Source organism: Panthera leo, chromosome D4 (genome assembly GCF_018350215.1).
Source record: "Panthera leo isolate Ple1 chromosome D4, P.leo_Ple1_pat1.1, whole genome shotgun sequence".
Classification (NCBI taxonomy): Eukaryota; Metazoa; Chordata; class Mammalia; order Carnivora; family Felidae; genus Panthera; species Panthera leo.
Window position 1 is genome coordinate 3,968,643 of NC_056691.1, and position 121,896 is coordinate 4,090,538.

Genomic DNA, 121,896 nt, shown 5'->3' on the forward strand with positions numbered 1-121,896 from the left:
TGTTAATGGTTGTAACTCTTCTCGGTCACAGTTTGGGGGAGGCGTCCCACCAACGGATGTCAGGGCACCAGTGGCCGGTGTTAGATGTCCACACGGCAGTGGAAGGTGCACCTACCGTCACTGCGGACACTTCTGTCCCTGGAGCTCTGCTGGGGGTTTTGGGGGGGGGGGGAACGTTCCCTCTGCTCACCGCACGGAGCACGTCCCTGAGTCCCTGAAGAGATGTGAGGACCATTCAACCAGCCCCTGCTGCCCTGCAAGAATGAGGACGGGGGCCACGAGCCACGGACACGGGCCACTCCTGGAATGACACAGAGACCCCGGAAGGCAATGCCATCTTGCCCACGCTTGGCTTTCAGCTTTAGTGAGACCCATGTCAGATCTCTGAACTTCAGAACTGTAAGCCCTGTCGGTGCTCATTTAAGCCCCTAAATTTGTAGTAATTTATTGCAGCAGCCGTAGGAAATGAGCGCACCTCATCTTTGCATAATTAAGCGGCTGCAGAACACGGCGTTCCAAAGTGGCCCTCCCTCTCTGCCTGCAAGGAGGACGACAGAGACAGGAAAGGCACCCCCGGTCGAAATTTGGATGCCAAGTGGCCATTTTCACCGGCGAGCACAGCTTCTGGTTTCCACACAGGGGCATACAGGCTTATGTTGGGGTGATCGCATTATTTTTGTGTTTTTTTTTAATTAAGGCTTGAAAATAAATAAATAAAACAGTTGAATAAATAAAACAGATGGGGTGATCGCATTATTTTTGTGTGTTTTTTTTTTTTTAACTAAGGCTTGAAAATAAATAAACAAAACAGTTTAGAGATGAAGTCCCCAGATCTTGCTAAAAACCAGAACTGAATTTTGCCTCCAGGGATCCCGTGCTTCTGCTGGACCTGTTTCTCACCGTGACCGCTGCCCAACCCTTCAGGGAGGGTTTATTCTGAAACCATGCTGGTGTGGAGTCCACGGCCAACCTAGTCAACCTAGTCAAGCAGCCTGCCTCTTTGTTAGTCCAATCCTCCCACCAGAGAGGGCGCAGGCAGAGAGGTAGCCTTTACTCGGCCAAAGTGGGGAAACGTTGCACAGTCAAGGGGCAGCAGGCTTGTTATTACCAGAACAGTGTGGATGGTTCTAAGTAGCGTGGAGTGGTGGAGAAGCAGTGTCCGCAGTCTGAAAGGGGCCCTTGCCACACTCAATACGGGAACTCGGCAGGCTTGCGGGGGGGGGGGGGGGGGGGGGGGGGGGGGGGGGGAGGAGCAGGAAGTCGCTTCTTACAAGAAATGTAGTTTGCCTGAGAAACTGAGGGACTTCTCCCAAACGTTTTGAGTGCAAAGGGTAATGGACAGCGATGAGTCCCTACCTGAGATAGAATGCAGAACATGGGGAACATTGGGGAAAATTGGCTGCGGAGGGTAATTCTAGACGCTCTCACGGCGGCGGGGGGGGGGGGGGGCTGCTGTGGTTGTTTTATTGGGATAATGATGTTGAGTACAGAGTGATCCGTGTGAGGTCTGGGGGGGGGGTGCTCAGTGTGCCTGTGTTAGAGTGACGCGCCCAGTCATCTCAAGGAGGACGCATCGGGGAGGAGGGGTAGTGTTGTCGCTGGAGAGAGGGCTGTCTGAGGATGCCGGGAGGAGCTGGACACGTGGGGTCAGGACAGAGGCCCTCTCCTCGGGGAGGCTCCCGGTGTCTTCATCGCCCAGAACAAGGACAGCTTCTAGAGAGAGGAGACATCTGTGAGGGCAAGTCCTTCTCACCCCATGCATGGCTCACCTGTGTGGCTTACCTGCCCCCTGCCCAGCGTGCACTTAGGCGCTTTAAAAGGAAAGGACAAAGAGGTCCCCGGTCTGGGGACATCCAAAGGGACAGGGTGATCACCGGGGACCGACAAACAGCATCCTTCCCTCAGAGGCTTTGGAAGTTCCCTTTGTCTTTTTCTCTCCAACCCCCGAATTTCTCTTCTTGTGGATTGGAGACCCGTCAGGTGGCCTCAGTCTCTGCCGTAGGGAGGCTGTGGACAAACTGAGTCAGGACTCGGCCTCTGGTCGGCCCAGCCGAGCCCCAGTCTTCATTCGTGTGACAAGTAACAGCTTGAATTTAAGGTGTTCCCCTACAAAATGGTTTACAGGGTTAAAGGAGGGGACGTACGAAAACCGCCCCAGGAGGCTTAGTTCTGGTATAAGTCTCCTGTCATTGCCAAAACAGACTATCACACACAAAATGTATCACCGTAGAGTTCTGGAGGTTAGAGATCTGGCGTGAGTCCCCCGGGGTCCAAATCAAGGCATCGGCAGGGCTGTGGCCTTCCGGAGCCTCCAGGGAGAGGCTGTTTGCGCCTTTCTGGCTTCTGGAGGCTGCTTGCTGTCCTGGCTGCTGGCCCCATACCACCTGCCCCTCGCTCACGTCTGTCCCTTCCTGCCCCTGAGGGTCCCGCCTCCTCCTTCCTTCCCTCATCAGGACCCATGCCCCATCCCACACACGTTCTGAGAATTCACGTGGACGCTGTCGGGGCCACTGTTCTGCCTTCAACAAGGTAAGGGAGTAAAATGCAAGCGTCCTGGGTCTTGATAACGTGGAAGAAAGGAGTAGTTGGGAGGAAACGGCACGGGATTGAAGGGGCAGGGCTCCGGTGCTGCGTGAGGGCAGCGGGGACGTGTGCGGGGCACCTGGGCTACATCTAAACGGACCAAACAAGAGGCAGAGTCTGGAACAGTGACTCGAACACCAGTAGAGGAACTGAAGCATTTCTGTCAAAATGGGAAGGCAGTGAGAACAAGCAAATAACAGGTTATAAAAAAAAGGGGGGGAGGACCTGAGACACGATTAGGACTGGGCAGTCCGTGGGGTCTGAAGGAACAAAGTGGGGCATTCGAGAAAGAGGGCAAAACGTGTTCAAAGCTATGGAAATAACCACTCGCAGATTTTTTTTAAACTATTTATTTATTTTGAGAGAGAGAGAGAGAGAGAGAGAAAACAAAACCATGAGTTGGGGAGGGGCAGACAGACAGAGAGAGAGGGAGGGAGAATCCCAAGCAGGCTCTACACTGTTATACAGAGCACGATGTGGGGGCTCAAACCCACAATACGTGAGATCATGACCCGCACCAAAACCGAGAGCCGGATGCTCAACGGACTGAGGCACCCAGACGGCCCAACCACCGGCAGAATTAAAAATAACCCTCCTGTATCACAAAATCCCTCCCCGCCTCCCTTCCTCCCATCCAGTTTGTGTGTTTGCTTGCTCGCACTTTCCTTCTGCTGGAGGAAAACATCCAGAGACAGGAGGCATCTTTTCGGGTCAATGCTCCTCGGGAATTACCTTTTCTTTGTCTCTCACAGAGCCAGGCTGCATCTGTTGGAGACCAGAGAAGCTCCGCTGTGGGGATGACGCTGTCCCGCGGTCCCTGCCGAGCTGTTGGGGGTCCGCCCTTCCCGTCCCCGTCCCCCGTCAGCAGGGTCTTTGCCCGGAGGGCATTAGGCACTCGTGCTCAGACACCTGCACTGAACCAGAGGTTCTGGAGGCGCCCCTGTGCACGCCTGCTCGGCTGTCCCGAAACCGAGGGCGCGAACCTTGTGACAGCAGCTGCTGCGGTCACCTCCACGCCCCATACTCTTGGGGAGCGCTGGAGGACCAGCTCAAGGAAGCAGCCCCTGAGGCTACGCTTTTAAAAAAAATTGTCACCGTATGCATCGATTTGCTTTTCTAAAACTGTGAGGCACAGGTGTCTTACTGGAGAAAGAACATGTAAAGGACACCGTCGGCGGTGTTACTGGAAAGGGGTCAAGCGTGAACAAGAAAAGAGGAAGTGGGAGTCTCTTCTGCCCTCTGTAATACTCCAGCCATCGGACGCTGTGACCGAGCAGGTGGCCTGGGAGCCGTCGCGCGCCCCGCGTCCGTGCGTGCGGCCCAGTGGGCACGACACACGCAGTAATCAGCGGTGAGCAAAGCACTCAGGATGATGCCCAGCGTGGGGGAGACAGCCAGTGCCCCCTGGCAGAGGGACGGCGGCTCAGACTCGATGAAGGAACTGTCACCTAAACAACTGTGCGGCCCCGGGGCAGAAAAGTCATCCTGAAGGGAACACGCTTTTCAGTTCTGAATCCAAGCGGGAGGGGTTCTTCCCCCCAGACTGTGGAACCGTCCCCACACGTCCCTACATCTGGGAACTGTGTCCGGGGTCGGGAAGAGGGGGCCACAGTGGTGAGAACGGGGACACGTGTGGGAGCAGGATGGCGACGCCACGGCCAGGGCAGACAAAAGTGGTTCCAGGATCCAGAATCAGGCGCTGACCTTGAAGGTGGGCAAGCCAGGCCGATGACCACAAGGTCCCTAGGGCCTGAGGGACAGGGTCCCGAGTGAAGTGACCCGGATCCCCACCCCTATCCGCTGCAACAGGGGAGAAAGCACCAGCTTCCCGCCAGCGGCTCCGGAGATGCTGTTTACCCTCTTGGGACTGTTATTTCTACTAGTGTGTATTTAACTGATGCTAGCTCTCCTTCCAGAAGGTGAATTAAGCATTCCCGACGAATCCTCTGCCGTCTTCAGAAAGCCCCACGTTACCGTGAGATGCGGAGACGCTCTGTTTGCCGTCCTCCTTCCAAAGCACACCGGAGACGAGACCCCGGGGGAGGGGGTCGTCACCAGGCCGTTGATTCCCGGGCGCTCAGACCTCACGGACGTGGACAGGGAGGCCCTCCTGAGGTTTACGACATGATTCTCGGGCAACGAGGAAAATGCAGGTAGAATCAGGGCAAAGCCCAGAGGCCAGACGGCTGTGTTGGTGACTCTCCAACAGCTTCTGCAACGTTGACATTTCGGGAGCAGCTTGTGGAACCCGCCAAAGGCAGGTCCAGGTAAAGACCGTCCCTCCCCGTAGGCGGCCTCGACAAACCAAGCCTCCGAGGGCTCGCTGTCGCTGACACCGCGGGCAGTGGGAGCAGGGACCGAGAGCCAGGCCCTGCCGGCAGACGGTCTGGGCCTGAGTCCCTGCTCTGCCGCCTACGAGCTCTGTGATCTCCAGCAAGTCACTTAGCATCGCTGGGCCTCACTTTTCCCCTCTGTAAAATGGGGATGACGCTAACACTTCCCTAGGAAAGCTGTTGTGAGTGTCTCACATGTTCACATAGAGAAAGCACTTAGCGAGCACGCAGACATCTCCTATTCTCACCTTTTGCGAGTTGCTTTGGTTTATAAAGGCTCTGACAGCATGGGTGCTCAAAGGTGTTAACGATAACGTATTCACTATAACCAACCAACCGTGGACGGAGGTGTTAGGGTGGGAATGAAAACGGGGCACTCAGGAGCTTGTCTCCGGAGAACCAGGGATGCGCGTGCATGTGTGTGCGTGTACGTGTGTGTGGGGCCCATGAGCTGGCCGTGCAAGCCACTGGTCACCCAGAGAGCCCCCCTGACTTTATTCTGATCTCTGACCTTCAGTTCTGAATCCTAGTAGCCTGTAGATACAAATGAAAATAATCTGCACACACACACAAAATAATAATAAGGTTTGAGAAAACAGCCCGTGACATGCGTAAATTCTTTACATTGGATTCCGAGACATTTGGCGTGTCTAATGCCTGTGCTCTGTCACTGTGCCGTCCTCCGCTCCTGTGACGGCGACCCCGCTTGTATGGCCGGAATGTTAATAACCTCTGTAAACAGAGGTGAAGGGAAGAACAAAAGCTTGGCCTTTTTTAATGCATGGAATAAAACAAGAACTCTGGGGTTTTGTTTTTGTGTGTGTGTGTGTGTGGTTTTTTTTTTTATGTCTTTCTAACGCCTTCTAAGGAACAATGTTCAAATTGTGCCTCCCTCCTAACAAGATGGGATTTCGTCTGAATCCACGGCCGGGCACACTTCCGTATCCTCTCCAGACTTAGCCCTTTGCAGCTGACAACTGGTTTTTGCTGGAAGCCGTTGGATGCTCGCCGTTAAGCGCGGGCGTGAGCCTGCACTGCCCTCTGCTGGACGACAGAGGCCAGGTCAGGCAGGGAAATTCCTCCTTCTCCGCGAGTCCGTGAAAAGTATCCAGGAGCTTTGCCTGCAGAGCAAAGTGAGGCTGTTGCGAAGTCTCATACTCTTAAAGGGCAAACGTAGGAGGCCACTGGTGTATTTGGAGCCGGAGGGACTGGAGGGCTGCAAAGACAACGAGGTTCCAGCTAGACCAGTCCCAGCTGGGGCACATTGGTCAACCCCTCTAAGTCTCAGGTTCCTCATCTTGAGAAATGGGATAATCCATAAGGATGCCCAGGATTGCAGAAGAAAATGCGTGCAGGGTCATCCGTTACCAGAGTGTTTTTCACTAAACTTTGGTTATCACTCAACCTCCTCCGTAAATAGAAACCTGGAGGACTTGACTGAGGGTCCCAAGGCCCTTTGTCTGCTTAGGGACAGAGGAGGGCGTAGTCCAGGCCAGAACCTCCACCTTCCCCCGATCTCCAGGCCTGGGCTCCAGTGACCTCCTTTTGTTCCCCAATTGCTGCCTCGGTGGACAGCTGGCCTCGACTCTCTGCCTGAGCAACCCCATCTCCCCAACAAGGAAATGTGGTCTCTCCTCGGCCGAGCAGTGTGCTCGTGGGTGCTATGGGCTACACAGGGGCCAGTGTGAGGTTAGCCCAGCTCTCAAGGGACGGACACAATCCCACGCGCCAAGAGCCGTCGGGTTGGGGCAGCGGGGTCCGAGAGCAGGAACTGAACTTACCGAACCATACAGAAGTTCATGTATTCACTGTATATTCATTTATTCGCCAGTATTTATATTAATACTCGCCGAGCAAATCTCGACACTCACGTTGATGGGGCGCCAGATGGCCTCTGGCACGCCCTCGCGCACCTGGTGGGTGGACCACTTCCCTTTTCGTGTGGTTTGTCACGCCCCCAGGACTGTGTCTGAAACCCCCGCCCCGACATGCTCAGAAGATCTGCAAAGGGAACAGCCCCTCTGTGAATGTGAGCAGGTGTGGGGGTCACGGTGACGTGACGGTAGGCCACCCGAGCTGCATATGTGCTGGCGGGGGCCATCCGTGCATCGTCCCAACCCCAGGGACATGCTTTCAGCAGATCTCACGGGCACAGCCCCCCCTGCCCATCAGGACTCCACGACACCCGACGCTTAAACAAGAATGGCTCAAAATCACCACCACTCATGGTTTGGGCTGGAATTTCAGAAATAATCCCAACTGGGCCACCTTCGGTGGAGTTTAGTCTTCCTTGTCTTTGACTTCTCATTGGATCACAAGAACGATAATTTCTATCTTGCCAACTGGTTGAAAGATCTCGAGACAGTAAACTGCAAACTCCTGGCTCCTACCCAGAATGGACGCTAAGTCAAGGGCAGCCATTGTTTTATATTCACACCTAAACAAAATACACGTAGGCACCGTGTGCACATAAGGTTACACGCACACACTGGCACGGATAAAAATATACGTGTTGATTTCTGATTTTTTTAATAAAATATTTTACTGACACCAGAGAAGAGGAAAGAGAATGCACTCCTGAAATTATAAGGGGTGGCTAAGTTGACTTAGCCAAATGAAAAAACTTAAAAGACACTGCTTTGGGTCGTGAAGACAGCCGCTTTCTCATCTCTGGAGGGAAGGGAAACATGTTTTATGGAAAGAGCTAAGGAGAGAGCCACTAAATAAAAATGAGATTTAAACTCGTTCTAAGGAATGAAATCAGTGTTACTCCTCATTTGCCTTCTTAAGTATCTTGAGGAAATAAAAGAGAAGTCTCACCTCTGGGTATGTATTCTAGGCTGACTTACATTTTTGCAATGCATGAAGTTATAATCGTGCTGTAGAAATGTACTGTTCCCAACACACTTAGCAGTCCTTGCTCCCTCCCCCCAAAGAAGGTTTTGTGCAGGCACTTCAGCTATTTTCGGGCCCACAAGTGAAGGGAGAGAGTCACAGTGAACCACAACTTCATGCATGAGGTCCCGGGGGCAGCCAGCCTATGGTCTCCAGAGCCAGACTGTATGGTTCTAGCATTTCCTAGCTGTCTGACCTTGGGAAAACTGCCCACCAACCTGTGCCTCAGTTTCATCTACTGTAAAATGGATGGAGACAGTAACACCCCAACCGTATTTCTTCTTTTATTTATTTTTAAATATTTTTAAAAGTTCATTTATTTTGAGAGAGAGAGAGAGAGAGAGAGAGAGAATCCTAAGCAGGGTCCCCGCTGTCACCACAGAGCCTGATGTGGGGCTTGAACTCACAAACCGCAAGATCATGACCTGAGCCAAAATCAAAAGTTAGATGCTTAACCCACTGAGCCACCCAGGTTGCCCACACCAACCGTATTTCAAAATTAAATCTGTCAGTACCTAGAGAATAACACATCAATACTGCTGTTTGTGAAATAATGCTTTTGACTTTACTGGTATTTTAAAACCCCTTCAACTCAAAATAGATGCCAACGCCTCTTGGAGAAGTTACTCCTGACAATAATAAGGAAACTATCTCCATCAAGAACATCTATGGAAAACGTAGCTAACATCAAACGTAGCTAACATCATACTTCGTCCTAACACTAGGAAGGAAACAGGAATGTTCACACTCACCAATTCTATTCACTGTTATATTAGAGGTCGTAAGCATTGCAATAAAGTAGAAAGAAAGGAATAAAAGGTATTTTTAAAAAGCATAAAGATAAGAAAGAGAAAAATAAAATTGCCTCCGTTTGTACGTGATATAATTGTTTACATCAAAAATCTTAAGGACTCTACAATGAAACTACCATAGCACACAAGTGAATTCACTAAGGTTTCAGGACTCAAAGTAAATGTACAAATTTCAATCACATACCTATATACCATTAACAAAACTCGGGCAATAAAACTTAGAAAACCTGTACCATTTTACAATACTATAAAATGCTTAGAAACATATAAAGTTGTGCAAGACCTGTTCATTGAAAACTACATATGCTGCTGAAAGAAATTAAAAAGGAGTAAATTAATAGAAAGATATACCATGTTAATGGATTGGGAGGTTCAATATTGTTAAAGTGTCATTTTTTCGCCATATTGTTCTACAGAGTCAGTTCAATACCAATCAAAATCCATGGGGGAAAAACAAGGAAATTTTTTATATTTATATGGAAATGAAAATAACCTAGAGTAAACCAAACAATCTCAAAAAAAGAAAAGAAAAGAAAAGAAAATCCAAGTGAAGAAATCACAGTACATGCTTTTTCTTACTGTTATACAGTAAATGTGTAGCATGGTATTTATTTAAGGATAACTAGATCATTAAAACAAAATAGAAAGTCTAGATACATACAGTTAAGTAATTTTTGATGAAGGCATCAAAGCACCTCAAAGGGGAAAAAGAAAGTTCTTTCCAGAATGATACTGAAACAACTGAATATTTGCACAGAGGGGAAAAAGCTACCTCAACTGCTATTTTATAGCATACACAAAAATTATTTCCAGATGGATCAGAGTTTCATTAAACCCAAAGCTATAAAGTTTCCATCAAAAAAATCTAAGAGAATATCTCATGAGGTCACAGAGTTCTTATACCAGTCAAAGAAAGCACTAACCTTAAAATAAGAAAGTTGCCCAATTTGAATTAAAACTAACAGTCTGCTCTTTTAAAAGACAACAATAAGAAGATTAAAGGGGAGAATTTTTGTCACATGTATATATGACAGCAGACTTGAATCCAGAATATATTTTAAAAACTCTCACAAGTCAATAATTTCAAGCTTTAAAAAAATTAAAAATAAAGATGAATATTCTAATGTTTTTAATGGGCAAAATATTGAACAAGCACCTTACAAAAAAAAATAATGGAAGCATCAACAAGCACCTAAAAGTGTGTTCAATAACCATTGGTGGTCAAAGTGACTAAAATCACTTTGAGATACCCCCACGCCCCCACAGGAATAGTTAAAAGGTAGTCAGATAACATCAACTGTTGACAAAGATAGGAGGCAAATGGAACGTTGCACAAATCTTGTGCATGAAATGGAACCATCTTGAACCTTTATTGGAAGTTTCCCTTAAAGTTCAACAGATTCTGATCTGGCAATTTCACTCTAGATCCTAGAAATTTACCCATGATGAATAAAAATGTAAGTCCACAAAAAAGACTACAAGAATGCTCGTGGCAGCTCTATTCAGCACAACCCCAAACTGGAAACAACTCAAACATCCATCAGTAAAAAGTGGACGAACAAATATGTAGCTAATAAAGTAAATGGAAAAACAGCAGGGGCGCAATTTTAAGAATCTGACCGACACTAGGGAAGCAAAGCCAGACACACACGAATGTATAAATGTATGATTTTATTTCAATAAAGATCAAAATCAGAATTTTAGTGGACTCTGGGAGAGTGGAGGCTTGCCACAATGGGGCAATTTCTTGGTGATGGAAATTCTCTATGTCCTTATTGTGGTGGCCATTTCCTAACTATACACATTTTCATATGTTTGTCAAAACCAATCAAAGCATACACATCATGTTTGTGTATTTATTACATGTGAATTATGCCTTGATTTTTAAAAATTGTCATTATGGACATATAGCTGATAGAATATTATATTTATCTCAGGGGCACGGCATAGTGATTTACAACTCTACACATTATTCAAAGCTCACCATGGTAAGTGTGCTCATCATCTGTTGCCATATGACATTAAAACAGTATTATGGGCTATATTCCCCACACTGTACTTTCCAGCTCTGTGACTTACTTATTTTATAACTAGAAGTTTATACCTCTTAACCCCCTTCACCTGTTTGGGGTCTTTTGTGATTCCATACAAATTTTAGTATGATTTTTTTCTAGTTCTGTGAAAAATGCTATTGGTATTTTGGTAGGGATCGCATTGGATCTCTGGATGGGTTTAGACAGTAGCATCTTCTTTTCACAATACACCACGAGCATGGTGGATCTTTCCATTTGCTTGTGTCCTCTTTAACTCCGTTCATCAATGTCTTAATGCTTTCCAAAGTCTAGGTCTTCACCTACTCCGTTAAATTTTTTCCTAGGAACTTTATTCTTTCTTGGTGCAGTTGCGAATGGGATTTTTTTCCCCTTAATTTCTCATTCTGCTATTTAGTGTACAGAATGCAAAAGAATTCATATATTAATTTTGCATCTTATAACTTTATTAAATTCCTCTTTAGCTCTTATAGATTTTGGTGGAGTCTCGGGGGTTTTCTATATATAGTATCATGTCATCTGCAAACAGTGACAGTTTTATTTTTTTCCTTCCCAATTTGGATGTCTTTTATTTTTTTCTTGTCTGATTGCCGTGGCTAAGACTTCCAGTTGAATTAACTATGTTAAATAAAAGTGGAGAGAGTAGACACTCTTGTTTTGTTCCTCATCTTAGAGAAGCTCTTGGTTTTTTACCTTTGAGTAGGATGTTGGCTGTGGGTTCATATGTGGGCTGTATCGTGTTGAGGTGTATTCCCTCTAACCCAGATTTGTTGAGAGTTTTTAGCGTGAGCAGATGTTGTATCTGTCAAATGCTTTTTCTGCACCTATTGAGATAATCATATGATTTTATCCTTTCTCTGCTAATGTGATATATATCACATTGATTTGTGAATATGAAACTACTGTCCTTACCATCCCTGTAATAAATCCCAGCTTGATTGTGGTGAAAGATCCTTTTAAAGTATTGTTCAATTCAGTTTGCTAATACCTTGTTGAGGGTTTCTGCGTCAATATTCATCACGGATATTGTGTGTTTGTTTGTTTTTATCGTATCTGTGTCTGGTTTTGATATCAGGGTAATGCTGGCCTTGTGGAATACATCGGAAAGACACTGGCCTAGGCCGGAGCAGCTTTGGAGAGGCAGAAGTGCCCCAAGTCAGGCAGATCAGATGGGGCGGGCCTGCTGGGGAACACGGGGTGGGCACAGGGCCCAAGTGGGGGACATGGAGAGGGTCAGCACTGGCTCCAGCTATCCAGGCTGGCGGAGGGCAAGAAAAACGACGCCCGCCAGCGATTTTGTTCCTGGAGAAAATCTCCCGCAGATCCCCGCCCCTCCATCACACATGCTAAGATTAGTCAATAAATCTGTGTCGTGTTCCCCATGTGCTTCTCAAACCGCTGCCTCTGCGCTGCGGCTCAGGCCGAGGTATTTAGTGTGCCGGCCTGTTAAGGGTGGGGACTCAGCTCCTACCACCCTCTGGCTCTCCCCGTGCTAAGCGCAGCTGGTTTTTAAAGCTCCCAGGGTTAAGTTTCACAGGTTTGCAAAGGCAGACATTATGAGGATTCCTCTTCCCGGTGAGGGTCCCCAGGGTTGGGGCACCTGGTGTGGGGTCTGACCTCGCTGTTATTCTGTGCTCGTGACGTCCCCTCTGCTCGTGGTTAGTGGGACTGGAGGGTTGGTTCCTGACCACCTCCCCGCCCTCCCACCTTGCCCAGGAGGCCTCCTCTCTACCAGCAGCTGTGAAAGGCCGGCTCTGCCAGGACGGCTGCAGAGTGTTGTGTCCGCGGGTCAGGTGAGGTCAGGATCCTCCTACTCTGTCCCCTTCACTCTCCTCCAAAGATGTCAGTTTCACAAGGGGATCAAGGCCAGCCCCGTTGAGATCAGAATTTTATAAGGCTTCCTGGGTCCGACGGTTTAAAAATTAACCAGACGAAGCCCCTCCCCTTATCTAAATCTTCCTATGCTTTCTCCTTGGCTTTACAACAAAATCGTGTTTGCTGTGATTTACACGGTGAGCCTGATCTGGCATCTGGCCCCTCCACGCTCATCGCCTGCCCCTCACCCTCCCGCTCCCTCTCCATCCTGGACAGCCTGGCTTCGATGTCCCAGGTGCTTGCACGCACACACCCCCAACACACACTTGCCCCACACCGTCCCCCAGATCAGTACCTCACCAGTCTCTTCGGCCGTTCACACCGCAGACGTCTTTGCTTCCAAGATACCTCCTCTTTGCCGCGGTCTATCATTCCCAGAGCCCGAATCCTACCCGAAATTCAACACTGTGTTTATCAGCTCACTGGCCGAGCGTCCACCTGCCCACGGAACCGTTAGCTTCTGGAGACAGAGACCTTGCTGTCTCGCGCCCCCAGAGCTCAGAACCCGGTAGATGTGGCCTAGACACACGGAACCTTAGATGCCGAGCGTCCGTTCATCTGGGTGGCTGGCGAGGTGCCCCGGAGGCCAGTCGGTGAGCTCATCAAGCGTGCATCAGTTGTAACGCCCCTTGTCGGCAGCACCCAGGACGGTCCCAAGGCCGACGTTCTCAGATTTCACAAAGAAGCAGTGGTGCCTTCCAATCACAGTCCCAGTGCTTGGTAAGTGGATCCGAAAATGTAATTCCCAGGCGCAAGTCTGAACAGCTGTGTGAAAACAGCCGTGGACTTCGAAGTGTGAACGTGAGCGTTATTCTAATCTGGGTGTGTCTTTGGTCCCACAAGAGGGAGGACAGTGGCCCCGCTCGCCTAGACCATCCTGCGCCCCAGGGAGCACTTCTGGTTTGGGACGAGGGGGGTCACCAGCCCTGGACCAGGGCGGCCTTCCCCAGGTGAGAAGGGCACCTGCCTGCGGGAGTGACCGCACGGAGGAGGAGCCATCACAGGGGACCCTTACCCTTCCTCCTGTGTCTGGGGTTGCAAGAGCATCCCTATCACTTGTGGAACTGACACGAAGGGATTAATCTGTGTTTTGAACCGTAAGGACACGTGACAGGTGTACCGGGATGATCGACCGCTCGCTCCGAACGCCAACCTCCAGGTTGGCATGAACACACTCGCGGGACCCAGGACATTAAGTAACAAAATCGGGAGCAGGGGCTCTGGGTTCGGATCCCGGTCCTCCAACCTCCCGCCTGCGAGGCCTTGGGCACCCCACCCCGCCTCTCCTCCGCGGCGTCTTCACCTATAAAACGTTGATAATAACGGTGTCCGCCTCAACAGGCAGTGCGGAAGGAAGGATCACATACCGCGTGCCAAGACTTTACCGAAACGCCCAGACCTTTGAACGATATTTATTTGGTGTCTTTTGGAAGCAAAGGGCCGTGGCCATGCTCCAAGTTCAGCGAGAAGGGGGATGTGCCCTGTCTTGAGTCAAAGAAGCTATAGACGTTGTTACGTACGCTAGAAAATAAGGAACTGGGGGGTATCAACAGAGTTAATATTCATGGATGTCAGGGGCTTACGCACACTATCTCCCTCAGCTTTCACAACAGTGCGACAACAGCATATGGCTCAGGACACACACTGCCAGACTACAAGGGATGTCAACGTAGCTCAAAAGGAAGAAAGGGCAGGGAGGGAGGAAGCGAGAGAGAGAGCCAGAAAGGAGGAAGAGAGAGGGCGAGAAAGAAAGGGGGAGGGAGAGACAGAGGGAGAGAGGAAGAGGGAGAAAGGGAGGGGAGGTTTGGAAGGAGGGGGGAAGGAGGGAGGAGGGAAGGAAAGAGAAGGAGGGGGAGAGGGAGAGATGGAGGGAGGGGGAGGTTTAGAGGGAGAAGGAGGAAGGGAGGGAAAGACACGGCGGGGCAGGGGGCGGGGGGGGGTGGATGAGGTGCTGGCTTCCACAACTGGAACAGCTGCAAGCCCCCCAGCCTCAGCGCCAGTGAGGGGCCCCCCTCTTTGTGCACCCCAGCTGTATTCTCCCCTCTCCCTCCTGTTTGCTGGCCTCCTTCCCTCCTTCAGCCGGGCTTTCTCTGTGAGCCAGGGAACGGGGTTCTGGAAGCCCAGGGCCGAGTGCTTCCCCGCACCCCCCGTGGGAGGCGGGGCCCCTGGGTCCGGTCTCCAGGAAGTGCACAGGGGTCCTGAGTTATATGCCCACCAGGGGCCCCGCCACCGCACAGGGTGCCCCCCATCAGCCCCAGACAAAGAACAAAAGAGAGAAAACAAGTAAATGAAAGAAGAGGTATTAATTGCCACTGAAGCCAAAGACGCCTAACCAGCAGTGGCGATGCCTCCAGGCCCCGTGTTGCGACAGGGGAGGGTTAGGTCTTAGCCCCAGCAGGGCCCCGGAGGACAGAAGTCTTAGGAAGTGAAAGCGTTCATCAGTGGAAGAAAGAACTCTATACAAATTGGAGTTCCCCAAAACTGGAACAGGGTTCTAGAGCTTCTCAGATTCTGGAAAGTGCTGGATGCACTTCTGCCTGCGTGTGAACCGGCCCCACACAGACACAGGGGGGAGGGTGTCCTCAGAGAGCCCGGGCCAGCCCGGGGGAGCCCTGTGAAGGCAGAGCCGGGGTGGTGTGGGGCTCCCCCCACAGGCACACTGGCATCTCCCCGGACCCTGCGGGGCTGGCTGCCCCCAAGGTCACGGACAGAGTGATGCTTTCCGGAAACTGCATGTGCTGTCTTCAAACCCAGCTTCCCCCCACTGATACGAAAAGGGAAACAATTTTAAATATAAAAGCACATGTTCAACGTGAAGGTTTAGCGGGCACAAGGAAGCTGATGTGTTCTCTGCGGTGTAACGGCCACTTTTTCTGAGAGGTCTTTTTTGGGGGATTTTTTGACAAGTTTTTAGGTTCTGGGATCCCGACTTCAATTTCCAGGCATCTGCAGCTAAACCAGGTCCAATGTTATCCACACTGCGTGAGGCTGATCTGAGCAGAGACGCCACCAGCCTCAGGCCTCCCTCCGACTCGCACAGCGAGCAGAAGGGGTGTCCTGGAGAAGCCAGCCCCCCCACCACCCCAGACCTCACCGTCTCTCCTGCCACAGCTGGAGACCACCCGCCTGTGGTCCTCGCCCTCTCCTCCGATGGCCACCAAGCTCCCCGCCAGGTCCCTGACCCTCAGGACAGGTCAAGCCACACCCACGATTACATTTTTAATTTTTACCACGGCCACAGAAAGGACTTAATTTGGAATGTAGGAAGAACTTTCCAGTTACAGGAGTTTTGCATCTCTAAGAAAGATAGCTAAGGGTTTCCTTCTGTCAGTATGGGCTGGACGTCCGGCGATCCCTGGTTACTTAAAAGCTCTTTAACATAAGCAGGGGAAATTTTCGTCTCTTTCTCTCATGTAGTCTTTCTGTATTAGAATCAAAGGAAATCAGATTGGAAAGGGAGCTTCAAACGCAGGAGGTCAGTCTTCCTGCTTCAAATCCCAAGCATGAAGATGTTATTGTCATTGGTGCAGTTGAACACGAAGGGGACTCAGTGACCGTGGGGGTCCTGCACTGGACGCTGAGACAGGAGAAGAGCATCCGTGGAGAAGCCGGTGACGTCTGAACAAAGGCCGTAGAGTAGTTCACAGAGCTGTGACCACGACAACGTTTAGGGATCAAGGCCCCGCGGTTATAAGGGGCTAATGTCAGGGAAAGCCGGGACAAGGAGGCACGGCCATGGTCCAAACGATCTTTGCAACTTTTCCACAAATAAAATTATTCCAAAAGGAAAAGTTTATTATAAACGAAGTACAGATGGGCACCTGGCTGGCTCAGCCAGTGGAGCGTGTGACTCTTGATCTCTGGGTTGTGAGTTCGAGCCCCACGTTGGGTGCAGAGATTACTTAAAAATAAAATCTTGGGGCGCCTGGGTGGCTTAGTCGGTTAGGCATCCAACTCTTGGTTTTGGCTCACGTCACGATCTCACGATTTGTGAGTCTGAGCCCCACATCGGGCTTTGTGCTAACAGTGTAGAGCCTGCTTGGGATTCTCTCTCTCCCTCTCTCGCTCTCTGCCCCTCCCCTGCTCACACGCACTGGGCGCGTGCACGCTCTCTCTCGGAATAAATACATAAACATTTAAAATGAATAAATGAATAAATAAATAAAATCTTAAAAATAAATAAAGGACGGATTTCCATTTATTTCTGTATTTCTGAGTCAAATTTGTTTTGTGTACTGAGTAATAATGCATTTTTAATCCCTTCGTGTGTACCCAAATCCAGATCCCCATTCGAGATGCCCAAAGATGAAACAAATCAACAAACCTCCTTCTCATTGCCATCCGTGAGAGAAAATGGACAATTTCAAAACCATTAAAACCTTAATATAATTTTGAGAACTTAAAGTGAGCACCACACTTTGAAACTAAGGGTTTGGATGTTTGAACCGAATACTGCTAGGTAAGCACGTAACGTTTTTGAATAGACTCATCCTTTTACAAAGTTCATGTAGTAGCATTCCTTCCAGTGAGAGAAAAATAGAACTGTTTGCCTTTTATGGTTTTTGTTTCCTTCCTCTCATTATTCTATAGAAAAGAGGAAGAGTGGGCAAGCTTATGACAAATAGCTCATATTTAACCTGAGATTTAATTTTTTAACGTTTAGTCACCTTTGAGAGACAGAGAGAGACAGAGCATGAGCGGGGAGGGGGCAGAGAGAGAGGGAGACACAGAATCCGAAGCGGGCTCCAGGTTCTGAGCTGTCAGCACAGAGCCTGACGCGGGGCTCGAACTCACGAACTGCGAGATCATGACCTGAGCCGAAGTCGGACGCTCAACTGACTGAGCCACCCAGGTGCCCCTAACCTGAGATTTAATATAAGCCCAGACCTAATCTCTGGCTGCCCGGAGGAGGTGTGGATGGCAGAAGGTAGCAGGCGTCTGACCGCAGGCAGCCTCAGTGGGCCCTGAGGGTCTGGAGACCCGTATTTCTTTTCCCTAAGACCTGGGTAGCTCAGCTCCCCATAGCTGCTCAGTCCTATGACTCCACCGTGCTTTCCAACTTCCGATTACATCGTTTCTATCATTTTCCTTAATGAGGAAGGCTGCACTCTCGTCCTGCTCTGACTTGGCAAGGAATTCAGGTAGAGGACGATGCACGATGCTGGCACTCTTACTTGGTAAGCTCCTTGAATAATGTAGACTTTCTACGACACAGACCAGCACACTTTTTCTGCATGGAAACAGATGTAAAACTGGGAGGTTTGGGGGGCCATGTAGAATTTCTGGAGCACGGCCTACTTTGTTCAGTGTGTGTGTGTGTGTGTGTGTGTGTGTGTGTGTTTAACAACCCTTTGAAAATGTAAAAACAGGGCACCTGGGTGGCTCAGTCAGTTGAGCGTCCGACTTCGGCTCAGGTCATGACCTCACGGTTCGTGGGTTCGAGCCCCGCATCCGGCTCTGTGCTGACAGCTCGGAGCCTGGAGCCTGCTTCGGAGTCTGTCTCCCTCTCTCTCTGCCCCTCCCCTGCTCGCGTTCTCTTTGTCTCTCTCTCAAAAATAAATAAACTTCAAAAAAATGTATAAACTGATAATAATAAAAATGTAAAAGCCATTCTTGCCACCAGAGGTTGGGTAAGGGAGGCCACCGGCCAGATCTGACCTGCACCTGTCCTTTGCCAATCCCGGATGCCGTTGACAGTGTCTTTAAATGTCTAAGAGGAAAAAATAAATAAGTAAAAGCTCCTGTTAAAAACCTTTCCCTGAGACGACAAAACATTTCTAGATGTGGGGGCCACCTCATGGGGCCGGGCTTGTTCTGACCGAGGGCTCTGAGCTCCGGGGCGGGAAGGCGGCGGGTTTGTGGGGTCAGTACAGACAGCCGGAGGCTCACGCAACCGCTGGTCAAGGCCCAGAGGGAGCCGAGTGCCCTCCGGGCTTTGGGGCTGGAGGACCCACCACCTCCTATCTCAGCTGCTGCTATGGGTCTGCAGGTGCCCATCTGATGCCGGCTCCCCTGAGCCCAACGGCCGGCCGGCCGCCTCCTCGTCTCCCTGCCTTTCTCACCAGGAAACAACAGACCCCCTCCCCTCCTGCAGCTGCACACCCAGGAACGGCCTTGGAGCTCTCATTGCCGCTTGTCCGCTGAGACCCACCTGGAGAGCAGAGATGCCGAGGCCGGTGGACAGCAGGGGACCGTCCAGTCCGATGGAAATGTGGCTCTTCTCCGTGATCTCTGATGCGGAGGTATTCTCGCGCTCGGGTGCTCAGGACGTCTTCAGCCCTCCATGCAGCTCTGACAAGTAGGGAGAGTGCAGGATGAGGGACGCCTTTGGGATGTCCCAAACCACACCCTCCTGGTCACCAGGGCTGATGCCCCGGCAGCTCCCAGGAGCAGGGCGGGAACGCAGGACACAGATGCACCCTCTGTGTCCTGCTGCCCCAAGCTGCCTGTCCTCCGGGTGCGATCCCGTCTAAATCCTCAAGGGTCCAAGCACGCTGCAAAACGTACCCTCTCTAATTCGGAAGGTCAGAGCAGAGAACGTGTTTATACGTTGCCTCACAAGCCGCGGTCCTCGTAACAGCGGGCAAGGTAAACAGGATCGGTTCCGTGTGGTCGGTGCATCTGTTTCGTTTCGCAGAAACGTCGCTCCGATGCACAGTTCCTATCAAGGGGTCTCTAGAATGTCAAACACCGAAAGGAGGAAAGCGAGTGAAATCCGTTACTCAAACGACAACACCCACTGGCCACTGACATAAACACATCCTACGTCACAAGTTACGGTTTAACACACTTCTAATACGTACGCGTGCCCAGCAGGGTCTATACAAAGACGCAGAGTGTAGAGCAGTCTGTCCTCGTTGTTCAGCCACACGCCCTCCTGTAGGACACCGGAAACATCAGAAAAACGCAACACTCGAAGCAGATCTCCGTTAGAGAATGGCAGGGTGTCCACACCGGCCCCACTTCTCTGCTCGACAGCCATGAACCGAAGGACAACGTCCCTCCCTCACCCTCCTTCGTGTCCTCCACGCCAAACCGGAGAATCTGAGACCTGAGAATCCACGAAGGAAACAGGACAGAAAGGCCAGAAATAGACCCCAGTGTTAGTGCTGTGTGATGCTCGATCAACAAGGTATCTTTTTCTCTGTCTGACTTACTTCACTCAACATGACGCCCCCGAGGTCCATCCATACCATTGCAAATGGCAAGGTTCCATTATTTTTTATGGCGGAGTAATATTCCTTTATCTATACTATCTTGGCCATAGTAAAGCATGCTGCAACAAACAGGGAGGGCACCTATCTTTTCGAGAAGGTGTTTTCGTGTGCTTTGGATAGATACCCAGAAGCAGAATTGCAGGACCATAGGGTAGTTCTCTTTTTAATTTTTTGAGGAACCTGTTCCCTGTTTTCCACAGTGGCTGCACCAGTTTGCATTCCCACCAACAGTGCACGAGGGTTCCCCTTTCTCCACCTCCTCGCCGACATCTGTTGTTTCCTGAGTTGTTAATTTTAGCCATTCTGACAGGTGTGAGGCGGTATCTCACCGTGGTTCGATTGACATTTCCCTGGTGACGAGTGATGTTGAGCATCTCTCCGTGTGTGTTGGCCATCTGCATAAATGAAAAGCATGAAAAGTTTTCATTCGTAACTGAGTTTCAGTGTAGCGACCTCAACCCCAGGTGAGATCTGAAAATACACATCTGTCAAGTTTTCAAACCTTATCAGTCAATAGGCTAGACGCACGAGCAAGCAGGGAATGCCCATTCGTGGAGCTGAAACATATTTTGAACTAGAAAATGTCATTTCTGTTGTTTGTTTCTAGGCATATTATTTTCTATTTTCATTAAAATAGATTGTGATTCCCAGAGCAGTAATATTTAATAGGATTACATGCCAACACACTTTATGCTTTGCATTGGAAGACTATCCTAAGATAATGTCATATTGCTCGAGTTAGTTGCTTTATAGTTAACTAAATTAACTTGCAATTGGATTTCCAATTAAGTAATTATATTTTTAAAGGGTAACCTTTTAGGCAAATACTTTGTCACCTGTTGAGATATTCGCTCTTTTTTATTTTTTTATTATTTTTAAAGTGTTTACTTAGTTTTGAGAGAGAGAGAGAGAGAGAGAGAGAGAAGGAGCAGGGAGGGGCAGAGAGAGAGGGAGACCCAGAATCCGAAGCAGGCTCCAGGCTCTGAGCTGTCAGCTCAGAGCCCGACGCGGGGCTCGAACTCACAGACCGTGAGATCATGACCTGAGCTAAAGTCAGTGGCTTAACCGACTGAGCCACCCAGGAGCCCCAAGATATTGATCCTGTTTAATCTCCAGTGCTTAGCATCATGCCTGGCAATAAGAGGCACACAGTAATTGTTTATTGATTTGAATGTCACTAAAAATAAGAAGTCAGAGGTGCCCAGAGAAGCCACGCATATGCCCGGGAAAGCCTCGGAACGATGCCTGTGCTTTCTCGCCCCCGCCGGTGATCTCACCACTGTGTATAAACCCATGCAATCCAAGTTCAAGTGCTATCCTTAGTCCTTAAGTTACTTTTCTCTTTTTTTTAATTATCGTATTATTTATTTATTTATTTATTTATTTATTTATTTATTTATTTCATTATTATTTTATTGTTGTTGTTCAAAACCTCACTGACAACAGAATAAAGGAGGAAGCCCGCCATTTGCAGGTAAAAGGTCACTTTCCCATCCCAGTCGAACTGGTGGAGGAAATCCAGCAGAAGGAGGCTTTTTCTCCATGTTCCGTGGTATTCTCGCTGATAGAGGTGACCAGTGGGGGGCATCCCTGAGATTCAGCAGCGCTGGCCTATCAAAATTAGCTTGCTTCAAAGGACAAATAGGGTTGAGTTGTTCCCTTTGAAAAAGGTATCCCTACCCTTTAAAACAGTTAAAATGGTGAATTTCGCATTTTGTGACTTATATTCCAAGTCAAAATAGTTTGTATCAAAATGCACTAAATGCTGTCCTACCTCTGGAGTTTACTCCTTCCTGTGCCAATAAAATTTTACCATGGCAATAGGTGCAGTTGAATAGTCTTTTTGTTTGCAAGCTAAAGCATCCTGATAGATGGATCACGTGTAACTTGTGTTTTTTAACTTGAAAGAAATGAAAATGTGAAGCCTGCATTCTAAATATTAAAACGTACGGTGTATATTCTACACATTCAATACATCTACCTAAAGTTGAAAAATGTGTGTCATTAGGGGCGCCCGGGGGGCTCAGTCAGTTAAGCGTCTGACTTCAGCTCAGGTCATGATCTCACGGTTCGTGGGTTCGAGCCCCGTGTCGGGCTCTGTGCTGACAGCTCAGAGCCTGGAGCCTGCTGCCGATTCTGTGTCTCCCTCTCTCTCTACCCCTCCCTAGCTCACGCTCGCTCGCTCTCTGTGTCAAAAATAAATAAACTTAAAAAAAAATGTGTGTCATTAAATTCCAGATAAAGGTGGTGAAATCTTCAGGGCCCCACTATCTAGAAAAAGGAAAAAGAAACTTCCCTCTCCCTCTCACGTCTCCCCAAGAAAAAGAGGGAGCGGCGGAAAACAAAAATGTAAAAGTTACTACCAGCAACCAAACAAGAAAAGGAGAACCACTCAACGAAATGAACTTGGAAAAGTGCTAGCTCATAAGAAAAACAGAAGTTGGAGAGGATCACGGTGAGGTCAGGCCTCCAGCTCCCAGAAACTACATCTGGTGAGTCTACAAAATCCTGGCAGTTCTCGCTCAAATCTTGACAGGATAAAAGGGAGTAATTGCGTATTTCTTAGTGTTGACCACGGGGCAGTGAAAATGGCTGAGGTGGGGATGAGGGGTCACGGGGAACCATCAGCATCCGGGCATGGCTTCGTGTCACCAGCGGGAAGCCTCGGGGCCCATGCTGATTGGGGAACGGAACTGACACCCAATGGCGCTCCAAGGAGTGGGGAAGCTCTTCCCTTTCCCTCTGCCGGGGAGGAGCAGGGCCTCCTGCCTCCGACCCGGGGTCCTGCGGGACAGAGGAGCCCAGCCGGTGCCCCTGACCTTCAGCTAAGCCCACCCCCTGCACCGTGCTCAAAGACGATAGCAAATTAGGCATAAAAGGAATATGAGGCCGGGGAGAAAGGACCTGCTGTAGGAGTCCAGGAGCTGTCACCCGCAGGAGAGCAGAGCGAAACAGAAGTTCCGGAGAAACACTGCCAAATTAGCGCAAGGTGACGGCACTGAAGCAGCCACCCTGCTAAAGACCAGAGAGAATTGGAATAAGAAGAAAAAGGGTGAAGGACACAGGATCAGGATGGCTTGGATTTCTCGACATAAGACTGAAAGCAAGAAAGTGATAGAACGATGACTTCAAAATTGTAAACAAAAGTAAACAGAATTCTTTACAGTTCAAACCATCAAACTTGACGGTAGAAACTTTGTGGCTACGGAAGTTCTTTAAAACACCTACTTCTGGGGCGCCTGGGGGGCTCGGTCAGTTAAGCGTCCGACTTCGGCTCAGGTCATGATCTCGTGGTCCGTGAGCCAGCCACGTGTCTGGCTTTGTGCTGATGGCTTGGAGCCTGGAACCTGCCTCAGATTTTGTCTCCCTTTCTCTCTCTGCCCCTCCCCCACTCATACTCTGTCTCTCTCTCTCTAAAAATAAAATAAAATAAAATAAAATAAAATAAAATAAAATAAAATAAAATAAAATCCCTGCTTCCAAGGGCGCCTGGGTGGTTTAGTTGGTTGACTGCCCAATTCTTGATTTCCGCTCAGGTCACGATCTCACAGTTTGGGATGGAGCCCGGAGTCAGGCTCCACACTGACACTATAGAGTCTGCTTGGGACCCTCTCTCCCTCTCTCTCTGTCCCTCCCCCACTCTCCCTCCCTCCTTCTCAAAAGAAATAAATAAACACTTAAAAATCTTTCAGAAAAAAATACATACTTCCATATATCTAGGGAAACAAACGGACAGCTGGTTCCACCAAAGCGATGGAATAAACTCCTAAGGAAGGGAAAGGCACAAAATACTAGAAACACCGACTCCAAGATAGAAGAGAAACAAAAAGAAGCAGGGAGCAGAAAGAGAAGATGTGAAGCCTTGAAAGCTTCTGGCTCAGGTCATGATCTCATGGTTCGTGGGTTCGAGCCCCGCGTCAGGCTCTGTGCTGATGTCTCAGAGCCTGGAGCCTGCTTCAGACTCTGTGTCTCCCTCTCTTTCTGCCCCTCCCCCCCCTCAGACTGTCTCTCCTCTCTCTCTCTCTCTCTCTCACTTTCTCAAAAATAAATAAACGTTACAAAAATTAAAAAAATAATAAAGACAGTAAGTGGTTCACAGAGAATGCAGCCAAGTGCACTAGGAAGCCTGGTCATGAGCAAGAACAGGTGGAAACATACGAGCCGAACAGCTATAGAGACCTCAGATGTCCATTAATACAGCGACACCAGAAAAGGAACACATTTGCTATTCTTAAATTAAAAAAAGAAAGAAAGAAAGAATCTGCAGGGGACAGGAGCCTTTAAACAGTGACTGTGTGGGGAATCCCCGAGACCAACGTGGTGAAAAGTTTCACTGGGAGGGCCTCCTGGACCCGGAATATAGTCACAGCTAAGATTTACTACCGTGAAGGGTTAACAGCCGAGTGAGCAAAGGGAGAAGACACTGGGGAAGAGAGAAGAAAGTTCTGGCAGAAATGTGTTGACTTTTATTTATTTAGTCATTTTTAAAGATTTTAAAGATTTTATACATATATGTGTGTGTGTGTGTGTGTGTTTTAGTGTTTATTTTTGAAAGAGAGAGAGAGAGAGAGAGAGAGAGAGAGAGAGAGAGAACGCTAGCGGGGGAAGGACAGAGAGAGAGGGAGACACAGAATCCGAAGCAGGCTCCAGGCTCCGAGCTGTCAGCACAGAGCCTGACGTGGGGCTCGAACTTACCAACTGTGAGTTCAGGCCCTGATCCGAAGTCTGAGCAAGCCCCTAAAGATTTTATTTTTAAATTGTCTTTCAGATAGGTTTTTTTTCCCTGGAGATTTGTGTGACGATTTTAACATTTTTTTCCAACATCCCTATAAGCACGCTAATTAACTTTAAAATGACTCAAAGTTGCAGACGACCACAGCAATGCCAAAGGGAGGTGTGTGGGGACAGACCTAGAGCCTCATCTCCACTAACGGCCCCTGAGGACACAGAATCTTAGGAAGCTCGGTGTTTGCTCTCACCTACAGATTCAAAGCTGGTCCTCATTGCCCACGTCCAACAACAGCCTGCACGCTCCAGAAACCTCCTGTCTGCAAGCCGTGCAGCCTGTGTTTGGAGAGTGCCGACTACTTCATCTGCTGCTGGAAGCAAAACTAATGCGTAACAAATATAGCAAATACAGTAAAAATCCTTCACTTGAGTTACACATTTAATGACAAAGATGTACGGAAGAGAACGGCCAAGTGGGAGAGACTAGGTTCCGGTGAGCGTCCGTGCTCCTCTCACCTTGTGTTTTTCCATGGCGATTATAATCTAACGCACTGTATACTTTATTTTGATTTTATTTATTTTTTTTTTGGCTCGGGGCACAGCCTTTTAAAACACGTACTGCCGACTGCTCTTACCAAGAAGATGAGGACCTGGGAACTGTTTCACAGCAAGGTTTTCAAAGGGGCTGTGCAATAGAAAAAGTGGGGACGGGGGATGGCGGAGGGAGTTTAGGCAGGTGTTTTTAAAACATGTATTTAAACTACAGCAGATGTTAGACTTAATTTCTTTAGGTCGAGGCCCGAGAGTCGGTCGTGGGTAGAAAGAAGCAAGTTCAACTCACGGTCAAGAACCTTCCAACAATGAGAGCCTTCAGAAAGCGGCCGCGTTGGACGCGCTGGGCCCGTCCAGAGGGGCGCGGTGAAGTCTGCTGCTCATCTACAGACAGCACAAGGCCACCTGGCCGGACGGCGGAGGCCTTGTGTTCTCAGATCAGCAGGGGCGCCCTGGCTTGGTGACCAGGAATGCCTGGCACAGTAAACACGACTCTTTTTCCCACGCAACGACAAGGCGAACTGGGCGCGCTCCTGAGTGCGACCGCTGCTTCAAACAGCCAGGTGGCAGGCCAGGCCGGCCAGGTGGCCCGCTGTTGGTAGCGCCCCTGGTCTGATTAGGAAGGCCCCTAGCGCAGGCCCTCAGCGCCTGGAAGGCAGGCGCAGGGGCGCCGGGGGCACTTGGGGCGCGACCTGGGCCTGGGGGCGCTGGGGCGGGACCGGGCCTGGGGGCCCCAGGGCTCACGGGCGGCGGGGACGCGGGGGGCGCTCGGGGAGGGACCCAGCCATAGGGGCACCGGGGCGCGCAGGCGGCCGGGGAAGGGCCGGGGGACGCCGGGGGCGCTCGGGGCGAGACGCGGGCACGGGGGCACTGGGGCGCACAGGCGACGGGGAGGGGTCGGTCGGGGCGGACTCTCGGGGCGGGCCCCGGGCGCGAAGGCACTGGGGCGCACGGGCTGCTGGGCGGGCCCGGGGCGCTGGGGCGCGGCGGCCAGGAGGAAGTGCGGGGCCTGCCCGGGCGCGTTAAGGAAGTTGCCGAAAATGAGGAAGCGCCTCGCGCTGGGCGGCTGAGGCGACTCCAGCGGCCGGAGGAGCGAGGAGGAGCGGGCGGCCCCGCGCTGCGCCCCGAGCCGCCCCGGCCCCGCGCCCCGCGCCCCGCCCTCGGCTCACCTGGCACAGGTAGGTGTGCGGCGCGCTCTGGGCCCGGCAGCGTGGACGCGGCGCCCGCGGGCACCAGCGCGCCGGGGGGGATGCCCTCCTTGCCCACCCCCACCCCCCGGGCCGGGGTCTGCGCCCCGGCACCCGGCGGGGCAGGTGAGCGCGGGGGCCCCTCGGCCTTTGAAAATCGAGGGCAGTCCGAATGTTCGGAGTTAAAACGGGCGGGTGCTGGATCCCTACCTCCCCCCGCTCAACCGGGTGCGTCGGGGGCCGGGCGACCGGGGTGCGGAAGCCGCGGGCGCGGGGGACCCGGGCGGGACGCGCACGCTTTCGTTGGGCCGTCTCCGCAGTCACTGGAAAATTCCACCGTGTGTATGTATCCCAGTGCGGATGCTCACATGCCCGCGGGGCGGGGGGGGGCTTAACGCATACGCGGCTTTTCCTACGGAAAGAAAGGGCAGTTGCGTAAAAACGTGAAACTTTCTGAGCCGCCGCTGAAATTCGGCAGGATCGCGCCTTTCGACACATTTTCATGGTGAAGTAGCTTCCTTAGCCAGTCAGTGACTCGGAGAAGGAAAGGAGGTTCTCTGTAGGACAGCGTAGGTTTGCGTTAAACAGGGTCTTGGCAACGTGGCTCCAAAACCTTAAGCCCTCCGTGACTGCAAAGGGGATTCGGTTCTGGGTGTTTTCGAATGTTGGAGAACCAGAGAGACGGTCATCGGAGAAGGGGCAGTGGGAATCTTTTTCCGTTGCAGGCTGGTGCAAGTTGTGTTTCTGAGTTTGCCTGAATCACCAAAGGTTCCACTGATCCCCCCAAAACTTCAGCAGAAGTTAGCTGGTCGTTTCCTTACACCCTGAAAGCCTGCCCGTGAGTAGGAAGGAGTGGGAAATGTCCATTCCTGAATCTTCTAGGGAAAACGGAGTTCCTCTTGTGAGGACTTGGAATTCCTGGAAGAAATGGAGATGGTTCTAGCCTCTGAAGTCTTCGTTTTAGTAAGAACAGATCCGTTGCTGCCACCTACACAGGCAGCGTGTCAGTGAAATGCAATTAAATTCATTGGTGTGCCCACCACCCCCACTCCCACCCCTGCCCCCCAAAAAAGTCCAGAGAGCGCATGAATACATTTGTCCTAGAGCTAAAACGTTTTAAAACTTGTAGAGTTATGGGGTGCCCGGGTGGCACCGTTGGTTAAGGATAGGACTTCGGCTCAGGTCATGATCTCACGGTTCATGGGTTACAGCCCTGCCTCGGGCTCTGGGCTGACAGTTTGGAACCTGGAGCCTGCTTTGGATTCTGTGCCTCCCTCTCTCTCTCTGCCCCTCCTCTGTTCGTGCTCTGTCTCACTCTGTCTCTCAAAAATAAATAAACGTTCAAAAAAAAATTTTTTTTAACTTATAGAGTTATTAGGTGTTTTAAATGAGAAATCTTGGCTGTTAAAATTACTTTATCAAGTCATGTTCCATCTACATCATACCTTGGGTGTATTTAGAGAAATGTTGCAGCGAAATAGAAATTGGTTTGTATTCTCTGTACGTGGTATACCTCCATATGGAGGATTTTATAAGCAGTCTTAATAAGTAGAAAGTTTTTAATGTTGGAAGCTAGGATAAACAATGAGGTGTATATTTTAGGTGTTTACCTTTCCTGAAAACGGAATGATGGAAAGATAATTTTATTGCTAGATCTTTGTCTCAGAGACAACTCACGTTAGCCTTCTCCAGGCTCATATTGAAAAATCTAAGTGCAGGTCTGATTTCTCTGTTTTTTTATTTTATATATTTTTTTAAATTTTTTTAAACGTTTATTAATTTTTGAGACAGAGAGAGACAGAGCATGAATGGGGGAGGGGCAGAGAGAGAGGGAGACATAGAATCGGAAGCAGGCTCCAGGCTCTGAGCCGTCAGCCCAGAGCCCGGTGCGGGGCTTGAACTCACGGACCGCGAGATCGTGACCTGAGCTGAAGTCGGACGCTCAACCGACTGAGCCACCCAGGCGCCCCTATTTTATATTTTTTTAATGTTATTTATTTTTGAGAGATAGAGACAGAGCATGAGCAGGGAGGGGCAGACAGGGAGGGAGACACAGAATCCGAAACAGGGCTCCAGGCTCCAAGCTGTCGGCCCAGAGCCGAACACAGGGCTGGAACCCAGGACCATGAGATCATGACCCGAGGCGAAGTCAGATGCTTAGCCGACTAGCCACGCAGGTGCCCCTGATTTCTCTGTTGTTGTTGTTGGTTTTTTTAGTTTTAATATGTATTTATTTATTTTGAGAGAGCACAAGCAGGGGAGGGGCAGAGACAGAGCCAGAGACAGAGAATGAGAATCTCAAGCAGGCCCCCTACTCAGTGTGAAGTCCGATGCGGGGCTCAAACTCACAAACTGCGAGATCATGACCTGAGCCGAAGTCAAGAGTCAGACACTTAAGCAACTGAGCCACCCAGGCACCTCTGATTTCTCTGTTTTTACACCAAAGACTTCTTTGTAGGGTGTCACTCATGCAGCACACAGCGTGTCCGTAATTATTCTCCAAAACCCTTGTGCTAAGGTATGTTTTGGAATCCTGGATTTTCCGCAATTTAGAATTCAACTTTGGAATCTCACGGTCAGCACTGAGCAAAAGGTTTCTCCGAATCTAGAAAGGTCTGTGTGCACGCTGCCGCCATGTTGGCGACTCCGCTGGACAGCACCTTGTAATCTTACCCGTTCGGCTGTCTGCACCAACAGACTGACTCGTCTGCCCCAGTGGAATAAACAGACTATAAATAGCCGTGTGTCCGTCTAGGGCAGATGTTGTTACTAAGCGAGGTTCCCTAAAACTTACCTCAAGACCGTGTTTTTCAGAGCGTTTTCGCGTTAGGACTCAGGGACCCTACAAGCCTCCTTGGTGCTACCGTTTACTTTTGAAAATAAATTGCATTTCTACTGTCCAGTAACTCACATCTCCTGCAATTCAATGGGCCGTTTCCCCTTTTCGGGAAGCCTGAAACAGCAAGACCGAGCTGAAGTTTCAGCGATAGCTCTCACGGTGTAGATCCAAGGGAGAAGAGGACGTTTCAGCCTTGCTGATAAACCGTTCTCCAACAGCAAGTATTCTGGCAGCCGATGATGTGAGAGCGAGAACACACAGTGCGGCCACCCTGTGTCGCTGAAGTGTGTTTCCTGTTCTCTTCACAGCTGGCTCGCTCTCCGTCCCTTATCTGCGCCTGAAGGATGGCAGGGCACTTTTACAATCCAAGCTAATTTTTGCTTTCTCAACTGTCACTGTATAGATTTTTTTTTTTCCAACGGCCCCGGATCCTCACCTCCTTTCCCCTCACCTCCCTCCCCCAATCGCAAGTTTCGACATTTTATTCCATTTCTGTTTTTTTTTAATGTTTATTTTTAAGAGAGAGAGAGAGAGACAGAGCATGAGCGGGGGAGGGGCAGGGAGAGAGGGAGACACAGAATCCGAAGCAGGCTCCAGGCTCTGAACCGTCAGCCCAGAGCCGGACGCGGGGCTCTAACTCACGGACCGCGAGATCGTGACCTGAGCTGAAGTCGGACGCTTAACCGACTGAGCCACCCAGGCGCCCCGAGAATTTTTTTTTTTAAATGGTCACATGCTGAACTTTTTTTTTTCTCCTTGGACTTGACATTGTCTCAAGTTGATCTTTGTCACTTGGCAAATAGATTTTTGTTTTGTCTTGCTTTTGACTGAGGCATTGTGGGAAGATTAATACAAAACTAGAGAGCGGATATTCAAGGAAAACTTCATTCATTCATTTCGATGATCTAATAGCAGGGACACGTTCTATGAGCTTGCAGTTTTGCCTGACAAAGTGTTAGCTTGCGTCCATTGGCGCTGCCTTTGACCTTTAATTATGTAAGTTTTGCCCGATGAATCTTGAAAGGTGGTTGGATTGGAATCACAGTCACAATTAGCCAAGGCCAAAGATACCAGTAGGAAAAAGACTATTTGGGGTCGTATTACAGTGAGTTTAACAAATCAAAAATGACTCTATCTTGATTCTTCCATTTCTGGAAACCACCAGAAATGGTTTCTGGAGGCTACCAAGGGCTGCTGGTGGGAGGAAGAGGTAAGTAGTGAGGGGAGAGCAGTGACACCCCAGTTACTAAGGAGGGTGGGCAACAGCTTCTGTGACAGATGGTATCTGGTGAGTAGCATCCACTGGCCTGGGGTACCTGCTCTGACACTGGGGTCCTGGCTCCTGAAGCCGGAGAAGGCACCACCCCTCCGTGCTGTGCTGGAGCCCTGGCGGGGGCCTGGGACAGAAGGGCCCGGAGCTCCCTGCTTGGCCCGCTGGATGAGAGAGGCTTCATCTGGACTCAGGCTGAGCCAGCAACAGCACCCCAAGGCTGGTGTCAGGGTAAGTGAGGCCCAGGCGTGGTCAGGACAGTCAGTGGGCAGAGTGGGGAGGGATGGCCGAGGGCCCAGAGCCTAGTTTTGGGAAGAGCCACCATTTAGATATTGGCTTGTTTGTCTATGCTGTGCGTGGGCTGCAAAGGGCATCTGAATGTCCAACGTGTGACCTTCACTGTCCCACTACAGCTGTTTGTCAGAACTGGGAAATCTTCATTCTGCTCTGGTCCGTCTGATAATTTCTTAACGCTGTTTCTGCCGACTTGTCACAGTTTAGGTGTGACTAGAGTTGAGTTTGGTTTTTATTAAATTCTCGTTTATAGCAGTACGTTCCCACCCTCTAATGCTGTTCCCCAAAGCAATCCTTTTCATCTTTTTGGCTATTTCTTCTAGAACTTTCCACCGCGTTTCCTGACAATAGGCTCATTTGTTCTTTGGTTTTGATGTATCAGTTCTAGACTGTGTCTGCCAACTTCCTGCTGTGAGAAGGGAGCCCTGGGCCTTCCCAGACCACCACCCATGACAGTCGTGCAGTCATTTGGGGTGAAGAAGCCTATTTGGTATTTATTGTGATGATACTTACTGCTAAAGCAAGGTGTGCGATATAGTTCCAATTTATTGCCCTTGGTTGTTTTTCCTGGGCGAACGATTGCTTTTGTGTTCTCCCGGTTGGCTCTGTGCCTGTTACAATGGTCTCCCCAACTCTCCGACACAAAACTCACCGCGCCCCCCTCGCTTTCTCACTGTGTCAAATATACCAAGCAATCGATCAGTTCCACTTTTCTTTTTTCCTGGAGCCTTTCTCGTTCTCGCCACAGTCTGATGGTTTTTCTTCAGCCCCGCCACACGCGTATCAGAAGCCTGCGGTGGGAAGGTGGTTGACTAAATACATTTTCTACAAAGTGTCTGTCAGACCTTTGCTCTACCGTTTGGGGTCTTAACACACCTCTTATCAGTGTCACATACAGTTTACCCATTATAAATCCCTTGTCATAATTGTGGAAAACATTTCCTTGGAAATTTTATTTCTATCATGTATTTCATACGTATATATGATATATGTTATATATTACACGTATACATATATAATATATAATAAATATGTGTATACGATGAGATAATATATGTCGTAACTCCAATGTGATAGTTGTCGTCTACATCTTAGGTCAGTCTCCACACCACCTCTGTATTGGCTCTGACACTGATGTTTTATTATCCAGTTGATGACCATATATGTATTTTCCTGGGAATGGGGAGCCCACGGCACTTTTTTCAGATGCCTGGTCTGGATCCCTTGGTCCCGAAACAGGTGCCATGTGACCTTAAATGGTGTTCCCAGGGAAGCTTTCTTTGCCCAAGTCGTGCGGTGTTGGATGGGATATGGGCGAGCAGGCAGGTCGCTGTTATGGGTGTGGAGCCGTGGTACAGGGGGCGTGTGCGGGGAGGGCACCTGCCGGCCCTCTCACACGTCCGTGGCCGTGGGATGCGTTGGTTCCTTGAGCCTCCTGGGGATCGGGGCTCCTGGGTCCCCTTTGTGAAATGATTGGCGGCCTCCTGCCGCCCCTTTACAAGATCTCAGGCTTTGCTTGGGTGGAGGCAGAATGCTGTGGTTATCTTAACCTCAAGTGTTGAGAATGTTTGGATCACTTGATTGCTATGATGCCTCAGAGTCACGGCCACTGAGTATTTTTATCAGCAGCGGTTGAGGGTAGGTAGGGGTCCAAAGTTCCTCTCGGTTCAAGTCTCATTGTTTTTAAGCTTTTGTTTCGATCTCTGTGAATAGAACGACCACAGGGGGGTTCACTGAGATGTACCACGGAGCCACGTGGGTAGCCTCCATACCTGGCCCGTGGTTGGGACTCAGATGACCACCACGGCCACTCCCACGAGGCCGGCTCTAGGAATGTGTTCCTACAGTCTGGGGCAAGACTAATAATAGCACTCCCAAATGGGTCGCGGGTGAATAAGCACAATTTCGTTAGTAATTTATTTTTTTATTTGAGAGAGAGCAAGAGAGCAGATCAGCAGAGGGAGAGAGAGAGAATCCTAAGCGGGCTCCACGCTCAGCATGGAACCCGGTGTGGGGCTCGATCCCGCCACCCCGGGATCATGACCTGAGCCGAAATCAAGAGTCAGACGCTTAACTGACTGAGTCACCCAGGTGCGCACCCAAATACTATTTCTGAAGTTAGTTTCTCTGACCTCCTGGTTGGGAGAACCTTCTGGCATTTTTAAGTTTCTCTGACCTCCAAGTTGGGAGAACCTTCTAGCGTTTTCTAAGGTGGTAAATGCAGAACATGCACGGGTATGTGTCCATCAGGGAGAAATTCAGAAAAGACCGGGACCAGTAACCCCTGTGTGACCAGCACCCTCTGTGGGGAGGGCAGCCTAGTGTGTTTGCCTCCAGCCTTCAGTCCTCTGAGCGTGTGTGTGTGTGTGTGTGTGTGTGTGTGTGTGGTTCTTAGCACCAGTATCATTCTGCAACTTTCTTGTTTTAATCGACAACATGCCGAAGAGTGAAGAGGTCTTCCTATCCGTGATCATTGTGTTTTATTCCACAGATTGGAAAATATGATCATTTACTGATAGACATTCAGGGTTCCCCCTCCCCCCCGCTAATTTTTGATATTTGATTATTAGCACATCGCCTCTAACCAACCGAGCTAGCTGGCCGCCTAATTTTTGACATTATAAACAAAGCTGCAGTGACTGCACTTCTTCATTCTTGTTTCCCCCCTCTTTTGCCCTTTGAATTGTGTTTCACAGAACCATCAAGTGGCTCGAGAAAGATCTTCGCCCTGTCCATCCTGTTATCAGATCCATCTATCGAAGCTCTTATATTGCAGCAAGCAGGTGGTTAGTTTCCAAGGAATATAGTCAATCCTTTATTTTTTTAATGATACCTTCAGTGTTTGTGGTGTTTCTTACGGGTTCCAGTGTGGACATTCTCTTCTTGCTGTGTGGCCTCTGTCTTCCTTTGGCATGGGCTCATCTGTTGGCTCATTTTGGGCCTCTCCTGTATGCAGGGTGAGCTTTCCTGCTGTGCTTGGTGATCCTAGGATGTGGCTGGTCTTTTTTTTTTTTTTTCCTCCAAGGTGGCCTAGGAGTTCGTCTTCTGAGTCTGCGTTTGTTCTGTGGCTCTTTCCTAGCCTGTCCCGGTGAGATAGGAGGGGTGAGGTATGCACGGGGCAGGGGGAGGCAGGAACCAGCGTGTGGGGTGCAGGGGCGCTCTGTCCTTCTCGGATGTGGTCGTGCCCTGCCTCTCTGAATGCGTGTCTTTCCTGCAGAGACTGCTCAGCAGGGAAGAGGGGCTGGAGGGGGTTGGGCCGCCTCGTTGCTCTGCTCCCCCCCCCACCCAAGGCTCTGGCATTCCCCGGACACCATGCCCTTGGGCCTTCTCCCAGCTCCCAGCCTGCCCCTGCTCCCTGCCTGCACGTGGACTGTGGTTTCCGCCTTCGGGCTCGGCCCATCTTGCTCTGTCTCTTGGCCATGGCAGGGGCTTGCCATCTGCCAGCAGCGGGCCGCCTTTACTCCTATCACGGTCGTGGACTCAGAGTCTGCGTGACAGTTTTAATGGTGTTTCTTTCCTTTCTCTGCCTCTGTAGCTGCTGCGTACGCTCAAAGAGGAACTCACCACTTCCTTTTTTTGTTGTTAGCCACCCCAATCAGCTGATGGTCATAGCTATGTGAGGACGTGACAGCGAGGAGGAGGAAGGAGAGGAGCACGCCAGGGCAGGGCTGGATGACAGGCCTGGGGCTCCTTCGGTGTGGCCTGTGGCCCTGGGAGCGGGGCCAGGCAGCCTGGAGCTCAGGCAGGGAGTGTGTCCCAGCAGAGGGCTGAGCTGTGGCGTCCATGCTGATTATTGGAACGTGGCCAGCCCGGAAGCGTAACTTTCGCAGACGCACGTTTAAGGATGCACGGGGTGTTAAAATGGAAGGGACCCGGGGGACCATCGGATTCACCTGCTGAGAAGCAGTCAGGCCCAGAGAGCTGACGTGACTTGTCCAGCTGCTCAGGGGTGTTCCTGCATTGCAAAGCCTCAAACGGCTGTGTTGGGAGTCCAGAACTGCGACTGTCACCTGCTGCTCCGACAAGGGATCTGCTGCCGTGCATAGTGAGGGGACGTGGGGTCCTGTCCTGGACATGAGGAGACCCAAGAAGGCAGAGGGAGAGCATGAGCGCAGGGGGCCGTGCTGTTTCTATCTTTATAGCTTTGTGTCGGGAAATTAGGCTCACTCAGTAGGAGTTGGACCAAAAAGTCCTGAATCAATGAGGGGTTAATATGCAAACATCTGATGATTTTACGTTTTGTCTCTTTTCGACACACGGTAAACTCACTTCTAAGTTCACCGTCAGCGTGAACTGCCAAGCCGCGGTCTATGCCCCAGGCTGCCCCACAAGGGGAGGAATCGCCACGAGCGTGGGGAGGGAAAGTGCGAGGTGTCCTGACGGATGCAACAGAGCAGGCGAGAAAGGACGTTCTCCGGCTCCGTGTTGTCCGATGGTGGCCACATGTGTGACACAGTCGTCTGCCGTGAGAGCGTGCACCCTGGAAAAGAGGCAGAACGTCAGGCAGGGTGCCCGCGAAGGAGCCGCCAGTCTCTGCAAAGACACGGCGGCCAGGTAGTCCTGGCTTATCTCTTCTAAGAAGACTCTGGAAATCGGGTCGGCATCCATCGAGAGAGGAGTGGCATTCCTTTGCTACGGTTGCCCAAACAGAGGAGGCGAAAGGTGGTGGTTTTAACAGTTCTGGAGGCCAGAGGTCTGAGACCAGAGTGCCTGCAGGACGGGTTTGTCCCGGGCCTGTGTCTTTGGCTTGTGGATGGTGTCCTCTCCCTGTGTCCTCACTCCTTCTTCCCTCTGGGTGTGTGTCTGTGTCTTAATTTCCCCTTTTTATGAGGAAACCGGTCACATTGGATAGGGCCCTCCATAATGGCTTCATGCGAACGTAATCACCCCTGTACAGACTGTTTCCAAATAAAGTCTCATTCTGGGTGCTGGGGGTTCAGAACCTCAACATAGGAATCTGTGGGACATGTCGGGTCAGTCATCACAGGGGGTCAAGTGAAGTCTGACCCCTCATCACGGTGGCCTTGTACGCTGGGGTCAAGAGCACGAGGGGACTCTCCGGGCCTGGCCTCGGAGAGGCGTGGGAGCCACCTGAGGTGCGTGTTGCAGACAGATGGTTCCAGAACATTGTGTCCACATGCACCAAACAAAGCTAAGCAAGTTGAAATGCCTAAGTTACCATTTTTCTTCCACCTTGAGATTCGCAGAAAGAAAGAAAGAAAAAAAGAAAGAAAGGAAGAAAAGAAAAGAAAAGAAAAAAGAAAAAGGAAAAAAAGAAACTTAGGGACACAATGCAAAACAGGGGTGGAAAGGAGAGACAGGAGCCACAGGATGTAAGGGCACAGGTGCAGGGGATAGTGGAGAAACCAGCCCGAATTACACGTGGGATGGTCCTGGGAGGCACGAGGCACATCTCCCATCCAGGAAGGGGACATGCGGTATTAGTGTTCTTGGGAAAGCTTTACTTTTTGTACCAAAATAAGTTCCAGGCTGAGCAAAGAATAAAAATAGAACAGCAGGAGGGGCGCTTCAGTGACTCAGTCGGGTAAGCATCTGACTTCCGCTCAGGTCATGATGCTCACAGTGCGTGGGTTCGAGCCCCGTGTTGGGCTCTGTGCTGACAACTTGGAGCCTAGAGCCTGCTTTGGATTCTGTCTCTCTCTGTCCTTCCTCTGCTCACTTTCTCTCTCTCTCTCAAAAAAATAATGTATATATATATATATATATTTATATATATTTATATATTTTTTATATATATTTTATATATATATTTATATATATATATATTTATATATATTTATATATATATATTTATATATATTTATATATATATATTTATATATATATATGGCAGGAAGATAGTAGAAGGACTAAAAGAAAAACTCAGGTGCATTTTTAAATAATTATGGTGTGAAGAAGGCCTTTCTAAATAGGATAGAAAATACAAAACCAAGAAAAAGGTGAATGAGTATGATTTCCTAAAATTTTAAGCAAGTCCCTATAGGTATGAAAAAATATATAAATAAGTGGCAAAAAAAAAAAACAACCCGTGACATATATTTACATGCAATGCCTGAGGTGTGGGCCTGATAGCCTTGATACGCAGTGAGTTCCTTCCAGTCCATGAGGAAAATGAACACAGTCCGGTAGAAACCTCAGTCAAGGAAACAAACAAGCAGTTAAAAAAAGCGAAGGAAAAGTGCATGGACATGCCCTGCGTGTCTGCAGTGAGTGTTGACTGAAGGGTTAGCTCTGTGACAGGTGTGGGGAGGACAGGACGCTGGCACAGGTGAGCACTGGCAGGGTGGTCAGGCGTCGTCTTCTGAAATTTAAAGTGTGCATGTGCTTTAGCTCAATAGTGTCACTTTTAGGAACTTACTACACATATAAATCGACAGAAGTGAAGCAATGTATACGCATACAGTAATTTGTTGCAACGGTTCATTTTGTAATAGCAAAAAAAAAAAAAAAAAACAACAGGAAAGGAAAAAAAGAAATACGTATCAGGAAGGGGAGCTGGTTGAATAAATGCTGGTCTGTCCCTGCATCGTCATCCCTTGTGGCGGTCTTTTGAAAAATGTGGCATCTTGTGCGAGCCCTGCTCAGACCCTGGAGTCTGTTTCGGATTCTGTGTCTCCCTCTCTATCTGCCCCTCCCCTGCTTGCACTGCGTGTCTCTCTCTCAAAAATAAACATTAAAAAAATTCTTTTTTAAATGTGGAATCTTCGTAAACCAAAATAGAAAGATGTCCAAGGTACCTTCGGTGGAAAAGCAGCATGTAGTATATCACTCTATATTTTTCACAACACGTTCATGCATGGACGGATGTAGGCCATGTTAGTTACTACATACACACACAAGTCTGCCTCTACAAGTGTGTGTGTGCGCGCGCGCGCACGTGAAAATATGCTGAGTGTTCTGGAAGCGAAGGCCCCAAACTGTGAGCAGCAGCTGACCTGGGGAGGGCAGTAACATCGGTTTGGAAACAGTGAAATGCACCTTTTCCCTCGGCAGACAGGAGGTTTTGGCATCTACAGCGATCATAATAAAATGAGCAGGTGTGCTTGGGAGAGAGAGCAGCGATAGGACGAGCCTGGAGGAGAGCTCACTCAGAGCAGAACCTTCTGCAGGACTGTCTGGACGCCCGTGTCCAAACGAAGAGGGGGACCTGCAGAGGTTGGCCGGACCCCCGCCCTGTGCCGCCGGCCGTGACCCAGTCTCGGCTCACCCGCAGGTGCCCGCATAGATTGTTTGGGACGCCGTCTGGCGGGTGACCGTGCCTCTGGACGTTCATGAAAGCTCCCGCCCCTTCCCCAGGCAAGTGCAGCAGCCGAGGTTGAGAACCAGTTCGTAGCACTTCATGGCCCACAGGCACGTCGTCAAAGCCTAGTGCACCTGCCATCAAATTCGAGTTTATTGGTGCACCGCGTATAACGGCAGCCCTGTGTGCCTTTGATGGCAGAGATTCTGGGCGCGTTAGAATGGTGTGCCCCTGCGTGTACACGCGTGTGAGAAAGGGAGGGAGGCAGAGGGCCGGAGAGCTCACCTGCTGTCACACCGCGGACACCCCCTCCATTCCGAACTTGCACCACGAGGTCCGCGCGTCTGGAGTTGGGGGACAAGGGGTGTGAGCCAGAAAGCCCGTGTGCTCCCTGCACGACTGTCTGACCTGTAGGAGGTAAACACACACGAAGTGATTCTCAGAGAAGGAACGGACGCCCCAGACTGATAGAAAAGCTGGCACTCTCCACGCGAGGGCCTTGCACGGCTTCCATTAAAACAGAGAGAGTGAGCCGGGGAGGGTCAGAAAGAGAGACACACACACAGAGAATCCAAAGCAGGCTCCAGGCTCCGAGCTGTCCGCACAGAGCCCGACGCGGGGCTCGAACTCACGAACCTTGAGATCGTGACCTGAGCCGAAGTCAGATGCTCAACCGACTGAGCCCCCCCCCAGGGCCCCTGCACGGTTTCCGTTTTCAAGATGACTGGTTAGCATGGTTCTAGAACCCTGTACTTAGTGGGGGTGGTTTTTTCTCATGAGAGCTGGGGCCATGGTTTCTGGGCGTCTGTGGCTTGGCTGTGAGGCCTCGCTGGCTGCAGCCAGATGGTGACGTGGGGGCTGCTCTGGCTGCGGGCCATCTGGGGACAGTCTGCGTCTGTGCCCTTCCGGGTGCTGATTCCGTCCATCCATGCTCACATGTGGGGCACCGTGCTATACTCACCTGGCGGGCCCCCAGGACTCCTCCCGTGCGCCCACGTTTATACTTTCTAATCCAACTTTTAGGACCACAGCATCGACCTGTAAATGCCCAGTTCCCAGAAGCGCTCCTAGAGCCCCTCTCTGGGAGCGGCGTGGTTGGCAGAAGCGTACCAGGCACGTGGGTCTGGATTCCTTCGTTCATGGAAACTTCTTAGGCTCCCGTGAGCTCATCTCCAAAACGAGGCTGAAGTTGCCGTCTCCCAGGGCTCGCGGGGCTCAGAGATGCACCGAGCCAGCACCAGCAGCCTGGCTTGCAGAGAGGAGGCTGCCTGCAAAAGAGTGGTGGCTCGGGCCAGGGAAATCATGGAGCCCTCTGTTCGCCTGGCTTGTGGGAAAGGGGTTCTTTTAGGTGCAAAATGATTTTGGAAGACGGTGGGAGGGTCGCAGAAACAAGAGTGGCTCTTACCCAATGGTGGCACTTGACTCCAAAGCAATCCAACGATCCCCTGGTGTCGCGCTCGGGAAACCTGCTGGGTTTTACCAAGAAACACCCAGGGGATGTGCTTGTTCTCCGGTGCCATCGTCGGACAAGGACACCCCCTCCGCACGGGGTCACGGCATCACGCCTACCCCGAGGCGCTAAAACACTCATGGTACCATTTTGGCCCCTGTCATGCTCTTTTCAAGTGTCTGCCTGGAGCCACATCGTGGACATAGTTGCGTGCGTGGTGTTTCCAGCGTGGACCCTCCCTTCGTGTATGCCGGGCGGACTCTGATTGTCCCTTACATTTCGACACGTCACATGGGATTTGGGTACAGTCCATTTTTGATGTTTGGTGTACGTGCTGGGAGTAAAATATGTCCTGAGGAAGAAGGAACTGGGAGCCCACTTCCCGGAGGTGAATTGTTAAGATGATTCCCGACAGTCCTGTCACTTGCGTCCTGCTCCACCACTGACACGTGACCCAGGGGAGGACAGAAGGCCTTCCTGCAGCTTCCCTGCCTCGGAGCTAGAGACGTGCGTTCCCTACACCGCCACCAGCCACGTGTGGCCACGTGTGCTTCAAGTACCGAGAGGGAAATAAAATGTGAAAATCGGTCCTCAGCCAGACTTTAAGGTCAGTAGCCACACGTGGCTTGTCACTCCGAGTGGGGGGCAGAGTCGAACAGCCTTTCCCTCATGGAAGCGAGGTCTAGAACTCTGAGCTGTTCCTTCCTGGAGTCAGGGGAACACAAGCTTCTACCCCCGCTGCCAGGGCCGCTGCCGTGGGGAGTGGATTGGAACCCTTGCCGCTTTTCCACCTGTGAGCATGGTGCCTCCCGTTTCCTTAAATGGCTCTGACCCTGCGAAGTGACAGTGACCCCAAGACACCCACATCCTTCGGATGAGACCCCTGAGTCTTGTCCACAGGATCTGGCCTGGCCCTTTCCTCTGCAATAGTGATATCACCTACTCAACACAAAAGCGTTCACCAAAACACTCATCACACATGTGCATATAGCACACGCATCGGGCATGTGCACGTAAGCATACGCACATATGCACGCACCACACGGGCATACACACGTGCACACGCCACCCGCACAAGTGCATGCACACACACACACACACACACATACACACACACACACACACACACACACACACACACACACACAAAACCCTGGGGAAGGTTACTGACTGACGTGTCCTTGGGTTAAGCACTCTTGGTTCGGTATGGTTTCTGGAAAAATAAACTAGTTTCTTGTTCAAGAGGATTTTCAGGTAACGGAGAAAACCTTTGTACTTGTTCATTTCCCTGTGGTTAAAAAAAAAAAAATCCAACATCATTTTCTCAAAATATTTGGAATGCGAGGTTGTGTCCATTTACAAAGAGACGTGTTCCTCCTAAGGCAGGAGGCAGAAAAGGCCGTGTGGATGTTCCGCACGTTGTAGTCTTTGCAGTGCCAGAAGCCGAGGTCTGCCGAGGTCCCGGGGTGTGCACAGTGGGCTCGGTGAGGCCAGCTGAGAGGCGGGCATCCTGGGGCGGCGGCTGCGGACCCGGGGACTGCTCAGGTGACCGTGCTGCCAGGTGGGACGGCCCCAGCGGGGCGCCCACCCCGCCTCCCCCTCCGTCTGTGCAGTTTGTCTGTTTCTGGGGTTCCCGTGCTGCTGAACTTGGCCAGAGATAAGGCAGCCTGCGAGCAGTATTTCGGAAGGGTTTGGGAATTCTAGAACTTCCTTTCATGATTCAGCCTGTGGTCAGGAAGCCTAGCAACACATGTTTCCTAAATTTAGCTCGCAGGCCTGGCCACACGCATGCGCCCCCCCCCCCCCCCCCCCCCCCCCCCCCCACGCCAGGGACGGCCAAGGGCAAGGTGCCTCACCTGAATCGCTGTGTTCACGGGGCCGATGTGGGTGAGATGCTCCTCGCTGCACGCCTTTTCCCGGAAGCTGCCTACACATCACCTCGTTAGATTTCGGAGCAAAGCGGATTGTTTCCTCTACCTCCCCAGCCGTGTTACTGCTCTCTCCCATGGCCGGCTCTGTCTGCGTCAGCGTGGGGCTCCAGAACCTTTCATCCAAAGCAGCGATGCCCCCCCATCCCTGCCTGGCCACGCGGGGCACCAGGAAGAGCTCTCAAACAGTCCGGACGTCTGGGCCCCAGCCTTGGAGCTTCTGAGTCATCTGGGGCTAGAACTCCATCACCAGGCACTATTAAAAAAAAAAAAAAAAAAGAATCACCCAAGCTATTCTAAGCTGTAGTCAGGGTGGAGAATCTCGGTTCTGGTCTAGAACTTTCTTTGTTGTGCTAATCCAGCTTGCTCAGGAAGGCAGACGGCATAGCCTCAGTGCATGAGGACACCTAGGCAGGGCAGGGCTGGTGTCAGGGGGTGGGGGGAGCAGGGCATCTGCACCGCTCAGAAACGCCCGGAGAGATCGCAAAGCAGGTGTCGAGAAGGTGGTGTAAACAGCCCTGCTTGGGCCTTCTGATTCTCGGGGGAGGCGTCCAAAGCTCCCTGCCCACAGCGCGCCAGCCCCCAGCCTGGCTGGCCTGCGTGTCCCTCGGGGTGGGCTCCCATCCTTGGGCCTGGAAGGCGGCCGGGGAGACGGCTGAGATCATTCACCCCTCCTCACTGATAGGCTCCCGGGTGAGAGAGTCCAGGCAGAAGGTCCTCTCGTTTCTGGAAATTTACTTTCGTTAAAGCTCTGAACATGCGTCCCACCCCTTCGGCCAGCATCTCTGGTCAGGAAGGCTGATCTTGTGTCTTTGGGGTCTCTGTTGTCCTTCTTCCGTTCTCGTGCTACATTCCCTCACGTTTTGTTGATTTGCCTTTTCATCGTCTTCGAGCGACTCCACTCTATCCATCACTGTCTTCACAGCTGAGGGCCTGCTCTCTTTCCCGCTTCCCCTGCCTCTTCCGGCTTATTTCTGGCGGCTGTCCTTGCCTCCCCGTCTCCTCCACTAGCTTTCGTGTCTCCGGTTCAAGCTACTGCTTTAACTGCGGGATTATTCCATGAAGTCCTTTGATTCCACAGCCATACGTGTGGCCATGATGTCGTCAGCCCCTTGGGATGTTCTAGGGAATGTTCTTTATATGCCTGCCCCCTGTCTGTCCTATTGCTGGTCACCTTTATTGTTTTAAAGTTTATGTATTGGTTTGAGAGAGAGAGAGAGAGAGAGGAGGAGGAGGAATTGGCTTAATTCAGAATTGGCCATTCAGAATCTCTCCACCCTAAGAAATGGTGGACTCCCCCAGTGCTGTGGGGGCCCCAGCTCTCCAGGCTTCGTCTGAGGTCTGTGGTGGGTCCCTTCCTTGACCACCTGCCCTGAGGGTCTTCGTGCTCTGGGAACGAGCCTTCACTGCATTGGGCTCTGCTCCCCCCAAGTTGTCGTTTGGGGTTAGAGGTTGTCTGCTAATTCCGTGGCCTTTCTCTTCCTGTTCTTGTTTGGGGTTATTTCAGAGAGGAGGGGGTCATGACCTCTTCACTCTGCCAACGCGCAAACTACCTGATGTTTTGATACTTATCTTACGGAGCAACTTAGAGTGTTTGGCATTTTCGTTAAGTTTCTTCAGGAACAGGTAAGAAAACACAGACGAGCTATTCTTAATGACCAAAAAAAATCGTGTGGCACTATTTGCTCCTGCCAGCCTCTCCGATCTACATGGCCAAACAAGGCTGTTTGCCTGGCTGACTCTTTGATCCGGTCAGCACATTGATTTATTGGCCACTTGCTACCAGCCAGGAACAGTACTAGGTGCTGGGGCTGTAGCAGTAGCCAAGAGCCTTCCCTGCAGTCAGGTTGTTTCTGGTCAGACTGGAGGAAAGAACGGGAGGGGTGCCTGTGTGGCTCAGTTGGTGAAGCGTCCAAATTTGGCCCAGGTCATGATCTCATGATTCTTGGGTTAGAGCCCCGCATTGGGCTCTGTGCTGACAGCTCAGGGCCTGAAGCCTGCTTCAGATTCTGTGTCTCCCCCTCTCTTTCTACCCCTCCCCTGCTCACACTCTGTCTCTCTCTCCCTAAAAGTAAATAAACATTAAAAAGAAAGAAAGAAAGAAAGAAAGAAAGAAAGAAAGAAAGAAAGAAAAGGAGAAAGGAAAGGAAAGGAGAAAGGAAAGGAAAGGAAAGGAAAAGAAAGGAAAGGAGAGGGGAGGGGAGGGGAGGGGAGGGGAGGAAGAACAGGAGCCCCAGGTCTTGATCTGACATGACCTCATTTATTCTTCCTGACAGCCCTCTTTTGGGAAGGAAATTTACAAATACAGACAAGTGCCAACACATTCATAATTAACAAATGTTGCCATTTTTTGCCATTTTACCTATTTTTTTTGCCCTTATTTCTCCTAAAAGAACATTCCAAATAAGGTGAAAGCTATGTCCTTTTTGTGGACAGTAATTTGCCCAAGACCAGAGGGCTGGTGAAGGAGCAGCAGGACTGACAAATCAAGCTCGGGTGCCCTTTGGGGCAAAGGCCGTTCATTCTCTCGTTTACTCTGCTGCACTGATTTATGCACATGATGCTGATCTTGCCGTGTTACCTGGTGGCTCGTCTACAGCAAATATGAACATCTGTTCTAGCAGACCAGACAGACTTGTCGCAGGCCATGGACTTCTTTTTGATACATGTATGTAAAACCTATGGTTTTGAAGATGCCAGGAAATTTTTTAGAGCCAACAAATACAGCAAGACGGAGTTATCAGGAGCTAAGACTAATTGAGGTATAAATTTTGCACATATTAGTATCTATCTACTGCCATACTGATTTTTACAATAACCTGTACTTTTCTGTCTCGTTTGTGACCATGGATGCCCTTGTGAATATTCTGGAAGTCCCTCAACATGGGTAAAGGATGAGGGGTGCCTGGGTGGCTCAGTCGGTTAAGCATTGGACCCCTGATCTCAGCTCAGGTCTTGATCTCATGGTCATGAGTTCAAGCCTCGTGGTGGGTTCCTCTCTCAGTGGGAAGCCTACTTAAAAAAACAAGAAAAGGAAAGGAAAGGGAAAGGGAAAGGAAAGAAAAGAAAAGGAAAGAAAAGAAAAAATGGATAAAGGATGAATCTAAGACTTACATATAGCATCTTATAAAAGAACAAGACAGTGCATTGATTAGTTGATGGAAATGTGTGACCACAGACCCCCAGGAACCTAGTCTGTACTTCCCCTAGAAGCAGTGGTTTCTATTCACTAATTCAGTGTTCAGGGTCATTTTTTAGGACATTACCACACACCATGAGAATTGCTGTATTTTGTTTCTTTCTCGTATAAATAGGGAAATAATTTTTTTAATTTTTCTTAATATTTACTTCAGAGAGAGAGACAGACAGCACGAGTGGGGGAGGAGCAGAGAGAGGGAGACACAGAATCTGAAGCAGGCTCCAGGCTCTGAGCTATCAGCACAGAGCCCAACGCAGGGCTTGAACTCACCAATCATGAGTTCATGACCTGAGCTCAAGTTGGATGCTTAACTGACTGAGCCACCCAGGTACCCCTAGGGTAATAATTTTTTAAAACCAAGTTGGATTTGACTATTTTTGTAGATGACATGATTTTGAAACAAATGAACTATTTTACAATATAGTGAAAAATTTATTTAAGTAAATAAAAAAAATTAAATGCACCCAGAACCTTCTCTACAACAGGCTCTTGTCCAGGGAGAAGATCTTGTCACCACTGTGTCCCCATTGAAAAAGAGGGATTCCTCCTACTCCAGTGCCCTCCTGACGTCTTATGTCACCTGAAGGACAAAAAAAAAAAAAAAAAATCACACACCCATGGTTAATGGGGATTAGGCTTCAAGTAAATTACTGGAACAGCAGGCAGGATAGAAAGTGTGGGGCTTGGGAAAAAAGAAGCCACACCACTGGAGAAAACACTTGTGCAGATCACAACCTTATGGCCCTGGCTCAGTGAGAGCCTGAGGGTTAGTGTGCTGTTATGGAATGCTCCCCTTCTTTTTTTAAAAAAAAAATTAAATGTTTATTTATTTTTGAGAGAGAGAGAGAGAGAGAGAGAGAATAAGTGGGGAAGGGCAGAGAGGGGGAGACATGGAATCCAAAGCAGGCTCCAGGCTCTGAGCTGTCAGCACAGAGCCTGACGCTGGGCTCAAAGCCATGAATCAAGAGACCGCGACCTGAGCTGAAGTCAGATGCTCAACTGACTGAGCCCCCCAGGTACCCCAGGAGTGCTCCCCTTCCTTCGTGCCTTGCCTCCAGTGGGGTGTGGTACAACTGTGGATGGCGGGCAGAGGAAAGAACTACAGGACATGCACTCTTCTGAGCAGGAGGGCTCAGGGGAAACCCAAAGGCAATGGGGGACACACAAACAGGGCACAGAAGAATGTGAAGTCTGGCACCTGCAGCTACAGAAATCCTAGGATGGTAATGTAAATCCTCACACTACGAGTCCATTCACCTCAGTTCATATTACCTGATTCAACACGTCTAGGTTTTCAACAACCAAAAAAACAGGTTGTCAAAAAAAAAATCAAAACACTCCAGGTTTCAGCAAAAAAATTACTAGGCATACTAAAAGGGAAGGGAACATACAGTCACCACAACACAGATCCAGAAAACTCACAGAAAGAAAGAAACTAGAGACAGAGAGAAAATCTTGAAAAAAAGCCAGAGAGGGGTGGAGACCCTAAGCACAGAGGAACAGGGGGTGAGAGTTATTTATGGGAGACTTTCTATCATAAACCGTGCAAACCAGAACTGCCCTTTAGAAATATTTTAAATGTTAAAAGAGAAAAAAAACACAAGTGCCAACCTAGAATTTTATATCCAGCTCAAGTATCCTTCAAATGCAAAAGAGAAATAAGGACTTTCTTGGACAAACAAAAGCTAAGAAAATTTGCCACTAGCTGATTGGCCTTACAAAAAAAAATGTAAAAGAAATTTTTCAGACAGAAGGCAAAAGGTATAGATCTGAAAGTTGGATCTGCCCGAAGAATGGAAGAGCATCAGCAAAGGAAAAAATGAAGGTAAAATATAATATTTTCTTATTCTTCATTGATCTAAAAGGCAGGTATTTATTTAAAGTAGTACAAGTAACTGTGTACGGAATGATTCTCACATGTGAGTGAAACGAATGGTGGTATTGTCACAGATGTTCAGAGGGAAGAACAGGAATGCTGTTAGGAGGTAATTCTACTGAATGTGAAGTGGCATAGTGCCATTTGAAAGTTCTATTTAAAATTTAGGTTTTAAATGTATATTATAAACTCCCGGGCAACACTAAAAATTTTTAAAAGATATGCTGAGAGCATCTACAATGGAATCATGTAAGATGCTTGATTAAAACTGGAGAAAGCAGAAAAAGAGGAGAGTAAAGAGCAAATTCTATGAATAAAAAAGCTACAAACATGTTAGATATCAATCCAATTAAATCAGTAATCGCTTTTAATGCAGATGGTCTAAGTACCCCAGTTAAAGTACAGAGTTTATAAGAGTGGATCAAAAAATGTGACGCACCCGTTGCAAAAACAAAAAACAAACAAAAAAAACTTATCTTAAATGTAGAGACATATGTGCATTAATACTAAAGGAATGGAGAAAGATAGTCCATGCTAGCACCACTCGAAATAAAGATGGAATAGCTATATTAATTTTCAATAAAACAGGCTTCAGAAAATGGGACCATCGGATAAAGAGGAGTGTTACATAACAATAAAGGGATCACTTATCCAAAGAGATAGAACAATTTTAAACATGTATGCACTTAACAAAGGACATCAAAATACACAAGGCAAACACTGATAGCACCGAAAAGAAAATAGGCAAATCCCTTGTTGTAGTTGGAGATCTCCATCACCTTCTGTCAGTAATTGATAGACTAAGTAGGTAGAGAATCAATAACGGTACACGTGACCTGAGCACCACCTTCCACCCTGTTGATCTACTCAACATTCATAAAATATTCAATCCAACAACAGAAAAATACTCATTCTTCTCAAACTCATATGGAACATTCATCAAGATAGAGAGTGTTCTTGGAAAACGTATGGTAACATAAGTTCTTATGTAATGTGTATGAATCAAAAATAATGTGTAATTTATGTGAATATAAAATAATATAAATTGTGTTCTCAGGATACAATGGAATTAACCTAGAAATCAGTAACAGACCTCTGTAAAATCCCCAAATATTTTTAAATTAAACAACAGACTTCTAAATACTTACTGGGTCAAAGCAGAAGTGTAAAGGGAAAAGTAAAAGTGTTTCCCACAGAATAAAAATAAAAATACCCCTTATCAAAATTTGTGGGATGCAGCCAAAATAGTGCTTAGAAGGAAATTTATAGAGGTAAATGCATCTGTTAGATAAAAGGAAGATGTAAAATCAATAACCTGTGCTTCTACCTTGGAAAACTGCAAAATAAAAGAGAAAATAAAGCCTAAAGCAAGAAGGAGAAAGGAAATAATTAAAACAAGAGCAGAAATCCTTGAAATTGAAAACAGGAAAACAATAGAGAAGACACAAATTACCGGTATCAGAAATAAAAGAGACATCATCACTGCTAATTCTCTGCACATCAAAGAGACAATAACCAAATACTGTGGAAGATTCTGTCCTCACAAATGTGGTGGTGTATATGAAATAGGCTAATTCCTGAAAGTTGCACACTCTTTTCAAGTTAAGTCAATAATAAATAGCCTCCTCCCTACCTGAAAAACAAAAAGCACCATGCTCATATGGTTTCATTGATGAAATATATCATACATTTAAGGAGGAAATTATATCAGTTTTCAACAATTTTTTCTTTCAGAAAGTAGAAGCAGAGGGATGGAGATAACAGTAGGACCTGATGTTTAGGTTAACATAGATACAGATGGATATATAGAGAGAAATACTTCAGATGTGTGTACCTATACAGGTTAGGTATACTTATATGTATACTTTCTCTGTCATCTGAGAGGGTCTAGAGACAGTGACATCCTAGTAGCAGTGAGCACACTTTGTGCCCAGATCTTGGTTTCGAATACCACTCTCAATCCCAAGGAAGAGAGAAATGATAGGCTAGGAGTGGAGTAGGTAACATACTAGAGACACCTGTGGTATCTTTAGCGCCAGAAATAAGGAAATGTCCCCCAACAAAATAAAAACCACAATGATAGAGCCATTTGAAAAGGACAAAGGCGCCAGCTGGAAGGGTACCCAGTGGCCATGCCAGAACAGTGTGAGCAACAGAATAAAGTAGTTTTGGGTACACAACTAAATGAATAAATACAATGCGGGGGGGGGGGGCGATAGACAAGTCTACCCTGCAGAAGAAGTCCAAACAACTTATGAAGATACTCTGCCCTCAAGGAGGTGGAACATACCTCCCCTCGCCCGAAGTGTGGGCTGCACAGAGTTTCTTCCTTCCAAAAGGAGTGGGATGGAAGGGATGGGGTGGGGGAACAATTTTACAGTGGAGAAACCCAACAGGCACCACTCTTCCAGATGGTAAAGATTAACATTAACGGTGACAGGTGATGTTGAGAGCATGTACCCTCCATCTGATGGGTCAGATGGCACTTTCCCCTGTGGGGTCTCTCTCCCCCAAAACACCCAACTGCTATCTAACCATGGGACAAACATCAGACAACTCAGGTGAGGAACGTTCTACAAACTACCTGAGCAGTATCCCTTGAAACTGTCAAGGTCATTTAAAACAAGGAAGGTCTGAGAACATGTCACAGTCCACAGGTGGCTGAGCAGGCATCAGAACTAAATACAGAGTGGTGTCTTGGGTGGGGTCCTGGCACATAAAAAAAGAAGGCATTAGGTAAAAACAAAGGAAATCCAAAGAAAGGAATGAAGTATGAGCTTTAGTTAACAATAATGTGTCTCTGTTGGTTCACTAGTGAGAGGTGTACCGGAGGCATATGAGATGTTAACAGGAGAAAGGTGGGGTATATGGACACTCCGTACTATCTTTGCGATTTTTCTGTAAATCTCAATACATCCTAAAATTTAAAGTTTATTTCAAAAGTAAAAGAAGGGGCGCCTGGGTGGCTAAGGCAAATTAAGCATCCAGCTCTTGGTTTTGGCTCGGGTCATGATCGCCGGGTTTCGTGGGTTTGGGCCCTGAATCGGGCTCTGCGCTGGCAGCACGGAGCCTGCTTTGGGATTCTCTCTCTCTCTCTGCCTCTGTCTGCCCCTCCCCGCTCGTGCTGTCTGTCTCTCTCAAAGAAACGAACTTAAAACAATTTTTTTTTAATTTAAAAAACAAGTAAAAGAGACGTATAGATATCATCTCTGCGCTCAGGGAGGCAGGCATTCATCCAGTACTCCTGCTCGGATATGAAGTCAGGACTGTGGTCAGCGCTGCGAAAGAAAGGCATGCGGTTTACCTTGAGGGGGATTGGATGGTCTGGGAGCATCTGAGGGTTCTGCACTGAGAGAGCCCAGTGGGAGCGATGGGGGGGCCAGCTGGTCGGTCCTGAGATGAGAGGGTGGATGGCGGTGGACCAACAGCAGAGAAGTGGAGCGCTCAGGTTTTGTTGGAAGGGTGGGCGCGTTTGGAAGGGTGGCCGGTGAAATGGGTAGACTGACTGATGTGTTGCTTCCGGCAACACAGAGAAGAGAGGGTACTGCCCGGACTTCGATTTTTGTCTTTTGCAGCTACGTGGATGGTGTTGCTGGGCTGGAGTTCTGAGACCTGAGCTTGTGGAATCACAGACTCGCTGGGCCCCAGCCCCCACAGCTGTGATTCGGCAAGTCCCAGTGGGGCCTTGACTTTTCCATTTGTATCTCTTTTTGGTGTTTTTCAATTTTTCTTTTTTTTTTTTTTTTTAAATTTATATCGTAGTTCGTTAACAGGGAGTGCAATATTGGTCTCAGGAGTAGATTTCAGGGATTCATCACTTGTATACAACATCAGTGCTCATCACAAGTGCCCTCCTTAGTCCCCATCCCCCATCCAGCCCATCCCCCACCCACCTCCCTCCGTCAACCCTCAGTTTGGTCTCTGTCTTTCAGAGGGCCTCCAAGGGCTGCAGCTAAGGAAGGGCTGGCCTCCAGCCTGGCTCTACCGTGACTACCTGTGTGTCCTTTGGGAGGGCATTGACCTCCGGAGCCCGATGCCAGGTCTGTGAACTTGGGCACCACTACCATTCGTGATGAGGGCAGGTCAACCGACGCCCCGCGAGCGAGTGCTTATGAGCCTCCCCTTGCTATCCTGCCATCTGGGTCACTGTCCCTCTCACGGCACGAATGGTGCACACCCAGGCTCTTTGCGGCTCAATCGGGTCAATCCTCTGTGGCATGCCGATGCTTTTTGCGCAGAGCTGTCCCTCCTGTAGGTCTGGGGCGCAGTCGGCTTCGGTTAATTTTGCAGACACATCCCTGTGAGTCTCCTGGCCGCACCTAAGTAAACCGTCTACCGACTCCTTCCGGCTCCAGGTGTCGGGACAGGGTGTCTCTCCATGTTGGGTGTTCCGGGAGACAGCACAGCCTTGAGTGTGAAATCCAAAGTCGTGCTCACGACACAGAGGCGTGAGTGCGCATCAGATGCGTGTCGCAACCCGAGACAGGTGGAAAGTTATGTCTCCCGGCGGTGCGCGATGGCCGTCTGCCAGGAGACCTGCGACAGAGCCCAAGGAGAGCTGGCGCCCGCACCCTGACCCTGCACACCGGCCCTGCTGACCTGGAGACTGTATCTGCTCAGCCTTGCCAGCCCCCTGCCGGGAATTGCCATCCTGCTAAGATTCCTCTAGCGTTTCTCTCCTTCGTGGTCCAGCCTTGTAGGAGAATTTGATACTTAAAATAGGTTAGGGTTGGGGGGCGCCTGGATGGCTCAGCTGGTGAAGCATCCAACTTCAGCTCAGGTCATGATCTCATGACTCATGAGTTCAAGCCCCGCATCGGGCTCTGTGCTGATGGCTCACAGCCTGGAGCCTGCTTCAGATTCTGAGTCTCCCTCCCTCTCTCTGCCCCTCCTCTGCTCGTTCTCTGTATCTTTCTCTCTTTCAAAAATAAGTAAACATTAAAAAAAGAAAAGAAAACAGTCATAGTGATTTTGGGTGTGTACTCAGAAGCACTTGCCGTAGATGTCTTATCCCACGTAAGCGCGTCCCGGTGGGTTGAAATCACGTGGTCCGGGTTCTCCGGCAGCTGCAGGGTCCCTGCAGTCTGTGTGAATGAGGTGTGGGGACAGGAACGTAAGAAAGAGTGTCCAGAAGCTGAAAGCCTCAGCCAGGCCCCTGCGGACAGGACAGGAGAAGCCACGCGTCTGTGGGGTGACCAGGGTCTCCCTGCGCGTCACCTGGGGCGGGACCACGGAAAATCATGGCTGTTTTCCGGCCGGTCCTGCTTCCCTGTGTGGTCTGCCCTGTGGAAAGGCCGGGGACAGCTGCCAGCCACATCCAGGGTGCCTTCGGGCCACGGTAGCTGGGCCGGGACGTTCCGGGACCTGCTGGCTGCAACCCCACCCTCTCCCTCCTCAGGAGAGCAGGGCGGGACTTGACCCGGTGACACCTTGGATGTCATCCTGTGTTGACGGATTCTTGGCTAAGCGCCAGCTCACCTGTGAACAAGGAAGCGTCCTCATGCAGGATCCCCGCCCGTGAGGCGCACGTCTGCGTGTGCCCGGAGCCCCCTCGGACAGGCCGCAGGGGTAGCCCTTGCTCCCCGGGGAAGGTGGAGTGGGTTTTCTGGGCCCGGGCATCGGCAGGCTCGGCACAGGATTCTGACAGTCCTCTGCGGCTCCCTTTCTCTTTCTCCCTCTCAAGATAAATACATACACCTTCAGTGATTTCTGTTTTGACGTTAAATCGCTTGAGGTGGGCTGGTCGCTTAGTTGCAACCACGAATGTCGAGAGTTAACCTGTATGTTGACATGAGGGGCTAATAGCTGCGATTTGTGCGGCCACGTCAGCGGAGAAGCATCAGACGGCCCAGAGCGAGGTTCTCTTGTGGGGCCCGAGAAGCCGGGTGCTGGCTGAGCCACGTCGGCCTCTCCCTGATGGGCCATTAGTGGCTTCCAGCTCTGGACGCGTGGCCAGAGAACTCTGGTTTGAAGGTCTGGATGATATTTTCCACTGTTGACACTTCTCCTCGCCTGTGGACATTAGCAAAAAGTCACTCTGTCCAGCCAGCCTTAGACTTACGTTTTATTTCTGAAACACGTGCCTCTATTCTAAGAAATGTGCTTTCCTGCAAACCCAGATCAGGGAATGCTTGGCAGAGATCGCTCTGTGTGGTTCAGTCTCGGACGAGCAGCGGTGTGGCCGGACGGCAGGCCCCGGGGAGGCTGGGGACAGCGCTGCGGGGCAGTCTCGCCGAGGGCGGGCTAGTGGACACGGGGCTGACTCGGGCCAGGAGCCACGGCGTCTGTGTCCACGAGTCGCCTTCCACGTGGCCAGATCCTGCACGCAGAAGGCACCGCCCACGGCTCCCTGCAGACCCGCCAAGGGTGGTCGTCTGTGGGGACTTCGGGGGCGGCCCCGCTGTGCCCACCCCAGCCTGGCCGTCTCTTGTGACTAATCGGCCAGCCCCTGCCCAGTCCCCAGGAAGCCCTGTTGTCCCTGAAGGCTGGACTCTTTCCTCTTATGCAAATTCACCGAACTGTGAGGTTGTTCCCTTTACTCAAGCCCCACACTTAATTCTCTCAGCTTGAAGCCACAGAGGAAATTCCCAGGCAAATCTCTATCACGGCTGCTTTGCATCGAGGCGGCCGTGTGCCTCTGAGTGTGATACGCCAGGGTCATTTGTTACTTTTCTGCATCTTTCTGATTTTGTTCCCCTCTGTGGCAGGGCTATAGCAGAAATTGTCCGCAAATGTCTCCCCAGAGCGCCGTTAATCGCTGCCGCTGTCGCCTCCGTCCATATGATATGGGGAGGCTCTGGGGCCCAGTGACGCGAAACCCACCCCCTCAGCACGCTAAGTGCTGTTGGAGATGTTCTCTGCAGGAAGTGGAAGGAGACGCACCCTGTGGTCGAGGGTTCAGCACCTGTAGGAGCCACGGCTCAGTGGGTCTTAAGAAAAGCAGACGTCCTGAAGCACTTGTCTGGGCTTCTGACACCCAGGACAGATGGGGCTTAAGAAAAACAGAGGTACAGAGACACAGGCCACCTCTTCTGTTCCTACGCCAAGGCTCAAAGCACTGAAATGAACATGGGTTTAGGGAACAAGAATAACAAGTTTAAGAACATAGACTTTTGTTTGAGAGATAGAGAGAGAGGGAGGGAGAGAGAATGAACAGGGGAGGGATGGAGAGAGAAGGACAGACGATCCAAAGCAGGCTCTGCACTGCCAGCACAGAGCCCGATGCAGGGCTCGAACTCACAAGCCGTGAGATCATGACCTGAGCCAAAGTTGGACACTCAACCACCTGAGCCACCCAGGCGCCCCTGAGAACATAGTCTTATCCCAAGGCCACACTGTGCATCTCTGGCCACAAGGATGGGCCTTTGCAGTGGAGGTGAGGAGGGAGAGATCCCGTAGCCAGTCCTCATTTTTCACAGACTCCACGTTGGTAATTCGCCTCCTCGCTGGAACCTAGTTGCAGCCCCCAGCCTACGCTCTCTGTGTCTGTGTGGTCATTTGTGGGCACGTGCAGGGCGGTGAAAGATGGGAGGTCCAGACACCCCGTTCCCAGCTGAGGCTTGATAAGGCGACGCCTTGCCTCCTTGTCTGGCCTCACGCTCCACACGAGGGTCCTTCTTGTGGTCTGTGCAGGGCCATGTTTTTGCGTTTCTTTGTGCTTCTGGTTGGTGATTGTGCCGGGAACGGCCCAAGCTTAGCGCCGCGGTGCTGAGTCATGTGCCGAAGTGCCGACAAGCTAGGTCCCTGGTCCCTTTGTGTGGTTCCCCCGCGTGTGTCGATCCCCGTGCTGGCAGCCTCCGAGCTGGCCACACTTTGAAGAGGGTCTTGGGGGAAGTGGAATCGCGTGGGCAAAGTGACCAGGAGGGCGGATGCCCTGGAAGTAACGTCAAGGGCGCGAGGACGGTGAACCGGGAGCGGAGCCCTGAGTGAGCACTGGACGGGCATCTGGGAGAGCAGGACCGGAAGTATTCTGGGTGTCCTGAGGGCAGACGGGGGTTCCGGGCTGCAGGAGGAGAGGGAGGGGGTCCGCTGAGAGACCCTGTTCTAGCAGACCCGTCCAGAGAGCAAAGCGGCAGCTGCACGTGGGGAGTCTGCGTTGTGCACAGCGTGCGTTCCCCGCGGAAACTCCAAACAGGAGAGACGAGCACGTTCCCGTTTGACAGGCATTTTGGGAGCCCCCGGGAAGGCACAGGGTGTTAGGGGTGCAGGTCAACACTTCCAGATCTTGGAGCTCCCGTGTGAGGGCAGGAAGAGCTGGTTGGTGGTGCATGTGATGAAAGAAACAAACCCTTCATGGGATAAAGATGAATGGGGTGTGTCATCAGCACAGACCTCTCGGAGGAGGTGACGTGGGCCGAGAAGACCAGCCAGGGGGACGTGCAGCAGCCGGGGACAGGAAAGGCCCCGGCACTTCAGGACAGGGCGGCGTGGCCCGACGTGGCGAGCACGGGTGCAAGGGGGCAAGATGAGGAGAGGCTCGGGCCAAACCAGGGAAGAGTTTGGGATGTGACGGGGGACAGGGAGATGGCTTGCCGACATCAGAGCAGACCAGGAGCAGGGCAGGTCGGGGGAGACCCATCGATGTGCGTGGGAGGCGGTGGCTGCCACCAGGGTGGTCTGGGGAGATGGTGAGAAGCCGTGGCTTTGAGATGTATGGAAAGGAAAGCTGATGGGAGCTCCCTGGAGACCTAGCCCCGCCTCGTGCACGGAGCTCACTGCTTCCTTACGGGACGGACGCACCCGAGAGCGAGCACGCCATCTTCTGGATCAATGTAGGTCAGTGCACCATGACAGGGAGGGGTCTGGACACTCTAGGGTGTCGTCCTCAGCAGCTGCTTAGGGTCGGTGTCATTTCCCCAGTAGGACGGGACGCACCCCAAGTCCCCTCGGGGGCACGTGAAGGTTGGTCGCCTGTCGGACACTTGGGAGGACACGTCAGGTGAGCAGTTCAGGTCAGGAGCTGGAGGGACACAGGTGGCCATGACGGCGGCAGGGGGTGGGGAGGAGGCTGTGCAGGGAGAGATGCGGTTGGAGACCCAGCCCCGGCCCTGGGTTGCAGATTAATAAGCAGATAAGGAGCCATGGCATCAGGGGTCAGCAAAGAATATAGAGACCGACCCCCTGAAGTCGAGGCACTGGGCCCGGTCCAGTGCTGCCTGAAGCTCAAGCCAGAGAGGGCGGGGCGGTGGGGTGACCTTGGGTTTGGCCACGTGGCGACGTTAGCAAGGGCGTGGGAGTACAGGCCAGGCCGAGGACGTCGGCAGGAGAGCAGAGGACGGCGCGGGGGTTTGGACAGAGAAGAGAGGGGCACAGCCACCCACCGACCTCCCAGCCACTCCTGGCGCGTACATGTTACCCGTGTGTATGCCCATGAGCTTTCGAAGACAAAACGAGATCGCTCTGCACTCACTATCTTGAAATCTGCTCATATTAATCAACCAGTATTTCTGGCCACCTGCCATGTGCCCGGAACAGTTCCAGACACCCAGATGGGGCCGTGAACACCAGTCTCCACCTCGGTCCCAAAGCCAGCACACTGGTGTGGGGACGAAACAGGGATCACCCTCAGCGGGAAGTCATGGTGTGTTGACTGAGCCTTGCCTGTGCAGATGAGCCATGGGTGGGAGGGAGAGGGATTGTCATCTATGCAGATGAGCCATGGGTGGGGGGAGGGATTGTCCCCTGTGCAGATGAGCCATGGGTGGGAGGGAGAGGGATTGTCCCCTGTGCAGATGAGCCATGGGTGGGAGGGAGAGGGATTGTCCCCTGTGCAGATGAGCCATGGGTGGGAGGGAGAGGGATTGTCATCTATGCAGATGAGCCATGGGTCGGGGGGGGGGGGGGGGGGAAGGATTGTCACCTGTGCAGATGAGCCATGGGGGGGGGAGGGATTGTCACCTGTGCAGATGAGCCATGGGGCAGTGGAGGGATTGTCACCTGTGCAGATGAGCCATTGTGGGGGGGAGGGATTGTCACCTGTGCAGATGAGCCATGGTGGGGGAGGGATTGTCCCCTGTGCAGATGAACCATAGGGGGCAGGAATTAATCAGCAAAGGGGGAGGTGCTGCCCCAGGCATCACAAAATAGGATTTCGTGTCATGAAACATTTTTCTATTATGAAATGCACGTTGAACCCGTGTCATAAATTGGCCCCAGAGGAGCAAGTGATGCTGTTGTGTTTTGAGAAGCTGGCCACACAACACCTTGAAGCCTCACCTCCCTGGAAGGTACCTGCGCACGTGCTCAGGCCGAGGTCGGGGGGCTTAGGGGGTCCGGTGTGGGCCTCCCAAAGGCCCTCTTTGTTTCTCAGTTTTGAGCTTTTGAATAAAGTGGTTTTGCACGTGTAGAGAAAGAACTGGGAACATTGAACTAGCAAGCATTAGGTAGCATTTCTTTTTTTTTTTTTTTTTAATGTTTATTTATTTTTGAGACAGAGAGAGACAGAGCATGAACGGGGGAGGGGCAGAAAGAGAGGGAGACACAGAATTGGAAGCAGGCTCCAGGCTCTGAGCCATCAGCCCAGAGCCCGACGCGGGGCTCGAACTCACGGACCGCGAGATCGTGACCTGAGCTGAAGTCGGACCCTTAACCGACTGAGTCACCCAGGCGCCCCATTAGGTAGTGTTTCTAGGCACTGTTGAGAAAACTATCCTGATGGGCGTTAAACACAGTTTGAGCTACAGACTTTCCCTGGGGTCGGAAGAAAAGGCAGATTTAGCCTGGAAGCAGGTGCTGGGTGGTGGGGAGGGGGGGCTGCGTCGATGGGCACACGGGGGAAGGTGCACGGCGGGAAGTCACCGCGGGTACCTGGTTCGGTGGCGGGAGCAGCCCGGATGAGGGCCGAGTGAAGACGCACAGCCTTTGGGGTTTGCCAAGTGAGCCAGAGCTGGTGTCCGAAAAGCAGGGCCGAGAACGGCCGTGTGGCCGTGAGCTCATGGGGACGATGGCTGGAGCCAGGCAGCCTGTGTTGTGCACAGGAGGTTGGAGATCAGGAGAAGGCCCTGGGTGGGTGGTGGGGACGCAGGAACAGGGCATCACAGACACTGTTCGTTCCGCAAATTAAATAGTCCGAGAATGTGCCCTAAGCTGTCCTTGCACGAGCCATCTCTGCTGTCGGAACCCCGCACCACCACCACTGGCCAAATGCGTCGACCCTGAGGTCCCCAGGCAGGGTCCCCTATGGCAAATCACACCCCCAGAAAAAGGCTGCTCAGCCCAGGGGGCGGGGGATGGGGACTGCTAACGCTGAGCACAGCCAGGCCTCCAGGCCACCCCCTCTGCCCCTGAAAGCTGAAAGGAGCCACCTGCTGGGAGATGAATGTGTAGGACCCTCCCCTGGGGGACGGGCCAGCAGGTGCCTTGCCCCGTCCTGTCTTGTTCTGATTCCTTCCAAGGGCCCTACATGCGAGAGAGCCAGCACCCATGTCCAAAGCAACAAATGACAAATTTTGAAAATGGTTGTTATGTTGTTGGGATTTAGGTAAATTACAAAGTGTTTGTTCACATTTAAAGTATGGTGCTTGAGGGGCGCCTGGGGGCTCAGTCGGTTGAGCGTCCGACTCCGGCTCAGGTCATGATCTCACGGTTTGTGAGTTCGAGCCCCCCGGCTATATGTAGGCTATATGTAACAAAGCAAACTGTGGACGAAGAAAAACTGATCATTAACAGTCCAGTGCTGACGAGGAAGCCAGAAGACTATTTAATCCTTAAATTATAATAAAACTGATGTCTTTTGCGGGGCTCACTCAGGAGATTGGGCAACATCGCCTGGAGAAAATCGTTCCCTCCGTCAGGCATGTATTCTTTTTTTTTTTTTAAGTTTATTTATTTTGTGGGGAGGGGCAGCAAGAGTGAGAGAGAGGATCCCAAGCAGGCTCTGCGCTGTTAGCACAGAGCTCGACGAGGGGCTTGAACCCACAAGCCGTGAGGTCATAACCCGAGCCGAAACCAAGAGTCAGGGGCTCTGCCCAACCGACTGAGCCCCCCAGGCACCCCAGGCAGTTATTCTGATGTTTTATCGCGACGTGTAGGAAAACCCATGGTGGAGAAGCTGTCTCCCATCATCGTGTGTGTGTGTGTGTGTGTGTGTGAGACTGTCTACACCTGAGTGCAACGTGCAGGGGCACGCGCTTTCCTCCCCAGATGTACGGACGGGTCACCTAGATAATTCTCCATGAGTGACAGGCCCTTTTGGTTAAAATACACACTGCTTTGGGTATCTGGGGATTGGCAACGCGTAGACCCTTCTCTTCTCCAGCATCCACTCCATTCCTGAAGTGCGTGTGTCTGCTCAGTGCCGTCTTGGTGACAGATGTCCTCGTCGAATGTGGAACCCGCACTGTTTCTTTAGTATCCTGGATTCTTTAGTGCCTGGATGTGGTCTGGAGAAGGACAGGGAGGGGACAGCGTGGCGTCCGAGGCCAGGGGCCCTGACAGGTTGTCTGTCTTCATGCCCCAGGGCAGCGGCTGGCCCTCCCCCTGCCCAGGCCGAAGGTCCGTGAGCCGAGGTGCCTGCGGCCTTGGTGCTACGTGTGTGAATGTGGCTGCTCCTTCAGCCGTCTGGTGTCCGTCTACCAGACGAGACGCAGTAGACCCAGCACCCAGGTCTGCGTTGCACCGCGTGACCGTCATGACTGTCCCCGTCTGGAGAGGGTGCCGGGCTGGGCACCTGCGGGCCGTTGGGCCAGCGCCTGAGCCGTCTTGCAACGAGACTTCCCGTTGCAACGTGTCCTTAGACTTCTCTGTCCCGACCGGAAGAGGAAGTTAATGGGGTCACCTTTGTCCCGTGCTGTGTTTTGGGGCTCGGCGCCGAGAGGGCACCTTTGGAAGGAGGAGCCCCAGGCTCCTGGAGGGAAGAGCTCTTGGCCCCATCGGGAGGGCCTGGCCCGGGCTCCAGAGGGTCCGTGGTTCCGCGACCGTCCTTGCCGCTCGCGTCCTGACCGATGACCTGTCTTCTCTTGCCAGGAGGACCCCCGCGTGCGCCCGCGGCCCGTGGCGGGGAGGCGCCGGCATGGCGGGAGGCGTGGCGGCCGACAGCGCCAACCACCTGCCCTTCTTCTTTGGCAACATCACCCGGGAGGAGGCGGAGGACTACCTGGTGCAGGGGGGCATGAGCGACGGGCTGTACCTGCTGCGCCAGAGCCGCAATTACCTGGGCGGCTTCGCGCTGTCCGTGGCGCACGGGAGGAAGGCGCACCACTACACCATCGAGCGCGAGCTCAACGGCACGTACGCCATCGCGGGCGGCAGGGCTCACGGCAGCCCCGCCGAGCTGTGCCACTACCACTCCCAGGAGTGCGACGGCCTCGTCTGCCTCCTCAAGAAGCCCTTCCACCGGCCGCCCGGCGTGCAGCCCAAGACCGGCCCGTTCGAGGACCTGAAGGAGAGCCTCATCCGGGAGTACGTGAGGCAGACCTGGAACCTGCAGGTGAGCGCCCGCGCCCGGCCGCTGGGGGACAGCGCCCCTCCTCGGGGGGCACCCCGCCTGCCGGCGATGCCGGTCGCCGGTCACCGGCTCCCTCGGGGCCCCTCCAGACGGTCGCCGCGGCGTCAGCCGTGTGCGCGGACCTGACGGGGTCGCTCTGCGCACACGGATGGGCTCCCGATTTTACGGCTCCGGGGGCTCCGTCGCAGAACGTTCCGGACGAGCAGAGCCGGAGCTCCAGCAGCCCGGGCTTGGCCCCTGACGCCGGCTCCCACGCCCCGCAATTTACGTCCCCGGTGCCCTGGGGACGGGCACGTAATCTGCCAGTGACGTGCCCCTGCCCATCTTTCTCAGCCTCTAGGCGGGTGACCCTGAGCTCATTGGTGTGGCCGCAGGGAAGGGTGCATGTGTTCAATTCACACATATCGGCAAATTGTCATCCGGAAAGGCCCCAGGGGCTGGGACCGCCGAGTCCCAGCCTCACTGTCAACAGCACCCGATCTCAGGAGCCACCGGGCTGGTTGATGGTCTCCTGCTCGGCCCCGTGCGTTCGGCCCTTTCTCTCTCGTTCCCCGGATGTGCGCGTCCTGCATTGGGGGTGCCGTCCCCTGCACACGGACGTGTGCGGCACAGCCTTTCTGAGGGTCGTGTGCAGTGACTGCTTTCTGCCCTTGAATACAACCTGCGCCAAAGTCACCTTGCACACAGGGAGCAGTACTCTGTGTGCGGTCGTTGTCATGAGCGTGGAGTGGACGTGCCCCAGGCCATCTGATTTACTTGTTTTTTTTTTGCAAAGTCAGATGCAGCAGATCTGTGGACTGGTCACTCAGGCACAGTAACACGAACCTTGTCAGACGTACGTTTCTAGGGTTTTGACCAATACCCCACACCGTGTGGGTCCCACCCCAATCAGGGTCTGCTGCCCCCCCCCCCGCCGGCCAGCCCCCAGCAGCCCCCCACCAGCCATCTGTCCCACAGTGTAGCCTTTTCCAGAATATCACGTGTGAGGGGACTCACACAGCCGGTACCCTTGTACCCTTTCGGGCCGCCTTCTTCCTGCGCCCAGACCTCGACTGGCGGTGTTTGGGACGCCGCTGTGGGATGCACCCTGTCACACAGAGCTGCTGCTTCTCAGGCCATCTGTGCAGTCTGACCCACTTTGCATCTCAGCTCCCGCCTATCTTCCCGCCTCCCTTCCACCCCCTAGTTTGGGTTCATTATATATTTTTTTATTTTTTTAATGTTTGTTTATTTTTGAGAGAGAGAGAGAGAGTGAGCAGGGGAAGGGCAAAGAGAGAGAGAGAGGGAGACACAGAATCGGAAGTAGGCTCTAGGCTCCGAGCTATCAGCACAGAGCCCCACTCGGGGCTCGAACTCACGGACTGCTAGATCCCGACCTGAGCCCAAGGCAGACGCTTAACCGACTGAGCCACCCAGGTGCCCCTGGGTTCATTATATTTTTATTTTTACTTTTTCTGGTCTTCTTTCTAACTTCCAATAATCTATGCTGGGGTCTTCATTTATGGCTGCGGAGAAACCTCTCCCCTGCCCACTGAGCACGGTGGGGAAGGGAACCCACCCAGCCGTCGGCCCCCTCCCGTTTTTATTTTCCACGTTGTCATGGTCCTTTCCTCCACGCCCTGTGGCCACATGTCCTGCAGGTACAGACAGAGAGTGAGAGCTCAGAGGAGACAGGAAAACCACGTCTCCCTTGTGGTTCACATCCCAGGGCTTCTGAGGTGTCGGGCAGGGCCGGGCTGTGACGCAGAACCACAGGGTCAGTGCTGGGCTGTGATCCATGAAGGGCAGGAGGCCTGTCCTCTGCACCTCACGGATGATGCCGGACGGTTTCTGAAGCCCCATCCGGCTTTAAAAGGCCAGGCTCTAAAATCTGCATTGTCACTTACATACTTGAAGGTATTTAAATCCTATACAAGGATCTTACTGGTTTTATGTGGCGAATGAACGAATGACCACGTCAGGACTTAAGACGGATCGGAAATGATCTCTGCGACTTTTACACGTTTTTACTCAGTACCTCTCTGCCCCCTTTTCCTCGCGGCAGGGCCAGGCTCTGGAGCAGGCCATTATCAGCCAGAAACCACAGCTGGAGAAGCTGATCGCCACCACGGCCCACGAGAAAATGCCCTGGTTCCACGGCAAAATCTCACGGGTCGAATCGGAGCAGATTGTCCTGATCGGATCCAAGACAAATGGAAAATTTTTGTAAGTACGGTCTTCTTCCCTGTCACCTCCTACCGACGGGCCCGCTTGGACTGTTGGGGTAACTTGGCTTCCCCCTTCCTGGAGCCCACGTGGCTCCGGGGAGGGCTCACACACCATCACAGGGCACCACCCACACGGCCCGCTGTGAAGACGTTCCCAGACAGAGATGCCGCTCGTAACCCAGCGTTTGTCACCCAGTCCAAGCCCAAAGTAAACACTCTTCTCGGGCACAGGGGTACGTGAGTTAGAGAAATGGTATCAGCCACAGAGCTTGCTTTACGTGCCAGGATAGGGCGCGTGACGATCGTGGGCATCCATCTGAAATAAAAACACTGTGTTTGTTCACTCAGTGCCCCAAGGTCTCAGACTTGACTTCTCTCTTTCCTTGGAACTACATGGCGCCACTGAGGCAGATAATCGAAGAGAATTCTGCCTTGTTTGAACGGTTTCCTTGTTAACCTTAGGGATCGATGGGCCTCAATACTCGGGATCCTGGAGACTCAGGCCACCTTGGGGCGGGGTCAGGGGTCAAGGACAGCACCGCGCTGTCTTGGGCAGGTGTCAGCCTTATTCCCAGAGGAGCTGTGGCCGGGGACGTGCCCACCTGTTTGTCACTGCTCAGGTGCTAAGTGGGTGCCTCAGAGGACAGTCATTCGGTCTCACCTTGGACCCTTACAGATGGCACTTGGCCCCGTGGTCAGGCACGTGTACTCACTCACACCCAGGTGACTTTTAACTGTTCCTAGAACTAGGAGTGTTTTTGCTGAGTATACATCTATTAAGAATTTTTTATTCAGATTTTACTATAACAGCTCTTATTTGAAAAACGATCTTAAACGCAAAACTCTTCTTTGAAAAGTGATTCTGAAAACAAGAGCGGGGTAGCCCAGGTCGGCACGCAGCGGGTGCTGGAATGCTGATTTAGCAGCCTCCGTAGCAGCCTCCAGCAGAAATCGTGTGCGGGAGATATTTGTTCCTCGGGTGGCCCCTGTCAGCTCATTTCCCCCTGAGGTTTGGACTTTTACCGTCTTCTTCGGAATCATTTCCAGCACAAATGTCACGGGCCTGCGTGAAGTCAGCCCCGAGTGGTGTAATCCAAAGAGTGAGCGAGGCCTCTCTCCTCGCGGGTCCAGCACCTGATCCCAGGCTCGCTGGAAAACAGCTGTGGTCAGAGACGGCGGCCTGCTCCCCGCTCAGACGAGGGGCCCCGCCCTGGGACAGCCGAGGGCCCAGCCAGCTGCCGGTCCCTTCCCCAGGGGTCTTCTCCTGCCTCGTCCAGGTTTTCCTATAGAATGTCTTTCCTGCTGCTTTCCAGTCATTTCAGTTGACTTACTGCCTGCGAACCAGCATTCACTAGAATCCGTAGCTGTGGAGGCACTGAATGCCGACGCCACTCGGCACGTTAGACAGAGGAGTGAGCACGCCACCGTCTGCCTCCCGAGCCACACATCTCAGTGGGAGAAACAGGCACCGAACCGTAGAACAGGAGCCGTGGAACAGGTGGCTGTGCAGAAGGAAAGGGACAGAGCACGCGTGTGGGTGCCCTGGGCGGGTGGACGTGTGCTGCAGGGCCGGGCCTGGGAGGACTGGCAGGCGCTAGAAGGGGGGCGCTGTCCACCTTCAGGAGGGTGTCAGGGCGGGTTCAGCTCAGGTTCGGTGGGACCTGTCTGGCTGGGTGTAGAAAAGATACCATGCAGAGATGCAGGAGTACGGACACTCAGAGGCCACACTGTGTGGTTCGTGTGTGCTTGAACCCAAGTGCGGTGTTCGTTATTCTCCAGACGTCAGGGCTTTTGCGTTCTGGTGCCTGAACGCAGGAACCGTGTGGATGCTTGTTGGACACAGGGACGTGGGTGCTGGTGCGTGGCCCCGTCCCGTGGCTCTGTGCTGTGCTCTGTGCACCCTGGTCAGGGCCGGAGCTCTGTGTCTCTTCTGTGCACACGTGCCCTTCTCGTGAGCACGGTTCCTCTGTGTCCGCTGGGGACCATGGCACGTGTTTCCGTGAGGCGGAAGGCGGGATTTCAGGATGAACACTGCCGCGTCCGTCACCCTTCTGTTCCCCCGATGTTTACGGTTCCTTGTCCGGCCTCGTCTTGCTGCCGGACTTGCCCCACGCGGGGCTGGCCGTCTGGCTCTGCATTGCTGCTGTCCTACATGGGTCTGTTCCCAGCCCTTCTAGGACACGGTCTGGCTCCAGTCAGCGGCCTGCCGGGTGCTTCCCACACCCCCACCCCTTCGCACGGCCTCGCTCAGGGCACTTGTTTCCTTCATGACCCCGTCTTTGACCCCAAGGCCAGCCTGCCCTCCCTGGGACCTCCCGGCAGCACCTGGCAGAATTGACAAGAGTCTAAGAGGCTCTCAGATCCAGAAACAGAACGTAATTTTTGTGGCTCTTAATAATGGGCATCATGAACTTGATTTAAGGTAAGTTGGCGCGTGTCAGTGTGCTGTGTGTAATGCCTAGCACTTGGTAGGAGAATAGTAAATACAGATCTCCTCTACTTATGATGGGGTTGTGTCCCGATAAACGCTTCGTAGGTGGAAAATATAGTAAGTCGAAAATGCATTTAATATACCTACGCTACTGAACAGACACCATAGCTGGGCCTCGCCCGCCGTGGGCGCACTCAGAACACATAACGTGAACATACCGCTGGGCTAAGTCATCGACCGAAGCCGATCTGATAGTCAAGTGTTGACAGTCTGGTGTGGTCTCTGGAGCACTGGGCCGAAAGGGACACACAGAACCTATCAACGCTGTCAGTGTTGAACGCCTCGTTCGCCATCTTGACGGCATGGATGCCTGGGGGCCGTGGCGCCCTCCCCAGCATCACAGAGAGAACCCTGCCTCACATCCCCAGCCCAAGAAGAGATGCACCTTCAAACTCTGAAGTATGGTTTCTACCGGATTAGTGTCACTCTGTGTCCATCGTAAAGCTGAAAACTCACAAGTGGAACCATCGCGACTTGGGGACTGCGCGTACAAGCTGATTTTGAGTCTTGAACGGCCACAGGCAGCAGGGGCCAAGGGGCACCTGTGGGAAATCCCGAGTGCTTGCAGTTTCCGCTTAAGTAATAACATGGAGAGTCAAATGGGGAAGTGAGAGAGTTCATTCTAGAACCTCCGATTTACATGACGGTTCGACGTGGCCAGACCCCTCTCCTGGGAAAACACATGCCCTGTGCCACCCCTAGAAAACACGGAGGAAGAGGCAGAAGTGTTTCGAAAAGGCCTACGTGAGGTTGTGAATCTTTGCCATGACGGTTTACGATGCAGAAGTTAAATCCCGGGAACTGCTAACCACCAAGAGAGGCCGTATCTGGGGGACACTGGCCAACTCAGATCCAGTTTTCTCTCCTCACGAATGACAGTGGGAAGTCCATTTGTGGGGGCAGAATACTTGAGCCAGAAGGGACCTCACTGCCATGAGTGTGAGTCCTTGGTTTTCAAAGGGGGACTGAGGCACGAGGGAGCCTACCCCAGGTGGTCAGGCGAGTGGGAGTTGAGAGCGAGGCTCCAGGGTCCTGATGGCTCTGGGCTGAGAGTCCAAGGACCCCACCACCAGCAGCTGAGTCCTAACCCCGCACTCTCCGTGCAAGGCGTGGCTCCAGGGCGCATCCACGGGAAATGTCAGCCTTTCCCCTGTCCCGTGTCCTGTCCACACAGCCTACCCGGGACCACGTGGGTCTCGAGGGTGGACCATGATGGGATTGGTGCCCTTTTAGGAAAAGAGACTGGAGTTCTCTGTGCATGCACACATAAGGGCAAGGCCATGTGAGCACCCAGCCACGGTCCTGCGGGTTGGGGGTCAGGGCTCTGCCTTCTGGGGACACCAGGGACCGAGGGCTTCGTGAAGGTGCAGCCCCTCGGCTCTCTGAAACCTCACATGATGACAAGGTTTGCCGTTTTGAGAAATTAGTCACAGCCCAGGTCTCCCTGAAAAATGAATTTGTTCGAAAAGGTAAACAAAACTTCTTTTGCAAAATTTGTGTCCCCCTTCCCCCAAAGGAAGGACCCAGGATTGGTGGGGTCCAAAGCATATACGGTTTGAAGATCTTCTTTTCTTTTTATTTTTTTTGAGTTTTTTTTTCTTAATGTTTATTTATTGGTGAGAGACAGAGAGAGATAGAGCATGAGTCGGGGAGGGGCAGAGACAGAGGGAGACACAGAATCCGAAGCAGGCTCCAGGCTCCGAGCTGTCGGCGCAGAGCCCGACGCAGGACTCAAACTCACGAACCACGGGATCATGACCTGAGCCGAAGTCAGACGCTTAACCAACTGAGCCACCCAGGCGCCCCTGGAGATCCTTGTTTAAAAAAAATACAAAATATATTTTTAGAATAAGAAAAAAATTGCAATAAATTACATTTTTTAAAGCGGGAAATACAGTAAACATACAAAACTTAGAAAACCGTAACGTAACTTTTTACTCAACTGCCTGACACATCTCAATAGTGCCTTTCATTTTCTACATTTTTTCAACTGTGCAATGCTTGATCGCCTCCTCCGTGGACAATGGTTTAGTAATATTATTTCCCACGTGTGGAAAAAAGAAAAAACGCAGTCCTTCCTCTGGGTTTACAACTCATTATTAGTAAGGCACGCACATTTTCGGGATCATTGTCGACTTTGGGAAAGGACGTTGGAATGGAGGAAGAGTGCTCTTCTCTGGTCATGGTTAAGTATCGTTTATACATCGTACAAAACCCTGAGGCTGTGCGGTCACATTGCTGGGCCCTGCTTGGGCTGGATGGGCCTCAGCTCGTGGTCCAGGCAGCATGGAGCCCGGGCACCCGCACGCGTCCCCCAAGTACACATCACAGGGGCCCAAATGTAATGTGCGACGCCCTTCATTTCATCACGTAAAGTATCTTAGAAAGAAAACACTCCAAAAGTTCCATTTCCTGCAAAAGGAGAAAAGTAGAATTCTCGCTTTCCTTGTGTTTAGTAGGCGGGTAAATATTTGATCATTTGTGGCTTAAAGTCCTTTTAGTTCTTACAGAGCCGAGAGCAACTTCAAGGAGACCTTTAAAATACACAGATGAGGGGCGCCTGGGTGGCTCAGTCGGTTGGGCATCCGTCTTCAGCTCAGGTCATGATCTCACAGTTCATGGGTTTGACCCCCTGTGGGGCTCTGTGCTGCCAGCTCGGAGCCTGGAACCTGCTTCGGATTCTGGGTCTCCCTCTCTCTCTGCCCCTCCCCTGCTCCCACTCTGTCTCTCTCTCTCTGTCTCAAAAATAAACACTGAAAAAAAATCTTTAAATAAATAAAATGCACAGATGGCGGCTCCCTAAATAGTTGAATTAATGTTACAAAGAACAAGTAATATTTCAGATTTGTCAGGGGACTCAGCAAGCCAGGAAATCACACTGCATTTAGAAGCATGCTGTTCGGAAAGAAGCTACGGAAATCGTCATCCTTGCAAGAGAATGTTCCTGCCTTCCGCCAGGTACGTGCCAGGCACTGTGACAGGGGCCATGGAGACTGACCAACAAGACTGATTCCGGCCCCGCCCTCGCCACGACACCCGAAGATGTCACACTGAGAAAGACGGACATGCCGCAAAGGGTGTGGGGCTCCATCGGTCACGGTCGCCCCGTGTAACCGAATGGCGCTGCTGACACCCAGTATGTTCTTTATTTTATTTCTGTGCACCTGTCCATTGCCCCTCAGTTGCACCTGTTCTGAACGCCATTAGTGCAGGGATGGCTCGCCCCCATCGTCACAGGTGCAGCGCTCACAGCAGGGTCTCAGCGAGCCCCGTCCTCCTGGGGAAAGGGACATTGAAAAGTGCCCTGAACAGTGAGGAGAAGGGAGTTAGGGCAGAAAGGGAAAAAAGTGCAGAGTCTCAACACTGTGGCCTGGGCGTGGCCTGGCCCAGAGCAGAGACTGGAGTGACAGCCAGTCAGAGAGACAAGGAGCCCCTCCTGATCCAAAGGGGGGCCTCTGAGCAGGTGCAGAGTAGAGGTGCGGCTTGCCATTTCCAGCCCCCTCAGAACCACTGATCCCCCTAAGTGCCTCGCATCTGAAATTCAGGTGGCCCCTGACAGTCCTCCCCTGTCCCCTCCAAGGAGAAACACACAGTTTACTCAGAATCATCCTCATGTTACCAGCTATTTCCAGGTAGAGTGTGATGCTTCCGTTATTTTCTCCCTTCCCTTCCCTCCCCCCCATATCCTCCCATCACACCCTTCCCATTCTGCTTGTCCCTCCCTTAGGCACACACGCATGCCCCCTTGTGCCTCTCACATTCACGGCTCTGTGGGAGTCCCTGCAGAGAAAGCAGTCAGCAACGTGCATTGAGGGTCCAGCGAAGGCTCACCGCATTCTGTGCACAACTGGGGACGAGGAGGTTCAGTGACAGTGGCCGTCTGAAGAAGAGACTTGCGTCCGGCCAGAATCGGGTGTGCAACTCAGAGCTGAGTGGCCTTTGTCTAGTACGGACCCAAGCTTGGGGATACCAGATGGCGGGCCTGTCGCCCTTGAATATTAGATGATACCTTGACCAGTGCTGTGCAGTCTCCCAGCGAGGTGGAGGCCTCACTTTGGAAATAGGAATCAGTGATGCTTTTATTGTTTTTTTTACATTTTTTTAATGTTTATTTATTTTTGAGAGAGAGAGAGACAGAGCACGAGCAGGGCAGGGGCAGGAAGGGAGGGAGACACAGAATCCCAAGCAGGATCCAGGCTCCGAGCTGTCAGCTCGAACCCATGAACCGCGAGATCATGACCTGAGCCAAAGCTGGACGTTTAACTGACTGAGCCACCCGGATGCCCCATTAGTGATGCTTTTCAATGCAATTACGACTCATTGCCATTCAAGAAATATACAGTCACAATATGGCACGTTCGTCAGAGACACTGAGATGGCTTATAAGGATGCACGCTTGTATTCCCTGTGAACAAGGAACAAGTGTGATTTAATTTGCCTCTCTGGCCTCAGATTGCTCAATGACACAACGGGGAAGGAAGCTGATGTTTTGTCTGAGTTGTTACGGAGGCGAACAAGGTACCGTGCACGGAGTTAAGCCTAGGTGGTCGCCGTGTGTCTGCTCCCTACAACCATGGAGTCTTTTCTTCCATCAGTTCTGGAAAATATTCAGCCAGTTTTTCCTCAACTGCTACTCTCTTTCTTAGCATTCATTCCTTCAGAGGCTCCTGTTAAACATCTCATAGACCTTCTGAATTCATCGTGTGTATCGTTTCTCACGTTCTGTCGTCTTTTCTCCATGTGCTGGCCTGTGTAATGTCTTTGTGTCCGTCCTTCCAGTTCACTAAATGGCACTTCATGTGTCTAATCTGCTTTTAAACTGAACCACTGTTTTCTCCCGCCACCAATGACATTTTTTTTTTTTTTTTAATTTCTAGCGGTTCTCTTTGTTGCGGTGGTGGTTTCTCTAACATTCCTGGGCATGTGTAGAGTATTTTATCGCTTGGTCATATTTGCAATTCCACCTTTTTTATTCTTTATTTTTAGAGAGAGAGGGAGAGAGAGAAAGAGAGCGAGAGTGGGGAGGGGCAAGAGGGAGAGAGAGAGAGAATCTCAAGCAGGCTGCACCCTCAGTGCCGAGCGTGATGCGGGACTCAGTCTCAAAACCCTGAGATCGTTACCTGAGCTGAAATCAGGAATGGGACGCGCAACGGACCGAGCCCCCCAGGCGCCCCACGATTGCCCCTCTTGTTTCCTTGAACACTTCGTACACAGGGAGCTCAACCTTCCAGTGATCGGTGACTCCAATATGAAAGTCCTTAAGGGTTCAAACCTCTGTGTCCTCCACCCTCCTTCCCTCCCTGCCCTCGATCTCGTAATTCATGTTTCCTTATGTCTTCGTGATCTTTTTGAGCTCAGTTTGATCGCCATGCACCTGTGGGAATCCTGAGCCTCCTGTGTCGGGACTGCTGTCTCCCAGAGCCTGGGAGGACCTCTTCTTCGGGTCCGGCGGCCCCGCTGCCCTGTCCGCGGCAGGGCCATAAGCATATTTGCCCTTACACCAAACCCACATTTTTGTTGTCGCTCTTTGTATTTACTGCCCCCTTTCCCCAGCTCAGGCTCCACCTCCCTTCTTGTTATATACTTAAGTTTGAAAAGCAGGGTGTGGGTTTAGGAAAGCCCTTGCCCTTGTCCGCTGATGAGTGAGATCGGGTGGGGCTGGCCCCCAGCCCCACGTGCTGCAGTGACCGTCCGGTGCCCCCATCAGTGGTCAAGGGACACCACGTTGTTTGACACGTGTGGCTCTGTGGGTCCGGGTCAGCGTCGCGGCACGGCCTGTCTAAAGTAAACGTTCAAAGGGCTGTGGGCTGATGACAGTAGCAGCCCGTTGATCCGACCAAGGCGCCCGTGAAGCTGAGAGGAGGGGCATGACCCGGTTCCACGGGCCGGGGGAGAGACGGAGGCGTCAGATGCGGACCCACATTCCGTGCCGGTCCTGCTTTGCATGGAGCGTACATGTGCCTCCTTTCGCTATGATGCAAGGCGACGGTGCCCGGAAGGTGCATTTCCCTGCGTCTCTTGCGGACCGGGAGGGCACCAGCCCTCCAGCTCTCCTCTTCCGTGGACGGTTGGCCTGAGGTCCCGCCCAGCACGTCACTACCCTGGACGGGAGGGGCGAGCCCTCCCAGTCTGTCCGGACAGCCCGCTCCAGCCACGGCCATCGTCGGGTACACACGGCCACCCCGGCCCTCATCCCCTCCAGCCAGCCACGCTCTGTGGCTCTGTGGCCACACAGGAGGCTGTGCCCTGCTGTCCTGTTCTGTCTGCCGCAGACATGGCACAACGTGTCAGGACCTGGGTGGCAGAGAGGGGGGTGGTCCTCCCCTCCCTGCCACTGCCTGGGCATTGCCAGCACACATCCTCTCCGATCTAGGAGGCGTCGGAGGGTGGACAAGGGGGCAGCTGCTCCAGGCCTCCACCCCACCCCCCACCCCCCGCCACCCCTCCTGGGCCAAGGGCTTGGGCATCTGGGAGGGGCAAGGCCAGCCCAGCCCAGAGCCTGAGGCACACAGCCTGGGAGGCGGGGGGCTCTCCTGCCCTCTGCTGCCCTCCGACCAAGGAGAGTCGCCGTGCGACAGCTTTGCCGCCCGGCTACAGTTCACAGCACCGTGATAACAAAACACGAATGTGTTGTCAGCTTGCTTCTTCCAAGAGACCCACAGGGGAAGAGACATTCTGGGGCTTCCGCGAACGTGCCTGAGGCTGGCTGGCCCCTAATGCAGGAGAGGAGCTGGGAGCTGAGCCTTTGCTCCCCCTCTTTGCGGGGGAGGGGTCAGTGCCACAAACCTGGTGGGAGTGCTGGGGCAGAGTGAGCTTTCTGGGGGAGCAGGAGGGGCCGCTTCGGCTTCCAAACCAGTTTTCCGCGTGTGTTAGATTAAAAATAGCCCAGCCCAGGATCTGCCTGAAGCCAGCAGATACCTCACAGCTGCCGGCCGTTAGCGTCACCGGGCCTCTGGTCCTCGCCACCTACAGAAGTTGGGCCTGTGGGTTTCCTTCTCTGCCCTCGTTTCCTGCCAGCTGCCATGGGGGGGGGGGGGGGCCTGTCAAGCAGCTTGTCTGCTGCCCGGCTGGCTGTCGCTGCCGGGATCCCCGTGAGCTGGCCACAGGCTGCCTGGCTGGAGCTCCGGGACAGAAGGACTCTGCTTCAGGACCTGTGCCCTGGGGCTGGGGGGGGGGGGGTACCAATAGGGGGTGGGAGGGGGCCGAAGGAGGTGTGTGCTTTTGCAGAAATCCCTTGTCCAAAAGCAAGACCCGCCGTATCTCCTCCTTGCGCCAGATCTCTCTTTATACTGTTTTTCTCATGAAACAGAAAACACACGAGTGAGTGCATTGCCATGTTTAGGTGCAGATCCGTGAATACTCACAAAGCAAACACCGCCAGGGGAGAGAAGGAAAACCAATGTGGCAGGGGGCCTGCCCCGCTCACAGCTCGAGGACACCACTTCCTGGATTCTGGTGCCCGACGTACCCTCAATTTTTTTTCTTCTTCTTCTTCGGTTTTATCACCTAGGATCTAGGTGTGCACCTCTAAACAAACCATTTGCTCTTGCCTGTTTGGGAACCACGTGCGCGTGGAATCGTGGCGTGTGTTTTATGCTCCCGGGAGTCCCCTGTGGTCTGTGTCATTGCCATTCGGCCGTCGGATTGTTCTGTGATGTTGCGTCGTGCGAATGCCCCAGAGTTTACGTACTCATTCTGTCTGCAGTCAGTGGACCTGTATTTAGGTTGTTTACGGTTTGGGACAATCACAGATAAAGCTGCTGTAAACACACCCGCATACTTTCCGGGCACAGGGGGCATCGGTTTTTTTTTTACCTAGGAGTGTGGATTTCTGCTTCCCAAGGACTGAACAGGTTTGAGACCCATAGAGAGTTCCAAGCTGTCTCCCAAAAGTGGATGATCAGAATCATACTCCACCCAGCACCATGGAGGGCACCTGCTACCCTGTTTTTAGGCAGCACTTGGTATTATCAGCCTTTCTCATTTTGGCCAGTCTGAAGGGTGCCCAGGGGTGTTTCCACCGTGGTCTTACTCTGCGTTTCCCGGATTATTCTGGTCCCACCATCCCCCCTGGGCAATCTGCCATCCCCCGTCTCAATTTTAACAAGAAAATTTCAATCCGGGCATCGGGCAAGATGGAGTGCCGGAATTTAGGCACGAATTCAGAAAACCGGAGTTTGGATCCCTTTTCTTGCTTCCAGGACCCTGAGGTCAAAGATCTAAAAGGCTGTAAGTCAAGGAGGGTGCTGTTTTGGAACAGCCCATGGACATTGTCCTCCCGCGGTCTCCTTTGGTATGCGCACGTGTCAATTTTTCACGCTCAGGGTTCATTTCACCGAGTTCTTCATCCCTCCAAGTCACCCTTTTTGTTGGCCGCGGGTGCTTAGGGAGTAAAATATGAGCAGTCCCGCATTCCACATTGTAAAAGAGCTTCTTATAAAGAGGACTCCGTTCTCCTCCCGTATGAACATAGGTCTTACCCCTTCTGTGTGGTTGTTTTTTGCTTTGACAACGACGAACGGGCCTTAGCCGGCCGCGGGGCTGTGAAGACAGGTTCACGCCTGGGGTGCTGGCGGCGTGGCTGGGTTGGGAGGAAGGAGCTGTTCTGAAGGTGCAGAAGGTTTCAGAAGGGGGGTCTGGGTGTGTTCCTGCACCCGCACCAGCTGCCCAGGGCCGTGGGGTGTGGAGGCCGCCCGGCCAACGTGCACAACCAACTGCGACTTGGTGAGAAACGTGTTCTTAGAGCAAACGTCCAGCCCCACCCGGCACACAGCTCGGCCGTCTGTGTCCACTTACCTTTGGGGATGAGTCCACAGGCGGGAGAGGGGGACCACACGTGTTTCCAACGCCCGTCTCGGGGGCGTGACCTCTTGCAACCGGAAGGAGGCGTCCGAAGTTTTCCCAAAGCACGGAAATCCCACGCAGCGTGGCACAGTCACTCGAGCTCTTCCCAAAATACGGTGCCCTGGGGCACGCTGCGAAACGTTTTGGGGGCTTAGTTTCCTCGTTGCGGAAAATGCCAGGGCCCCGAAGACCCTGGGAAGAGGGGGCCCTCGCCCCCTCCATCTGTGGTCGGGAAGTTTCCGACGTAAGATGCTTCCCAGGCACGTCCACGCTGCACCCGGGGCCGAGTCGGCCGGCGGTGCTGCGGCTTCTGGGACTGTGCCCCAGACGCAGACCCGGGGGAAGAGAGGCCAGCGCAGAGACTCTCCCTGTGCCGTGGGTGCCCTGTGCTGGTGGCCTGCCTGGGCGGCTCCCCCAGGTGGACGGAGACTCGCCCACAGAACCTGGGCTCCCCCTGCTGCCCACCCAAGGGTCCGGCCGGGCCTCTCTATGCGGGGGGGCCAAGCCCCGGAGCCCAGGTCGGGCACTGCGGGCGGCACATGGGGCAGGTGTGGGTTTGACGCGCCGCCTCCTGTCTTGCAGGATCCGGGACAGGAACGACAACGGGTCTTACGCCCTGTGCCTGCTGCATGAGGGGAAGGTACTGCACTACCGCATCGATAAGGACAAAACGGGGAAGCTCTCCATCCCCGACGGGAAGAAGTTCGACACGCTCTGGCAGGTATGGGCCGTCCTCACGAGGGAGAAAGCCCACCTTTCAAGCCCAAGCCTACCTGGGTCCTGGTAGGGGCTCCTTTCAACCCTCAGGTACCTGGAAGCCTGGGCCAGGGGTGGGGATGTCAGGTGCATGAGGCTCTGGAATCCAGAAGTTCTGGGCACCATGGAGGGCCCCCCCGCCCCCGCCGGCCACCCCGGAGAGCTGTGCTCAGAGGTGAACAGGAGGCCATGCCTTGGGGGCTGGGAGCACTTCTCGCTCTATATAAAGCATCGGGTGCTGGCTCGCTGCAGAAGGAAGCTCTGGAAACGAAGGAGACTCAGCGCTCCCTGGGTGATTCAGGATTTTTCAGCTCTGGTCGGAAAAGGGATTCTTTTTCACCCAACCTCTAGTAAACCCCAATATGGCTCATAATTCGGGAGACACGCAGGGACCGAGGAGCAGGGAATCGATGCCGTCGCACTTTCCAGCGGGCGGAGGTGGGAACACACTGCTTGTTTTCATTTCCATCACAGCGACACGTGGCCACGGCCACAGCCGTGGCCGTGCTGCACACATCACTTCATCCAGGCACCCTGTAACCTCCTGGGTCCAGCAGCAGAGAAACCCCAGGGACTCTGCTGGCCCGAGTGGCCACCACACGGAGCTTTCGTGGGTGAGGAACGCAACGAGGGTTGTGTCCACGTGCCCACGCCCCAAACCCCACCGGTGCCGATAGCAGGAAAGGGCTCCACTCAAAATCCATCTGCTTGAAAACCGGCAGAAAGGATTCGCATTCCTTGAAAGCACAGTAACCACCACCTAATGTATTCTGGTTCCTAATGCTGTGGCTGGAAAAGGAATACCTCTTTTCTGAATGCCGGGGGTTTGGGTCTTTATTCACATCGGTCGTAACACCGGCATCGTCTGCCGTGTGGCTCGTTAGTGACCACGGGCTCTGCTTTAACTCACCAGCACCAGTTTGAGAGAGCGTTCAGCCTACCAGATACGAGTGCCCAATGCAGCTCAGAGATGAGTAGGGGACGTTGCTGGTGGGTATTAATTCCCACCAGCGTTTCTCACCTCCTACAAGAATTGTGGATGGTGTACACATAAGGGCCCCGGGTCTGTCCTCCAGCACGACTGCTCGGGGGCCCCGGTGTCATGACCAGGACACGGCCACAGAGCCGTTGGACTTCTCCGGGATGACCATTTCCTTTGTGTGAGTTCACGCACAGTGCCAAGGTCAGCACACTGGCTCATCCCAGCATTAACCGTCTCTAATTGTTGGAGTTTCTTCCCAAGATTCTACCCGTATTCGTGGATTCCTCTGGCATGTCAGTGTCCAGCCCTAGCTAATATCTTTCCCCGTGTGTGTTTTCTAGCCCTTGGGCTTAAGAAAGAGCCTCAGAAGGCCAGCACTGCCTTCCATTTTGACAGGTGTGATTTCAGTGGTTTTTTTTTTTTCTTGAGAGCCACATGAGGGGCCGCTGTTCATGGACCGCCCCCCCAGGAGCCCGGAGCTGTTTCCCTGGGAGTTGGGAATTGCTATACTTGGCTGGACTGGCTTACTTTGGGGACGGAGTCAGCAAACCAGGACCTAATCTGGCCCTTAGCCTGTTTTTGTATAGTTATGGAAGAAGTGGTTTTTATACTTCAAAGTGCTTTTTTTTTTTTTTTTTAAGAAAGGACTGTGTGACAGGGAAAGTGGCCTGAAAAAAGCCTAAACTATCTCTGTCCAGCCCTTGTAGAGGTAGTTTGCTGACCCCTGCCCGGGAGGGAAACGCTCATGTGCAAGCCCACCGTCCAGGCACCCTGGTCGGTACAGTGTCAGAAAACACAAGATATTTGAATGACACTGGAAAGATGGACAGGCACCTCACTGCTGGAGGGACCTCGATACTGTCAGCCCGAGGACACGCTGTTACATTCAATGGAGCGGACAGAGCCTCTGTGTCTATTTCAGAAGCGTGTTAGGGCTGGTCTCGTTGAAACGCCTGCTTAGAGGTAGATCTTACAATAAAAGACGACGCAAAAAGAGAGTGCTTCCTGGAAGGGTAAAATATATTTGCTCAGGGGCGCCTGACTGGCTCCTTCCGTAGAGCATACCACTCTTGATCTCGCAGTCGTGAGTTCAGGCCCCACCTTGGGCATGGAACCTACTTAAAAAAAAATTACAGATACAAACATTCACCCAAGCAGGTAAGGTTTGAGAGGAGATTCAAGAGCAGGGTCCTTAACTGGAAAAGGTACCAATAAACAGAGAAGGAACAGATACCAGATATGAAGATTCTAGGTTGTCTGAAGAGATGTCTGTTTGAGAGAAAATATGAAATACCAAGGCTGTCTTCTTATTGTGTAATTTTGATGAGATACAAATAAATCTACTTGCCATTAATTAATTTTTTAATGGGCCAATTGGACATCATGAGTCGTGGTTTTCTGGGAGCTGTTAGCCAAGGATGGCCACATTCTGTCAACATAAGGTCATTCTCTAGAAGACCCTGTCCTGATGACCCAGCTCTGACATCTTCTCCCTGAAACTTTTGGGCTGAATGACTTGGTACCTCCAAAGCCTTTGCCCACAGCTCTTGTACAGCATTAACCGATGACTAATAGTATATTGTGATTCCTTTACCTGTCTCTCCATCAAGAAAGGAAGCACTTCAGGAATAGGAAATATGCCTCATTCATCTTAGTTTGCCTTTGGTCCTGCCTTGGGGCTTAGCATGAATGACTGAATAAAGGAAGAAATGGTAGCATGCTGAATTTGTTTTTATAACATCATACGGATGTAGGAGAAATAAACAAATAAATGGAGCTAGCTATTGAAAAAAGAAGGGAGGGAGGGCTGATGGAATGGATGGTTGGATGGATGGGTGAATGAATAGATGGATGGGTGGGTAGATGGATGGATGGGTGAGTGGATGGATGGGTGGGAGGATGAGTGGGTGGGTAGATGGATGGATGGGTGGGTGGGTGGATGAGTGGATGGATGGGTGGGTGGATGGATGGATGGATGGATGGACGGATGGATGAGTGGCTGGCTGGCTGGCTGGGTGGGTGGATGGGTGGATGGATGGGTGGATGGATGGATGGATGGATGGATGAGTGGCTGACTGGCTGGATGGGTGGGTGGATGGGTGGATGGGTGGATGGGTGGGTGGGTGGATGGATGGATGGATGGATGAGTGGCTGGTTGGGTGGATAGATGGATGGATGGATGGATGGATGGATGGATGGATGGATGAGTGGCTGGCTGGCTGGGTGGGTGGGTAGATGGATGGGTGGATGAGTGGATGGATGGATGGGTGGGTGGATGGGTAGATGCAAGGGTGTGGGGAGAGTGAGGTCAAGTCCAGATGGGAGGTGGCATGTAGACTTCAGTCCAGAATCTGAGGCCAGGGGGAGGGGCCATGGGAAGGGAGCAGGATGAGCTCCCAAGGAAGCACGTTTTATTGTCCTCAAGCCACATTTAAGGTCTGAAAGGGGAGTCGGCTGCCCCAGGTGGGATTTCTCCATTTCCTGCCTCCGTAATGCATGGCTCTTACTTTCTTTTTTTTCAGCTAGTGGAGCATTATTCTTATAAAGCAGATGGGCTGTTAAGAGTTCTTACAGTTCCGTGTCAGAAAATTGGCGGGCAGACAGGTAAGTCCCTGATGTTGGAATCTCTGTGTCTCAGATGTTGACAACAATCAGCCTCGTGTTCCTTTTGGCCTGTCCCAGGTTCAGGTGGGATGAGGACTTACTTTTACAGATCAATAAAAAATGTCGGATCAGTCCAATTAATCAAAATGTAGCCAATAACTTTAACCTTAGAAAACGGACTGATTCTAACTACGTGGGTAAGAGAGGCGAGTGAAGAGAAGACATCGAAAAAAAATGGCGCCCCAGGCAGGACAGTTGGACAGTCAGGCTGAGTGATCTGCGGGGGGCAGGGAGGCGTGTTGCGGGTTTCCCGGGACTTAGCCCTAACCGACCGTGCTCTTTCCACCCAGGAAATATCAACTTCGGAGCCCGGGCGCCCCTCCCAGGTCCACATCCTGCAGTAAGTGTTACCAGAACTGCCCCTTGGGTGAAGAGGCCATATGTTAGTGCAAGGTTTAGCACTCAAGGGTAGAGGTGACTGTTGCTTTTGTCACCTTGGTAAACTGCGACCAGGGGGGTGTCAGCTAGAATCAGCCTACTTTTAGTTCCAGGCCGGTGGAGGCTATTTGTAGGTTACCCTGGGACACCCAGTGTTAAATCAGAAGTACGCCCCCTGGTGGATTCGGGAGTGGTAGCCCCTGGCTCTGGCCCAGCCCCGAGTCATCTGTGTGGAGCCGTGTGCACGATCCATGAGATCGTGTGCGTGGTCGCTGTAGTGAGTCTGGGGTGCAAGATGTCTCACTGAGCCCGCCCCCCCCCCCCAGCTCTCTTGGTTAAATCATCGTTCTCAGAAGACTCGACCTTTCAGGAGAGCTGGTCTGGCAGTAGCTTAGCAGAGGAGGTTTGGGGAGGGGCTGGGGTGCTCAGCTGCATCAGACGAGGAGAAGCCCCTAGAGAAGGCAGGTACTGGCCTCTCCCTCCATGTCAGTAGGAGGTGAGAATGTCACCTGTCCCCATGTCTCCACGTGGGCTTGCCCAGCACATGCCCCTAAAGAGAGAATCCTGCCAGTCTCCTACCTCCCGACTGTCCCAAGCTGACACACAGGTTTATACTCAAGACAGGACTGGGTCCTGCTCCTTTTGGGGGACCTCGGTGTGCACCTTAGGTGTCCTTTGAAGTATAAATTCCCCCATCCTGAGTTGTGTGCTCCACGTCTCCCGATTTGCCTGTTAACCCTTAAAAAACAAAATCCACAGAGAATAAACGTTCTGCCCCGGGTAAGGCCCGTTGATGGCTCAGAGGCTGTGTCTGTGTTGAAGCAGCGAGGCTCTCTGGGGCCAGTAGCCGCCACTGGATGGGGCGATTAGGAATTTGCTAAAGTACCAGTGAACTTTGGCCCCAGCATCTAAAATATAGCACCTCTGTGGAGTGATCATTTTATTTTACGCTTTACGCGGCTCCTGGGCCTGGAGAGTCTACTGGAACATGTGTGTTCCATGAAACAGATTTCTCTTCCTCTGAGATGGGTGAGGGCTCAGGGCTGAGAGCTCATAAAAGAACATCAAGCCTGTATGTAGCCACGCATCACCCAATAGCTTCAGGACGTTAGCCGTTCTGGAAAACCTTTTTATTAACTGGTGAGACACATACAGGGGAAAAAAATAAATACACGCCCTACGTGTCCTAATCTGGAATTTCCACAAACACCTTAGAACCAACACCCCAAAGATGTAACAGAATTGGGCACCATCTGATTTATTCTTTAGAATGATTTGCCTCGAGTTTGTGATTCAGTAATCTATATGATACAGGAGCTATTTAACGTAACAGCCCTGATCTTATAGCTGTCCATGGGAACTGTTACCAAAATATTTTTCCCGATCCTTCTGCTCACGTGGTGGGCTTCTCCTGAAGCCTCCCCAGTGACCCAGTGTTGCTGGTGCTGAATCTCCTAGCGGAACGTGGAGGGGGCTGGCGGTGATCATTGTAAAGCAAGTCGAAATAGTATGTCATGTAAGGTAGCCCGTGTTTGTTTTCTGAAACATTTACTATTCCTCTTTGCCGTTATGGTTTCTAGACATGGTCAGCGGGTGGAATTATCTCAAGAATCAAATCATACTCCTTCCCAAAGCCTGGCCACAGAAAGGTGCTAAAGCGTCCCCTGCTTGCGGTCCTTGACTGAGTGGTAGGACTGTCCCGTACGCGGCACTCCCGCTCCGGTGCCCGCTGGCCTCCGCGTGCGCTGCCCTGACCCCCCCCCCACCCCCCGCCCCGCTGCTCTGCTCTCCTGTCTGCCGTGTGCAGCCCCGGTCGGCAGCCCCCTCCCGGGCCTCCTGTGCTTTCCTTGTGGGTCCAGTCACTGCCACCAAGTCCACGCCGCGAGCGTGCCCTCTCTGCTGAATGTGCGCTTGAAAGTCATTTGGGTCAACGGGGAAAGTGGGAGCCTCGTGTCGGAAAATCGTTTCAAAGCGAGCCGCGTGACTTTGTTGCCAGAATCCCGTGTTGCAGGAATGGGAGCCGGTAGCACAAATCACACGCTGCCGGGAGGAATGCCAGGGTTTAGCGCCTAAGACGGTTTATTTTGTGGACACCAAGTGAGACAGTACCTGCATTACGGCTGTCGGCTTCCAGCACGGAACTGGAGGTAGAACGTGCATGAAGACAGACATGGACATTTGAGGATTAGAAATACCTGTTTTCTTTATGGGGCAGTAAGGTTGACATAGGAAGAGGTTTTATATTTGGCTGTGTGATTGGATTAGGAGGAAAGAAGCCCAATTATTTTAATGATTTTTACTTATAATGAATCATCTCCATATATGTGTGTGTGTGTGTGTGTGTGTGTGTGTGTAGATACACAGACATATAGTATGTATTGATTGCTTTTTGCGCTTTGATCATTGGTGGTAGAAAATTCTTTCATTACTAATTCTTTCCACGTTCACATCAATTGGCATTTTCCCAGACATACAGTTGGGCGTCAACACAGGGTACAAGTTGGCTACAGTACTTGCTAGAAACTACAGAAACGAAAAAGCATAAAAGTCCTGAGATTTCGTTTAGGAGGAATGTTCCAAGCGGGCCATCCTACTGAAGGCGTTCTCAGTCGCGCTGACGGCAGGCCAGAGAGGGGAGTTGAGCGTGACGTTTGATGAGCTGAATGAAACGGAATGGCTGTCTGAATGTCAAGGGCCCAGGAAGCGTGGGTCAGCCCGCAGGAAGACTCAGCTAGGAGGGGGCAGTGCTTTGGGTGGGGCGGGGGGTGCTACGTTCGAGGCTGCCTTTGCTAAGGGTGGCATTTTAGGAGTCGGGGACCAGGTTGTCAAGGTGACACATTCTCTGTGTCCAGTGCCCACTTTGCCACACCGCTTGGCGTTAACTAGAAGGTCCCAGGACCGGCATGTGATTGAGGCTGTGGCCCTGAAGAGGTCAGCGTCCCCCATGCTCCCCAGCACAGCTCTCCCACTGCTGCCTGCTGGCCCGCGTGGCCTCGGCATTCGCCCCTTCCCTTGGGAGAGGGCTCCGCCTGGGGGCTCACAGGCCCGGGGTCCAGCAGTGTTTCCTGCTGAAGGGGCCAGATGGCACCCATCAACCGAGGTGATGCAAAGCAGATTCTGCTTCAAGGTGCATGTTCGTCATCACAAGCTGTAAGCTTTCCAAGGCTGTAATTACAATGTAGTTCAACTTTGCGACCTTGCTACCGGGGTTTGATGGTCAAACACAAGATTCAGGGGTTTGTAATCGGACGCCGCCCCCGACAGAGCTGCGTAGAAGAGCTCGGGGCAGGATGCATGACATGCATGGTGCCCAGACCCCTTGCTCGCTGGCTTCCGTGGCCCCTCCACGCACAGGGCCTGCCTGTCTGCCATGGGGGATGCCCTGTAGACGTGGGCCACACCGCCGGTTGCCATGATTTGTTTATTCACGATCCCCTGTATGGTGGCCCAACCCTATGTGCCAACACACAGCCCCCCAACCCAGGTGCAGCCCCAGGGATGGGCGGTTTCACTGTAGACAGACAGCGTTCTTGCGTATCTTTGTTACGTGGTTCCTAGGTGCACCACGCAGGGTTCAGCCAAGGGAGCGTGACCAGCTGGAGATTTGTGTACAAAACAGACACACACACGCGTACATACATATTTACATACACACACATCTCTACACGCGTGCACTCACATACGAGTATAGGTTTGTCACAAGGACTTGCCTTATGCTATTATGGGGGTGTATATGTGGGTCCCGTGTCTGTAGGGCAGACCGTCCGTCAGGAAGGGAACTTCAGGAGCAGGACAGAACTCTTTGGAGATGCTTAAAGTTGTCGTCCGCAGCCGGGGGTCAGTCCGCCCTCCACCTTTCTCTTTTTCTCTCTTGGCAAAGCCTCAACTCTCCCCAAAGGACTCTCAGCTGATTAAGCCAGGCCCACCCATGATAATCTTAAATTAACGAATTAGAGATTTCAATTACATCTGCAGAATCCCTCCATAGCAGTACCAAGATGATAATTTGATTCAATAATGAAGATTACAGCTCAGACTAGCCACACTGACACATCAATAAGCCATCACCCCAGGAAACAGTAGCCCGGCCCTGGGAGGAGACAACTCACCCCCACCCCATCCCTGTCCCAAGCAGGCTGAAGCCAGCTTAGTCACTCACGGTGAATAAGGAGAGATCTAGAAAAGACGTAGTAGATCTTTACACTAAAGGAATGTGTCTCCTCTTTTTTTTTTTAAGTTTTTATTAATTTATTTTGAGAGAGAGAGAGCAGGAGGGAAGAGACAGAGAGAGAGAGAATGCCAAGCAGTTTCTGGTATCTGGTGCACAGCCCGACGGTCAGTGCAGAACCCGACTCAGGACTCGAACTCACGAAATCGGAGACTATGACCTGAACTGAAAGCAAGAGTTGGACGCTTAACCAAAAGTTGGAGCTACCCAGGCACCCCAAACATGTCTCCTCTTCATAAACTATTAATATATATCACTAAGACTACCTAAAATAAGACTACCTAAAAATAAACACATGCATGGATAAGGAACATAATATCATCAAAGGAAATAAAAAACTGAGAATAAGTATTGGTAATGACACATGTGTAAGGCTAAGATCTTTAATATATAGAAATTCTGTAAGTCAGTAAAAGTTTTAATTAACAGGCTAACGGCAGAGGATGTCAGTAGGTAGTTATTAGTAAAGCGAATATATTTGTATTTCTCTTATAGGGAAAACATAGGAAAATGTAAACATAGGGGAAGCCGCTCCATTTCATAACGAGAGATATGCCAGTTGAACCTCTGGTGCCCCGTCATGTCCATCTGTGAAATGGACCCAAGTAAAAAGCTTGATGGCATGGTGTGGGAGGAGGCTAATAAGCCCTTCTACACTTTGCTGGAAGCGATACAGCCTCGAAAAAAAAGGTCGTTTCATAACATCCACCAGAAATAAAAGCACATGTGACTTCTTGCCTGCAATGTTATCTCTAGGTGTGTAGTATTCTTACATGTATGCACAACCACGTATATGTGAAGGTGTTTACTCCAGCACCGTATAACTGACAAAGTCTGAAAACAATTTTAAAGTCTATCATTGGGAAAGAAACCAGTTACAATAAAACTCACACTGTGGGAGACAGCTGAGATCTAGAATTGTTTCCAAAATACAGCGTTAGTTGCAAGTGACGAATATGTGCTGATAGAATATAGAACGTTCTGGAAGAAATACAGTAATAAAGACACCGGTAAAAGCAGTTGCTGTGGGAGTACGAGACAGGGCTGTCAAGGAGACTCCTGTTTCGTTGTAAACCCTGCCGTGCCTTTTAAAATTTGTACCTCTTGAATTTATTTAATAATATTTTTAAAAAGGGAAATTAGAAAGAATTTCTAATTAGAATTAGGATTAGGAGCTAATTAATCTGGGGCGCCCGGGTGGCTCAGATGGTTGAGCGTCCTACTTCAGCTCAGGTCATGATCTCACAGTTTGTGAGTTCGAGCCCAAGTCGGGCTCTGTGCTGACAGCTCAGAGCCTGGAGCCTCTTCAGATTCTGTGTCTCCCTCTCTCTGCCCCTCCCCTGCCCACCCTCTCTTTCTCAAAAATAAATAAGCATTTTTAAAAAAGAAACTAATCTGATTAATACTATGAAGATACGTCTCTGGCAAAAAAAAAGGCTATTGCCTATTTAAATTTATAACATTTTTGAAATATCCATTGATTTTCCCTAGATGCCAAAGATATCAATAAAGAAGCATTGTGTGATTTAAGTTATGGATTAAATGTATTTTAATCGCTATTCAGAAATATGTTAGGAGAGCTGGTATTCATGTTTTTGTAAATAGAAGAGGAATTTTCTATTCGTGAAGCAGTCAGGAGGAAGCATTTAGGGGAATTATGTCAGATACCCCGTCTGGTTAGCTAAGGTGCAAATGACGCTCTTGAGTTTGTTAATTTGACCAACATACATAGTTGTTTTTAATGATTCAGGCACAAAAAGTACATGTCAGAACTTGAATTAATTCTAGCATGTGAGTGGTTAGTGAAAAGTGTGTTTTGACTTGAAAAAGCTTGTTAATCAGATATTAGAGATGTCCTAATAAAAACTTAGGAGCAGGGATATTTTAAAATTTTCCTTAGAGGTTAGGAACATCTTCATACCTAAACACGGAAACAAAGTCAAATTACGAATGCAAGTATGATTCACCCTCTCCCCACCCCTCCACACACTTGCTTTGAAGACTGGAAATCCTTAAATGAACGAAGCCCCTCCCACTACCAGATACCAGAATGTTCGTCATGTTTCGCTAAGCACACAAACGGAGAACCAGCAGAGTCTGAACAGCAGCATTTTAAAAGACAGCACCCCAGCCTCGTGTCACCAAGGCGCGTGCCCTCAAAGTGCCACACAGCATTGACGTTTACCTCGGTGGAAACGTGTTCCAGAATTTCACATTGAAACCCGTGTTTCATGCCAACCTCTGCACTGGTGACTGGGGTATTTTTAAGGCTCATATTTAAATACACAGTTCACCGGGGCTGAGTTGCCAGAGGGAAGGAAAGGAAAGAGGGGCTGTGGAGTCATACCCACTTACACGGTAACGCCGAATCGGTGACCCAGACCCTTGAGAAAACGTGTTTCCACATCACTGTCAAGGGCCACGTTGTGGACCTCTGCTCCGAAGGTGAGAGAGGATCAATCGTGAGGTTCAGGTGTCGGTTGGCGTGAATTTGAAGCAGACTCGGTATCGTTCCGTGCCCTGGCCGAGGAAGTGTGCCTTCGACCGCGGGTCCCTGCTCCCCACTGGGACCACCGTCATGCCACCAGAGACCAGAGCCCCATCCGCAATGGCTCTGAGGCCTACAGCCCCTTCTTAGTCCCTGCAACGGTGACGCATATGGGGCCACCTTCATTACTGCTGTGCCTGACTGCAAAATGTCTGTCAAGGAGTCTAAAAATTAAGGTCTAGAAATGGATGTTAGGACACAGCTCCAGACACACGGGTCAGGAAGCTGGATTACCTGTCGGCGCTGTGAGGACAATGTATTTTCACTCGTCTGTTCACTTCTGAATCCCCAGCTACACATCGGCTCCCGGAGAATATTACGCTTGCCGTCAAGCCCGGCCAGTGAGAGATGGGGGATTCGAATTTCAGACCTAATCTGGTCTTATTTTTGTTGTTGTGGAGTGACCTGTTTTCACCTTCGTGTGTAAAACTTGAAGAAAAGGCGCAAGTTGGTGTTTGGGACGCAGAACACGCAGGGACCTAGCGCCATCTAGTGGTGGCCGGCGGGCCTGAGCTCTGTTTGGAACGTCCGCAAACACGGGGAAAATGCACCTGCCAAAATTTCGTTTACACCTTGTTCTCTATGCAGACAGGGCGCTGATATTGATTAGGGCGGAATAAACCACCGACACAAATCAGAAAGAATAATGATAAATGATATAATAGGCCCACAGTATGTTTTTCACTAAATTAAAATGTCAAGTTGTAATACTCATCAATACTTTTATAACTTAGCATCCTGCCTCAGAGCCCATTCTGTACAAAGTTTTTGAATTCTTTTCAGCTGTGAACCCTCGATCCCAGAGGGTATTGGGCGTTGTCCTACTAAGTGGCGTATCCATTGAACACTTCAGGAGACAGGAAACTCGTTTCACGTCTTTACATTCGTCACAGTGTCACTGCCGCCCTGGTAACTGACACGACAGAAAATCTCCCATTTCTTCCAAAGAACATTCTCCAGAGTGTCGTCCCCTGCCCCCCCCCCCCAGTGAGGATGAGGAGGACCTGGGGGCCCAGCCAGGGAGCAGATGTGGTTAGTGAGTGTCCTGTGGGGCTCGGTCAGGCCGTGAAAGCTCGTAACAGAGTGGTGGTCCACACGGCCTCCTCGGCTGAAAACGGGGGCCTGCCTGACCTTCCGAGGGAGACCCCAACCCGGGTCCTTACTCCGAGGCAGACCGGGGGTGAGCACCACCCTGCCGATGTCACTGTGGCCGTCACTGGTGGTTCGCACCTGCTCTTGGTGCCCTGGCGTCCCTGTCACTTACACACCCCCACCTCTGCTGTTCATTCCTTCCCCATGGGATTCACTTGTCGGGTCACTGCCTTCTGCCTTTAATTTGTGAAGTCCACTGCTCTGAAGAACATTCGCTCAGGGTGAAGCAGTTATAGCCCCAGGATACTGCTCTAAGGGTCACAGGGCAGGTCTCAAGGTCAGGAGAAGGGGTGCTGGTGCCCTCCCCTTGCCCAGGACGGCAGGTCCTCGTGTCAAAGTTTTGTCTTTGGATCTCAGTTTCCCACCTGCAGCCAAGATCAGAGACGTTGAAAGGTTAGTAAATGTAAACCTAAAAGAAGCTTTTTTTTTAAATTTTTTAATGTTTATTTTTAAGAGAGAGAGAGTACAAGCAGGGGAGGGGCAGAGAGAGAGGGAGACACAGAATCTGAAGCAGGCTCCAGGCCCCGAGCCATCAGCACAGAGCCCAATGCAGGGCTCGAACTCACAGACCGTGAGATCATGACCTGAGCCGAAGTCGGACGCTCAACCGACCGAGCCACCCAGGCGCCCCTAAATCGTTTTTAAATCACACTGACTCATTCTTCACATCTCCCAGCTTTGAGACATTATCTTCGTTCACTCATTCATTCACTCACTCATTCACTCACTTATTCATTCATTCGTTGGTATGTGTTTGGCACATTTTTATGGAGCACCAGTGGTGGGCAAGACGAAGCTCGGGTGTAGCGAATGCACGACTGTGCCTTACACAGTTTGCACCCTCGACACGTGGTGCCTCTCTTGTGAGTGCGGCGGGAAGGCTCAGGTAGTCGAAGGAGAACGTGGAGCCAGGACCACCGGTTGACATGTGAGAGCGGGAGTCCCGTAGCCTGGTCACCTGGGCCTTTGCCACTGCGAGCAGTGGGCCCGTGGCGCTCGGTAGTCGGCCCGAGCAAGGAGGTCAAGGTTTTGGAGACAAGTGGCCGAGGCGTGGCCGCGGTGCCTTGTGACTCTATTATCGTACTTGTGGTTCCGGGTCCTGTGATGTCAGGAGGGCAGGTGAGGACGCATTGTGTAGCGCAAAACAAGTGGCAATGTACAATTAAGCTTGATGTCTCCGTTTCTTTAAATTTCTCCAAAATCTGGCAGTATTTCACTTCTTCGTGGCCGGTGTTTGGGCGCCGATGAGGTTCAGGGGTATGTAAGCCCCTATTCAAGTCACACCAAAGCAAACCAAAAAAAGAGTTTGAATTGTGATTTTTTTTTCCACGAACCAAATTGACCAATTGACCCTTGTTTTCAGTTGAGGGGGTGGAGGCGGCCAGGAAGACTCAAGATGGAGACTTTCAGGAGGGAAAGTTTATAGGGACGTAAGGAGTAGATCATCCCCACACCCTCTTATTTCATAATGCAAATTAACGCACATCAAATAAATAATAATAAGAGTCGTTGCCATTAATAACGGCCAGCAAACCGTTTTCCATTACCTGCTCGGAGTACTGGGCAGATTTCCTTTCCTTTGGGTTCGGAGAACAGGTTCCCCACCCCTGCACGGGGTCTGTGATTATTGTCATTATTAGCAGCACTGGGCTCTGGCCAGCGGCAGCCGCGTCCCCATGGGACCAATAGCTCACTGGCTGGTTGGTGCCCCCCACTCTGGCATCTCCCCCACACATAGCTAGATCTCCCTGGAGGGTAAGATACAGGCAGAAACTAGGACTGTGTAGACGCTTTGGAGTCAGGGAGGGCGTGGAAGCAGCTAGTAGATATTCACAGTTTCTTGTTTTTTAATGTTTATGTATTTTTGAGTTGGGGAGGGGCAGAGAGAGAGGGAGACACAGAATCCAAAGCAGCTCCAGGCCCTGAGCTGTCAGCACAGAGCCCGACACGGGGCTTGAACTCACGAGCGGTGAGATCGTGACCTGAGCTGAAGTCGGACACTTAACTGACTGAGCCACCCAGGCGCCCCTCAGCGTTTCTTCTTAAATAACTTTAATAGGACATAAAAGTGAAAAGAAAGAGTTGAGCCAGGAAGACAAATCCAGCGGATCTTTTGATAGGCGGAAACGGGATTGAAAAGGGTCTGTGAGCGGGGACCCCATGCGCGAGCTCTGCTTAGCCTTCGCGGGGTCCAAACAGCTGCCCGAAGAATGAGATAAGCCACGTGGTTTTTTTGTCTCTCTTCCTGATTCTTTCGTTTGTCTTCTCTGCGTAAGTTCAAATGTGAGTCTTTGAAACTACAAGTAACTGTGCAGATCAGTCCGACAGAGCACCCGTGAAGGAAAGTGACCTGCTGTCGTCTGTGTGCTTCAGGCCTCCACATCCCAAGGGAGCCGGCCAGAGAGCGCCGTGACCTTCAATCCGTACGAGCCGGACCGCGGGCCCTGGCCCACGGACAGAGGTGAGAAACGCACTCGTGGGTCACCGGCCATTCACCGCACCGCAGTCGCGCCGGCCCGACTTAGCGGTGGCTCAGCGTGGGTGACGCTGCTGGCCGGTGGCCGGTGGCGGGTGTCACCTGCCTGGGACCAATGGTGTTCTGGGGCATGAAGAGGTCTCCGAGGCCTCCCTGTCGGGGACACGGCCTCACGGAAAGCGTTCTTCCATGCTGCTGCCCCAGAAAGGCTCGTCCGGTAACCCCGCCAGTTCACGGCTCTAGGACCGCGTCCTTGGAAGGGTGTGTGTGTCTGTCTACCACCAACACGCTTCAGCAGAAGGGGCGGTGACGCGGGGCTGCTCCGGACGGAAGGGATGTCTGGGTGGCTGGAATTCTAGCCGCACTGAGGGAAGTGCAGGGGCCCTGAGGCCACAGGAGGGCCCAGTTCACGAGGGCACACCACACCCTCCGTGAAGCCCGTAGCCCTCGGCCAGACTGGTCGTCACAAGTGGGAACCCTTTCCGGGTTCTCTGTGTGACTCCGGGTTACGTTTTTATCGGTGAGCTTGGTCAGTCTGTGCATTGCTGCAGAAACAAGCCCCAAACTTAGCAGCTTAAAATGGCTGCGGTTGTCAAAGGGTCTCCTGCGGGTCGGGGGTTTGGGCACGCCGGGCAGGGGGGAGGCCGGGGCGAGGCTGGAGCACGGGGGCCGGCCGGCATCTCGCCCCTGCTTCGTCCAGGGCCCTCCGCGGCCATCTCCTGGCAGGGGCTGGCGTGGGCTTGCTCACAGCGTGGAAAGCGTCCGGACGGCCCGACGCCTCGCGTGGTGTCTGAAGCTCGAGAGCCATGTTTCCAGCCAACAGTGCAGATGGTTCCTGGTCCTTTACAACCTCGCCCGAGTGTATCACAGACGTCCCTTCCCATATATTCTGTTGGTTGACGTTGACACAGTTACAAAAGCCACTGGGGGCCGAGGGGGTGTGACATAGACCTCACCCCTCAGTAGAAGGCGGGTCAGAATTTTTACATGAGGTAGGAAGGCCTCCCTCCATCATTGCCCCTGGCATTGAAAGACCCTTTCTCTATGCACATTCGTGCAAGAATGGGGTCGGGCCCGGCGGGGAAGAGGGGCTTTTCACTGCCCCCACAACAAACTGGGAGAGACTGTGCTCACTGGCGCCATAACCGCACGAGGTGACCAAGGTCTGGAAAGGGGAGGTGGGGGGAGGGGCAGGAGGCCGGGGCGGGAGATGATGGGAGTTTCACCGGGGGTCCGGCCCCAAGCTTGTGTTTTCCGGACCGCCCTGCAGACGCCCAGAGAGAGGCCTTGCCCATGGACACCGAGGTGTATGAAAGCCCGTATGCGGACCCCGAGGAGATCAGGCCCAAGGAAGTCTACCTGGACCGCAAGCTGCTGACCCTGGAGGACAACGAACTGGGCTCTGGTAACTTCGGGACCGTGAAGAAGGGCTACTACCAGATGAAAAAGTAAGTCATGGCTGCAACACCACCCCGCACGTCCTCCCGCGAGCGGACCTTCTGGGAACCTCCTGTAAATGCACATCCCAAACACAAATACAACCCAGCACAGCTGCATCTGTCTTTGTTAGCAAGTCCATTTGTGTTCATTTCTGGTACAGTTACAATGCAAGCATCCATTGCGTATGGGAGCTACGTAAATACTAATTACCTGTGTTAGTTAGGGTGGCGTGAGCATGCCTTTTAGAGAATTAGAAGGTAGAAGCAAGCAAAATGTGATAAAAGTAGAACATCATATTTACGCCCCCCAGATACCACTACTGTTAACTAACAATAGTGTGTGTGTGTGTGTGTGTGTGTGTGTATTCAGTTATTTTATCTTATTTGTTAAATTGTGTCCTATTTCTCTTACCCATAAAATTCCTGATTACAAATATCATGAGTGAAATGACATATTTGCTTTTTCCTACATTTTCAAATAACAGCACATGTCATACGATAAATAGAATTGCTGGGTCACTGAGATCGCCGTACATGACTTGCTCTTTAGAAGGCGTCCCACAGAGACGGTGCAGTAAAGATACTGGTCTGTATGGTCTTTCCAGACACACCGTATCTCTGAATGTGTGTGTTGGCATTAGTGTGTTAACTGATAATCAGGTTTAGCTGTTAGATATGATTTTAAATCGAAGACATTTTATCAATGTTTTTTCTTACGTAAGTAGATTTACATTATTCAAGTGTCAAGAATCTTCAAGTGCGAAAGCACACACAGAAACTCTTGCTTTCAATATCGTTTTGCTGGGTGTGTGTAATCGACTGATATGCTCATTTGAAGATATATGTACGCATATCACAGTTATTTGTGAAATGAATATAAATTACCCTGTATTAAGGCATAAATTTTCTTCAGTAGTTTGTGACACATTCCTTGCTTAATCAAATACACGAATTAACATAGGCATAACTATAGAGACATAATTTCAGCTAGAGGATTTGGGGAGAGGAGAGGCCATGTAGGTCAATTTAGGGCAAAATGATGTCTTCACAATAGTGAGTCTTCCAATCAATAAACATAACCCATTTTTCCACTTACGTGGCTCTTGACTTCTCAGGTTTCTCTCAAGCAGGGTTGTTTCATTTTCTATATAGAGTGTAATTTTCTGTGTAGAGTGTTGTTTCCTGTGTAAAGTATAGCTTCCTGTGTTGAGTGTAGTGTCCTGTGTTGAGTGTAGTTTCCTGTGTAGGGTATAGTTGCCTGTGTGGGGTGTTGTTTCCTGTGTGGGGTGTAGTTTCCCGTGTAGGGTATAGTTTCTGTGTTGGGTGTAGTTTCCTCTATAGGGTGTTGTTTCCTGTGTAGAGTATAGCTTCTTGTGTAGAGTGTAGCTTCCTGTGTGGGTTGTAGTTTTCTGTGTAGGGTGTAGTTTCTGTGTAGGGTATAGTTTCCTGTGTAGTGGTCTTGGATTTCTTCTTGGATTCATTTGGAGGTATTTAGTATTTTAGATGTTAATATATATGCTATAGTTTTTAAAATTTCATTTGCTAATCCAAGTGTTGCTTGGATGTGGAAATAGAACCAGTTTCACCTCTTGACTTGATCATCAGCATCCTTGACTGAATTCATCTGTTACCCCTCAAATCATTTCTAGTCATTTATCGGTGTATTCTTTGACCCGAAATGTGTCATCTGTGAATAAAGACAGTTTTATTTCATCCTATCTAATCCTTATGCTTTGATATTTCTTTCTTGCCTTGTTGTATTAGCCCAGAATTGTGGCTCAATGTTGAATAAAACTGGAAGTAACCTCATTTCTCATTCTTGATTTTGTGAAGGGGGACACTTTAAATATCTCACTATTAGGTTTCTAGCTGCTCTTTATCAGATTAGGAAAGTTTCCATCGGTTCTTACTCTCTGAGAGATTTATTTTTAATCATGAATGTATATTACAGTTTACTGAGCACTTGTTTTCCTCTGCTGAGATGACCTTATGGTTTTTCTCCTTTATTGTGTTTACATGGTGAAGTACACTGATTGATTTTCAAATGTTAAAGCCACCTCTCATTCAGATGTTAAAACCAGCAAGATGTGGAACACACACGTCTTGTTTGTGAATTACATACTCATTCTACCTTTTTCATAACTCACTGAATTTAATTTACTAATACTTCTCTTAGAATATTTGCATTTATGTTCATGAGAGATTTCAGTAGCTTATTTTCCTTGGAATTTCTTTGCCTGGTTTTGGCATCAGGATAATGCTAGCCTCATAAGATGAGTTGGGGGGCTTCCTTCCTCTTTTCTTTTCTTGAGGGGACTGTGGGTGTTTTTTCTTCCTTAAGAAAGGACGGGTTGGGAAGAATCAAGAGATTTTTGCTCTTCATTTTGATCCCTACCTCACGTCGTATGCAAACCCAGTTCCACATGGACAGTAGACTGAAATGTGGAAAGGTACAATGATAAAACTATCTAGAAATAACATAGGGAAATATGTCCATGATTGCAGAAGGGCGAGGGATGCTCTTGGGGTCCTGGGGGTGTGTTTGTGTAGGAACTACAGTGTGTGTTCAGTGTGGAAACACTTGTTAAGATCTGCACAGAAGGTGTCTGTGTCTTTCTGAATGTATGTTAGACTTACTCTGTTATTCTCTTATTTTACCTGTTTTGTGGGACAGACCTATTTTTATTCTCCCATTTGGGGGTTCAACCAACAAGGTGTAATTCCTGTGTGGGAATTGTATCATAGAGAAATGCAGTTTTCTAAATCCTCCACAGTTAAGTTCCACCCATTTATTTCAGTCCCATTATATCAGAATATTTTCAGGAGGTCAAATGTGACCTATGTGATGTTGTTATGAGAAAATGAAAAACAGTTCATTTTTTACAAACTTGTTGAAGCTTGCTTAAAAGCATCGGTGCCCAGTTTTAAAAAGTGTTTTGTAAACAATGAGCTTGAACAGTGTGTGCTTTTCAATTCTGCATCCAGAAATTCATTTTAAACATATATCAAAGGAACATTGTATTCACATACATTACAGATCACCTGTAGATGGCATAGGAACTCATGCATGTCATGGTTTGTAAGGTTTATTTGAAAGCTACTCATATTCTATAATATTTAGGCTCGGCTTGCTCGGACTGTTCTTCAGCTCCCCCCTTTAAGTAATGAAGGGCGACTCTCTGTAAAGTAGAGAGAATGTGGTTGCAGCTATTTCCAGAACCCCATTTCTAGCAGAGCAGTTACGCCCCGCGGAAGGCAATTACCTAAACCCCGGCCACTTTGAAAACTTTCTTTCTTATGTGTTACAATTTCTTTTGCAGAGTCGTGAAAACGGTGGCTGTGAAGATTCTGAAGAACGAGGCTAACGACCCCGCTCTTAAAGATGAGTTATTAGCGGAAGCCAATGTCATGCAGCAGCTCGATAACCCTTACATCGTGCGCATGATCGGCATCTGTGAAGCTGAGTCCTGGATGCTGGTGATGGAGATGGCGGAACTGGGTCCGCTCAACAAGTATTTACAGCAGAACAGGTAACTTCGCATAGGCCGGAAGCGTACACTGTGCTGGGGCAAAACCCACCAGCCCAGTGTACGTCATAGCCTGATTTCTCTGGGAAGCTTTGTCTCCTCCCACGCCTTCCCAGCGTTGGCCTACCCTTACGGGGCCTTGAGGGAGGAGGGAAAAGAGCGGTAGTCTTCCAATCAAATGTTCTTTTTGCACTTGTGCTAAGAAAACCTCCAGTCCAACAATTTCATCTTCTTCATGGTCCTTTGCTCACTCCAAACTGCCCAGTGATAGAATCCGCCATAGAAGCAGGCTCCCCTCGCTGGCAGAACATGCCCTGCCTAGTGAGAGAAATATTGAACATTCATTTTTATTTTTTTAAGTGTATTTACTTTAAGTGATCGGGGGAGGGGCAGGGGGGAGAGAGAGAATCCCAGGGAAGCTCCGTGCTGTCAGTGCAGAGCCCAACACGGGGCTCGAACCCACAAACTGTGAGATCATGACCTGAGCCAAAGTTGGAAGCTTAACTGATGGAGCCACCCAGGCGCCCCCAAAATCAACATCTTTAAAGGGGAGATAGTGATGTCTTATGTGTCTGGCTGACCTCTACATTCCTACAAGTAATTCTGAAAATATCTGTTGCTCTCAATGGGTTACAACTGTTGGTGGGGTATTCCTGCTGGGCTCATCTACAGCCATTGTTGAAAGGGAGGAACTCACATGGAATAAGTCATACGAGCAGCCACTGACTACTTTGTTCCGTTGGCTACATTGCATTTGTACTCTACTCAGATTGTGTCTTTAATCTGCAGAGAAGGGAGGCGCTGTTAACCTCACTCCGCAGGTAAGAAACGGAGACTCAGTTGGTTTTGTTACCTGTCCCATTTTGGAACAAGTGTTCCAACCGAAGCCTGGCCCTCCATGAGTGGGGGCTGCCCATGCCATTGTGCTACTTCTCACGCAGTTCAAAGCACACCTTGAAAAGCGTACCGGTTCGAGACCAGGACAATGGTGCTCAGCTTTGGGCAGCCATAGATTAACAAGGTTTTTGTCACCAGTTGTTACTCTGACGGACAATAGGCAATGCATGGACCCCTCTGCTTACCTGAGGAACATACTTGAACTACGGTCTGCTATCACTCATGACACATCTGTAACTTTCAGGCACGTCAAGGATAAGAACATCATAGAGCTGGTTCATCAGGTTTCTATGGGAATGAAGTATCTGGAGGAGAGCAATTTTGTGCACAGAGATCTGGCGGCAAGAAACGTCTTGCTGGTTACTCAACACTATGCCAAGATCAGTGATTTTGGACTTTCCAAAGCGCTCCGTGCTGATGAAAACTACTACAAGGTAGGAATAACTTAGCCAGTATTCAAAGCAGCAGGTAGTGAGAATCTGAAATGCAAATGTCTGTGTTCCGGGGGTACGTGGGCAGCTCAGTCCGTTGAGCGTCCCACTCTTGATTTCAGCTCAGGTCGTGATTCCCCAGGTCGTGGGATCGAGCCCTGCATCTTAAGCCCTGCTTAAGATTCTCTCTCTGTCTCTGTCTCTCTTTCTCCCTCTCTTTTCCCTTCCCTCACTCACACTCTCTCTCTCACTCTCTCCCTCTGCCCTTCCCTCACTCATGCTGTCTCTCTCTCTGTCATCCTCCCTCTCAAAAAAAAATAGCTATAGCTACAACAATTTGTTAGCGGATACACAATATTAAAAGATATAACTTATGACACCAAAAAACATAAAATATGATGGGGAGGGACGAAAGGGCAGAATTGTTGCGTACCATCAAAGTGAAGTCATTATCACCTTAAAACCGACTGTTACATTTATAAGATGTTTTGTGTAAGCCTCAATATAATGACAAAGAGCTGAGTTGTGCACATAAGACAGAAGAGAATCTAAGCATACCGCGACAAGAAACCATCCAATCACAAAGGAAGACAACAAGAGAGGAAGGAAAGAACTACAAAACAGCTGGAAAACAATAAGATGGCATTCGTAAGTTCCTAACCTGTCAATAATTATTTTAATGTAAATGGATTAAATTCTCCAATCAAAAATACAGAGTCGCAGAATAAATTTAAAAAACCTACAAGACTCAACTGCATGCTGCCTACAAGAGAGTCCCTTCAGCTTTAAGGACACACATAAACTCAAGGTGAAGGGATGGGAAAGATACCCCATGAAAATGGAGACCAAAAAGTAGCAGAAGTAGCTATATCAGAACGGACTTTAGGCCAAACACCATACCAAGAAACAAAGAAGGTCATCACGTGATAATGGTGAAGTTGACTCTTTACGAGGATACAACAATTTTAAATATGTATGCGTGCGACATTGGAGAACCATCTGAATATAACCTGAATAAACAAATACTAAAAGACCTGGAGGGACAAATAGACAATAGCACAATAATAGTAGGGGGTTTTAATACCCTACTTTTAATGATGGATAGGTCATCCACGCAGAAAATCAATAAGGAAACATTGGGCTTGAACTATACTTTAGGCCAAAGGGACCCAACAGTAGTCACAGGTGAATTCTACCAAACATTTAAAGGAGAATTATTAATACCAGTCCTTCTCAAACTCATTTTACAAGGCCAACATTACCCTGATCCCAAGGTACCACAAACAAAACTATAGGCCAAAGTCCCTGATGAACACGCACGCAGAAATTATCTGTAAAATACTCGCAAACTGAGTTCAACAACCCATTGAAAGAATCCTACGCCATGGGCAAGTGGTAATTATCCTTGGATGCAAGAATGGTTTAACATCTTGCAAAACAATAAATGTGATATACTGCATTAATAGAATGAAGGCTAAAAATCCTACGGTCATCTCAATAGATGCAGGAAAAGCATTTGACAAAATTCAGTGTCCTTTCATGATACTGTCAACAAAGTGGATATGGAAGGAATATGCCTCAACACAGTGAAGGCCACATATCACAGGCAAGCAACTAACATCAGTCTCAATGGAAAAAGGTTGAGAGCTTTCCCTCTAAGATCAGGAACAAGACAAGAGTGTCTGCTTACAGCAGTCCTATTCAACATAGTCCTGGAAGTCCTAGCCAGCGCGATCAGGCAAGGAAAATAAATAAAAGCCATCTATACCTAAAAGGTAGAATAGAATCGTCTTTATTTGCAGTTGATGTGATCTTACATAGAGAAAACACTAAAGATTCTACCAAGAAACCATTACAACCCATCAATCAATCCGGTAAAGTACAAGAGACAAAATCAACTTGCAGAAATCGGTTGCATCTCGATGCACCAACAATACACTGTCTGAAAAAGAAATAAAAGCTCATTTACCATTGTATCAAAATAATAAAATACTTAGGAATGAATTTCAATAAGGAAGTAAAAGATCGAAACACTGAAAACTGTAAAATACTGGAAAGAAATTGAAGAAGGCAAATAAAATGAAAAGATGTCCTCCACTCATGGATTGAGAGTTAATATTGTCCATACTACTCAAAGCCATCTATATGTTTAATGCAAATCCCTATCAGGATTCCAATGGCATTTTTTTTCAGAGATAGAAAAAAAAATTCTGAAATTCATATGGAACCCAAAAGGCCCCAAGTAGCCAAAGCAATCTTGAGAAAGAACAAAGCTGCAGTCATCATGCTCCCTGGTTTCAAACCACACTACAAAGCTATAGTGATCAAAGCAGTATGGTACTGATGTAAATAAAGACACATGGGCCAGTGGGACAGAACCAAGAGCCCAGAGATAACCCTAACATAAAAGCCAACTAATAATACTTGACAAGGGAGCCAAGAATGCTCAGGAAAGGACAGTCTCTTCAGTAATAAATGGTGCTGGTAAAACTGGATGTTCGCATGCAAAAGGAGAAAATTGGACCCCTATATCGTACCACTCACAAAAATTAACTCAAAATGGATGAAGGACTCAAACATAAGAGCTGAAACCACAAAAGTCCTAGAAGAAAACATATGAAAAATGCTTCTTGACATTGGTCTTGGCAATGAATGTTTTGGATAGGACACCAGAAGTCCAAGCAACGAAAGCAGAAATCAAATAATGAGATTATGTCAATTTAAAAAGTTGTACAGGGGCGCCTGGGTGACTCAGTTGGTTAAGCGTCCGACTTCAGCTCAGGTCATGATCTCAAGGTCCATGAGTTCAAGCCCCACGTCGGGCTCTGTGCTGAGCTTGAAGCCTGGAGCCTGCTTCAGATTCTGTGTCTCCCTCTCTCTGACCCTCCCCCGTTCATGCTCTGTCTCTCTCTGTCTCAAGAGTAAATAAACATTAAAAAATTAAAAAAAAAAAAATAGTTGTTGTACAACAAAAGAAACAACAGAGTGAAAGTCAACCAATGGAATGAGAGAAAATATTTGCAAACCAAGGGGTAAATATTGAAAATCTATAAGGAATTCGTATAATCAATAGCAAAAAAGTACAATAAAATGAAAATCATATTTTAAAATGCACAAAGGACCTGAATAAACATTTTCTATTCTTTTTCTGTATTTCTGTAACCAAAGAGGACATACAAATGGCCAACAGGTACATCTAAAGGATCACAAATCATCAGGGAAATGCAAATCAGAACCACATTGAGATACCACCTGACACCTGTCAGAATGGATATTATCAAAAAAATAAAAAATAACAGGTGTTGGTAAGGATGTGGAGAAAAGGGAACCCTCTTGCACTGTTGGTAGGAATGTCAATTGGTGCAGCCAGTATGGAAAACAGCACGGGGAGCCCTTAAAAAATTAAGACTAGGACTCCCATGTGATCCAACAATCTCACTTCTGTGCATTTATCTGAAAGAAATGAAATCACCATCTAGCAGAGATATCTACACACCGTCATATTTATTGCAGTCATTACATACAATAGGCAAGATAAAGAAACAACCTAAATATGAAACAATGGATGAATGGATCAAGAAGACGTGATGTGGTGTGCGTGTGTGTGTGTGTGTGTGTGTGTGTGTTGGTTTAAAATACAGACAACCACATGGGATACGTCAACCATAACAAAAGGAGGAAACCTGCTATTTGCAACAACACGTCCGGTCCTCGAGGGCATCATGCTGAGTGATAAGCCAAACAGAGAAAGAGAAATACTGCATGCTTTCACTTATATGTGGAATTTAAAAGCCAAACTCACAGAAAACAGTAGATTCTGGTTGTCCGGGACTGGGGGGCAGAGGAGAAGAGAAGATGGCAGTCACAGAACGTAAACTTTTAGTTGTCAGAGGAATAAATTCTGGGGGTCTGTGCTTGGTATGGTGCCCGCAGCCTGTAGGACCGTGCTATATATATACGTGGAAGTTGCTACGAGAATAGATCTTGCATGGTCTCCCCACAACAACAAGCAATGGTAATTCTGTCAGATGAAGGATGTGCTAAGTAACCTTACTCTGGTAAACATCTTGCAATACCTGTGTGGCTCAGTCACCGTAGCGTGCACGTTAGAAGCGGCACGGAGATCACGCACTCCTGAAAAGACGGAGCATGGACCATTTCTTTGAGAAGACAGGGTGAAATGGAACAGAATCGAGAGCTAAACAACATTACAGAGAAATGATACTAATGGAAGCACATCTGTGCGTGGCAACGTGACCTTGCGCTGAACACAAATGCCCTTTGATCCTGCAGCTCTGCCCTGCACGGGGCACAGATACACACGGCCAGTAATGTTCGTTCTAGAATGACGTTCTAGAATGTAATAGCAAACATCAGGAAACTGCCTCATGATCTCTCGGTAGGAGGCTGGTTACATCAGTCATAGTAGATTTATAGGAGGCATGCAATTAACTCTTCTAAAAGTGACTATTTGTGCGTGCTGACGTGGAAATATATCTACAACACGTGCTTGAGCAGCACCATTAAAAAATAAAGTGCGGGGCGCCTGGGTGGCTCAGATGGTTGGGCAATCGACTTCGGCTCAGGTCATGATCTCGCAGTTTGTGAGTTCGAGCCCCGCATCCGGCTCTGTGCTAACAGCTCAGAGCCTGGAGCCTGCTTCGGATTCTGTGTCTCTCCCCTCTGTCTAACCCTCCCCTGCTCACGCTCTGTGTCTCTCTGTCTCTCAATAATAAATAAACATTAAAAAAAATTATAAATAAATAAATAAATAAAATAAAGTGCAAAACATACGCTCCTAGCTTTTCCACCTCCAAAAACGTATATATTCCCTCTCTGTACTCGTATATAGATTTTTCTGGAAAGATTCAGGACAAACTACCAAACACGGCCGTCTCCGTGGATGAGGATTTGGAGTTGGTGGAGAGAGATTTACCTTTTTGATGTATGTAGGATTTGTCAAAGGGTTTCCTTTGTATCACCTCAAAATTAAAATTAAAACCAAAATAACACACGAGTATATTGTTCACAACGTTTGAAGTCAGAATCTAAAAATAATGCATAACATGATTGAGATGGAAGTGTAATCAGTGTGTTTAGAGACGGGCCATGGTATCTGTGCTCTCAGGCCGATGTTCCCAGGCTGTCCCCTCTCAACCCACCACCTCCCTCCCCACAAGGGTGCTTGTGACGGTTCTGTCCACAGGACGTAGCAGAACTTTCGTGTACCAGACCCCAAGCCCTAGAGTAAAGGGTTTCGCTGGGCACGATTCTGATCTCTTTACTACCACTTGCTTTTTTATTTTATTTTTTTATTGTTTATTTTTGAGAGAGAGAGAGTGTGTATGTAAGCAGGGGACGGACAGAGAGAGAGGGAGACACAGAATCCGAAGCAGGCTCCAGGCTCTGAGCTGTCAGCACAGAGCCCGATGTATGGCTCGAACTCACGAGCCGTGAGATCATGACCTGAGTCGAAGTTGGACGCTTAACTGACTGAGCCACCCAAGTGCCCCTACCACTTGCTTTTTGAAATTAGAAAGTTTAAAGCATTTTGGGGGTGCCTGGCTGGCTTAGTCAGTGGAACATGCAACTCTTGATATCAGGCTTATGAGTTCAAGCCCCACGTTGGGTGTAGAGATTACTTAAAAATAAAATCTTTTTTTAAAAAAAGTTTAAAACAGATTTTAAGCAATACTTGCAATCTGTAACAAAATAATTAATGTCGGCCTAAAATCATGGACAGAAACACAGTGACAGTTAAAGATGCTACGGCCCAGTATTTCTTGGAGCATGACCATGGGATCTTGATGCTTGACTCTTTGCATGTTGCAACAAGCTCCATGAAATATGAGTCACCCAGGAAGAGGTGAGAGAAAAAAGACAAAAAGGTACAAGAAATACGGTCTGAATCTTAAAAATATGTACTTAAATCTAGGGGCGCTTGGGTGGTTCAGTCAGTTAAGTGTCTGACTTCGGCTCAGGTCATGATCTCACCATTCGTGGGTTTGAGCCCCGCATCGGGCTCTGTGCTGACAGCTCAGAGCCTGGAGCCTGCCTCGGATTCTGTGTCTCCCCCTCTCTCTGCCCCTCCCCTGCTCGTGCTCTCTCTCTCTTTCTGTCACAAAAATAAACATTAAAAAAATTAATATTTATTTAAATCTTAAAAATTTAAGATTTAGTCATAGTTTTAAGATTCAGACCAAATACATACATGCAAACATGCACACAGCATTTGGGGAGTCATTTTCTTCTTTTCTTCTTTCTTTTTCTTTCTTTCCTTCCTTCCTTTGTTCTTTCCTTCCTTCCTTTCTGAGACAGACAGAGCATGAGCAGGGGAGGGGCAGAGAGAAAGAGAGAGAGACAGACAGAATCTGAAGCAGGTTCCAGGCTCTGAGCTGTCAGCACAGACCCTGACGGGGAGCTTGAACTCACGAACCACGAGACCATGACCTGAACTTAACTGACTGAGCACCCAGGCGCCCTATTCTTGTTTTTCTCAACGGTGGTTAATACACATGACCTAAATTTGACCATCGTAACCGTTTTTAAGTGTAATGTTAAGCACATTCCCTGCGGTTACAACCTCTGTCCAGAATTCTCATCTTCCCAGACTGGAACTCGGTCCTCATTAGGCCCTGGCCACAGTTACTGCACTTTCTGTCTGTGAGTGGGAGCCCTCTAGGGGCCTCGGGGGTGCTTTCACGCAGTATTTGCACCTTAGTAACTTGACCGGGCTTGTTTTACTGAGGATAATGTCCTCGGGGTCCACCCCTGTTGTATCATGTGCTAGAATTCCCTTCCTTTTTAAGGCCCAGTGACTTTCCACCATAGGAATGTCGACATGTTGTTTATCCGTTCCTCCGGCGGTGGACCCCAGGCGGGCTCCCGCCTTTTGCTGCCATGAACGGGGGCGCCCGCGATCCTGTCATTAACGGAGTGCCCCCATCTGCTTTGCCCGCAGGCCCAGACCCATGGGAAGTGGCCAGTCAAGTGGTACGCCCCCGAGTGCATCAACTACTACAAGTTCTCCAGCAAGAGTGACGTCTGGAGCTTCGGCGTGTTGATGTGGGAGGCGTTCTCCTACGGGCAGAAGCCGTACCGGGTGAGCGGCTGCACTGAGCCATCACAACAGATCAGACAGATCAGCCACACGCTATTGCCACGGGACCCATTTGGAAAATCATAAAATCTGGGCACCCTTTCTGAGTCTGGCACGACCTTTTTGCCAGTGAGCCATTAACAGGACCTCAGTTTTGTTCTAAGTTGAAGAGGCAGTATTTGATAATAACTGAACAGTGTATGTGTTTTTCATGACGCATTACACCTGTGCATAAAACAGACCCAAATCAATATTCATTAGAGTTGAAATAGAAATGATGGCAATTTCCATGATTACATTTGCAGTCCAGTTAAATATTTTAGTTGTTGTTTTTTTGTTGTTTTTTTTTTTAATCCGAATGGATACATCTCAAAAAGGGTCCATGTGCTGGAACACAGCTTGATGAATTTTCACAAATGGGATGTGCTCATGAAACCAGAGCCCAGGCGATGAAACAGAACAGAACCCCTCACCCCCCGGTTCCCCTTGCACATACAAGCTGTCCCCCAAGGGTCACCCCATCTGATGTCTAGATCCCGGGTTAGGAGCTCCTGTTTTTGTACTTTTTCTAAGTGAAATCGCGCAGTGTGTACTTTTGTTTCTCTGGGGCGGGGGTAGGACCTACCTGCTGTTTTGTTGTACTCAACACCACGTTTACCAAGCTCGGGTATGTTCTGCGTGTTTCAGGGCATGAAGGGAAGTGAGGTTTCGGCCATGCTGGAGAAAGGAGAGAGAATGGGGTGCCCCACGGGGTGTCCAAGGGAGATGTACGAGCTGATGAAGCTGTGCTGGACGTATGAGTGAGTACTCGCATGCCCTGCGGTTTGCACAAATGCCCTGGGGCAAATGGGAGGCACCGAAAAGAAGCACCGCCTCCCAACTAGGGACTTGCTTCCTTCTGAACCGAGCACGGTGGGGGTGGCTTGCTTCCTGGACCGTGCACTTGTATTCTTTGTTCTAAAGAGTAAGTTTAGGCAGTTGCTGTCATCCAGGGGGTCAGAATTTAAACGTAGATAATACCAGCTGGGGGTGGGGGTGGTCACCGCAGAAGGATGTTGGTGGGAGTCTGGGCTGGTGCCGTGTGCCACAGTGGGTGGCAGAGGGGCTCAGTGGGGACAATGTTGCACTCGCCTGGTTCCTGACCACCTTCATTAGTGAGGCAAGACCATGGGTGTTGTCCAGGTCATGGGTGGATGGGCCGAGGGAGCCCTTCCCCGGAAGTGACTCAGACCTTGCAAAGTGGCCTGAGTCTGCCGAGTGCGTCCTGCGTCCTGCCTGGGGGACCACAGGTGACGTTGTAGGCAGCTCAGCAGGGAGAGAAGCACATCACGCCTGAGAATCAGGAAGTGGCCCTTGACCTTGCCCACAGGGGCGGCCTGTGAGTGGGTCGTGGGGAAACCGCGAACCGTGGCCCCCGTGTCTCTGGCCCTGGCACGTGCCTGGGAGCCCTCGCAGCCCAGACACGATGCGGGTCCACGATGCAGAGGAGCTCACGTACCTGCCACGGGCTTTACCACCTCAGGGTCAGACCTGCTCCCAGATACCCGGCTGATGTTGAGGGATGTTCCAAGTGCTTTCAAATGCCACCTGGGGTTCTCTACCTCCCGGGAGCATCATCTGCCACATTGGGAGTGGAAGGAATGCCGTCATTCTCTGGAAGTGACCCAGGGGCGGCCCCGAAGGGAGAGGGCGGAGGTCTCCCAGCCTGCTGCTGCGGACACCGTGCAGGGGAAGGGCCTCTGGCGGAGGCCCGATGAGGCCGCTGGGAACGGCGCAGGCTTGTCCTGGCTTCCGGTGCACCCCGCTGGGCTGTGGGGACCGCACAGGCTTCGAGAATCCGCTGGGAGCTGACGCCCAGGTCGGAAACGAGCTCACTGCGGCCTTCCTCCATGCACTCGTCCCAGCCTCTGGCCTAAGCGACCTCTCCATCCCGGGGACGCTGGGTCAGGTGACCCCCAGCCACAGTCCGAGGCCTCGGGTCAGGCGCAGCCGTGGGGAGGGCACTTGGTAGAAGGGGGCATTTCCCGGATGTGCTCTCCCTCCTGCCTGGGCCTTCCTGTGGAAGCGTTCACTTCCTCGGGGAAGAACACCCTTTAAGTGATTCTGAGACAAATGGAAAAGCCTCAAATTTGGATAAACTCGCAGGGCGATGGTTGAAGTGAGCATTGTGGCATTTGCTAATGCTGATGCCTTCATTTCTGTCGGTCGTCCCGTGTGTTGCCAGTAAGGAGTAGAGGGGTGGGTGGGAGGGATCAGGACGGGTGCGGGCTTGGGGGATGTGCCCAGCAGGGTGAGCGAGGCAGGCGGACGTCCAGCTTGGCTCCGGGGTCCCCTCAGCACTGGGCGTGTGGCTCCTGTGACCCAGGCATCAGGGGCAGGCGATGCTCTGTCCCCGCTGGACACCTGCACACGTACAGCCGCTCACACGGTCTCTGCCGGTTGGTCCACGGAGGGAGGACGTGCAGGGAGACAGCTGTCTTGGGAACTCACCGGAGCCGTGACAAAGGGAGTCCTGTTCTCTCGGAGGGCTCGACCCCCCAGTGTCCGTGCTCACCTAGAGGTTTCAGGAGGGTCTGAGTGAGGCCGACGCGCAGGGATGTCTCGTCCCCATCACTCCGATCCCCGCGTGCTCTCTGGTGAGACCCACGTCGCCCGGAACCAGCCCCAGTATCAGCCGAGTGACGGGAGTGATGACCGCCCACAGCCTGAAATTAGAAATGACTCCTCATCGGTCTTTGATTGCTTTTCCAACAAAGCTGTGTTTCTGAAGGTTGGAGTGTTTCTAGCAGTGATTTGAAACAGGGCAGGGGGTGGGGGTGGGGGCAGGCGATGATCAGAGGCTCCGTCTGAATGTCAGCAGTCCCTGAATGGAAAGGCACCGTTTCCTTGGGCGTGGCTCCAGGAGCGGGTCTGGCTACCCCCAGGGAGACGCCTGCCCCCGGCCGCCAGCATCTCTGTTCACCTGGCTGTCCCCTGGGCTCCATGGTGTGTCTGGGGTGGGGAACCGAACCCTGAGTAGGCGGACATCCCCCCCCAGCCCTCCTGCTTTGCAGAGGGGGGTGGGGTGCTCAGAGAGGTACCTGCAGAGGTCACGCTGGGGGCCTGGGTGCACTGTGGAACCCAGGGAGGACACACGGGGAGCGGGGCTGGGGGCTTCAGCTAGAAGGGTTTCACAGACTCCTTGCAGGTCCTGTACGTAGAGATGCCAGGGGGGAAAGGCCTGCTGAATCAGGAGAAGTTGGGGCTCTTCACGCTGAAAAACAGGGCGGCGGCCTAATGGAGAAAAGCCTGGGACATTTAGGATGTCTGAGGTCGGGAATGATCTAGATGGAGCCCCAAGTGCTGCTTAAAGATCAGCAAACACGAGCAACAGGGCGACATTGCCCAGACCATCCTTGTCCCTGGTCCCAGTTCTGCTCAGGGCCAAGTCCATTCCCTCTGAGTGCCCCCTCCCCTGAGAGCTCCCTCCCCTGAGTGCCCCCTCCCCTGAGTGCCCCCTCCCCTGAGAGCCCCCTCCCCTGAGAGCTCCCTCCAGAGCCTCCCTCCCCTAAGAGCCCCCTCCCTTGAGCGCCCCCTCCCCTGAGAGCCCCCTCCCCTGAGAGCTCCCTCCAGAGCCTCCCTCCCCTAAGAGCCCCCTCCCTTGAGCGCCCCCTCCCCTGAGAGTCCCCTCCCCTGAGAGCCCCCTCCCTTGAGCGCCCCCTCCCCTGAGAGTCCCCTCCCCTGAGAGCCCCCTCCTCTGAGCGCCCCCTCCAGAGCCCCCCCTCCCCTAAGATTCCTCTCCCCTGAGAGTCCCCTCCCCTGAGAGTCTCCTCCCCTGAGAGCCCCCTCCTCTGAGCGCCCCCTCCCCTGAGAGCCCCCCTCCCCTGAGCACCCAGGTGTTCACATGGCCACTCTCCCCACTGGAGGTGCCGTGTGCAAGCCTCCATCCCAGCGCCAGGCAGGGGGTCAGCAGGCCTCAGGGAAAGCCCAGCCCCTGCTGGAGCCTGCAGTTGAAGAGAGGGGCGAACAGGCCGCAGGTAAGCCACGAAATTAGTGCGTTCTGTTGTGTGTTCGCAGAAGGGGATGAGTCCGATGGCCTTTCAGGGCTGAGGACACAGCCCAGGGGGACCACACAGGGAACACATGTATGCGGGTGCTTACTCATAGAAGGAGCAGGTGCTTGGAGGCACAGAGGCTCATGGAGCTTCCAGAACTTGGTGGAGTCGGTGAAGTGAATACAAACGAGCCCTGTACATTCTCCAGGCTTTTTGAGGCTTTTTTGTTTCCATTCTTTCCTCTGTTCTAAACAGTCAGCTACCTTCACCAGTGTGGCTGATAGACTTGTAGATAGATAGATAGATAGATAGATGGTAGATAGATAGATAGATACATAGATGATATATGGATATATATATATATATATACACACATACATGATAGATAGATCTAGATGGATGGATGGATATTGGAGGGATGGACAGATTGATGATGGACAAGGATGGCTGATAGAAAATGAGTCAATCAGTACATGACAGATGGATAGAGACGGATGATGGATAGGTAGAGAGGACACTTGTATATATTTGTACACGCTTGGACACTTATCACTGACACACCTTTGACCACCCTCCACGTACACACCGGTTGACACTTTCTGGGGTGGTTACTACTCTGGGCCGGGGGGAGCACGGGCTGTCGCGAGGCAGACAAGCCACAAATCCACCCCATGTAAGCATGTGGTTGCGTATTTGATAGGTGCTGTGCGGCCCCCGTGGGAGGTTGTGGGACCATCTTTCTGCTAGAGATCCACAGTGGCCTCTGTTAGGGAGTGGAGTTCTGGACGGCAGGATGAGGGGCAGGGGCGCAGGCAACGAGGAAAGAGGGGCCCCTGGCACGAGGGCCCGAGTACAGAAAGCACCCCGAGGCCTGGGGAAGCAGATGCGGGCAGGCGGGGACAGACGGGAAGCTGGCACACGTACAGGACGCTTGGCCACACTTGCTGAAGCCCCACATCATCCTTACTCCTTGGGGCGGCCTCTCCCACAGTGTAGAAGAGAGATCTACAGCCTGAGCAGGTGTCTGCGGAGGGCCAGCCTGTAGCCCTGCATCGCTTCCTTTGCTTGATGCCCGGCTGCTGGGTGGATGAAACCCCCAGAGAAAGATTCAAAGGGGGCTCTGTGCATCTGGGCCCCCATACTTGCAGCGGAATGTTCTGTTTTGCAAAGGTGATGAGGTTGTGCTCTTAGACTCTAGAAGGAGGGAGGCTGTCTGTCTGTCTAGACACAGGTCTCACACATGCTCCTGCACCCGGGCTTGGCCACCACCCCATCCTGAACACAGCCTGGTGGCCAGAGGCATGACCCCCCCCCCATGAAGCCCGAGATGGCCTGCGTCCCCAGCTATGACCACAGACTGCTGATAAGTCCCAGCAGGTCATTATGGTTTTTCCTGGCTCTTAAAAGCTGCAAGCGAAACCATTTACGTCAATGCCGTTTGACAAAACCCATTTCGGTTCTGTAGAAACCACTCTCCCTACAGTGGAGAGTGATTCTGGGTCCCCGTGATCCTGCCCCCCGGCCCCTGTCGGACCTGGAGCAGGTGACAGTTTCAATGTGGACACTTCACCCAGTTTAACCTCAAGCTCTGTTTCCCTTACCGGGCAAACTTACCTGCTGGCATTATAGCCAAAAATCTTGCGATACGAGCAAAATCACTTCCACACTGGGATAGATTCTCAAGAGTTTTGAGAACTACTTGCTTCCGGCTGATCCTGTCATACTGGAGAGAGCGGAGGAGTCTCTACACGTTTGTCATATTGGAGAAAGCAGAGGAGAAGTTACAAATGGTTAGCTCGTCATTTACTGAGGTCATTTCCCATCCTCAGCAGTGACCCAGAAGTTCGCCTTGCGGGTTTGTGACCGTCAGTGCCCGCGTCTTTGGCTTTGAGTTTAATATGAACCCATATCATCCCACGGTCCCAAAAAGCCCAGAGCCATCCGATGTGGGCAGGGGGAGAGCTTAAATTGTGTCCATTTTTAGCAAGATTATGAGTCCAACTTGAAATATAGGTCTTCAGCCCGTTGACCCACTAAGTATTTTTAGGCACGTCCTATTTTGCTGGATCACAGGTCTCTGAACTGGAGGCGAAAGATCTCGGCTCCCCGTGCAAAACGTCTCCAACTTGAAGGTGGACACGAGTCACCTGGGGATCGGGTCCTGCAGGCCACGTGGGCCTGACTGTATTCCGCCAGGGGCTCCTGGTCCCCGGGTGCGGGGAGCAGGGACGCGCAGGCTCTGGAGGAACCAGCAGGGGGCGCAGCCACCTCCACTCCACCTGCCGGAGGGGCTTTTGCCACAGCGCGTGGAGGGACAATAATGTGCATCTTCCCTTTCCAGGGTGGAGAACAGGCCCGGATTCGCAGCCGTGGAACTGCGTCTACGCAATTATTACTACGACGTGGTCAACTAACGGCCCCACGCCCTCCGTGGCCGCCTTGGGAGCAGACGAGGGGTCACAGCAAAGCCAGCCCAGTGCGTGGATTTCGAGAGTTTCCACCTGCGTCTGCTGCCAGGGGAGCCGGCCTCGTGTAGAGCACGCCTGTGACCGTTGTCCCCAAAGCCTGTCCCAGAACACACCCTCCACAAAGCATCCCCTCCCAGGAGAGCCCGGGAAGAAGGACAGCAGGGTCAGAGGGCCCGGGGAAGGATCCCTTTGCGTTTCTTGTCTGCGCGGTGTGATTTCGTGGCAGGTTACGTTCAGGATCTGTTTCTGCATCGGAAGATCTGGCAGCCTGGAGGCGTCCCGTGTGCCGTTCTCCGCGGCCAGGGGTGCGGCTGGCCTTGCCGTCTGCGGTGGAGGGAAGGGGAGCAGAGGGGAGCTGGCTGCCTCCAGAACTTGGCTCCGACCGGTCGAAAGATGGAAGGAGCCCTGCCACCGAAAAGCTGCCCTGGTGACACAAGTCCTTTGAGGCTGAAAAAACAAAATCCAAGCATGTAGCCAGTTAAAGGGGATAAAAAGTTTGGAGACTGCATTTGCTCTGTGTGATCTCAGACAGAAGACGCACACCTGCGTGGACAAGGGGGCTCTCGGCACGGACCGGCTTGGCTTCCTTTCCCCTGAAACAGCCTCTCTCCCGCATACTCTCCCAAGACCGTGCTTTCAGGGGACCAGTAAATAAAAGTCGTGCAGGCGGTGGAGGGCCGTGATGTCTGTCACCGCGGGCCTGAGCGAGGACAGACAGCAGGACGCCACGGGTCCTCATCTCCTGAGTGAGGTCCGGGCTCCCCTCCGCCAGAGAGAGGGTGTCGCCAGAGTTCCCCAGCCCTTTCTGTGTTCACAGCAGGGGGGACAAGCTGGTGGCCAAGGCCCTCTAAGCGCGAGCCTCCTAAGAGTGTGTTAATTCCTAATAAAGCCGCAGACCCTGACCCTCACCACAAGTATGCCTGAGTGTGACTTTGGGTTGAAGGTGCGAGACGAGGCATTCTCTGCTAGTTCCCTAGGCTTAGTGAACCCCTGAGCAGGGTTTGGGCTTACACAAGTCACTGGCCCACATATACCAGTAAAGTTAGGATTAGCTGTCATGGGCTGGATGACGCGGGGTGACATCTGGACCAGAGGCCCCGGCGCTGAGCTGCGGGTACCCTTCAGGTGCCGGAGCGTGTCTGTCGCGGGGCCGCACGTGGAAGGCTCGGTGACGTGAGCTAAGTCTGGAGGGGAAGGACTACTCACCGTGCGTCTGCCCTGCCACAGGGTCACGCGCACTCCCTGTGCCTTTACCTGGGGGCCCTTGTTTAGCGGGAACAGAGGGGCCTCACGGACGGAGGCCAGACAGCCTGTTCTGGCCAGAACCATTTGTCTGCTGACGCCGTGGACACCTCGTTCCCCCACGGCGGGACTGAGGTTTCCGGAAACGATTCTCGTTTCTCCTCTGAGCGCGTCCCCACACGGGCTGTCACCAGCCTTGGTGGCGACTTCACCTCGTCCCCTGCCCGGCGGCCGCCGCTCCGTCCGGATCTGCACGTGTGGAGGTGCCTGCTGGGCTCTCGGGCCCCGTCGCCCCGCAGAGCACACTCGACCGGATCATCAGTATTCTTCCTCCATCTCAAGAACTGCTTTTTGTCACTGGACTTTTTAACTGGGATTTTTTTTTTAAATAAAAGTTTTAAATTGGTTTGATGATTCTTTTCGTGGATGTTACTGGAATGTGGTAGGATGCACTCTCAAATAAACTGTTAAACAGCAACTCTGTGTGTGTGTGTGTGTGTGTGTGTGTGTGTGTTTTCTTGTGAAGTTCCCAGTTGCGTCCCGGAAGGATGGACACACACAGAATCCTCGGACGGGTCCGTGAGCTTGTGCTGCAGACGCCTGCCAAGGGGGCCCTGGCCAGCCGTGACCGTGCTCGTGGGTTCCACGCACGGAGGGCCTGACCCTGACCCAGAAGTCCCGGCGGGTGCCAAAGCAGCGCTCCGGGGTCGCGAGCTCTGTCTTTGTGAAGATTGCTGAGGGAGCACCGGGGGAGCCGAGGAGGGGATTCCAGAGCCCTCATCTCCACCTGTTTTCTCCAGGGTGTCACACGCTCACACACTCCCGTACACAAGCATGCACACCACATACACGCCTACACGCTGCTCACATTACATGTGCGCACACTCATATGTGCACGTGCACACCATGTACACACCTACACACAGCTCACGTTACACGTGAGCCTCATACGTGCACGTGCACACCACGTACGTGTCCACACACCGCTCACATGTACACAGCACGCGCCTCCTATGTGCACATGCACGCCTTGTACACGCCTACACACCGCTCAAGTGTACACACGCACATGCACACCACGCACACACCTAGACACCGCTCACATGCACACACCACATATACACACCCGAGCACCACGTACACGCCTACACACCGCTCGCGTGCACATGGCACACACGTTGTACACACACACCACATACACGCCTACACGCCGCTCACATGTCCACGGGCACATGTGTGCCCACCATATGCACGCCTGCACACCGCTCGCGTGTACACGTGCACACCCCTTGCACATGCATGCATGCCATGTACACACCTGCACACCGCTCACATGTACACGTGCACACACCATGCACACACACACCACATACATGCCTACACGCCGCTCACATGTCCACAGGCACACATGTGCCCACCATATACAGGCCTGCATACCGCTCACGTGTACACATGCACACCCCTTGCACACGCATGCATGCCACGTACACACCTGCACACCTCTCACGTGTACACGTGCATACACCTTGCACACACACCACATAAATGCCTACACGCCGCTCACATGTCCACGGGCACACGTGTGCCCACCATATACACGCCTGCACACCGCTCGCGTGTACATGCGCACACACCTTGCACACACACACCACATACATGCATGCATGCCACATACACGCCTACACGCCGCTCACATGTCCACGGGCACACATGTGCCCACCATATACATGCCTACACACCTCTCACGTGTACATGTGCACACCCCTTGCACACGCATGCATGCCACATACACACCTGCACACCGCTCATGTGTACACGTGCACACACCATGCACACACACACCACATACATGCCTATACGCCGCTCACATGTCCATGGGCACATGGGTGCCCACCATATACACGCCTGCACACTGCTCGTGTGTACACGCACACACACGGCACACTGAACCGCACCCCACGTGACCCCTTCGCCGCCAGCGTGGGGCAGTTGTCCCGCCTCGGAATGTGCTGGCAGCTGTTTTCGTCTCAGCCTCTCCTGGCCACCAGCCTCCCTCCCGGTCCCACTGACGGTCCCCTGCTCCGGCAGGCAGAGGTTCGGGGGCCTGGGTAGGCTGGCCTCACGCTCCCTTGGTGGCCCTGGGAGCGGGACGGCCACGAGAGTGGAAGGACGGACTGCCAAACGGCCCGGGGCCTGCTGCTCCGGAAGCAGTACGTGCCCAAGACGTGGCAACAGAGAACAAAACAGACAGCTGGTCCCCGGCACCAACCACAGTGGGGCCCAAAACTCGGATGAGGCTTGCCCGCCCTCCCGCGCTGACACCCGTGAGCGCGCAGACGCGGAGGCTAGTCGGCAGTTGCGGAACCCGTCGCTGCTTCGGGGGCAGCGGGTCCCCGAGTCACCGCGCTTCCTCAGGCGACGTGAGCCAGGTGGAGGTGAGGCCCCAGCCCTGCCCCCTCCTGCCACCCTGCGCGCCCCCAGAGAGGCCGGGGAAGCACCCCCATGGGGCTTCCTGCACCTGTGAGTCTGTGCTGTGCGACCAGCACTTTCCCTGATGGAACAGCTGGGATGCCCGGCTCAGCCCTCCCCGAGTAAGGGGCCCGGGGCCCGGGGCCCGGGGCCCGGTGGCCCACTCAGACTTCGAGGACTTTGCCACAAAGACCTTTTCACACGTTCTGGCCGGCTCAGCATTTTCCCGACTCCTTTGACCACAGACCCACTGTTGTGCTCAGTGTCTGTTAGCAAGACGGGCCGGTGTTCTTCGCACACGCTGGGAGACTGCACAACGGAGGCATCGCACAGGGACCCTCAGCGCATGTCCTTGAGCTCAGTTATCCGAGTTATTAGCTGAAGAACCAGCCCCGTCCTGATCTCTAATGTTGGTTGTTTACACACCATGTTGTCTCTCTCTCTCTCTCTCTCTCTCTCTCACACACACACACACACGCAGCCCAGAACACACATAATCAATCACCCCTTCCCAGAAAAGAAAATCTTGATCACCTGGAGGGCCCAGGCCACATAACGTGGTGTTTCATTACATAGAGCGTTTATTATTTTGGAGTTTTGCAAAACTCGCCCAGAGGGAAAAGCACACTTTTCCGGAGACACCACCACCCAATCCAGTAAGATCGCCCGGACTCCCAGCACACCCTGCGCCAAGCCCACCCGTCTGTGCTGGTCTCAAGTCCGTCTCACTGGCCGGGGGCTGCTGGTCATCGCCCCCTGGCGGGGCGTCAGCTGAGCAGGTGACGCTCTCTGCCCACATGCCACTCAGCCGGGAAGGTTCCGGGAGCTATTTTTTTAGCTAGGCGTTATTTTACCAAAGCCATGAGTCATAAGACATGATGCCTCTGCAGCCTTTGAGGTCTGGAGATGACTCAGTTTTCCACGACTATCGTTAAACGGTGGGACAGTGAGGGAAAAACACAAATTGTCCGTAAACGACTGTTCCTCATTCACCACGATAAAGAGCCGGCCGGTGTCTGTATCAGAGGACATTGTGAATTTCCAGAGGCCGTTGAGGATGCCAGAATGTGCCGGAATCCAGTGCTGTAAACACTCCCTGCTTGGGACTAGCTGCTGGGAGTCCTTCCCCTCCTGACGTGGGGCCGAGGGGACGTGGAAGGGAGGCCACAGCCTCACCGCCAGTGGACAGGGAGGGGACCCAGGCTGAGCTCGGGCCCTTACCACGGGGCTGGGCCAGAGAGAAAGGGAGTTTCATGGAGCAGGCGAGTCGGGGAGGTGACTTTGCCGTCACATGGCGCCTGGAGGTCCACAGAGACCGTCCCGGGGGCTGAAGGCGCCCGGGGGGACAGACTTCTGGACACCGGCTATGTTCCCACGCTTATCTAGCAGCGCACAGTCACCCGGGCAACTGTCACAACTTAGGGGCACCAGCCGCCCCACGAGCACACCAGACCTCCTCGACCCTGTAGAAGGAAGAAACCAGATGCTTGCTTTCCATCTTCGTGCATAGGTGGTCATGCACGTGGCAGAGAGTCCAGACGGAAACGGGGGGAGCTAACACCCACGGGGGATCAGCGGGCCCGGATCCAGGCCGACTCCAGAGCCAGGCTGACCCCCTGGGATGGGCAGGATCACTCCAGGGAGATTCCCCCCGAAGAAAAGCAGTGCCCAGTGAAAGCCTGGGGGGAACACGTAGCCGTTTTAATTGACTTTATTTCTGCCACCAAAACACCTAGACCCGTGTTCGCTCTGGGACTCTCTTCCCTTAAAAGCGAGTAAGATACCCCCCGCCCCATTCCGTAGCAGTCTGCCTCCAGGTCTTTCCTGGGCGCTCTTGTGCACGAGCGGTGGTCTCCCACGGCTGCTTTCTGATGTAGGGTGGGGGAGTCAGTCCATCTGGAGCCCCCACTTCTCTCTATCTCTGTCTGCAAATACAGGGCCCAGAGTCGGCCAGTGGGGCCCGCGTCGTTTTACAACGTCCCCCAGGACCGTGTGGGTGCGACTGTGATAAACTGGTATCTTTTTGTTCCTGAGCTTCTTGGGCTCCTAATGCTCCTTTTAGCACGAAAATCACTTTCTGTTATTAACCCACTCGGTCACTGGTCCCAGGTATGCAGAAGGGGTCTTGCCTCCCGCCCCCCAAGTGAGCCCCCGTCCCGCACAACCCCCAACATCTGGATCGTCCCTTTTCAGTCTGCGATGAAAGGCCTGCTTCTCCTGCCCCCACTCTGGCTCCCGGGACGCTGGCCGGGTGCCCAGCACAGAAGCCCGAGAACAGGGGCCTGTTCTCTGCAGACCTGCCGGCATTTTCTCCGTGGAATTGGACGTTTGCAACGACTATCAGTCCTCCCGCCCCTGAGAAACCAGACCAACCGGCAGAGCGGACTTCATGACAGATATGTTTTCCCTCACGTGGGCCCCTGGGGCCACAGTGGGTCTTAGAAGCAACGCCCCGCACTGCTGGTGGACAGGGAGGGATGCCTCCCCGGCCTGGGCACACAGCGTAGGCCACTGGGTGGCTCTCGGAAGCATCGCCGGGAGAGAAAGCAGGTAGACACCGCATCCGTCCATGGCACTCGAGAGTGGCGTTGGACTGAGGGCTTCGTGGTAAGAACGCCGAATGAGGCGTGAACGCCCGAGCGTTGTCCACACGGGCAAACGTGCGAGCTGGCCTGGGACACTAGTTTGGGACGCAGGGCTCTGTCATAGATACTCCATCGGTACTTTTCACAGGTGGCAAATGCTTTCAGGCATGCTTTCTAGTTTAAGTCTAAAAGCAACCAACTTCTGAGACAGCTGTCATCATTAATCTCTCATTTCACAAATGAAAGGCCATGACTCAGAAAAGAGGCTGACTCAGCTTTCTTGATCTAACACCCCTGTTCCTTAGGCCTGACTGCACCATAGAGTCTTTGTTTTTAGATGTATATTTATTTATTTTGACAGAGAGCACGAGTCGGGTGGGGGGGGGGGCAGAGAGAGAGGGAGAGAGAGAATCCCAAGCAGACTCCGCAACGTCAGCGCAGAGCCCGACGGAGGGGCTCGATCCCACGAATCGTGAGATCACAACCTAGGCTGACATCAAGAGTCAGACGCTTAACCGATGGAGCCACCCAGGCACCTCTGCCCTGTAGAGTCTTCAACGGAGCCTTAAAACTGCAGGTGCCCTGCCTCTATTCCCAGACCTCAGTTCCACCGGTCTGGAAGGGGCCCAGGGCCACGGGCATTGACAGTGTCTCTGGGTGCACCGGGAGGTAGGTCCGTGACTCACCACCCTGTGTGACCCGGGAAACACGGAACCACTGGGGACCTGGGACCGGAAGATGAGGATCAGAGCCAGACCCGAGTTCCAGAAGGTTGGGTTCCTCTGTTCGAGGCCAAGTGGTGTCGACCCAGTGTTCTCAGGATGGCTCATGGGGTGGTCGCCAGCAGAATGCCGTAAGGGGCCCCAGCGCGTCCACAGTGGCTCAGTGATCGGCCCAGGATGACGCAGAGGAACATGTGGGATCCAGGCCTTGCTCGGGAGAAGAATCCAGGAGAGCCCGGCCTCGAACGCCACAACCAGAACCTGTGTCCCCAGCTGGCGTGGGGGGTGCCCAGCAGTGAACAGAGCCCGGGGTAGTTTGCGCCCGAAGCCATTCCCTTACACAGACACCAGGGACGTCCTGGAAACCTCGGATGACTGACTCCCTTGAGTGGGGAACTAAAGATCTTCGGAGGCTCTCCCACGGGCCAGGCCAGATTCAGCCCGCGGGTCTGCAGCTCACACACGCGATGTGCCCAGCCGGCTCCGAGAAAGCACACTTCATCAGGACCACCGTGGCCGCCTCCGGCCGAGGCGCGCACGGAGCCAAAGCGGGGCCCGGCGTGTCGCGAGGTGCAAAACGTGCGACGCCACCGGCAGACGGTCCTGACGGTGGGACGGCTACAGGTTTGGCTCAAGAAAACGGCGATTCTGGCAAATTCCATTCTGTGGGATTTCCGTCGACAAGGAAAAGCCACAGCAGCGCGCACCTCTGATTGCGTAAGCTTTGCTGTGCAGGCGCGTGGCCGCCAGGGGGACCCTCCTCCAGACGGGTGGTCTCCCCGCTCCCCTGCGACGCAGCTTCCGTGGGCCGCGCCCACTCTGTTCCTCCTGCACATCCGCATCCCCAGAGCTGGCACAAGGGGACGCTCCACCTTCTGTCTATCATCAGTCATCTGTCCATCATCTCTATCCATCTATCCATCGTCTATTATCTGTCTCATGTATCACCAATCATCTATTCATCTAGCCATCTATCATCTATTATCTATGTATCTATCATCTATTTATTATTATCCATGTATCTATCATCTACCTATGTGTCCATCTATCTATCATCTCCCGCCACCTTCCCATCTCAAGCCGGATGCTCAGTAAAGTGGGTGGTGGTCCAGCTGGAGGGAGCTGGAGAATGCTCTGGAGACACAGGAGGCCAGGTAGACGCATCCCCGGGGCTGTCCACACCCCCAGCACATCTTTCCTTCCCAGAATCTTAGCAGTCCCCCCCGGGGAACGCGGAGGGAAGGACACAGCTGTCTTGAGAGACCGCAGACACGGTCTCTTCCTTTGGGACATTTTATGTGAACAACGTGACTGTGTTGTTAGATCCTCTTCCAGGATCTTGGGGGAGCCCATTCGAACCCTGGGCACTGAGGACTATACTTGCTAGCTTTCTGGTGAATCGTCTCTGCCAACGGCCAATAGGATAGCAAGAACCTGAGTAGAGAGAAAGAGAGACGGAGAGAGAGAGGGGCCAGGAGGAGCCAGGAGGGGGAAGGCGGAGGAGAAGGGTGGACTTGGGTGGAGGTCGTGTGGGCAGAGGCGAACGGGAAGTGCCCAAAAAGAGGAGCTTCGTGGCCTAAGCTGGGCCTCCTGCGAGAGGCCGGGGTGGTCCCGATGGACACAGGGTCGTGCCTGTCTGGCCATTGCCGCCCTGCTGGGCCCTGCTGGGCCCTGCCGGCCCCAGAGCCCCTGCGGGGACACTGCTGGGCACCTTCCTTCTGTCCAGTCCCGACACACACGCTCCCTCGGTGACAGACACCCGCTCCTAGACTCCCCCTCTGGGTCAGCGTCCCGGAAAACCACCTGCCTGGAGGTCCTTTCCAAAGAACCCGGTGCACAGGGAGCCTTCACTCAGGTGTGTCCCACGTCGTGGTGACTGTGCACAGCAGCAGGGCAGAAGCCACTTGCATTCGGATCCTGAGAGCTGTTGCCCGGTTGTACCCAGGACACCACCATTGGCCACTGAGGGGGTCTGATCTGTCCCCTCCTGCTCTTTCCCACGCTTGGGGGTTTCCAGAAGCCTGAGCAAACAGAAGAAAGGACACTGTCCCTACAGAGCCCCCGAGTCTGGAAGGGTCAGGGTCAGGGTCAGGGTCAGGGTCAAGTGTGGGGGGGCAGCACCCCACCCACACCACAAAGGATGCCGCCCACCCCTGTGTCCCAGTGCCCCGCTCAGGGCCGGCTCAGGCACAGTGCTGTGTGATGGGACATTTGCCGGCCCAGGACCCCCCCCCCAGCAAGTATAGTCCCCCTCTGCCACTCTGTCCCACCCAAGTCTTCCTGGATTACCCACGTGTGCCTCGGGGCTGGCACAGGCCGGGGTTGCCGGCCACCGCACATGCCCCCCCCGGGGGTGTGCGGGGCCCTGGCAGGTCACAGCACGGGCAGCACGTGCCTGTATGTTCTGCTCCTCTGCACCCTTCACCCCTCCACGGTGGCCTCTGGGCTCAGAAATGCTCGTCTTTGACGAATATTCGAACTCAGAAAATCTCCGATTCAGCGTGTGTGTAAACAGATCACTTTTACCAGGAGTTGCTGCTCAAAGAGTCTGGCGGGGCACGTCGGTCCTGCCCCCCAGGACGCCCCAGGCCCCGTGCTTCCAGGACTGAGTACTGCGGGCCCTCTAAGGCGCTGACCTTCTGGCGTCTGGGTTTAACAACCTAGGCAACCCTCTCACAGTCGGCGGCCCTCCCTCGGGGACCCGGGGACAGCAGGCACCGCTGAGAGTGGAGGCCGGTGCCAGAGTGACCCGGACAAGGAGGGGGCTCTGCTAGAATCCAGGGTGCTTCCCCTGCTTCTCCAGGTCTGCCCCACACCACGGGCTTTTAGCGGCAGGACCAGCTGTCCACGTGGAGACACGGAGCCACCGGGCAGAGGGGAGGCCCGCGTGGGAGCCAGGCCCTGGGTGCGAACGTGCCCAGGCGGTGATGCCTGACCTTGCTGCGCTTACGTGGGGGTGGTTGGCACAGGCCGTCAAGGTGGGAGCGGACAGGAGAAGGCCCTGGAAGGTGTTTCCTGAGGTCCTCGCCCACCTGGAAGAAGGAACAATGGCAGGTCAGACAGTCAGCTCCTCCCACGGCCATGTCCCCACACGCCGCGGCTCCCTGGCTGTCGTCGCCGCCTCTCCGCAGGGTCTGTCGAGCCAGGTCTGTGGGGCAATCGTGTCCCACGCGGATGGCATGTTCTGGCTTTGCTCTCTGGCCCTGCAAGGCCCCCCGAAACCCGAGGTCATTAGTTCTAACCCCAACATGCAGGCCCCTGCTATCAGCCGGCCCCTCCCAGGGGATATGGCCCAAAGGCGCTGGAGGTCAAAGGCCAGTGTGACCCTACCCTGGGAGGGCTGACAGGTAGGTTCGTATGTGGGGATTTTCCGTCCTGGGATTCAGTCCTCCGTGTGTGGGAGAGAGAGAGAGAGGCAGAGACAGAGACAGAGACAGAGACAGAGAGGCAGAGAACTACAGAAGAGAGAAGAAAAAACCAGCAGGAAGTTTCCTGGAGCCCAGAGAGGGTCCAGAAGCATCTCTGCAGGAGCGTCGCAGGTGGTGCTTGGCTAGAGTGAGGGCGAGTCCCACCCCAGAGGGAGGGCCGGACGTGGAAACAGGAGCCCACGGCCTGCCCGTGGCTTGTGGAGCGGGTTCCCACGCACCCCCCCCCCCCCCACCCAGGGGGCTCATTTCTTGGGGGGAGCCCTTTCAGACCTGGTCTGACCACGGGCTCGCTGTGTCCCTCCCCGAGCGCCCACCAGGGGGCAGTCTGCGCCCAGGCAGGAGCTCGCCAGGCCCAGCCACGCATCTAGGTTCTGCCTGTTTTCACAGGCGCATGAGAGCCGCCAACTGGGTTCGCTACTGGAAATCACATCTCGACAGGTGTAAAAAGATGTAGTCGGTGATTTATTTTCAAAGGAAGTGGCTGGCAGCTGGCGACTCTATTCGGGGAAGCGATTTCTAATCCGCGCCATGAGGTGCTGGCCGGTCAAGGGAATGGGAAAGGTTTCTTTATGTCCTCTTGTTACAGATCTGCCTGGCACGCGTTCGTTCCCGCCAGCCTGACCTTGAAGCGTGCTCACTTGTCGTGGGAGCCGCGTGTTTGAGCTGGAAGGGCCCCTCAGGAATCATACTACAAGGCCCGCTCCTGCCTTCTCTGGATTCCCGGACAAGGAGCGAAGTCAAGGTTGATCCAGCCCGGACAGACCCAGGGAAACACGCGAGAAAGGTCAAGGTTGCTGAAATCTATGTTTTTTTTTCCCTCCAGCTAACCGACAAGTTACGGACGCACCGCTCGGAGGGAGGCACACAGACCCCAAATGTGTTTTGTCTGCACCTCTGCCTGCTGCCGGGCACACCGCCGTGGTGTGTTCCAAGCCACCCACTCAAGAGCCCAGTTCCAACCCTCATGCTTCCCAGCAAAGTCCCTGTCCATGGGGAGGTTTGGTGCAGGACTTTAGCTCGTGTCCTGGATAGTGCCTCCCGCCTCAGCATAGTTTCTGCAGCATGAGGGATAGCAGTTAGAGCTCCTGTGTCCAGCCAAGGCAGGTGGAGAAGAAGGGCAGGCCTGTTCTTTTAATGTTTATTATTTATTTTTGAGAGAGAGAGAGAGAGAGAGAGCACTAGTAGGGGAGGGGCAGAGAGAGAGAGAGAGAGGAAGGCACAAAATCCGAAGCAGGCTCCAGGCTCTGAGCCATCAGCACACAGCCCGACGCAAGGCTCGAACCCACGAACAGTGAGATCATGACGTGAGCCAAAGTCGGACGCTGAACCAACTGAGCCCCCCAGGCGCCCCAGAAAGGGCAGACTTTTAAGGCAGACCTGGTTCACCTGCTCCCATAAGGGCAGAACAGCCTTCCTGGAGTGGGTGATCAATGCACATTAGTTTCTGTTTCTAAGTGACCAGACTTGGAGACTTCATTGTGCACGTCGAGCCTCTGGTCCAAGAACAAGTCCCCCCACCCACGAGACATGAGCAAAACTCGCTCCACCAGAGCGAGTCGTCCTTTGCAACCTCCTTCACCACGTGGGTGGTTCCAGGCATTTGAAAGTTAGAATCGAAGACCACCATGTGGCTTTCCGTTTTGCACACAGACATTGACCCTCCAGAGTCAGTGTGTTAGGCTCTGTGTTAGAGTTAGCAAGGCTTGTGTTAGAAAGGCATGCTTTCCCCTTACGAGGTCACTTTTCCTTTCCTCCTGACCGTGGGTCGAGGGGCACTCCCTACACTTGGGTTTCTCCAGGAGTCCAACCGAGAGCTGTGAGCAGGCGGGTGAGGGACTCACCTCTGCCAGCGGTGGTTTCCCGCTCCGCCGCCATTGACCGGGCAGGGGGGATCAGCTCTGTGCGCCTTAGCAGCGGGACACTCCCATCCTGTCCCCCAGCTGTCACCCGCACCTGCCAGAACATCCCTGCCTCGGCCACTTGCTCACGACGGTATTTCCGGACCGGTCCCGCTCAGCGGACAAGCCAATGTCCCGTGGCTGCGTACTCACGGAGACCTCTGTAGATCATAGTCCCCTACTGAAGATCCAGAAAGCATACTCAAATTGCACAGAATTCCTGCAGTGTAGAAACCCGTTCACGGTCCCGTCACCCCACGTGTCCCTGGGGTCTTTGGCGTGGAGCCATCCTGCATGCCCGCCCGGTGAAGACGCCCCATCTGCCCTCCCTGGCTCCCTCCCTGGCTGTGCTCCCCCAGCCCGAGAAGCCAGCCCACCAGAGCCTCCCCGCCTTCCACTGCTGCTGTCCAGTCCTTGACATTCCCTCGGCTCCGCAGGTCCTGGACGGTGATGTGCCATCCAAGCTGAGGTGCGTGTGTGGTGGACGTCAGGCTGTACATCCTACGAGGGTGGGAGTCGTGTTCTGTCCCCTCCCTGGACACATGCAGGGAGCAGGTGCCGCATGAGCACCGTGCGCGGGCACCTAGCAGCCAGCCAGCTCTCCCCTGCCCGCTGGGTGCCCCGACTCCGTGACTGGGTGCCCCTCCTTCTGGATGGCGAGGCCGGCTTTGCTCCTCAGCGTCTGCGCGAGGGCATCCAGGGGAGAAGCCGACAGCAGCGTCTGGACTCCCTGGGTCCTTCACCAACTCCTCATGTTGGCCAAAGCAAGTTGCGTACTTCTGTAGTTGACGAGCCGGAGGAGAAGTTCCCATTGCTGTGTGTGTCTGCCTGTCTGTGTGTGTTTGTCTCTGTCTGTGCCTGTGTATCTACAGATGTATGTCTGAATACGTGTGTGTGCATGGGTGCTGTCCCCCCGCGTGCGAATCCGGGGCACCCAGAGCTGTCCTGGCCCTCCTCTGACACGGGAAACCTGGTGTCCCAGGGAAGCCCGAGTGTCCTCCAGTCCCGGCTGCGTCCGTCACAGCCCCGCCACCCTGTACCCCTCCATCCTCCCGGTTCCTGCTGAGCCGTGGCATCCAGGCAGTGGAGCAGTGGGATGCTATGTCCCAGCGTGTCCCCAGGCTGGGCACACGACCA

General features: G+C 51.9%; 1 protein-coding gene and 2 long non-coding RNA genes across 10 annotated transcripts; 1 reads left to right on the top strand and 2 right to left on the bottom strand.

Moving 5' to 3' along the window:
- Positions 1–14,493: 14,493 nt before the first annotated feature.
- On the bottom strand, positions 14,494–26,514 carry LOC122205143. Of its 6 annotated transcripts, none has more exons than XR_006195917.1 (6): positions 24,746–25,731; positions 20,096–20,161; positions 19,560–19,600; positions 19,057–19,426; positions 18,701–18,840; positions 18,101–18,259 (listed from the first exon to the last, which is right to left on the bottom strand). It is a non-coding gene; the product is annotated as an uncharacterized LOC122205143 (long non-coding RNA). The 6 variants fall into 6 exon arrangements; XR_006195914.1 differs by having other exon boundaries at positions 19,057–19,224; positions 19,353–19,600; XR_006195915.1 differs by lacking the exon at positions 18,101–18,259 and adding an exon at positions 14,494–16,198 and having other exon boundaries at positions 19,057–19,600.
- Positions 26,148–109,323, top strand: SYK (spleen associated tyrosine kinase). 3 transcript variants are annotated; one of them, XM_042913264.1, is made up of 14 exons: positions 26,148–26,224; positions 59,314–59,776; positions 61,839–61,999; positions 73,919–74,057; positions 77,597–77,678; positions 78,029–78,078; positions 79,697–79,765; positions 88,418–88,505; positions 89,791–89,968; positions 93,280–93,489; positions 94,628–94,817; positions 101,776–101,916; positions 102,601–102,713; positions 108,289–109,323. In XM_042913264.1, exons 2-14 carry the CDS (start codon positions 59,360–59,362, stop codon positions 108,359–108,361), a joined length of 1,911 nt encoding a protein of 636 aa, XP_042769198.1. In that variant the 5' UTR covers positions 26,148–26,224; positions 59,314–59,359; the 3' UTR covers positions 108,362–109,323. The 3 variants fall into 3 exon arrangements, with proteins under 3 accessions (XP_042769198.1, XP_042769197.1, XP_042769196.1); XM_042913262.1 differs by lacking the exon at positions 26,148–26,224 and adding an exon at positions 26,298–26,575; XM_042913263.1 differs by lacking the exon at positions 79,697–79,765 and having other exon boundaries at positions 26,179–26,575.
- A 7,133-nt stretch (positions 109,324–116,456) lies between these two features.
- LOC122204976 lies at positions 116,457–121,590 on the bottom strand. The gene is made up of 4 exons (XR_006195861.1): positions 121,137–121,590; positions 120,703–120,940; positions 118,370–118,465; positions 116,457–117,454 (listed from the first exon to the last, which is right to left on the bottom strand). It is a non-coding gene; the product is annotated as an uncharacterized LOC122204976 (long non-coding RNA).
- Between the last annotated feature and the right edge of the window lie 306 nt (positions 121,591–121,896).

What these genes read in the sequence shown, in the direction of transcription:
- SYK (XM_042913262.1), top strand. Translation starts at nt 26,406, where the DNA reads ATGTTCGGAGTTAAAACGGGCGGGTGCTGGATCCCTACCTCCCCCCGC. An exon ending in GCCCTGGCCCACGGACAGAG is followed by an intron (nt 88,506 to 89,790) that starts GTGAGAAACGCA and finishes ACCGCCCTGCAG; the next exon opens with ACGCCCAGAGAGAGGCCTTG. An exon ending in ACGGGCAGAAGCCGTACCGG is followed by an intron (nt 101,917 to 102,600) that starts GTGAGCGGCTGC and finishes TGCGTGTTTCAG; the next exon opens with GGCATGAAGGGAAGTGAGGT.